General features: G+C 38.2%; 2 protein-coding genes across 3 annotated transcripts; one reads left to right on the top strand and one right to left on the bottom strand.

The window, feature by feature from the left end:
- Window positions 1–26,237: 26,237 nt before the first annotated feature.
- On the bottom strand, window positions 26,238–117,329 carry PPA2 (inorganic pyrophosphatase 2). 2 transcript variants are annotated; one of them, XM_043870961.1, is made up of 12 exons: window positions 117,098–117,329; window positions 101,577–101,641; window positions 97,649–97,693; window positions 92,124–92,177; window positions 90,612–90,731; window positions 82,167–82,253; window positions 73,695–73,821; window positions 53,306–53,433; window positions 50,892–50,977; window positions 40,410–40,479; window positions 27,684–27,720; window positions 26,238–26,446 (listed from the first exon to the last, which is right to left on the bottom strand). In XM_043870961.1, the coding sequence occupies exons 1-12, from the start codon at window positions 117,282–117,284 to the stop codon at window positions 26,418–26,420; spliced, it is 1,035 nt and encodes a 344-aa protein (XP_043726896.1). In that variant the 5' UTR covers window positions 117,285–117,329; the 3' UTR covers window positions 26,238–26,417. The 2 variants fall into 2 exon arrangements, with proteins under 2 accessions (XP_043726896.1, XP_043726897.1); XM_043870962.1 differs by lacking the exon at window positions 97,649–97,693 and having other exon boundaries at window positions 117,098–117,328.
- Window positions 54,352–54,782, top strand: LOC122673207 (small ubiquitin-related modifier 2-like). The gene is made up of 2 exons (XM_043870736.1): window positions 54,352–54,446; window positions 54,515–54,782. Exons 1-2 carry the CDS (start codon window positions 54,352–54,354, stop codon window positions 54,780–54,782), a joined length of 363 nt encoding a protein of 120 aa, XP_043726671.1.
- Window positions 117,330–118,377: the final 1,048 nt, after the last annotated feature.

The following is a 118,377-nucleotide window of genomic DNA, read 5'->3' as shown; positions in this document are numbered from 1 at the left end:
GTTCTTGACTTTCTCCCCGCAAATTTGTTTCAAGTTTCCTGTCCTGTGCTCGTCAAAATACCATAATGACTTCTAATTATTTTATTAAATCTTTCTCTTCCATTTGAGTAGTTTTGGCACTCAAACTGGAATGTCCATAGCAGTCCTTTCACTTCACTTCTACACATTAGCTTTATAATACCTTACATTAAATTTTGCCTCAAGATATAATGAAATAACGCTTGTAAAGCAGTTGGTCCAGTATCTGGGACAGAGGAAGAATTTAGAAAGTGTTTAGCAACAAAATGTAATCTAAAGTCAACTAATTTTTTTTTTTCCAGTTAATGGATATGAACCTCTACCTCAGGTGAGATGGGTTTTAAATAAAATTTCAGGATGCATACAAATATACAAAAATAAGGGTTTTGATACACAGGCATTAAATAGCTTTTGTTAAAAATAATATAGTGTACTAGTAAATAAGGATGCCCAATTGTTAAGTGGAGAGAGTTGAATATATAGCATGATCTTATTTGCATAAATAGAAAAGTTTTGTTTTAAGAAAGTATTAAATTTTGCAACTCAAAGTATCTCCTTTTATTTTCAGAAAAAAAGTGATGAAAAAACTCAAAATTGTTTCAGGGAAAGTACTCGTGTGTTATTTTCGGGATACCATGGTTTATATTGCCCTACAACATTTTTGGAGACTTTTGTTGGCAACACCAGTTCTCATGCTGAGAGTGGTTAAGGATGATGTGAAGTGATTTCTCAGTTGCCACTGAGGTGTTTTTAGGTCCATGCTCTGTAAACACATGTATTTATGGTGTGCTTTTTTTGTTTCTTAGTTTTTAATCTTTTAAGAGTTTACGTGTCTGTCAAATGTCATTTAAAGTCACTGTGATTCATGCAAATTGCAGATTCTACACCTGTTATAAAAACAGAGGTTATCACCTACAGTGAAACAAAGTGAAAGGTCACTTCCCTGAGGAGCTGCTTCGCCAGAGGAAAAGCATCAGCACAACGGTGTTAACATGTAAGAGCCAAGTTTGAAACGTCCCTGTGAGACAGATGATACGGAGCAAGAATTCCTTGAGATGCAAATGAACGTAAGTGAGAGCAGTACAGTTAAGGTCTTGTTACTGAAAGTACAGTTTTCTAATCAGCCATATCAGCATCACCTTGGAGCCTCTAAGAGATACAGAATCTCAGTCCCTACCCCAGACCAACTGGATCAGAATCTGCATTTTAACAAGATCACCAGGTGATTTGTGCTCATTTCATATGCAAGCAAGGTCATGCTCAAAATCCTTCAAGCTAGGGTTCAACAGTATATGAACCGAGGACTTTCAGATGTACTAACTGGATTCAGAAAAGACAGAGGAACCAGAGATCAAATTGCGAACATCCGTTGGATCATAGAAACAGCAAGGGATTTCCAAAAATAATCTACTTCTGCTCCAATAACCACACTAAAGCCTTTGACTGTGTGGATCACAACCAACTGTGGAAAATTCTCAAAGAAATGGAAATACCAGAGCATTTTACCTATCTCCTGAGAAACCTGTATTCAGGCCAAGAAGCAACAGTTAGAACCAGGCATGGGACAACTGACTGGTTCAAAATTGGGAAAGGAGTAGGTCAAAGCTGTACATTGTCACCCTGCTTATTTAACCTATATGCAGAGTACATCATGTGAAATGCCAGGCTGGATGAATCATAAGTAGTAATCAAGATTGCTGGGAGAAATATCAACAACCTCAGATAAGCAGATGATACTACTCTACTGGAAGAAGTGAAGAGGAACTAGAGTCTCCTGAGGAGCATGAAAGAGGAGAGTGAAAAAGCTGGCTTAAAACTCAACATTCAAAAAATGAAGATCATGGCATCCAGTCCCATCACTTCATGGCAAATAGGTGGGGAAAAAGTGCAAACAGTGACAGACTTTATTTTCTCGGGCTCCAAAATCACTGCAGACAGTGACTGCAGCCATGAAATTAAGATGCTTGCTCTTTGGAAGAAAAACTATGACAAACTGACACAACATATTAAAAAGCACACACATCACTTTGCTGACAAAGGCCCGTAGTCATAGTTATGGCTTTTCCAGTAGTCATGTAGAGATGTGAGAGTTAGACCATAAAGAAGGCTGAGCACTGAATAATTGATGCTTTCAAATCGTGGTGCTGGAGGACTCTTGAGAGTCCTTTGGACTGCAAGGAGATCAAACCAGTCAGTCCTAAAGGAAAACAACCCTGAATATTCATTGGAAGGACTGATGCTAAAGCTGAAGTTCCAATACTTCACCTGATGCAAAGAGCTGGCTAACTGGAAAAGACCATGATGCTGGGAAAGATTGAGGACAGGAAGAGAAGGGGGCACCAGAGGATGAGATGGTTGGATGGCATCACTGACTCAGTGGATAAGTTAGAGCAAACTCCAGGAGATAGTGAAGGACAGGGAAGCCTGGTGCGCTGCAGTCCATGGGGTCACAAAGAGTCGGATATGACATAGCAACTGAACAACAACAACCGGATGATTTGTGAGCATTAGCACTTGAGGAAGCATGAGTTAAAACCAGTGGCTTATTTGGTCATCGTCATTAACATTTTTTTTTTCATGAAAAAACATTTTCTATATTCATTTTTTTGATTTTTGTTTTAAACTCACATTACTCCTGCATAACTATTCTGTCCACTTGAATGTATACCTCTAATGCTGCTGTTTTTCTTGTGGAAAACTCATTTGTATATTTTTTTAAATGGCCCACTTTTAAGAAACTAGTCACCACTTCCATTGAAAGAAGAAAATATTATAAGGGATGGACTTTAAAAGGAACCCAAGAGGGCTGCAAACCACAAAGTCAAAGATTTACTGGGATGCAGAATTGACTTGACTGAGTGAAATTGGATATGGAGGCAAATGCAAGAGGAATTGTGAGGAGCAGCACCTTGATTTCTGGCTGAGGCGAGAGGACGGAGGCTGGAACCCATTCACCAATGAAATATGTAAGGTTTTGGAAGGAAAAACCATATGTTCAATTTTTGGACATGGTGAGGGTTTGTACATTTTCCAGATGGAGATGTAAAAAGGCTGCTGGATATAACAGGTCAGACCCAGGGAAGAACTTTGAGTTGATAAGAGGGCGGGGCCCTTATGATAGACCCAGAGCAGTGTCCTACAGCATTGGGATTCACGTCTGGTACCTTCACTTTATCTCTATCCAGTACTATCCATTTAATAACCAGCGTCCCTCTGACATCTTCCACAACGTTCATGCAATCCAGAATGTGTCAGGACTGATATGATGTATCCGCAACCATGTCATCTTTACTCCCCAGCAGTGGAGGGACCGCCAAGTCCATCTTAGGTGAAAGTCCCTCAGTCATGTCTGACTCTTTTGACCCCATGGACTATAGCCCATCAAGTTCCTCTGTCCCTGGGATTCTCCAGGCAAGAATACGGGAGTGGGTTGCCATTCCCTTCTCCAGGGGATCTTCCTGAGATTCTCGCATTGCAGGCAAATTTTTTTTTACTGTCTGAACCACCAGGGCAGCCCTCTTATGAAGGCTATCTGGGGGCAATTTTAGGAAATTTGCACCAAAGTGGATTGGATCCAGTTAGGAAAAATGCAGGTATCTTATGTGATCCTAAGCCAGGTGACGACTGGACTTCTCCCCCAAATTCTTCAGCCTAGAACCAGAGGTAGCTATAGCCACTTCACTGACATGTGCAAGATGTACATCTCATAACTTGTGCACATCATGGTTTTCTTTGAGACATTTCCTGACAACTGCACTGGTGCCCTTCCTTCTGAAATAAATACTGACCTTAGACTAAAGCAGAATTTAGCCCTGAAAGGTAAAGTCTGAAAGCTGCAAGTAAGAAAAGAAATAATGTATTAGGTAATGTCTTCCTAAAGTATGGAATCATTAAAAAAATCTTTCAGAGAAAAATTAACTTTTTTGTGTGTATTTACTTATAACTTTTGGTTTTTTAAATCCTGACAGTGCAACAAGGAAGGGCATTGCTTTAAATTGATACAATAAATTCAAAACATCTCAAAGAGAAACTATTCACTGCATTTGGGTTTTTGAATTTTTCAAAAATTTCTCTAGTATACAATATCAAGTACAGAAGTCAAGTTTATTGGGATAATTTTTCTTTTATAAATAGCACCACCTCTGGACAACAGGACTGCTGCAGGTGCAGAAGAAAAAGCACATTCATCCTCATTTCATAATGTTTCTTTAATTAAAGGGGATATTTAAATTCTAAAAATAGACAACCTGATTTAAGCAGGAATGAAATAGCACATTTCAGGGAGGAGCTTGTGTTTCAGCTGAGCTTGGCTATTTGGGGGACTGACTGCTTCTTTCTGTGTGGAGGCTATTTTCCCAGAATCAGAGAAGAGGTACCTATGAAAGGTAAATACCATTTCAATGTTAAGGCAGGATCTTTCATTTAGGCCCAGTGTCTTGCCTCTGATGCTCTCTAATCTCATCAAAACCAACACAGGAGGAGAAAGAAATTTAACAAAAAAAATTTTAGTCAGTGGCCACATGTCTTTTACATAAACTCAGAAAGTGTCCAAATAACTTAATCATTTTGCTAAGTAGCTTTTCAAGATACTATCTCTTTCAGTAAACATACGTAGGAAACTCAAATGAGACCACAGAGGTGGGAATGAGGATGTGACCATTCACTGGCTTGGAAGAGCCTGATCACAATAAAATCAGCTTCTCAGGCAGCTTCTTCTTGTATTGGCCACTTTGACCACAAAAGAAACTTCTCGTGGATTTCACATAATTAATGATTCCCTGAGCTTCCTTCTTTAATGACAGGCTCGGCAAAATATGACTTCAAAGATTAGTGGAGATTTTATGGCCCTTACCGATCAGCTGTGTTTACTTCAGACTCCACTTACAGAGAGAGCTACTTGTCAGGAGCTGTTCTGTATCCTTCACACACAGTATTTCATTTGATCCTCATACTGTCCCTGGCAAGTCAAGTTTCATTTCTAGAGATGCCTATTATTTTCTCTTTACTCTTACCTGCTTATCACATTTCAGGGAGGGGTTGGCTTTCATACGACAAAATCCTGATCCACCACTCACGATAGACTTGACCAGAGCCAAACATTTGACAACAGGTAGACTGTGCCATCAAATTCATATTGTTAGGAATTCTCAGTTGGATATAGATAAACCAGGTTAGTCTCTGTTGAACATCAGAACAGATAAATGTCTGATGGAGAGGCCATGTTGGATCCATTGCAAATCTTGGGGAGAATGAGAAATGAGGCAGATGAAGGCTGCGTGGCCTTAGGACAGACTGACTGACTCAGAAGTCACATTGGTGCCTGGCCGTATTTCAGTTCCTGGATTCACTTGCTTATGAGGTCTGCCACACTTCCTGTTCTTGGAAGGTCAAGAGACAGCCTGAATCCTTACAGTTATTTCTCCTTTCTTCTTAAATTACCTTGAGCAAGTTTCATTCAATATAACACAATGGTCTCTAAGAGAATATTCTCATTCTTATTTTGTTGCCACTCCGAGAGTCTAAGCAAGATGTTGCCCAAGATCACGCAGATAGTAAAAAGTGGAATTCAACCCCAAGTTTGTCCTTTCACCACAGATTAAATTTAGATCTAAACATTTCAGCATACATTGTGGATCATTAAAGCTATCTGAATCTACTAAGCTAGAGCCTCTGTGATTTCAGGGGTTATTACCGTGTCTTCTTAAAGTTTAATATGCAAAAACAAATGCTCATTGGAGACAGACAGGCATAGTTTCTGTACTTTCATCTCCATCATTAAGTTGAGGGAAGTGAAACTTCCTGCTTTCTAGCTGAGTTGGCCATCTCTCAAGGACTCTAATTGTAATTGCTTTTGCAGAACACATAGATCTCCAGTAAGTTAGATGCATCTCCTCTCAAGAAAAAATTCTGTTTTCTTCTGGTCAATTTTCTATGCACAATTTATCATCACTAGACCATCCTTATTGTGTAGCTTCATGGACTGTTTCCCAGAAGAAATTGACATATTTTTTTCTCTCAACTAGCCATGAACTCAGAGTGACTGGTGTAACTTCTGTAGAGCCCAACTTCAGAGCTGAGCAATTGGCCTTTCTTTATGGAGAATGAAAGCTCACTTAAATGATCCTATTACCCTTTCTGAGCTCCATTCCTGGGATCGGAGGCCTCCCGCTCTATCACCCCATATAACTACTTGGCTCACAAGAATCTGGACTCCGGCCACTCTTTGATTCAGTGATTATGTGCATGGGTTAGGTTAAGATGTTTTTATTGTCTTTCAAGGTGTTTTTATTGTCGTTCAAGTGAAAAAACCATCACTTGCTACAAATCCGTTAATTTTGGTTACTTTAAATTCATTACACTCCAAGTATTATAAAGTCAACAAGAATTTTAAAAGAATCATCCAGATTCCCATCACTCTAATAAATTACCTCCCTCAGTTTGTCTACATAAAAAACATACAAAGAAATGAGCTCTGTTTGGACACATGTATACTTTTTCCCTAGTTGTAATCATAACAGATGCTACTTTGTATTGAGTTTCCCTTCAGCTAACTAGTCAGGAAGCACTTTTCTCTACTGCTAATTTTTTAAATTATCATTTAGGAGGTCACATCACCTATGTCAGATGCTAAAAACTTTCAGTGCTTCCAGTTACTTCATTAAACAATTCTCAATCTGGTAACTACTTAGCTTTTTAGATGACAAGCTCATAGTCACATTTTTAGCACGAGTGTTGACAAGCATAGGCCACATGCAATCAAAAATCCAAGTGATAACAGGAGAGCCAATGCCAGGATAGTATCAGTTTTTCATCTGCCTGGAAGGGGGTAAATACACACCCATTACTTCTTTGGCAGAAGATTTTAAGAGTTTTCTTCCTACCTGATTTAGGGACTGAAAGCAAGAGATAAAGAAGCTGGGGATCAAGGCAACGAGGTCTTTTGTCCTGAGAGCAATGCCAGTCAGTAGGAGACACGCAGTTCCAACAGTAACTCGTATTTTTCATGAGCACTTTAAGGCTGTGTGCCTCTGTCTTCTGTGCAGATAGGTCCCAGATGTGTGACAGGGAAATCCATGATTGCGTTTGCTCCCTTCTGACCATGGCAAAGACTCAGAGGCACCTGAGATACCTCTGGAACTCTTAGGGGAGATCTTTGAATTTTTTTTCCTCTAGACCATCACTCAGTGATTCTAGAAGGCTTGTGTGCCTTTTTTGGCTAGTGGAAAAGGCAGTGATTTAGGCCTGTAGGAATGAAATCTGGGCAAGCAGAAACCTACTAACACACACACACACACTTCAAAACAAATCAATTAATTTCCTTGTCAAACACAAAGACATGGAACCACACAGTAACACAAAAAGCAAAAGGACTTAAAAGAGAGGTATTATATGTTTCTCCGTGTGCTTATGCTGACCATCGCTCAGCCTTACTTTTATAAGCGGATTAACTCTTCTTTCTAAGTCAAGTTTCAATGTTTAAAAAGGTAGACTCTGCTACTATGTTACTCAGGTGCCAAAATGATACACTCAATGGGCCTACTCTGGGTCTTTCTTGATTCTGAGAAACCTGTCTCTGGTCACCATCATTCTTCCAGATTGTAAGCACCTCTGATCAGGAGTGGCTCTTTTTGTGGTGGTCTCCATTCTATTCCTCCCGAAGCAGCCTGAAATACCCTGTCTTCTCCTGCCTGTTACAGTGGCCACAATGATGTCACTCTCAGTAAGACTAAGACTAAGTAACTCAGCCATCATCAGTAACCTTGCCATTAAAGATCAGATCATTTTAAACCACAACCGACATAGATTTAATGCAGTCAAGCCATTTTCCCAACAATTCTAAATTAAGTATGTACATATTCAACATGTATGCTAGGGAAACTTCTAAAGAAGGAAATAGTATTTGCTGAGCCTCATGCTTGCTAAGTACGGTCATCATCTTGATTTTACACACTTTCACCAGCCTTTTTGGAGAAGGAAATGGCAACCCACTCCAGTATTCTTGCCTGGAGAATCCCATGAACAAAGGAGCCTGGTGGGCTATAGTCCACAGGGTCGCAAAGAGTAGGACACGACTGAGTGACTATCACACACACACAAAACAGTTTTAACCTAGAGGTTTCATTACAGGTAATCTGTTGAGAGGGTTTCCTTGGTGGCTCAGTGGTAAAGAATCTGACTGCCAATGCAGGAGACTCAGGTTCAGTCTCTGGGTCGGGAAGATCCCCTGGAGTATGAATGGCAACCCACTCCAATACTCTTGCCTGGGAAATCCCACGGACAGAGGAGCCTGGTGGGCTGCAGTCCATGGGGTCACAACAGAGTCAGACATGACTTAGAGACAAAACAACAACAATAATCTGTCAAGAATGATAGACAGCTTTAAAGTTACCCACCCGTGGTAACTTGAAAAACTTGAATTTTAATTAAACACCTTAATTAAAATGAAAAACTAAGGTGAATGGACATTCCTCTTCTCTTACTCTCCTTGACCGCTCCGTGGCATTTGGCATTCTTGCTCACCTACCCCTCCATCCCCACCCTGGCTCCGAGGCGCCAACTATGTTAGCTTTGCTCTCGTTTCTCACCACTGCACCTTTATTGCTCCCTTCATGGTTTCTTCCTGTTTCCTCAGGGGGTTCATCCACTCCAAATACCTGCAATTATCATCTGCATGTGGCTTCTTAGGATTAGTTGAGAGTAGCAAGTAATGGAAACCAAAACTGAATCAATATAAAAGTGTAAAAGATATTGAAGGATCCCAGACAAGAATGAAGCTGTGCCTTAGGAAGCCCTGAGAATAGGGGCTCAAAAGATGTGAGCTTTTCTTCTTTTGCCTATTTTGTTTTCTTTTTGTTTCTGTTTCATTTTCCTTTGTGCAGACCGAATTCACACCTCTTTCATCACAGAGACCACGGAGACTAGGCTCCAGCGTCTGGGTCTCAATTCCAAGTCTCTAAGAAAGGATCTGGATTGGCTCAGCTTAGGCTTGGGTCTTGAATGAATCAACTTTGACTGTGGGTCCAGTCAAGGGAAAGAGTAAGGTGCTCACCTAGGGCCGACCAACTATGACTAAGTGGTCATTAGAACACGGTAGTTCTGGTCACCTCCAGACTTAACCTTTTACCTGGGAACAGAAAAATGAGTTCAATATCGTCACATGCTGCCACCTCAAATTCAACAAACTAATCCGTGATAGGGCTTCCCTGATAGCTCAGATGGTAAAGAATCTGCCTGCAATGCAGGAGACTGCAGTTTAATTCCTGGGTCATGAAGACACGCTGAAAAAGGGATAGGCTCCCCACTCCAGTATTCTTGGGCTTCCCTTGTGGCTCACTGGTGAAGAATCCACCTGCAATGTGGGAGACCTGGGTTTGATCCCTGGGTTGGGAAGATCCCCTGGAGAAGGGAAAGGCTACCCACTCCAGTATTCTGGCCTGGAGAATTTCACACCTGAGAAACCCAAGCTATCGGCACTTCCAGGATTATGTTCCTTGATAGTTTTAGGTTAAAATCTCTACAGTTCTCCATAGTTGGTATTTTTTAGGCAGTTAAGTATATTAGTTTATTTTCCCTTTAAATCATGCATTCCTTTGTATCTCCTATGTTTTTCATGACTCCAATATAAAATAAAAATTGAAAAAAGCACATACTAGATTGGAAAAAATTAAAAAATAAATTTCAAAATATAAAAACATATAAGTTCATAAGATTAATGAGAATAGTAGGGGAAGGTCTCTTTATGATCTGAAATTAATTAATTAATCACAAGTGAAATGCAAAGCAGGTTGCCAGATAGTCTATTAATTATCAATTGTAATAAAGTAATTACCTTTTCTTATGATGCTGTCACAACTTTGGTGTTAATGACCATATTCTCAGTGACAGTAAAAAGCCAAAGTGGCACCTACCACCTGACGATAACCTGATTTCTTTGGATGTGAAGTTGTTGTACTCCTATTTCCACAAATTACAGAAAAATAATTGTTTTTGTGAGCTATTTTCTTGGGAACATAATTTTTCGACTGATTCTGTCATCAAAGATTTATGACATTTGCCATATTTCAGTTTGTGAAGAAAATAAACAAAGACTCATTGTTTCACCCTTTTTTCTTCAAGAGGCATTGCCTTAACCATACTCACAGATGCACATGTATAGTCAGGTATAAACATGTTTGCCAGTGAGATCATCCCTCCTAGGGGAGAAACAAAGGTAGAAAGCCAAATGCCATCTGAGTATAAAATCTATCTCTTTTTCCAAAGAAATAAGCACCAATCTAACTCAAAATTACATAATAAAGTGGATAATTTTTCATGTACATGTAGGTATCAGCAAACAATCCTTTCTAACAGTTCTCCCAAAGTGTCCAACCATGAGGTCAACTCTCAACACTCATCATATGTCATGTTCCTTGTAATCAGTTGCAAAAAGCTTTCATGGGACAGACAGTTGCTTAGAGAGAGTGAATCTGTGCCACAGAGGATCTGGCCAACATCAAGTCCAGCTCTCACACCACCTGTTTTCTTTGGAATGCCATCTCTGTTTTAAATCTTTTATTCAATGCACATTGGAAAAAAGCACTAAGGAGTGGCAAACCTAATTTGTTGCACTTTTTGTTTTATACCATGGGAAACATCTACCCAAACAGATGCAAGCAAAAAGATGTATTTTTAACAGCATGGTTGGTTTGTGTTCCTCCCACTTGCTCAACATAGTAACACATCATGAAAAACTTAAGACTGATCCACACTTTCACTGTCTAATGCAAGTGTTAGGGGAAAATAGCCACAGATTTTCATTCATCTTTCCTGTTCCCAGCACAGGATGCTGGGAGCCAGAAGATGGAAACACATCAAAGATGAACAAAAAGCATGTTGTCAGATGTGCATGCCAAAATTAGACATAATTTTGCCCCCCACCCATGCAAAGTTGCTATAAGTCAATCAGAAGTACTATTTTTCAATTTAAAATGTTAAGCCATGTTACAAGAAATATTATCAGACGGGCTGTGGAAAAAAAATCAAACTATGGTTTGAGAGACTACCAAAAAGTTCAATTACAAAAAAGAAATCTCCATATAAAGAATACTGTTTTGTATTATAAGCATAAACATTTTAAAGAGCTATTAGCTGGGGAAAAAAATTACACTAAAGAAGTGAAAACTGATGTATATTGCCAACTACAAATTGCACTTGCCATCGACCTCTATAAGGATTAAATCGTGAGCCATTGCAGCTGCTGACCTTCAATACCCCCATGAAAGGAGTGCAGGATGGAGATCAAGAATGAGGCGTTTGGAAACAAGGCCATTTGCAGCGACATGAATGGACCTAGAGTGTCATACTGAGTGAAGTCAGCCAAAGAAGGAGAAATATCATATGACATCCCTTATATGTGGAATCTAAAAAGAAATGATACAAATGAACATACTTACAAAACAGAGACTCACAGACTTACAGAACAAGCTCATGGCTGCTGGGGGGAAGGGACAGTTCAGGACTTTGGGAAGGTCATGTGCACACTGCTATATTTAAAATGGATGACCAACAAAAACCTATTGTATATATAGCACATGGAACTCGGCTCAATGTTATGTGCCAGCCTGGATGGCAGAGGGGCTTGGGGAAGAATGGAAACATGTATATGTATGGCTGAGTTCCTTCACTGTTCACCTAAAACTATCACATTGTTAATTGGTTATACCCCAATACGAAATGTTTTTGGTATTAAAAAAAATAGGTCTTCAGATAGATGTTTTTCAGGAGGTGATTTCTTTTTTTCTTTTAGCTTTCAACTCAAACAGCAACCAGCTTTTAGTTTTTGTATTTTTTGAACTTTTTATTTTGTGTTGGGGTATAGCCAATTAACAATGTTGGGATAGTTTCAGGGGAACAGCCAAGGGACTCAGCCAGACATATACATGTATCCATTCTCTCCCAAACCCCCCTCCCATCCAGGCTGGCACATAACACAGAGCAGAGGTCCATGTGCTATACAATAGGTCTCTGTTGGTTATCCATTTTAAATCTAGCAGTATGTACATGTCCACCCCAAACTTCCTAGTTACCCCTTCTCACCCTGCCCCACTCCTCCAACTCCGGCAACCTTAAGTTCACTTTCTAACTCTGTGAGTCCAGGAGGAGATTTCTTGAGCTGAACCCATGTATCCCCTCGTATCTAGAAAAGCACTGAAAGCATCAGTTGTGACATTTGCTCCTTGTGATTACCAGCAAGGCTCTAATGTGTGCCTGACTGCACGTACCCCCCTTCACTAAGATCATATACAGTGTTGACCTTCCCTGTCCCTCTCTGGAGCAGTTTCTCAGAGCTATTTGAGATGCTGTCTCCTGGGATACAGTCCTCATTTTGCCTCCAGTAAAACTTAACGCATAACTCTCACATTGTGCTTTTTTTTTTTTTCCAGTTGACAATATTTTCATTTCCACAGACACACGATTATTTTTCAATGCATACCACAGGAAAGGGTCAATGATTACCTTTCAACTCTAAAGTCTGCAAAGTACACAGAAAAGTATGACAAAAACCAGAAGCAAAACCACAACAGGCGCGGTTTCAGAAGATCTAGTTTCAGGTCCGTCTTCCCTTCTCCATGACTGGGTGGCTTGAGAAAGTAACCTCTCTGGGCCCACCTTGTCTCAACTCACAGGCAAGACTTTTTCCAGTTCAAAAATTTTCTGCATTCTAAATCCACCGTCAGATTCATAAAAGCAACCTACAGTCTATACCTATTGTGCTTTTGGCACATTTCTGAATTACAAAAAAATCTGTTAATAAGCAGTTAGGTATATTCTACAGATAATACTAACACTACTGTAAATTGCATTTATAAGACTTGTTTTGAGGGGCAGAAGAATCGAGGCTGGGATGGATACTGGTAAAAATCAAATTTTGGTTTGAAAGCCTACCAAGAACTTCTAAAGTCTTCATGAATAAATTGAATTTTAAATTGTTTTTAAAAATGAAAGAAAAGGAGAAATCAGAGGAGGGAAATCTGATATTGTGGGAAGAGTAGGAACAGCTAACTTTTCTATGAGAAAATATTCCCCGAAATACAGTAGTTTAGAGTTAAGTGGAGTTCTGGTTTTTTTTAATAAGAGGTTATCCACTTAAGTATTTATATTAGATTCACTGAACTATTTATATTAGATCTGCATTCCTTTTTCTCATTTATCACTGCATATTAATCTTATTTGTTCTACCACTCTTTTGAGATTATTCAGGTTTTCTATCACAGTGCTTCTTATGGTATTCCTAATCTGAAAACAAAAATACATTACGTCTACTTTTAAGCTCAGAAGGTCAAGCTTCAAACATGAAAATTATTATCAATAATTAAACCAAAACTCATGTCAGAAGCCACTCTGGGACAAGAATTTTGGCCTTTGAGCCCTGAGCCTATTTTTATTTTGATGTATTCCATGTTTATTTTTGCCTCATAGTCCATTAAAAAAAAAAAGCAGCAGTAAACATGTGATGATCACCCTTTGTATTTTCACAATTAAGGTACTGTTTTTATGTTAAGTTGAACTTTTTCCCCTGGGGCATTAGAGAAATCTCATATAAGAACTCTCAAGATGCCTTAAATACTAAAAATAGACAAAATCCTGCCCAGAAAATCTTACTTTCTCAATATCATTTAGATTCACTTGGGAACATGAAGATGAGTAACACTAACTATTGTTTTGGAAAGCACAAAATATTCTAGGCTTTGTTAAAAAGTATATGGAATGCATAAAAAGTGAAGTTTTTCTTTTTAAAAAAAAAAAAACACTAGAGAGATGTTTACTGTTTTCACTTGAGGGCTCTATAGCAAGCAAACAAAAAACCCCCAACAAAATTGAAGGATTTTCGAGAAAAATATCACTGATGAATAAAATTTTAGGAAGCAAGAATTATGCTGCTTGGAGAGAAAAATAAAATTTAATACTTAAGTTTATGCCTTAAGATTTATGAGGAGTTTTCTGAGTACAGTTGATCAGGTTCACACACATTAAAAATAAAGTTCAATTAAAAGCACTGGTATGTAGGGGGGGCAGGAGGGACAAACTGGGAGATTGGATTGACATACACACATTCAGTTCAGTTCAGTTCAGTTCAGTCGCCCAGTCGTGTCCGACTCTTTGCGACCCCATGAACTGCAGCACGCCAGGCCTCCCTGTCCATCACCAACTCCCGGAGTCTACTCAAACCCATGTCCATTTAGTCGGTGATGCCATCCAACCATCTCATCCTCTGTCGTCCCCTTCTCCTCCCGCCTCCAATCCCTCCCAGCATCAGGGCCTTTTCCAATGAGTTAACTCTTCACATGAGGTGGCCAAAGTACTGGAGTTTCAGCTTCAGCATCAGTCCTTCCACTGAACACCCAGCACTGATCTCCTTTAGGATGGACTGGTTGGATCTCCTTGCAGTCCAAGGGACTCTCAAGAGTCTTCTCCAACACCAGCATCTCCAACAAAAGCATCAATTTTTCGGCACTCAGCTTTCTTTATAGTCCAACTCTCACACCCATACATGACCACTGGAAAAACCATAGCCTTGACCAGACGGACCTTTGTTGGCAAAGTAATGTCTCTGCTTTTTAATATGCTATCTAGGTTGGTCATCACTTTCTTTCCAAGGAGTAAGCGTCTTTTAATTTCATGGCTGCAATCACCATCTGCAGTGATTTTGGAGACCCCCAAAATAAAGTCTGACACTGTTTCCACTGTCTCCCCATCTATTTCCCATGAAGTGATGGGACCAGATGCCATGATTACTATATATAAAATAGATAACTAATAAGGACCTACTGTGTAGCACAAGCAACTTAAGACTCTGTAATGGTCTATGTGGGAAAATCTAAAAACGAGTGGATATATGCATAGCTGATTCATTACGTTGTACAAAAGAAACTAACACAAGATTGTAAATCAACTATACTCCAATATAAAGTAACAACAACAACAACAAAAGCACTGGCATGTAGGCTAGATATGTTCAATCTCCTCTTTTGGAGATCCTGAAAAGGAACAGATTCTTATATTTCAAAAATCCTACCTGGCTTTGGAATAGAGCAAAGAGACACCCTCAAAATGCTTTCCATGCAATAATAGGAAACTAAGTTCAGATGATTTCCAGGAACCTCTAAACTTCAGTTAATGTCATAAGTGAAAGAGGAAAAAAAAAAGAGAGAGTATCAGTCTTTCTCACAGGATGCTGTATCGGTTTAATACAACCAACATGAATTGTTAATGTGTGAAAAAAAATGCTACAACTGTCATGACACAGTCTCCGCTCTCAGTATAATCCAGCAGTGGAGGCAGTATGAACGAGTCTAATAATATAAGCCAGAGTGACTGAAATCCTGTAATGGAGGAATAAATCAATAGTGCTATATTCTTCTCCCTGTGGAGAAAATGATTGATTGCAACGGCAAGGGTGGGAAAGGTTTCACAGGAAAAGCAACATCTAAGCTGAACTTGGAGTATAAGAAAGAGTTCAAGTAGCAAAGAGATACACGGGAAAGGGCATCAGTCTTGGAGTTAACATCCCGGGTTCTGCTCCACATCTGCCCGCACCACTCACTCGCCTAGAGGCATTTCCGGCACAGGAAGGGCCCTGAACACTGGGCTTTGTCTGCCTTGCTGTTGGCTTAGACAGGAAAGAACAGCAAAGTCTACTTACACATTTCATGTGGGCTGAGCTGTTTCTGCCTACTTGTACACAGCAATGAGACCAACCCATGAGATTCTGTCCTGAATCCTAGTCTTCACGTTCTGCTCCCCAAGTGGGGAGAACCCATGCTTTAGGATGGTAATCCCTGATCTTGCCAATTGCCAAATTCTTCTGGTTGAGGGCGACAGGTGGACACCTGCCATCCAGTTTTAGCTGCTTTAATTGGATAACCTCATTGTTTGTTATTCTTCCAACATTTCTTTTAAAACTGTACTGGTTGTACTATTTTATCCGTTTTTCATTTAAGGTATTAACTTTAAAAAGTTGACTTTCCCTTTTTACTCTCCATCCCTCCCCCCATTTTCTTACTTTTAACAGAGAACAAAAAGCAGTGATAAGGGAGTATAATAAGGATAGTCCTACAGTGAGTCCTGCCTCAAACCGGGAAAATTAGTACAACTAATCCTAACCCTAATTGTGGCTGCATTCCACATTAGCTCAGCATCAATATTTTCAGGGCCCAGGTTTAGATTTCTGAATGGGAGCAAATCTATTTACACACCAATCCAGGCTTCAGGATCCAAATTTTGCACCTGAAAATATGGATATTATACAAATTGTTAAAAACATTAAGATCCAGCAATTAGAGAAGGAAGAAATGAAGAACCCCAGGGTTAGCAGAAGGAAAGACATCTTAAAAATCAGGGCAGAAATAAATGCAATAGAAACTAAAGAGACCATAGCAAAAATCAACAAAGCTAAAAGCTGGTTTTTTGAAAAAATAAACAAAATTGACAAACCATTAGCAAGACTCATTAAGAAACAAAGAGAGAAGAACCAAATTAACAAAATTAGAAATGAAAATGGAGAGATCACAACAGACAACACTGAAATACAAAGGATCATAAGAGACTACTACCAGCAGCTCTATGCCAATAAAATGGACAACTTGGATGAAATGGACAAATTCTTAGAAAAGTATAACTTTCCAAAACTGAACCAGGAAGAAATAGAAGATCTTAACAGACCCAGCACAAGCAAGGAAATCGAAACTGTAATCAAAAATCTTCCAGCAAACAAAAGCCCAGGACCAGATGGCTTCACAGCTGAATTCTACCAAAAATTTAGAGAAGAGCTAACACCTATCTTACTCAAACTCTTCCAGAAAATTGCAGATGAAGGTAAGCTTCCAAACTCATTCTATGAGGCCACCATCACCCTAATTCCAAAACCAGACAAAGATGCCACAAAAAAAGAAAACTACAGGCCAATATCACTGATGAACATAGATGCAAAAATCCTCAACAAAATTCTAGCAAACAGAATCCAACAACATATTAAAAAAATCATACACCATGACCAAGTGGGCTTTATCCCAGGAATGCAAGGATTCTTCAATATCCACAAATCAATCAATGTAATACACCACATTAACAAATGGAAAGATAAAAACCATATGATTATCTCAATAGATGCAGAGAAAGCCTTTGACAAAATTCAACACTCATTTATGATTAAAACTCTCCAAAAAGCAGGAATAGAAGGAACATACCTCAACATAATAAAAGCTATATATGACAAACCCACAGCAAGCATCACCCTCAATGGTGAAAAATTGAAAGCATTTCCCCTGAAATCAGGAACAAGACAAGGGTGCCCACTCTCACCACTACTATTCAACATAGTGTTGGAAGTTTTGGCCACAGCAATCAGAGCAGAAAAAGAAGTAAAAGGAATCCAGATAGGAAAAGAAGAAGTGAAACTCTCACTGTTTGCAGATGACATGATCCTCTACATAGAAAACCCTAAAGACTCTACCAGAAAATTACTAGAGCTAATCAATGAATATAGTAAAGTTGCAGGATATAAAATTAACACACAGAAATCCCTTGCATTCCTATATACTAACAATGAAAAAACAGAAAGAGAAATTAAGGAAACAATACCATTCACCATTGCAACAAAAAGAATAAAATACTTAGGAGTATATCTACCTAAAGAAACAAAAGACCTATACATGGAAAACTATAAAACACTGATGAAAGAAATCAAAGAGGACACAAACAGATGGAGAAACATACCGTGTTCATGGATTGGAAGAATCAATATTGTCAAAATGGCTATTCTACCCAAAGCAATCTATAGATTCAATGCAATCCCTATCAAGCTACCAACGGTATTTTTCACAGAACTAGACCAAAGAATTTCACAATTTGTATGGAAATACAAGAAACCTCGAATAGCCAAAGTAATCTTGAGAAAGAAGAATGGAACTGGAGGAATCAACCTGCCTGACTTCAGACTCTACTACAAAGCCACAGTCATCAAGACAGTATGGTACTGGCACAAAGACAGAAATATAGATCAATGGAACAGAATAGAAAGCCCAGAGATAAATCCACGAACCTATGGACACCTTATCTTTGACAAAGGAGGCAAGGATATACAATGGAAAAAAGACAACCTCTTTAACAAGTGGTGCTGGGAAAACTGGTCAACCACTTGTAAAAGAATGAAACTAGAACACTTTCTAACACCATACACAAAAATAAACTCAAAATGGATTAAAGATCTAAACATAAGACCAGAAACTATAAAACTCCTAGAGGAGAACTTAGGCAAAACACTCTCCGACATAAATCACAGCAAGATCCTCTATGACCCACCTCCCAGAATATTGGAAATAAAAGCAAAACTAAACAAATGGGACCTAATGAAACTTAAAAGCTTTTGCACTACAAAGGAAACTATAAGTAAGGTGAAAAGACAGCCCTCAGATTGGGAGAAGATAATAGCAAATGAAGAAACAGACAAAGGATTAATCTCAAAAATATACAAGCAACTCCTGCAGCTCAATTCCAGAAAAATAAATGACCCAATCAAAAAATGGGCCAAAGAACTAAACAGACATTTCTCCAAAGAAGACATACAGATGGCTAACAAACACATGAAAAGATGCTCAACATCACTCATTATTAGAGAAATGCAAATCAAAACCACAATGAGGTACCATTACACGCCAGTCAGGATGGCTGCTATCCAAAAGTCTACAAGCAATAAATGCTGGAGAGGGTGTGGAGAAAAGGGAACCCTTTTACACTGTTGGTGGGAATGCAAACTAGTACAGCCACTATGGAAAACAGTGTGGAGATTTCTTAAAAAACTGGAAATAGAACTGCCATATGACCCAGCAATCCCACTTCTGGGCATACACACTGAGGAAACCAGATCTGAAAGAGACACGTGCACCCCAGTGTTCATCGCAGCACTGTTTATAATAGCCAGGACATGGAAGCAACCTAGATGCCCATCAGCAGATGAATGGATAAGGAAGCTGTGGTACATATACATCATGGAATATTACTCAGCCGTTAAAAAGAATTCATTTGAATCAGTCCTAATGAGATGATGAAACTGGAGCCCATTATACAGAGTGAAGTAAGCCAGAAAGATAAAGAACATTACAGCATACTAACATATATATGGAATTTAGAAAGATGGTAACGATAACCCTATATGCAAGACAGAAAAAGAGACACAGAAGTACAGAACAGACGTTTGAACTCTGTGGGAGAAGGTGAGGGTGGGATGTTTCGAAAGAACAGCATGTATACTATCTATGGTGAAACAGATCACCAGCCCAGGTGGGATGCATGAGACAAGTGCTCCGGCCTGGTGCACTGGGAAGACCCAGAGGAATCGGGTGGAGAGGGAGGTGGGAGGGGGGATCGGGATGGGGAATACGTGTAACTCTATGGCTGATTCATATCAATGTATGACAAAACCCACTGAAATGTTGTGAAGTAATCAGCCTCCAACTAATAAAAAAAAAAAAAAAAAAAAAAGAATTCCAGGTGAAAAAAAAAAAAAAAAGATCCAGTAAATAAACAGGCAAAGTAAAAAAAGAGCACATTCACAAAAGACACTATAGTAAAAATGTAGGGAAAAAATAATTAACTTTATATATATATATATATATACATATACATATACATGTATGTATAACTATCATAGTAAAAACAACAACAAAATATCCTATCCTAGAAAGGACAGTAAAGAAGAAACTAAAAATCTCACATACAGCTGCTGGCAATGTAACTGGAAAAACTTTTATGAGAATGTATTTCACCATAAAACATTTCTTTTTTTTTTTTATTATTAGTTGGAGGCTAATTACTTCACAGCATTTCAGTGGGTTTTGTCATACATTGATATGAATCAGCCATAGAGTTACACGTATTCCCCATCCCGATCCCCCCTCCCACCTCCCTCTCCACCCGATTCCTCTGGGTCTTCCCAGTGCACCAGGCCCGAGCACTTGTCTCATGCATCCCACCTGGGCTGGTGATCTGTTTCACCATAGATAATATACATGCTGTTCTTTCGAAACATCCCACCCTCACCTTCTCCCACAGAGTTCAAACGTCTGTTCTGTACTTCTGTGTCTCTTTTTCTGTTTTGCATATAGGGTTATCATTACCATCTTTCTAAATTCCATATATATGTGTTAGTATGCTGTAATGTCCTTTATCTTTCTGGCTTACTTCACTCTGTATAATGGGCTCCAGTTTCATCCATCTCATTAGAACTGATTCAAATGAATTCTTTTTAACGGCTGAGTAATATTCCATGGTGTATATGTACCACAGCTTCCTTATCCATTCGTCTGCTCATGGGCATCTAGGTTGCTTCCATGTCCTGGCTATTATAAACAGTGCTGCGATGAACATTGGGGTGCACGTGTCTCTTTCAGATCTGGTTTCCTCAGTGTGTATGCCCAGAAGTGGGATTGCTGGGTCATATGGCAGTTCTATTTCCAGTTTCATATAACATTTCTTATTCTATGATGCCATCTAACAGAATTTATACTAAGAAAATGAGCTCAAAGAAGGAAAAGCTGCCAATTGACTGGACTACTATAGAAATCTCTTAAGGGGTCTTCCTGTTTCCATCCTGTGCTACACGAACTCCCGAGCCTCTCCAACGCCCAGCACAATCTATTTTCAACATAGCAGTGGCAGCGACCCATTCCTACACCCAGGACTCTCCCTCGGCTCCTCACTCACAACCAGAGGCCACGTCTGACGCTGGCCGACAAGGGCATGCAAGGCCCTCCCTGCTGCCTCTCCCGTCACTCGGCTCTCACTCTCCCCTCCAGCCACTCAGCCTCCTCGCTGTCCCTCCAGGCTGGTCACGCTCCTACCTGAGGGCCTTTGTCCCGAGCGTTTCCTTAGCCTCAGTTCTGTTCCCCCAGAGACCCACGTGGGCCCATTTTGCTTCTCCACCTTTTTCCTGGCTGTCATCTTCCTAAGATGCCTGTCTTTGACCTCCTCGGTTCAAAACTCTAATTCACATTCCTATCCCTGAATAAAAGCTGGATTTCTGATTTTCCCTTCCCTCATTCTCTTCTATATACTATAAAATTACTTACAATGTTTATGCTCTTTCTTCTCCACACAAAATACAAGGTCCACAAGAGCAGGGATTTTTGTCAGTTTTGCACTGATATATCCTAAAAACTTGGACTACTACATTGCACTTACACACAGACAGTCAATAAATCACTGTTGAATAAGTGAAGTTTAAAATAGCAAAAAGGAGGAAGCATGTCTGAAAAACAGGGTTGGCTAATCAAAATTACAGTAATGGGATGCATTCTGGACCGATGTCATTAAACCCCCAAATCTTTCTGCATTGATTGGACCCATTGAAACCAGGTACTTTAAAAAGAGGAAAGAGCCCTTTCTGTGTCGGGGATTCTGAACAGAGAAGGGGAAGCCCTGGAGGCTTCCCTCGTGGGGTCTGAGGACAGCTGGAAAAGGACCGACAGCTGCCCTGCCGGACCTGATGAGAGAGAGCTCAATAAATATTTTTTGACTGAAGGGAAGAACAGTTTATGCCTTCTGTCCTGGCTGCACTGGGCTCCTGGCTCCTTTTAAGGTAGGGAATAATCTGAGAAGTGGAGTTTGTTTCCAACAAATAGGGCACATGTCAGCTCGGCCACAGGAACCCTGGCCTCTGGCTAACAAGGGCTCACGTGTTTCACGGAGCTCTCCCAACTTCTGCTGCCACCTCTGTCTTCCCTGCTCCCATCAGAGCAGAGCCACCTCTGTTGTTTTGACTCCTCCAGGCTGTAGCATCAGGAGCAGCCGCTTCACTCTCACTGTGTCTCAGGAAGACAGAAGCCAGGTGTGGGGCTGCGGACCAATTATTAGGGACTCTAGTAACTTTGGTAACTTATCAATCAGAAGTGATTCTCATCAGGTATACATTTTTTTGATTTGAAATGGAAAATATTTTCAAATATTTAATACTAATATTAAACATTACTATTTTGAGTATTTAATACTAAACTTCATATAACTTTTATTCCCTTTCATTTTTTTCCTAACAGGAGGTTGTGATAATATTATACATGAGTCCACTCTGAAGGGAGACACCTAGTTTTCTTTCTGCTCTTTTTTAGGGCGAAGATAACCTCAAACAGAGCATTAACATGAAGAAATTCCCAGTATGATCTATCCCTGGATTATCTAAACCAATGAGCTTAAAATCTTAGAAGACTGACGGGGGTGGGGTGAAACAAGGTTACGGCCTCAGCCCCAGAAATTCTGATTTAACAGGTTTTAGGGAGTCAGAAATCTGTACTTTAAGAAGTATTCTAAGTGATTCCAGAGTAACTGTTTCACAGACCCCACTGGCAAACACCGATATACACCTTGGACAGAATATAGAAAGGAGGTTGAAAAGAACACACCTGACCCAAGAACTTAAAGATGTGACCCAGTATAATAAGATAGCAACAGTGAGTAACAAGAATAAATCAGCAGTCACAAAAGACAGCTTCACCTATGACAAGGCAATGATTTATTCCCAGAAGCAAATCATCAAACGCTGCTGTTGCTGAGTAAACAAACTGCTAAAAATGCATGTAGTCCTTGATGGAGAACTGGGTTTTATGAAATTCACTGTATTTCTTCTGTAGAATAATGGAGCAATACTAAATGTATCATATATAAAATGATTCAGTGTGTAAGTGAAAAAAAACTCATAAAAAATTTCAGATATTTGCAATAATAGGTAGTTTGAGAAGAATAAATCTTGGACAGTTCATCCCTTGATTTTTTTCATATCCATGGAACAGGCTGTGGATGTTACCTAAAATCCCACCCATGGGTCAGCTTTGGTTTCCTAATTTGTTTTAGGCACTTTTAAAAATGAATCATTCTTTTTCTACCCCTTCATATCCCCGCAGGAGTTTTCCTTTAAAAGTATATAGTGTAAAATCTATCCAGGTTAAAGTTAGTTCCTTGAGAATGGGCTGGCAAAAACCAGATATGTCTGGAAGATATTCTGAAACAACATGAAACAGATGTTCACTGAAATGTAATTGTCACCGTAATAACAATGAGTATGCGACAATGCAGATTCTTGTAAGAAAAGCTAAAATTCAAAATGGTGTATTTAAGATCATAACTACGTAAAATCCTATACTATGAAGACAGTCGTGATTGACTCTACTGTGGTGAGCAAGACTCCGTAACCAGGTAGCATCTAAGTCCCACGGACCACTAGGAGAAGGGAGCTGAACACGAGGTGTGAGTTACTCTACAAGAGGCCCACCGGACATGGCGTCTTCTCCAACTCTCAGGAGATTAACATGCCACATGTTACAAGCCAATAATCTATCCTTTGATAATTTAGCTTATTCTTTAGCACAGACCCTCTTCACAGTTGAAAATCTGTATTTAACTTACAGTTCGCTCTCTGTATATGAGGTTCCTCCGTATCTGCAGTTCACACCCATGGATTAAACCAAGTATCAGAGCAGATCATGTAGTACTGTAGTATTTACTGCTTTAAAGGTTTGCATAGAACTGGATCCGCACAATTCAAACTCATGCTGTTCAAGGGACTGTATCAATGGTTGTTCTCTGTATCTCTCTATGTGTATTATTATATCCTTAACTTAAATCAAGCTGTTATAACACACAAAATTAAAAATAATAGATTCTCCCTTTACATTCTTTGATGTCCATCAGAGGTTTACACATTTCCAAAGACATCTCAAGCGACCTGTTTCACTTGGGCTAATCACTTACTCATCTGTAAAACAGGCATGCTCTGGGTTTTGCCTGTATCACAAGGAGGCTGGAGGTGGAAAGCAGCACGCACAGCAGGATGGAAAAGCAGTAGCATTCAGAGCCACGCAACCACGAATTCTACTTCTGGCTCTGAAACTTACTAGCTGCGCGACCTCGGTCAAGCCATTAAACTTCTCGGAGTCGCAACGTGAAGTGGACAATCTCTACCTTATAGGGTACATGCACGCACAACATACAACAGATGCTCAAGAAAAGCTAGCTATTATCATAGTGGTGCCATGTAAACTATAAGACATAATGCAATGTAAATGCAATGTGTCCACAGTGATAATAGAAAGAAAGAGAAAAATATAAAAACAGAACTGGCAAGAGAAGCACAGTACTGGGAGTGTGAAAAGTACAAGATGTGCTTGGAGAGGGGTAACATGACATAGCTGAAGGAGAGCACTCCTGATTTTTATTCTCAAGAATGCGAAAAGCCATAAAAGGCATTTGGAGCAAAGTCTAACAAGGCAGTATCTACACTTTAGGAAAATACTTTTTGGGAATGTGGAAGATGATATGGAGGAAGAAAAGCCAGGGGCATGACAACAACTTGGTTAGGAGACAAGAAGGCATGAAATTGGACTGGAACAAGGGGAACGAGGCAGAGCACTGGGTCTGGAGGTGAAGAGCTAGATGGCTGTTGTAACAGTGCAAGTGAAATAAAGGGGTAATCGGTACGTTACGGGTGTAAAGCAATAAAGAGGATAAAGAAATTTAGATGGCCTTCTTGAGTAAGAGAAAGGAAAAAGTGAAAGCGTGAAGGTGTTAGCTGCTCAGCTGTGTCCGACTCTCTGTAACCCCATGCACTGTAGCCCGTTGGAACTCCTCTGTCCATGGAATTCTCCAGCCAAGAATACTGAAGTGCGCTGCCATTCCCTTTTCCAGGCGATCTTCCCAAACCAGGGATCAAACTCAGGTCTCCTGCACTGCAGGCAGATTCTTTAGATTCTTCACCATCTGAGCCACCAGGGAAGCCCAAGAAAAGAGAAGGGAGATTCAATATGGTTTCAAGGGCCTGAGTGGGTGACTGCTGCTAAGTCACTTCAGTCGTGTCTGACTCTGTGCGACCCCATAGACGTACCCCGTCCCTGGGATTCTCCAGGCAAGAACACTGGAGTGGGTTGTCATTTCCTTCTCCAATGCATGAAAGTGAAAAGTGAAAGTGAAGTCACTCAGTCGTATCCAACTCTTAGCAACCCCATAGACCGCAGCCTACCAGGCTCCCCCATCCATGGGATTTTCCAGGCAAGAGTACTGGAGTGGGGTGCCATTGCCTTCTCTGGAGTGGGTGACTAGGAGAATGTTAATTCAAGAACAAGGGAGGATGAGTTTAGTTTTGTACAAGAGGAATCAAAGGCATTTAAAAAGATGTCCAATAGACCCCAGGAGAAAGACCTGAGTTTCTTATGTAGACTTGGGAGTCATCGCCATAGAGATGAGAAGTAAATCTGATAGGGCTCAATGAGAATCAGAGTTTAGAATCTATAAAATAATTATAGGAAGGAGTCTTAATAAATGTAAACACATTTACACAGGACTAAATAGGACAGAGGTTGGCTAAATAAGTCTCTACCAGCAGTGGACTCAAAAAGACATAACACTGTACAAAAATGAGAACCATAGTATCTACAAAAATCTTATTAGTTTACTACACTTATCCTTTTTACATTAACCCTACCCCTAAGAAATAAAAGCTAATAAAACCATAGGGTTCCTTCATGCATATAAGTTAGGACTGGTCAAAACTCAGTGCTCCTCTGTTTATAATAGCTGGGACATGGAAGCAACATAGATGTCCATTGGCAGACGAATGGATAAGGACATTGTGGTACATATATACACAACAGAATATTACTCAGCTATAAAAAAGAAGGCATCTGAATCAGTTCTAATGAGGTGGATGAAACTAGAGCCTATTATACAGAGTGAAGTATGTCAGAAAGAGAAACACCAATATGGAATTTGGAAAGATGGTAACGATGACCCTATATGCAAGACAGCAAGAGACACAGATGTAAAGAACAGACTACTGGACTATGTGGGAGAAGATGAAGGTGGGATGATATGAGAGAACAGCATTGAAACATGTATATTACCATATGTAAAATAGATGACCAGTGCAAGTTCAGTGCATGAAGCAGGCATTCAAAGCTGGTGCACTGGGACAACCCAGAGGGATGGGGTGGGGAGGGAGGTGGGAGGGGGGTTCAGGATGGGGGACACGTGTACACCCATGGCGGATTCACATCAATGTATGGCAAAACCACCACAATATTGTAAAGTAATTAACCTCCAATTAAAATAAACTAATTAAAAAAAAACTCAGTGCCTCTAAACTTCTGCCTATGAAATTCAACAAAATCTTTTCATATCAATAAATATTCAAAGGCAACTAATTCAAAAATGTCAATGTTTATTTACACATTGCATATTGCAAAAAGCTTGAAGGAAAAAAAAAAAGAGGTTTCAACAGGAAGTTAATGAGCAAATTCTGTCTGTTTCTAGCACTTGGGGGAGATTGAATCTCGGCGTTCTTAGAGACTGGAATCCTGATGGAAGACCTTCAGATGTTCTAATCACTTGCCAAGGAAGTGCCATACTTGATCTGCGTTTAAAATGGGGAAGCAGGTTGTTAGGGAAGGGGTGAAGAGGGAGGGAGGAAGAAGAAAGGAGAAGACAAATTAAATTTAGACTTTCTAGAAGTATTTAGGCAGATAAAAACAATCAGAACTTAGGGTGACACACTTCTATACTTAAAGTCACTCACCTTTAAATTCTTGTTCTAAGTTCTCTCATTTGGCTCAGGTCTGATATTCTAGAGGCTCCCACTTTATTTCATACATCTTGCTGGGTTCTTTAGTCTTTACTGTTTAATACTGAAGTTAAGTATCCTAGCTGCGGCATGAAAGGTCTAGACAAACCCTGTACTGTAAAATGTGACTGCCTGTCAAATAGCCCAGATGGAAAGTATTGCAAAGAAACAATCTGTTACTTCCCCCTATAAGAGCTTGCCTCCCCAAATCTATAGATTTGCTCCTTTCTAAACATCTTCACAGTAAATAGTTCTCATTTTTTCCTCCAAACTTGCAAGTTGAGTATTCTAATATATTAAATAAAAACAAAAAGACAAAAAGCCTTGCAATATTTTAAAAGACAGATGATACATAAATATTTTGAAATTTTTACTACAGAACATTTTTGTTTCTCACAACAGCTTTAAATAATGGTAATTTAAAAATTCTGTTTTTAATTATACTTTAAATTTTAACATCTTCAGTTAAAATGAGTGGGAACTTCCCTGGTGGTTCAGTGGTTAAGTATTTGCCTTCCAGTGCAGGGGACACAGGTTCTATCCCTGGTGGGGACCAGGGGAACTAAGATCCCACATGCTGCAGGGCAACCAAGCCCATGTGCTGCAATTAGACAGAAGCCCACGCACCACAACAAAAATCCCGCATGCTGCAACTAAGACCTGATGCAGCCAAATAAATAAACAATAAGAATATAAAATGAGTGATTCATTAAAATAATGATAGATGATAAATAAAATCTCACCAATGCAGACATTAGAAGTCTTAAAATTTATCTGAACTAGCTGGAAACTTAGTACTTCACCAACAAAGTCACTGCACAAACTATTTTCCAGACTAAAAGTAATAAACGTGCTCCTTATTTTCTGAAATTAGAAAATAACTGATTTCATCTATAAGTTTTAATGACTATTTTAGAATGTACTTAACTTAGTTTATATCATTTTTAATCTACTGCATTTTTTTGGTCTCCACTACTGTAAACAAATAAATTTACATATCTAGCTCCTTAAAAACCAACATATACCATACCTTCTTCATTACTTCCTTTATTCAATGAAAACGACACCTGAAAGAATAAGAACAGAGTCTGTTATAACAAATATTTAGATGTGGAAACTATACTCAGAATGTTTTTTTTTTTTTTAAAAACCATAAAATTATAGAACAAAGTTTACACACAATGGTTCTCTAACCTGAAAAAAGTGAATACTCCTCTTTACCTTTTTATTGTTATTGCCCATTCTTTTAAATAAACAAACCACAGGCTTAAGAGTTAAATAAGATAAAAAGCATTCTTAAAACTATTTTCTCTCATTAACCCATGGGAACTACTGAGAATATGAAGAGACATTTTCTTTCAGTGCTTCCTTGGCTGGTTCTTTAGAATAAAAATCCAATACACACGTTCATAGACGCACATGCACATATGCAAAGAAGCAAACAAACTATTTAGTTGTCTCCTAGAGTATTTAAGTTAATTTTTCTATTTTGATGACTGTGCCAAGATTCTTAGAATAGACATAATCTGTGGTAGACAAGATTGAAAGAAAAGTTTTTCTGAGATAAAAGATTTTTTCCTAATTATGAATACATTTTTAAAGTTTTTTTCTTTTTTTAACTTTATTGAGAGATCTATTACTCACAGAGAAGAATGTAGAAAGCTCCAAAATATTAGAATAAAATCTATGTAACCATCACCCAAGTCAAGAAATGGAACATGCCAGCACTTCCCCAATCATAAGCTCTTCTCCCTGAGGAATAACCACCACCCTGATTTTATAACACATTTTTCAGATTTCAAATGTAATCATCAAGTTCTAATTCTCTCAATCTGCTCAGCCTTGGCAGGAAAGAGGCTGATATTTGAGGTCAGTGGCAAATGGGACCATGTGCCACACACCTGAGTATTCAACCTAAAAAGCATTACAGAAAAGAAATGAACATGCTATTCTAACTAAAGCATTTATCATTAAATCTAAAAAATAATTCTAAGAACTTGTTATTTATTTACTTTTAAAATAAATTTCTTAGTTGGCAGAATATATTCAGAATGTATAAAGCCCCATTTTGTAAAAGAAAACGAACCATAACACTCAAGAGATAATAACTATGAAAGCCTGGGAATAAAAGTTTTTTCACATTTTTCTATAATAATACTAATATATGCCAAAAGAGAGACCAACATTAAATTGATTCTTAAACATAACACTTACAGAAAATGGAAGAAGAAGAACAACAAAAAAATGCATAGAGCTACATTGTAAAGTGACCTAATCCCAACCCTCACTCCCAAGAGTCACCATCACTACATTTTCCTTGTAAGAAATAAAGGGAGGATTTTCAGTTACTTCCTTCTCCTAATTTCTCTATAGGGGATGAATGTGGGCACCCTCCATTCATTGAAGATAAATTGTCCAGGAAAATGAATTACTTTACGAGTGAGTGAAAGCTGCTCAGTCGTGTCCAACTCTTTGCGATCCCATGGACTATACAGTCCATGGAGTTCTCTAGGCCAGAACACTGGATTGGGTCCCTTTTCCCTTCTCCAGGGGATCTTCCCAACCCAGGGACTGAACCCAGGTTTCCCTCATTGCAGGCAGATTCTTTACCAGCTGAGCCACAACATACACCCATTCTAAACATGCGAGCTCCTCGCCTCTCCTGCTCCCAAAGTATTTCTCATGAATAATCATTTCTTTAATTTCTTTCAAACAAATCTAGTGTTTTCATTACTGAAATGTTACTCTTTTAATCAACCAAAGAAGGCTTGCTCTGGCCTCTGTCCATATTCATGTGTAAACTTAATGCTAAATTAATATAACTTTAATACAGCTGCTTTGTACTCCTTCCGATAACCCCACTGGATCCCTGTGAAAGCATTTTCACCTGTAGGTTACATTTGTTCAAACTAATAAGCAAACATGATACAACATAAAATCTTGCTTTACTACATGATATGAGGATTGATATTCTTTTACTTTATTATAAGGATTCAAAATGAAAGATAAAAAAGTTTCTGATTTTTCATTCAAGTGCAGTAGGGTTTCAGCTGAATTACATTACCTTGGTTGGGTATTCTCTCCTGGCATTATGTTTCCATGGTTCATAAAGCAATTACTCTATATTCATGTTTTTCTTCTTACAGTTTTATTGAGACGTAACTGACATACAGCATTTATAAGTTTAAGGTGTACAGCATAATGATTTAATTTACATCATGAAATGATTACCACAATAAGTTTAGTGAACATCCATCATTATCATATATATACAAAATTAAACAAAAAATTTTTTCTCAGGATTTACTTTTTTTAAAGATTTTTTTATACAGACCATTGTTACAGTCTTTATTGAATTTATTACAATATTGCTTCTATTTTATGGTCTTGGTTCCTTTGGCCATAAGGCATGCGGAATCTTAGCCCCCCAACCAGGGATCAAACCCAAACGCCCTGCAATGGAAGGAGAAGTCTTAACCACTGAATTACCAGGGGAGTTCCAGGACTTACTCTCTTAACAACTTTCACACATAGCATATAGCAGTATTAACTATATTTACCATGCTTTACATTATATCTCTAGTACTTACTTATAACTGGAGGTTTGTACCTTTTGCTGCCTTCATTTAATTCTTCCTCTTCTCACTTTCCACCTCTGGCAACCACAAATTTGATCTCTTTTTCTATGAGTGTATGAATGACCTACCCCACTATGTTAGTTCTTGGCACACAACATAGTGATTTGGTATTTCTATACATTACAAAATGATCACCATGATTAATCTAGTTACCATCTGTCACCACACAAAGATATTACAATGATACTGACCATATTCCCCTTCCCCTTGTTGTACACTTCATCCCATCATTCACCTATTTGGTAACTGGAAGTGTATTCACTTTATTTTCACAATTTCTTTTCTGATTTATGAGTCAATAAAACATGACCAGTTCTTAGTTATCCATACAAGATGTAAGAGTATTTTAAGTTTGTCTAAGTTTAATAAATGTTCTCTTCCTTTCACGAATGTATACAATTGGCTAAAATATTTTACTTTCACCTTCTTTGTTCATCTTTGAGTGGTAATGCAGTGAAGCTTTTAAGCGAAAGCTTTTTAAGCTTTTAAGGAAAAAAGGAAAACAAAGAAGGAGATATAAGTTGACTAGAATCAGATCTGGATTTATCAAGAAAATACCTTATTTAAGGTTTTTTTAATAGTGAGCTGCCACCAAGATGTTTATTTTCAGAATCACAAATAAGACAGGTCTGTATGGCATGAATATTATAGTGTGACCTCATTAGAAAAATCACACCCACAGAAAGTTTCCACTCTAAGGGAAACACAGCCGTCTTTGACAGAGACGGACAGTGAGTGCCCACAGAGGGAAGGTCTCGTGCGGAGGCAGTCCAAGCAGTCCAGGTAAGAGAACCTCCCAGGCAGACTGACTTCAAAACTTAGTTCTGAGGTGCCTTGATTTCAACAACCAGACGCCAAGGATGGTCATCTTGTTCTGAGATGTGCAAGGAAACTGAGGCTGCCGTCCTAAGTAGCTCTAAGCAGAGACGAAGCGCACGCCCAAAGGAAATCATCTGAGAAGCATGCGGCTAAAAGTCCTGTCCAACAACCCTAATGAACTGCAACATTATTCTGCCGGTTATTACTTCTCATATTTGAAACTATTTAACAATATTCACTCACTGGTAATTTCCTATTAGGGCAGAGAACCCCAAAATACACACTTCTAAACTACCTGGTCTATCGATTATCTTTGTTATGGGCCTCTAGAAAAATGTAAATATAGCTTTGGTATGAATTTTTTAAAAAAAGACTCCGACTCACATAAGACACTGTTGATGATGGATTTAGCTCTAAAGTCCTTCCTCTGGATTCATCTTTGACTTAGTATGTAAATACAAACATGCATTAATAAGACTGCTGGTAAACTTTAGTGATGCGAGATGGCTAGAGTATATGTTGATGGCGTTAATTGCCACTGGAATTCCTTCTAAGGCCCTGGTCTCCTGAATGCACTGTTCTTTACAATTCAGCCAAGAAGTCTTGACATCAAATATAAAATGATCATCCAAAATTTCACACAGCACTGCGGATATACTGATTTACTGAATAAATAAGATCTACCCAATGTAGTCAGAACAATACTTTTAATTAAACTTGAGATTTCCCCTCACTTTTTCCCTTCAAAGCGCTGCTCTCCGTGCATCCACGCACCGTCGGCACTGTCATCGCCTAGCCTGCTGTGCTCCAGATTTGCACTCCGGAGACTGCTTGCAGTGGAAGTCTGGTCAGGCGAAGGCGAAAACAAGTCAGCCTGAGACAGCTAAGACTTCCCTGGGAGGCGTTCTATCCTCCCAGTGTTAGATGTCTTTCCCCTTTGGGAAGTTTTCCATCACTACAGTGATCTAAAGGTTCACAGTATCACAGGACTGGGTCCCTGCAACTAGGCAGGAGTGTGGTTACTTTTTCTCCTTGGCCTCAATTCCAGATTCTAACAGCTTTAAATCTCTGTGGCTACCGGGCTGCGTAGGATCTGAGGCTAGGCTAGGATTCCACGGCAACGAGTCTGGTTCTCTCTCTCAGTCCTGTGTGCACCGAGATGTGTGCAGAATCTCACAAAGTTCAAACTTCGTTTTTTTGTTTTTTGTTTTCCTTCCAGTAAAATAACTATAATCAGTGCATACTAAGTTCTTACCAAATAACCTAATTCAAATTTCTCCCAACTTTGCCTGCTGCCCAGAGGGTGTCCACTTCCAGAGAGAACAGAATGCAAGGAAAGTACTTGAACAGAAAGAAGTGTGGGGGAGAATTTTAGGGCAAAAAATTCCCAGACAGGATAAATGGTTAAGTACCACAATGAGTTATTATGTTGTGGACACTGACTCACTCTTTCTCCTAATCCTTTCTGCTTAAGTCTCTGAAAAAGGACTACACTTCATAGAATGATGTAGACTAGGTTGACTTTGCCACTGCCTATGCATTAATGAATGGAACGGGATACTTCATGAAGAAGTGCTCTCTTCATCACTGGAAGTAGTCAAGAGGCTGGAATACTCAAAAAATATTCAAGAAGGGGCTTCTCTCTGTGGTCAAATTAGTTTGACAATACTATTAATACAATAGAGACAACAAAACCCAGTATTTAATTAATACTTTCTAGCTGCTCTCCATTTAACCTGGACTACCTCATTCAGTTCACAACAGCCCTCAGCACAAGGAAGATACTATTATTAGCTCCTTATTTTATAAATAAGGAAACCAAGGCATAATTAAGTTAAGCAATTTGCTTCCAACTATGAGTAAGAGTTGGGATTTGGATATAGACAGTCTGATTCCAGAAAAAAAATTTTTTTTCCTTTAAGTTTTACTGAACCAAAACTGACATGGGATAAACTGCACACACTTATAGTGTATGGTTTGATAAGTTTTGACATATACAGACACACACACACTCATGAAACCATTAACACTATTAAGATAATAATCATAGTCACTATCAATCCTAAGTTCCTTCCATTGCTGTGATTGTAATCCTTCCAACTAATCACCTGTTCTGTGTAAGTATACATTAGTGTCTGTATACTCTAAAATTATAAACGGTATAATACATGTATATCTGCCTTTTTCTATTCCATAAAATTTTTTTAAAATTTAGCCATGTCATAGCATGTATCAATAATTCATTTCTTTTTATGGCTGAGTATTTCCTCACACAAATATACCACAACTTATTTCTATTGATAGAAATATGGTTTGTTTCCAATTTTTGTCTATTATAAATAAAGCCACCATAAATAAGTCTCTGTACGGACAAAGACTTCCATTTCTATTGGGAAGATATCTAATTAAGAGTGAAGTGGCTAGATCATATGGTAGGTATATGTTTAACTTTCTAAGAAAATGCCAAACTGTTTCCCAAAGTAGTTTTACCATTTTGCTTTCCAACAAGCAGGGTGTGGGAGCTCCAGTTTGGTTTTCAATTTGCAGATACACATCCTCCTAATGACTGGTAAAGTTGAGCATCATCTCCTGTTTTCAGTACATCTTCTTTGGCAAAGTAACCATTCAAATGTTTTGCAATTTTTGTGGCGGGAGGGTGATGTTTTGTTTTCTTATTATTCAATTATGAAATTCTTTAAGTTCTAGATACAAGTCCTTTTATCAGGTATACAATTTTCAAATATTTTCTTGCAGCATGGAGCTTATTTTCATTCTCCTAAGAGTGTCATTTACAGAACAAAAATTAATTTTGATGAAGTTCAACTCAACATTTAAACAAAACAGATTGTACTTGGACTGCAAGGAGATCCAACCAGTCCATCCTAAAGGAGCTCAGTCCTGGGTGTTCACTGGAAGGACTGATGTTGAAGCTGAAACTCCAATACTTTGGCCACCTCATGCGAAGAGCTGACTCATCTGAAAAGACCCTGATGCTGGGAAAGATTGAGGGCAGGAGGAGAAGGAGACGACAGAGGATGAGATGGTTGGATGGCATCACTGACTCAATGGACATGGGTTTGGGTGGACTCCGGGAGTTGGCAATGGACAGGGAGGCCTGGCGTGCTGCAGTTCATGGGGTCGCAAAGAGTTGGACACGACTGAGCGACTGAACTGAACTGAACTAGTGTTATAGCTAAGAAATCTTGCCTAACTAACACAAGGTCAAAATTGGTTTAGTTTTTTGTTTTAAATTTTGTCCTAGGATACACTTTAGAGAATTATAAAACATAGTTCAAGGTATGGATTAAAGTGGGTTTTTTCCCCCATATGGAATAATCAACTATTCACGAACTGTTTGTTGAAAAGATTATTACTTCAAAAATCAGTTGTCTACATATATGTAGGTCTATCTGTGGATTTGTTTTCACTGATCTCTAGTTTTACACCATTACTACACTCTTTTCATTACTGTAGCTGTGTAAAATGACTGTAAGTCAGGTAGAATTAGTTTTCTAACCTTGTTCTTCACAAAGTTGTTGTGTCTAATTCTAGGTCCTTAGTATTTACATACATGAGTTTGCTGATTTCTACAAAAAAGTGTATTGAAATTTGATTGATCCTGCATTAAACCTGCAGATCAATTAGAGAATTGACATCATAACAATATTGAATCTTCCAAGTCATGAACATGAAATATTTTCCCATTTATTTAGTTCTACATCTATGGGCTATATGTGATAGTTTTCAGGGTTCAGGATCTTCACATAATTTTTTTCCAGATTTATTCTGAAGTGTTTCACATTTTTGAAGCCATTATAAATAATGTATTTATGTTTATTTCTAATTTTTGTTGCTAATACATAAAAACACAACTGTTTACTGTGTACTGAGCCTATATCCTGCAACCTTGCTAAAATCACTTATTACAATAGCTTTTAGGTTCATTTTATTGAATATTCAATATAGACATTCATGCCATCTCCCTTTACAACCTGGGTGCCTTTCCTTCTTTTTCATGCCTCACTGTACTGGCTAGAACCTTTGGTAAATGCTGAATAAAAGTAGCAGGAGTCAAGGCCCAGAGTTGTGTTTACAGAAAGATATTTTAAGTGCAGATTTAATTTGTTTATACCTATTTCTTCTTCAGTGAGCTTTGGTATTTTATGTATTTCAAGGAATCTGTCCAGTTTCATCCAAATTCTGAAATTAACTGATGCAAAGTTTTTCACAATATTTCTCTATTGTTCTCCCAATATCTCCCAAATCAGTAGTGATGTCTCATTCCTGACATTAAAGATTTGTCTTCTCTTTTCTTTCCTGATCATTCTGGCTAAAGGTTTATCAATTTTGCTGGTCTTCACAAAGAATAAAGCTTTGGTTTCATTATTATTTTTTTTTTTTCTGGGCATTCAAATTCTGTTAATTATGAAATACTACAAAAACACTGAAAATGTAAAGACCATTATAACAAATATCTATTCTCTCATTTCCGAGTGTTAGACAAAAGCAACTTAGAGTATTCCTTTCTGATTACCTATATACCTCCTATGTCTGTAATGTCTTCGTTTTCATTTTGGATATTGTTATTTATGTCTTCTCTCTTTCACGGTCCTTCCTGTAATGGTGGTTTAGTCGCTAAGTTGTGTTCGACTCTTGTGACCCAGTGGACTGTAGTCCTCCAGGCTCTGGAGCTCTGTCAGGCTCTTCTGTCCATGAGATTCTCCAGGTAAGAATATTGGAATGGGTTGCCATTTCCTTCTCCAGGGGATCTTCCCAACCCAGGGGTTGAACTTGGGTCTCCTGCACTGCAGGCAGACTCCTGACCGACTGAGCTACCAGGGAATTAAGTCTGTCCATACTGTCAGCTCTATATGAAGAAAACCCAGCTTCTGTTTTAACAGATCCTTTCTATATCTCCTTGTTTTCTATTTCATTAAATATTTGCTCTACCCTATATAATTTTTTTTCCTATAATGTGAAAAGACAGGGAAAAAACAGAAATTGTTGAGTTGAACATTTAGTCTCTCAACTTTCTTTCTTCATTGCTGCTGTATATTTAATTTCTCTCAAAAACTGTTATTGCAGCATCATGCAAGTTTTGACACAGAGTGATTTGGTTATTCTTTTTAAATATTTTATAATTTGTTACAATTCATTTTTTTGGCATGACATATAGTAGTGTTTTTAGTTTCCAAACAACAAAGATTTGGGATTTTTTCCTTTAATATTTTTTAACTGATTGGTAACTTTGTCATACTACTGACAGAGAATGTGGTCTGCATTACCTCAACTCCTTGGCAATTTTTTTCCAACTCTCTTTGTGGCCTAACATATACTTAATTTCTGAAAGTGTCCACATGTACTAAAAAAACAATGTATTCTCTAATTCTGTATGTCTATTAGACAAAGCTTATAAATACTGTTCCCATCTTCTCAACATATTTTCCAAATACTTTAAATATAGTAAAGGACCCTAAAAGTAGCATCTTAGATCCCAGTCATCAAATCAACTGTCATTCAATATTAATATTAGATCTGAAAGGAAAACTACATGTGTATGCACAAATGCACACTCATGTGTGCACATGCATACACAAAGATACATTCTTTCTTCCCTATAAAGGCTCTGAACCTTGTTTCCTGAAAGAAAGCTTCCAATTTCTAGCCACATAGTATTTAAAAACTGGGAAAGAGTTCTACAATTTTGGCTATTAAAAAAAAAGTGACACTATCCAAAAAAAATATAATTGGGTGGTTCAGTAGGTAGCCAGTGGTCACACACAGTACCCTGGACACACACAGTAACAATCTGTCTCTGTGGATTCCAAGTGTGTTCAGGTCTAGGTAACAAACTTTGTTTTGGACACAGCCATGCCTTACATAATTCAAGCGTCTATACTTATAAACAAAATTCACTAACCTTCCTGACCACTTCAACTCTCCTTATCGTCCTTAGATCAACTATCTTCCTTAAGATCTCTAACCTAAGTATCACAAATTACTTCTGTAGATATTTTCTGTTTTGTTTCTAAGATGCTTCCAAATTATAGTCATCAGGTTGTCAGCTTTTATTTTTCTTGGTTATGGTAACACTATTTTTCCTAATTGATCTGTACATATTTTTGGGTGACTACTTAATGATTTTAGGGGGGTCTCAATGCTACTACACTTAACTGTGTTTTGATGTTAACATGTTCAAAAGTATATGCTTTCTGTAACAGTTCTATTAATCACTCAAAAGCTTAGTCTATTTCTTTCTTTCAGTGCTTTAAGAGTATCTGTTCATCAAAGCAATTACTTTATCCTAAAATCTCACCTAATCAATAGACATGACTGAGCACACACACATACATCTAGAAAGTGAAAACTTATTGCTATCTGGCTTCGTTTTAACCATTACTTCAGACTCGTTTAACATCTATACATCTATCTAAAGATAATATTACCTAAGTTGATTAACTTCTAAGAATGAGTTCTCTTATTCTAAGCCCACTAATAAACCTTGGGGTTATAGTTTGTTTCCATATAGGCCCAGGATTGATGTGGTCTGAATATGATCAAATTTGATGGATGACTGTGATATTTTAAGTTATTCTGAGCAAGCAAAGGACAAACAAAAGTCGACAATACTTTGAAGTCACTGCAACATTCAGTATATAGCAATAGAGAGATATGGGAATCTATACCTAAGCAATGCTGATTCAAACCCCTCAATGTGGTTTTGAAGATATAAAGTGAAAGTTGCTCAGTCATGTCCAACTCTTTGCGAACCCATGGACTGGCCAGGAATTCTCCTGGCCAGAATACTGGAGCAGATAGCCGTTCCCTTCTCCAGAGGATCTTCCCAACCCAGGGATCAAACCCACGTCTCCCGCATTGAAGGCGGATTCTTTACCAGCTGAGCCACCACGGAAGCCCAGGAATACTGGAGTGGGTAGCCTATCCCTTTTCCAGGGGATCTTTCCAACCCAGGAATCAAACTGGGGTCTCCTGCATTGCAGGCGGATTCTTTACCAGCTGAGCTACCAGGGAAGAGAGAAAATGCCAAGTCAAAAAATGCTCTGACTATAAAAAATTTCACTATTACAAGTTGATAAAATCCTCATGACTAAGTGTTACCTAATCTGAACTCCAAAATCACTAATGAGGCTGCTAAAAGAGCAATTCTTTGACTTGCAAATTTTTCGTGGTGAAATCCCATATACAGTTAAGTTCCACTAGGGCTGATGAAGGACTACCTTCTCTGCATTTTTATTTTCTACTACAGCTTTCTCAGTGAAAAATCGGCATAGCACCTTCTTCATCATTATGAAACAGAGCAAAGCTACCAAACCATATAATTAAATCTGGATGTTAATGTTTCTGAATTCTAATCTTGTCCCCCAAATCTAACTACCTAGATCATATCCATGTCCTCCAATTATTTTTTAAGAGGACTTTTCCTACTAACATGTTAGGAAATATTTTTTTAAAAGATGTAAGACAGAAGCTTTCATCTTGCAGCTAACTTTAAAACAAAAGTCTGTTATACCTATCATTTATAAATTCAAAACTAAAAAGGAATAGTTTTTTTTTTTTTTTTTTGGCTGCAGATGGGATCTTGTTCCCTAACCAGGGATCGAACTCTGGTCTCCTGCATGGGGAGTGTGGAGTCTTAGCCACTGGACCACCAGTGAAGTCCCATAAAGTGAAGTGGTCTTAATCTGAGATTAATGGGAGACTACATGAATAAAGATAAAAAGATATTAACTTGTTTTCCTCTATTTTTTTCTTAAAGAATAATAAATGAGAACTAAGTTCAGAGTGTAAGCAACACAAGACACAAAACTGAAAACTTGGAGAAAATAAACTGACATCGTAGTGAGCATGATTATCAGGGCTCCCGGCACCTTCCTTGCCTCCCTGAGCCCATTCTTGCCAACACAGCCGCCGGAGTGATCTTGTTAAAATCTAAGTCAGATCATATCATCACATCATACCTTTTCTCAAAACCTTTCAATGGTTCCATCTTATCCAGAATAAGAAATGAAATTATTAAAATAGTCTTTACAGGGTGTTCACAACGTCTTTCATAATAATTTGCCTCCATTTTCACCCCAGATCCAATCATTTTTGATCTCAGCTCCTCCTTTCTCTCCTATATTCCCCTACTCCACCAGTCACTGTGGCTTCTTGGGTATTTCGTGAACACATCAAGTACCCACTTGCCTCATGTCCTTCGGTCCACAGTGTGAATGCTCTCTGTTCGGACAGTCAAATGGCATAGTCCCTTACCGTCTACAAATCTAGATTCAGGTCAGTTCTCGGTTCACGAGACTGTCCCCCACTGCTTCCTAGTCACTACACTGCACGCCCCCCTGACTCCAGGCACTGTATCCCCTCTTCTCTGGCTCATTTTTCATCATTGCATTTATCACATTCAAAAACACTTTATATTTCACTTGAGTATTTATTATCCATCACTGCAACTAGAATGTCAGCTATATGAGGACAGGTTTTTCTATCTTTTCTGTAATACTGCATCTCCAGTACCTAGAATCTAACCAGACATAGCAGGCAATAATTAAACAGCTTATTAATTAGTGAAAAACAATTCAAAGCAACCATTTGAGTAAACATTTTTGTTGGTCCTGAAGTAAACAGCTAAACTCACTAGTTTTCTATCTGATAATTAAAGAAAAAAAACCCAGAAACCTTTAATTTATAAATGGGATTTCTAGCCTAAGATCACTCCTGAACATGCTTTAATAGCAATATTACTTGATTATCTGAATTTGAATTTTCTTAGCCAGGTCAAGTATTACTTTACTAAATTCAGTTGCCTCAAGGCAGCATTACTCACTAAGACCTGCAAAAATCTGAAGATATCCTCCTTAGAGAAGGAAAGTTTGTGAGGTAACCAAATTAAATGGAAAAAAAAAAGGAAAAGAAAGTTATTTATTTTTTCTTGAGACAAAATGCACCTGTGCCAGCAGCCAGTCACAATTTAGACCCTGAGTGGTGGATAACTTGTGAGGACAGGTTAGTGCAGAGGAGTGCTAATGGATTTAAACAATAATAAACTGGTGAAAAATAGTATCATATGAAATCAGTTAAATGGTTAATGTACTTCAAAAAACAGAACAGTAAAAAGTTTTAAAGCTAAATTCCTTGGATAAAAAATAACTTTAATGTTATTTTTTAATGTTATGCTCCCCAAAAGACATGATACATTTCACTGATAGACTTTTCAGAATTTCCGTTAGACTTCGCCATGACATTTATTAGAATAAAGGATGCTTTGGACATCTGTTGCTTACCGATTCAACTAATGATCTTGCTTCCTCTTGAGAGCAATGGAAAGGGCTATCACATACCTGCACATTTGTGCTGGAGAGGAAAAGAGAATATAACTGTTAAACGGGATAAAAAAGGAGCAATTACCAAAAATAAAACCAACTCTCAAACACTTTACATTTAAGTGTATCAGTTCAGTTCAGTCGCTCAGTCGTGACTGACGCTTTGCGACCCCATGAATCGCAACACGCCAGGCCTCCCTGTCCATCACCAACTCACGGGGTCCACTCAAACCCATGTCCATCGAGTCAGTGATGCCATCCAGCCATCTCATCCTCTGCCATAGTCCCCTTCTCCTCCTGCCCCCAATCCCTCCCAGCATCAGGGTCCTTTCAAATGAGTCAACTCTTCACATGAGGTGGCCAAAGTATTGGAGTTTCAGCTTCAGCATCAGTCCTTCCAATGAACACCCAGGACTGAGCTCCTTTAGGATGGACTGGTTGGATCTCCTTGCAGTCCAAGGGACTCTCAAGAGTCTTCTCCAACACCACAGTTCAAAAGCATCAATTCTTCGGCACTCAGCTTTCTTCACAGTCCAACTCTCACATCCATACATGACTACTGGAAAAACCATAGCCTTAACTAAACGGACCTTTGTTGGCAAAGTAATGTCTCTGGTTTTTAATATGCTATCTAGGTTGGTCATAATTTTCCTTCCAAGGAGTAAGCATCTTTTAATTTCATGGCTGCAATCACCATCTGCAGTGATTTTAGAGCCCCCAAAAATAAAGTCTGACACTGTTTCCACTGTTTCCCCATCTATTTGCCATGAAGTGATGGGACCAGATGCCATGACCTTAGTTTTCTGAATGTTGAGCTTTAAGCCAACTTTTTCACTCTCCTCTTTCACTTTCATCAAGAGGCTCTTTCGTTCTTCTTCACTTTCTGCCATAAGGGTTGTGTCATCTGCATATCCGAGGTTATTGATATTTCTCCCAGCAATCTTGATTTCAGCTTGTGCTTCATCCAGCCCAGTGTTTCTCATGATGTACTCTGCATATAAATTAAATAAGCAGGGTGACAATACACAGCCTTGACGTACTCCTTTTCCTATTTGGAACCAGTCTGTTGTTCCATGTCCAGTTCTAACTGTTGCTTTCTGACCTGCATATAGGTTTCTCAAGAGGCAGGTCAGGTGGTCTGGTATTCCCATCTCTTTCAGAATTTTCCACAGTTTATTGTGATCCACACAGTCAAAGGCTTTGGCATAGTCAATAAAGCAGAAATAGAGCAGATATTGGCAATTTGATCTCTGGTTCCTCTGCCTTTTCTAAAACCAGCTTGAACATCTGGAAGTCCATGGTTCACGTATTTCTGAAGCCTGGCTTGGAGAATTTTGAGCATTACTTTACTAGCGTATTTACTTTACTAGCTTTACCAGCGTGTTTAAGTGTATGATCCCAGCCAATAGTTACAGAGTCTCCAGATCTCACTTGATAACACACACTCTCTCTCTTTCCCCCCTAATCCCACCTCAAAAGGAGACAAGGGATCTTCTAATGTAGAACTGTAGGAATGTGATTAAGATACCCTAAAAAAGGACCGGCAGGAATATAAATTAGGACAAATGAGAGTCTTGTACATTCCTTCAGGCAAAGTTATAGAGTGTTCCACAGCACTGTACTCTTCAAGACTTGAAAAAAAAAATCAAATGATAGTATGCTAGTATACAAATTTAAATACTCTTCTGGAATATGTAAAAGGCTATTCCACTACCCTTCACCTTTACTGAAGAAAAGAAAAACCAAATTTGACCCACAGACTGAGGATCATAAGGAAGAATCTTCCTCTAAGTGAGGGGATAAACACTGTAGAGTCTCAGACAGGTATAAAAGACTAAGCTCAGTGGTGAGAGGAAACCACATGAACACAAAGACTGAGTTTCTGTGCAAGTGAGGAAGTTCGGCAAGGCGCAGACAGCAGCTGCTCCCACCATCAGTAAAGGTTCTGTAAGTCCAGAGCCTTCAGACACAATGGGGACCAGCCTACTCTCTCCACAAGTATGCCACCCACCACGTCTTTCTTACTTCCTAGATGAAAGCATAGGCATTACTCCCCTCAAACTTTGTAAGTCTGATTTTTAAAAATATTTCATCAAAGAAATCAGATTAAAGTGGATACAGAAAAAGGTAGTAGAGAAGGGAGTTAAATTTTTTCAAAATTGAAGAAATCAATGATTAGCAGATCCCTAAGGGAGATAATAAATAGATGAAACACACACACACATGCATACACATATTCACATACACATGCTCCCCAAGTGGATCTGAGGGATACACTCTATCAAATTTATTTTGGCAATGGCTTTGTGAAATATTCTGGGACATATATGATAAAAAGATCTGTCTAGCTATTTATCTTTTAAACTACATCTGTCTATAATCAGATACTGGGTACACAGTGATTATGAAAGTGGCAATTTTGCTTTCTACTCAGACTCAATGTGGAACTTGTTTTCATTCCTTGCATGAATGTTGATGTTTGATGAAAGCTGGTATTATCATCTTTAAGACTAAACTACTCTCTTCTCCACAGTCCTTGTTTAAGTAAGCCAAATACTGAAAAAGGTAAGGTCTTATAAGTGAGATGTTTCTCTAAAGAAAATCTAAATTTAAAAGGAACAAGGCAAAAAAATAGACACTGCGAACTCTTAAGTGCTACTCCTCTGAAGAAAGCATGGTGTATAATAAATATGCTATACATAAGGTCTTACGTGTATAAACATGGCATCCAGTCCTATTCACTTCATGGCAAACAGAGGGGTAAAAATGTGGAAACTGTCAGATTTCATTTTCTTGGACTCCAAAATCAACGCAGACAGTGACTGCAGCCACTAAATTAAAAGATGCTTACTCCTTGAAAGAATAGCTATGACAAACCTAGACAGTATATTAAAAGCAAAGATATCACTTTGCTGACAAAGGTCTGTCTAGTCAAAGCTGTGGTTTTTCTAGTAGTCATGTGCAGGTGTGAGAGATGGACCATAAAGAAGGCTGATCACTAAAGAATTGATGCTTTTGAACTGTTGTGCTGGGGAAGACTCTTCAGAGTTCCTTAGACAGCAAGGAGATCAAATCAGTCAATTCTAAAGGAAATAAATCCTCAATATTCATTGGAAAAACTGATGCTGAAACGCCAATACTTTGGCCACCTGATGTGAAGAGCTGATTCACTGGAAAAGACCCTGATGCTGGGAAAGATTGAGGGCAGAGAAAGAGGTGACAGAGGATGAGACGGTTGGATGGCATCACTGACTCAACGGACATGAGTCTGAGCAAATTCGGGGAGATGGTGAAGGACAGAGAAGCCTGGCATGCTGCAGTGCATGGGGTAGCAAAGAGTCGGGCAGGACTGCAACTGAACAACAACAACACAAGGTTTTTAACATTATAACTACACCAAAGGGAAACATTCAGCGGGGATTCTGGGAAAATGATGATGAGAGAAAAGGGAGTCTTCTGTAAAAATGGTTGTCAGATAAAATACAGAAAATCCAGTTAAGTCTGAAATTCAGATAAACAGCAAATTATTTTTTGTATAAATATGTCCCAAGTATTGCATGAGACATTTAAAGTCTGAAATTTAGATTTGAGTGGGTATCCTGTATTTTTATCTGTTAAATCTGATAACCTATTTCTAAAGTAAACTTCTAGTCCCACAACAAAGCAAAGCCATCAACAGAAATGTTAGGCAAGAAAAAATATTCAAGCCAGAACTGTAAATTTTAAAAACTGAGTATGTTAAAAAATATCCCCAATAAAATATCTCGACAAGTAACCAGCAAAACCTAGGAAAGTCAATAGGCTTTGCCATTTTTCACCCTGGACAGATTATTCGCATGGCTGTTTAGGAATGAAATTGAAGGTATATACAAATGGACTTAGGAGATTCTTGCATGATATATAACATACAAAAGAGGAGAGATAAGAAGTAACAAAGCCCCTTGTTACTATTGTTGCAATAGTAACCACAACAATAACAACAATAATAATAGCATTTTATTGCCACAAATAATGCCACCGTCCTCACTAACATCCTTCTAGTTAATGAAGAATATAACCTGGGTTGCAATATGCTTTCCTCGGGATTTACTCTGGATGTCTGAAGGTATGATAAAAGGCAAGTTATCAAGAAATATTTTTATTTCCTCTGAACTGGCCCTTATATAAAAATAATTTACACTGATTCATATTTATTGATTGATTCAAAAAATTATTCTTATATCAACATGTTTAGGACATTTTTAAATGCTGGGGACACAATACTGAACCATGGAACCTCCCTGAATATTAAAATATTCAGGGTTCTTTCTAGCTATGTCTAGGCCCCACAGGAGGAAAAGCAGTATAATCCCTGCAAGGAAGGATGACTAAACTAATGGTGCTTACCATAAATGAATGAAAAATAAAGACGAGGGGGAACTTCCTCGGCAGTCCAGTGGTGAAGACTCCACGCTATGCCTATGCAAGGGCCTATGCAAGGGCCACAGGTTTGACTGCTGGCTGAGAAACTAAGATCCCACATGCTATGCAGTGCAGCCAAAAATCATCATCATCATCACAAGGAAGAATGTGCTGCTTTCCTTTTAATAGTAAGACATTCAACATTTTGCTCTAAATTCATAATCACTGTATAGCCTTTGCTGACTACATCATTTCCTGACCAAAATAAGCAGACATACTAGAGAAAAAGATCAACACCACCAAAATTTCTATGCACAACAAACCAAACTTACAAGTAATAAAAAAAATATTAACAGATACATAATAAGGAAAATTAGTGATTAAATAAAAAGAAACAGAGAAAATTACCTGCAAATAATAAAAAATATCTAAAAGATGAAATCTATAGGACCAGCAATATGGAATTTTAGTATAGAGAAAATTATTTTCTTCAAGACAATCAAATCAGACAAAGGCCCACACTCATGCAAATCCCCAAGGATAGTGTCCAAGATTCAGACTGGTCAAGGCTTTTCTTTCTAAAGCAAAACAGTCAAGGACAAAGGAAAGAGAAAATTTAAAGAGATAAGAATGACGATGATTTGGGACCATAAGCTCCAGAGTTCATTGAAGAAAACTAGTATTGATGTAAATCTACGTAAAGCTAAAAGAACTGGAGCTATATATGGACTAAATATATCTTTCTCTGGAAAGGTAGAAAGAAACAGCTTCAAGACTTAAATAATTTGGAACAATATACATACATGTGAAAAAACATATATATATGTTGAAAACTTCATACAAATATTTATATAATTTTTTTCATTCAGTAAGCATGTTCAAACTACCCGCTATGTGCCATGTCCTATCACTAGGGCTAAAGTACAAACTCAATTTAGAGCATAAGAAAAGTAATAAAACACTCCAAGTTCTACCTAGAGGTGTGGAAAGCAGTGATATGAGAACACAGGTGAGGGTACAGTTAGTTATGCCCCCCCAAAAATGAAACGACTTTGCAGAAGTAACATCTAAACTGTTTTTTTTGACGACTGGGCAGGCATTCATGGAGGGAAGACAATGAAAGAGGAGGAAAAGAACAAGAGGCTGGAAAAGCAGGTTTAGATACACTGTTTAATACAGAGAAGAGTTGGATTAGATCCCATAATTGAAGACAGTCACAAGAAGATTTTAAGCATAAAAATGACAATCACATCTGTATTTTTCAAAGATAAATCTAATGGTATGTCTTATAAAGACTACGTTAAACAGAGTAGATACAATATAAAACAATTAATGAGTAAAGAAATTAAAGCAGTTTTATAATTAGAAGGGCAGCTGAGAATCAGTCAAAACTTGAAAATTCTGTATCAGGATAATGATCAGTGACATAAAATAAACTGGCGAAATGAAGAGTACAGTCCTGATTTCTTAAGAATAAGGTAGATATATAAATCGTGATTAAAGAGAATCTGAGAAGAACTGAAGAGCAATAAAACCAAATGACAAAAAACTGTATTTTTCCTCCAGAGAATTTCAAGTTGCTTTCAGTAAAAGCAGAAATAACTTAATTATCCCTGGTTAAAAAAAAATGCAGCTTCCAGAGTAAACAGTAAGCAGTGGAGGAAAAGAATAAAAATAACAACAATAAAACTTACTGGAAAAAAGTGAATTAAGTAATTTAGTAAACGCAGGGCTCCTATAAACAGAAGAGTTACTACTGGACTTAGAACACAACATATATTTTTTGACTTTAAAATATTATCCAACAATCACTCCAATATGTATTTACTAAGTGGCTATTACATGTCAGGCATGTAGAATATAAATATGAATATTTATGAAGAATATAAAGATGAATATGGCATCTTTATTCATCTACATTTGAGGAAATTATACTCTAGAGGAGACAAATTCATGAAACAAGCAGTTAATTAATAAATGCAGTGGTAAGACTACACAGGGGGGCAAGGAACAGCACTTTAGCTAGGTATAATGGCACCTTAGTGAGCACAAGGCTAGGATGAGGGAAAGTTTCCTAGAGAAAGCGAAGTCTTACCAGATGAGTAAGTCAGCCAGTTTAAGAAGTGAGAAGAAAATCATGGCAAAGGAGACAAAATGAGAAATGCCCCAGAGATCAATAAAAGCACGGTGTTTGTGATGAGTGACAGGTGGTTCTAAGTTGCTGGAACATGAAATAAAAGGCAAGTGATGGGAAATGAGGCTGGGCGGCAAGAAGGGGCCAACCGTTTGTTCTTTGAAAAATTTAGATTTTATGGTTCTTAAGCAAAACGGCTCATCAGAAGCCAGGGAGCTTCTCAAACATACTGATACTTAGATACTTCTCCTCAAAGATCCTAATTCATCAGATTTAAAGAAGAAGACAACAAACTTGAACTTTCAAACGGTTTCCCTAGGTAACTGTGCTGTACTATATACACTGAGAGAGCTACTGTGATAAACATTGCCTTCAGTCCAGACTTAAACCTATTTACATGGAGAGAGCAGGTTAAAAAGGAAGGTGGGAAGGTTTGGTAATCAATAACAGTACACTCTAAGGAACTGAGAGAGAAGCAATTCATAGGTAAAGACAAAGGAAACTTAGCTCTAAATATATTTTACAAATCAGGTAGTGACAAAAAATAAAGAAACCATGGACAAAAGTGAGTTAAAATTCTGAAGATTTTGACTTTAAATTATCTAGATGCATAAAATTTACATCCAGGACTTATAACGATTTTTAATTAAATAAAATAATTTTGCTGTATTCTTTGAAAACAGAGAAAGAATATAGCTATTAAGAGAATATGTTTAAAGTCTAGATTAAATCCATCACATAGAGACCATCAATAGGTCATAATCTCTACATGACCTCAGTTTCCTCATATGTAAAACGGGTACAAAAATTATATGCATCTTACAGATTTCTGGTGAATATTAACTAGATGATACATATAGAGCTCACATAACTTGAAAAATAGCATACAGTTCAATAAACGTCAATTCTTATTGTTAATGTAATCCATGTCATTACCTAGGAGGCTACAATAAAATGACTTCAGAGCATATAAATAAACTTACTCTCACAATAAAGACAATTAGAATCAGCATAGAAGGAATGATATCAAGCTATAGAAAAACTAATCAGAGATGTTCTCTAAGTGTGCAGCTGAAAAAACCTGGGAACCATATAAACCCCATCAAAGACTGCAAAAGGTTTTCAGAAAGTACCATTAGGAAGGAAATAAAAGCAAACAGCAAGCAAATACCTCTTTGAACAATCAGAAACCCCTCTTTTTAGAGGGTGTGTGTGTGTGTGTGTGTGTGAGCGGGTGTGTGTGTGTGGCGTGTGCTCAGCCACAGACTGTAGGCCACCAGGCTCCTCTGTCCATGGGATTCTCCAGACAAGAATACTGGAGTGGACTGCCATTTCCTCCTTCAGGGGATATTCCCAACCCAGGGATTAAACCCATGTCTCTTGGGTCCCCTGCACTGGCAGGCAGATTCTTTACCACAAGCGCCACCTGGGAGCCCATCAGATTAATATATGACTTAGAATATCTAACCAGAAAGAAGAATTCAGCCTATTAGTTACTAGGATAGCAACGGCTAGATGACATTTAATTTATACCCAGTTTTCTTGTTAATAAACTGCAATATTTATGTTAGAAACAATTAACTTTTAAAACTATGCTGAAAAAAAAGAGTGTTCTACAAAAGAAAAATGGAAGAAGATGAGGTCCACAGTGTCATGCTAGCCTGCAAGAGAAACAGAATCTGATGACGTAGAAGCAACCTAAATATCCATCGCCAGAGGAATGGATAAAGATATGGTACATATATACAATGGAATATTACTCAGCCACAGAAAGAATGAAGTAATGCCACTTGTCATATATGGATGGACCAATAGAGACTGTCATACTGAGTGGAGTGTCAGACAAGAAGAAATATCATATGATATTCCTTATATATGGAATTTTAAAAATGACAGAATTACACTTATTGACGAAACAGAAACAGTCACAGATGTAGAAAACAAACTTCTGGCTACCAGCAGGGAAAGCAGGATCTGAGGGGAGGGAGGGATAAACTGGGAGACTGGAATTGACATATACACACTATATATATAAAATAGATAACTAATTAAGGACCTACTGTAAAGCATAGAACTCTTCTCAATAATCTGTAATGACCTCGAAGGGAAAAGAATCTAAAAAAGGAAGGATATAATATATACACACAACTGATATATTCTGAGGTATAGCAGAAACTAATATAATATTGTAAATCATCTATACTCTAATTAAAATCTTAAAAAAAAAAGAGCAACAGGATCTGAAGGTATAACGCCCAAGCATTTACAAAGTACGCCTCTGAACGTGGAAAAACATTCCCTGAGAGTGACTAATTCTTTATCCCATATTACTTTGGTCTAATGACTTTTTTTTTTTAATGATTTCTCTCTTGATTCCCAGACTTTGGGCTCCAAGAGCACAAGGACTATATTCACTGCACTCACAGCAGTAATCCTACGATCAGCACAGTACCTGGCAGGAGACCCTCAATGAGTGCTTACTGAAAGAGTAAATGGCTTCCCATTTTCTCTTGATTCAGAGGACAATGAACTTGGGTAGGATTCTGCTTGCCAGAAAGACTATATTTTTGATTGTCAGTTAGGTTTACCAAGAGTCAGTTGTTTTCATGTTCAAACCTTTTATGTCAGTTGCCTTCGTTACTATAATTTCATAATTTAAGCTATATGTATACTCACTGATGAAGGGAAAGTGGAAACAGAATTATTTCTATGGACATCAAGTGGGCTCTAAAACTACTGAGGCTGCGAACACTATCGAGGCTCTGCTGTTGGTGTCTAGTCACTAAGCCACACTCGACTCTTTGTGACCCCATGGACTGCAGCCCACCAGGCTCCTCTGTCCATGGGATTTTTCCAGGCAAGAATACTGGAGTGGGTTGCCATTTCCTTCTCCAGGGGATCTTCCTGACCCAGAGACTGAACTCACATCTTGTGCACTGCCAGGCGGTTCTTTACCACTGAGCCACTATAAAAACCTGGGTGTTAAATTAGGTGTGGGTAAGACAACCCAGCTTTTCCCTTATAGCTCAGTCAGTAAAGAATCTGCCTGAAATGTAGGAGACCTGGGTTCGATTCCTGGGTTGGGAAGATCCCCTGGAGAAGGAAATGGCAATCCACTCCAGTAGTCTTGTCTGGAAAATCCCATGGATAGATGAGCCTGGTGGGCTACGGTCCACGGGGTTGCAAGAGTCAAACACAACTTAGCAACAAAACCACCACCAAGACAACTGTAAAAGGTTAGATAAAAAGAATCTGAAAAATTTACAAAGGTTTTTAAGTATAAGGAGTATAAAGATTGCAGGATCTGATCTTTATTCTCTATTATACAGTCTATTACATGATTCTATTATATAGTCTACATGGAATCTCTACAGAAAAAGTCTTAGCCTTACATCCACAGATTGATAAATAAACATACATTTAAGTGTTTTAAAGTAAAATAAAATGTTTGAGTTATTCATCTTATGTTTGATTCCCCTTAATTAATTAGCTGGTGACCCAGATCATTTTGGATAAGAAGGCTTTTTTTACTCTTACCAAGAAATGATGTGGTACATACAACATAAATTAAATAATCATATGTCTGCATGTTGAAAAATCACTGTTTTTTGCTCCACCTTTGCATATATCACAATTCATTCTAAGTAAATGCTTGTTTACTTGACATTATTCCCTACTAAACTATAAATCCCTTGGGAAAAGTGATCATGTCAATTTCTAATTTCATAGTGCCCAGAACTTGGTAATGCTTTCCAAATAGGTGCTCTTTAAACACTTTTTAAATGAAGAAAAAAAAAATTGCAATTCTGTTTAAAAGAAACAAACAAAAGATCTGAGCAGTATCATACGGCTCTTTAGTACCAATTAACAATAAAAATTAACACTACATAGAAAAGACAAATTCTTACCAATTTATAGCCCCGCCATCACACTTGTCCATAAGCAATGCTTTCCAACATTCATGAGTAGATTTAATGATTTCAAGAGCAAAAGCCTGGTTAAAAACCAGAAACAGATATAGCAATCACATCATTATACTATTAATAACTTGGAACTAGTCATAGTATGACAGTTAATTATTAAGAACATGAGCTCTGGAGTCAGGCAAACCTAAGTATAAGTTCTCACATCCTTATTTACCAGCTGTGTGGCTTTGTGCAGATTATTCAATCTAATCATCTTAATTTCTTCTTTAAGATGGAATGTAATGAAAATCAACTAAATCAGGAGCTGGCACACCTGGGCCTTTGGGTCAAATCCAGCCTGCCACATGTTTTTGTAAATAAAGTTTTATTGAGCACAGTAATGTCCATCCATGCAAACCTGTGCACAGCCTTTGACTGCATTAGTGCTACAATGGAAGAGCTGAGTAGTTGTGACAGAGAACATATGGCCTGCAGGTCTAAAATATTTACTATCTGCTCTTACAGAAAAAGTTACCAACCCGATTTAAATCATAGCGTTGCTGAAAGAATAAATAAGATGGCTGCATGTAAACCGGTTAGCCTACTGTCTGGATTGTAAATAAGCACAAACTTAATAATTTCATCATCAACAATGCTGCAAGTAGTTTAACTGAATAATCATTTTAGACTATCTACTGTCTAAAGGTAATAAACCTCAACATTTAAAAAATCTTTTTCTTAAGTGTGAATTCATATAGGGTCTAAAAATGAAAACTCAACAATAGACATATCTAGTAAGACCATTTAAGGAAAACTTGCTTCATTTTTTCAAAGAAGAAAATTTGTATTTTTTCCCTCAAAATGTTGCTAAATTTCCTTAAGCAGAGTCCTTATGTATTAACTAAGTCATACTAGCTCCTCTCTTTTTCAGTGACAACTAAACACATTATGATATGAAGAAAATGATGGCAAATGTACTTCTGAAGGGAACACTTTCCCTCAGGTCTTCTGTTGCCTGAGATGAAGAGGACGGCTTAATGCTTGGTGAGGTGGTATAGGGGAGACTCCTAAGGTATGGTACAAAAAGTCAACTTATTATTTGGAAAATACATGGAAAGATTTTTAACTATACTATTCGGATAATTTTGATTATTAAAACAGATTCCAGTACTTGCTTTAAGCAGTCAGCATGAAAAAAAAATACAATCTAGATTACAGCCTACAGCCATCTTTTCAACCAGGTTGAAGAGATATAATTCAATTTTCCTGGGTTAGGTTCAATATATTAAATAGCAGGGATAAAAAGCAATGCATAAAATGATTATTTTCTGAAGGGATGCATAAATGACCCAGTCTTCATTCAGAAAAAAATTAATGTTTGTCGAAATCAAACCCCCAAAATTCCCAAACTACCTCATTCTTTTATAAATTCATGGAATGACTTGGCAGTTCAACCCCAAGGCAATAAGGGGCCACAAAGGTACACATAGGTTTGAAATGTGTATTGTTTCAAACATAAAATACAACATACATTTTAGAGGAAAAGGAAAAAAATATTTTATAAAGTTTTAGTATTTTATTTTTATGTGAGAGATCACAGCCTAGTAGTTTTATATCCATATTTAATAAATCCTAGACAAAACCTTCAATATCTTAAGGGTTAATATACCTTTTTAAAATACTGGGTTCAGCAATAAGCTCTTGTATAACAAAATACTTACTGTAACTTTGAAGTTTTTATGACCATGGCTTAATTAACTTAGAAAACATACTGTATTTATTAGTACCCACTTAAAGGCTGGTTTATAATGTGAAACTTAGATAGTGGCAATACGTTTAAAAGTAGTATAAATAAATAAATAAAACAAGTAGTCTAATAGTTTTAGACTTAAATTCTGGTCCATTTTCTCCATTTGTGTCATATTAGAGCCACTTTTTGGTAACTTTGTGGTTCTCTAATATAAAAACCCTCTGACAGTAAGACAATTCAAATGCTTTCTTAACTGTTAAGTAGCTGAATTCAGTCATGATAGAATGAACACAGGAGGGAAGCCCCTTTGGATTTGCATTAGTGGTAAGTAATTCCCTCCTCTCCAGAACAGTAAAATGAAAGATTTTTCTTCATTTACAAATTTACAGAGTTAGACTGATCATGGAAATCTTTTATTTTCTGAGATGAAGGAGATATTGATAGATAAATGGATGGATACAGGTATTTACCAGTCTTACTGATTTACTTAGAGTTCTTAAAACTTTTTAAAAAATAAAAATAATGTCGTTAAACATGAAAGTCAGTAGACAGCAGTACTTTTATTATCATACTATCCACAAATATTCACATAAGAAATCCCCTAAAGTGAAAGAAATGTGGTACAGGTATCACAGGCACATTTTAAAATAAAGATTATCAACTTCACCTTGTTCTTGAATTCTCCATTAAAAGCAAACTGGTTTTCCGGTTTTCCCTCTGGTATCTTATAAAATCTAAACCAATTAATCGTAGCTTCTAAGTAACCAGGTTTGTACTTCTTAACATCTTCAATATCTGCAAGTGAAGAAACAAAAATACTTTTCGTTAAAAATCGAAATCCACTCCTTTAAGAGGTAGAGCATTGGACTGAGGGAAGGGAGTTAGTCCGATTCTGCTGCTCACTGGGGCATAATCACTAACATGTATCATATCACCTCTGAACTTCCATTTTGTTATATGTAAACTATTACACCTTTATTGTACAAACATTTCTTGAGAACCTTCAGATATCATGTTAGGTATAGGGCATAAGTTGGTGAAGGCAACAAAGATCTTTTCCTCAAGGAGATCAAAGTTTTAATTTAAAAAAAAAAAAAAAACACGAACAGATAAACAGCAAATTGCATTAAAGTGAGATATACTTAGGACAGCTGTCATTCTGAGGACAATGCGGGGTTTAGGGTAGGAAGAGTTACAGCATCAGAATCTGAATTCCGTATGTACTAAGCTAAGGACTCTGAAGGTAGACTGGGGAGGGCATACCCATAACAGAAACCACGACAGCTACATGGGAGGGTTTCATGGACTCCTGTATCTACTGTTTAGTAGGTTTCTCATTATGTATCAGACACTGTTGTAAGCCATGAAACAGAACAGCAATCAGAAACAAGTCCCTGCCCACAAGATTACATATAACAGACAACAAATAAAGAAACAAATACAAAATTTAAGGGATGAAAAGACTGATGAAGAAAAATAAATCGGAGTAAGAAAGAGAATGTGGTCAAGGGCTATTTTAAACAGAATGATACATGAATGGTTCAGTTTTTCATTTCAAACTAATAATGGTTTATAGGGTTTATCTTCAAGTTCTATTACCATGTAAACACCTTAACCATTCCATTTTGAGGACATTCATTTAAATATTAATATAATTGGAAATACTACAGCATTAGTAATAGACCCTCCTCCCCCGAAAGAGGCTCCCAAGCAATGTATCATTTCCAAAGATATCAGTTCAAGAAGCACGAGAGGCACACGCCGTCTCCGGCTCCCGCGCTGCCTCCGCCTGCGGTTCCGGCGCCGCTGTGCGCTGCTTCTGCGCCGACCTGGAACCTCTCGGGAGGCGCGGCTGACGACGCTCCGGCGCTCGCAGGGCGGACGAAAAACCCCAAGCACGAGTCAAGACTGAGAACAACGATCACATTAATTTGAAATTGGTGGGGCAGTTTAAAATCAAGAGGCATACACCACTTAGTAAACTAATGAAAGCCTACTGTGAACGACAGGGTTTGTCAAGGAGACGGATCAGATCCCGATTTGATGGGCATACAATCAAGGAGACAGACACACCTGCACAGTTGGAGCTGGAAGATGCAAATACCACTGATGTATTTCAGCAGCAGACAGGAGGTGTCGACTAAAAAGGGAACTTTATACTTTACTCGTGGTGGCTCAGGTGGTTAAGAATCCGCCTGCAATGCAAGGGACCCCAGTTCTATTCCTGGGTCAGGAAGATCTTCTAGAGAAGGGATAGACTACCCATACCCACTCCAGTATTCATGGGCTTCTCTGGTGGTTCAGCTGGTAAAGAATCTGCCTGCAATGCGGGAGACCTGGGTTCGATCCCTGGGTTGAGAATATCTCCTAGAGAAGGGAAAAGCAACCCACTCCAGTATTCTGGCCTGGAGAATTCCATGGACTGTATAGTCCACGGGCTCACAAAGAGTCCGACAGGACTGAGCAAGTGACTTTCAGTTTCACACTTTACTTCAGAATTCTGTTCCTCCAGATCAAGAAGACATTTTCAACTAGAAAACTGTAATTTGGTTCCACCACATTCTGACTACTACAATACAGTTTCTCTATTCTTTCATTTTCCCTTCCCCATTCCTTTATTGTACATGAAGCAACTGGTGTATGTGCACAAGCATATTGCATTTTTTTTCAACTGAATGGCCAATGGTATGTTTTTACTGACATCAAATGTAGATGGGATGGGGAAAAAAACCAATTCTGTGAAAATACCCCTTTTTCTCCATTAGCGGCATGCTCATCAGCTCTTATCTTTATATTCCACTAAGTTATTTTGCTCTGTTTAACAAAAAAAGAACAGCATAAAAATTCTTGCATACCTTGAGGAAAAAAGTATGAGAAATATCTAGATAAAACTGGAAGTCTTTACCTCCACTAGACTGTGGCTTAACAGAAATTTAGCATAGTCCTTTATTCACAATATGTTATGGCAAATGACACACTAATAGCACTTGAAAAATTAGAAGGCTGTAACTAAAACCAGGAGATGACACCACGCATAGGGATAATTTAACGATCACTCAGTTTCAGATCTGCTCATCCAAGTCTTGTGGGAATCCCCACTCACTAGGCATGACAAGAAAAGGTATGGGTTGAACAGAGAGAAATTATCCTTTTCCTTTTTATGCTTGCCTTGTGCCTTTATGTAAAAATCGAGCAAGAGGGACATGTCTCTAAAGGCCAGATGTTTCACATAAGTGAAATAAGTGTAGTAAGGCAGAAACCATAGGAATGGCAGAGACTATGGCAAACGACTGAGTATGCTGCCTAAAGGCACTCAAATTTAAAATTTTAAAACATGTCAATGGGCCACATTATCTAAAATAATTCTGGAGCAAACTGCAGAAATGCTACAACTAACTAAGAGGAAAAAGAATCCCTTGAAACTGAACACAGACTACACCAGCTCTATTAATCAGATGAGTACATATTAATTGACAGAAGATGTTTAAAACTGTGAATTCCAAAGATTAAGATCACATTGTTTTAGTATTGTACACTGCATACTAGGTCACAGAGTTCTTTGTTATGTCCCCAGTAGAACATTCAATAGATTTCACCTAATTAAATTCTGATTTTTTCCCCTTTATCTTATAAAAAAAGTTTCCTGCCAAAGTGAGTTTGTATTGACCATTTTCCTACATTCTATTTTTGCAAAAAACAAAAAAATCTCTGTAAATTAACTGAGCTCCTTCAAATCATTGTTTTCTTACTGGCAGGAAAAAAATATCTTTTAGTCTATGGAAGGTGAGCAACCAGAAACGCACTTTAATCAATGTCCAAAATGAATAATTTTCTATTACTTATTCTTGCCTGGAGAATCCCATTGACAAAGGAGCCTGGTGGGCTACAGTCCATGGGGTCACAAAGAGTCGGACACAACTGAGTGACTAACACACACACAAATCTAATTTATGGTATCATTATACCTTGCCCAATCTGCCATCTTTTGTCCCACTGCATAAACCGTTGTGTTTATTTTTTTTGGTTTTTTTTTTTTTTGATAGCTGCTTTTTAACACACTGACTTCAAATAAGAAAGGAAAAGCTAAGTTATTCAGCATCCATCTCAGTTTGCAAGGTTTTCCCTTCAGAAGTTATAAAGGGGATCTGTTAAGAAACGACATAAATAACAAAAAACCTGAACATTTAATAATGCCAATAAGAAGTATAACTCTCCAAATATAAGTCAAACTTTTCCATTCCCAATTAATTATACCCTGGAGCAAAACCAGCTGCATTTTCAAAAGAACCAAAACATTTAAAATAAATAACTTAAACATTTTAAAACCTCAATAGCAAATGTCTCCAGCCAAGACTTTACATACAATACTAAGTCAGTTCAATGAATTACTCTTCCAAAAATATGAAAAATTCTACCTAAGTCTATAAACTGATTTACAGTTCCTTAAAGATTTTTATATAAATAATCTCATTTGTTCCTCATAAAACTCCTGACAGTTGTGAAGAGTAAGTAAATTTGCATTAAATGTTAAGAAAACTACAGCTAAGAAAATGTAAAATTTGGGGAAAATGCTTCCAACTCATTCATGGTAGAACTAGTATTATACAAATACAAGTCCTCTAATTCCATGAATCCTAGCTTTTCTTCTATATTGCACATTGATAATCTGTCACAGGTTTATTTATATTATTTTAAAGTATTTTTTATTTTTGTATTTGTATTTTTATTTTGGTTATATTATGGTCAAATATCCATAACATAAAATTCACCATTTTTAAGTGTTTGTCTCAGTGGCATTAAGTACATCCACAGTGTTGTACAACCAGCACTATTAGCCATCTTCAGAATTTTTGACAATATATGTTCATTGTAAGAAAAGCAGCAATTCTCTAGTGGTCATCTACTTCCACTCTTGGAATTAATTTTATATGAAAGTTTCTATTATAAATAATTATATAATTTATTTTCAAGATGAACTAATCCAAAAATAAAAGAATAGTCTATAAGTGCTCCTTTATGTAATCAAGCTAAGCTTATTTCAGTTCTCCTTTTAAGTACAAATCAAACTCTCTTAATTGAGATCTACTCAATCAACTCCCTGGACGATTAACAAAGACTCTACTCCTGTAGCACATTCTGCCTGATGTCGACAGTAGTCTGTCTGCTGAGTCTAGCACACGACCCTCGAATGAAGCCTGCACTTTGCTCCCACGAGTTAAATTTTAGCTTTGCCAAGCATCAGGTGTATTTATTTCCAAATACTCATGCCAACGAAGTCTATTGTTATAATTATGAAATTTAATAAAATGTTATATAAGGCAGTGACTTTATTAGTACAAAAATGAGATTTTGTTCCTATAAAATTACTGTGAATGTTTTTGAAAGAAATCAGTAAAAGAGACTGTTAAAAACATCTGCAGTCAAAGTAGGCCTGGGTAAGTTAAAGACGAGACAAAGACGTAAAAAGGTACAATTATGTATGTCAGTCACGCTGCAAATGAGGATTTTAGACGTGAGAGGTCAAGGACAGCTTCTAACAAAAAGTATTTTAGTAAATTCTTAGATGAAGTGTGGGAGCGACTCATTCAAACCTCCAGAAAAAGAGTCCTGGGAGGAAGACTAGGTACCAATATTCTGAGGTATGCGTGCGCACTGAAGGCTTGAGGAGACAGTAAGAAAGCCCTGTATCTGGGCTGAGTTGAGTAAGAGAGTTAGGAAACGAGATTAGAGAAGCAGTCATGTAGGACTCCAGGGGTCACACGGACCTGACTTTGGAATGAGACACCATACAGGATTCTGGGCAGAGGAGTACGTGTTTTCAGGAAGAATTCTGGTTGTCTTTTAGGGAAAAGATTGTGGCGAGGAAGAAGGGGAAGCAGGAAATCCAACATGAGGCTACTGACTGTGCATGTAGGTGAAATATGATGAGGGTGGGCTTTGATAACTGTAACTGTAGGAAGGTGGTGACAAATGGTCAGTTGTGGATTAATTTTAGAAAATAGAACTTAGATGAATCACCAATGAAAGAAAAAACAAAAAATAACAAAACCCAGTAAAAATCAGGCTTACATAACATTTAAAGAATCAAAGAGCTAAAATGGACTCGTCTGTAACATTAAGTAGCAATTCAAATGATAATACAGCTAAAAGCAGTCACCTAAACAGGTATCTATTAATGGGACTTCCCTGGTGGCTCCGACGGTAAAGCATCTGCCTACAATGCGGGAGACCGGGGTTCAGTCTCTGGGTTGGGAAGATCTCCTGGAGAAGGAAATGGCACCCCACTCCAGTATTCTTGCCTGGAAAATCCCATAGACGGAGGAGCCTGGGGTCGCAAAGAGTTGAACACGACTGAGTGACTTCACTTTCAAATAAGTGTCACCTGTTTTTAAAATTTTTCATAATAGGTGTCTTAAGTTCTGACAAATAGTGTACAGCCATGATTTACACTATCAGTGAGCTGTTTCCAAATTTGAAAGTTTAATTAACAAAGATTATATGGAATCTCCCTAATAGAATTTTTATATTAAAACTAAAAATATATGATTAACACCACCCTTATGGCAGAAACGGAAGAAGAACTAAAGAGCCTCTTGATGAAAGTGAAAGAGGAGAGTGAAAAAGTTGGCTTAAAGCTCAACATTCAGAAAACTAAGATCATGGCATCCGGTCCCATCACTTCATGGCAAATAGATGGGGAAACAGTGGAAACAGTGACAGACTTTATTTTTAGGGGCTCCAAAATCACTGCGGATGGTGACTGCAGCCATGAAATTAAAAGACACTTGCTCCTTGGAAGAAAAGCTATGACCAACCTAGACAGCATATTAAAAAGCAGAGACAAAAAAAAAAAAAAAAGCAGAGACATTACTTTGCCAACAAAGGTCCATCTAGTCAAAGCTATGGTTTTTCCAGCAGTCTTGTATGGATGTGACAGCTGGACAATAAAGAAAGCTGAGAGCCAAAGAATTGATGTTTTTGAACTGTGGTGTTGGAGAAGACTCTTAGAGAGCCCCTTGGACTGCAAGGAGATCCAAGCAGTCAATCGCACAGGAGATCAGTCCTGAATGTTCACTGGAAGGACTGATGCTGAAGCTGAAACTCCAATACTTTGGCCACCTCATGCGAAGAACCGACTCACTGGAAAAAAGACCTTGATGCTGGAAAAGACTGAAGGTAGGAGGAGCCGACAGAGGATGAGATGGTTGGATGGCATCACCAACACAATGGACATGGGTTTGAGTAGGCTCCGGGAGTTGGTGATGGACAGGGAAGCCTGGCATGCTGCAGTCCATGGGGTCACAAAGAGTCAGACATGACTGAGCAACTGAACTGAACTGAACTGATAGCTCTATATCAATTCATTGGAAATTTTGTAAATTTCTTTATTAAATGCTAGGTAAAAAGCAAAACAAATAATGATGCAATCTAACAAATTCTTAAGTTCAATTTGGTTTTTTAAAATCCAGACGTTTTCATTTTAATTTGGTTTGTCTTAACTAATTTTGAATTAGAAATTTATAAAAGCAAAGAAATTAAGCTAAAATATCTTAGTTAAAACCTACCACTTTATTTCTATAGACATGAGAGGATCATAATACTTTTAACTTTTTAAAAGCAATCTTTATGACTTTATCTTATCCCTTCATTAGGGATATTGTATACCTTTCAACATGTAATCAAGTTTCTTTTCAGTATAACCCAATTGATTTGTTTCTAAAATGTAACTGAATATTACAAACTGTACTCTAAGGAAAAAAAAAAAAAGGCTTGATAATTGACTCTCTTTCTAATCTTTCATAAAAAAATACATTCTCTTACAACAGGAGTAGTTTCTAAACACATGTGTTTGTCAAGATTTCCATTTTACCCAGATTTCAGACTTAAACATACTTTAATGTTCTATTTTTGCCAAATAAGCAAATAGTAATGACACAAATGAGGTAAAAAATTGAATTGATAAGGTTCATTTTATACCTACAGCTCACAAACCATAAGAGAGAAACAGAGTGTGCATGGAATATCTAACCTATGAGATCTTTTTACTCTGTAGACATGAAGGACACAATGAACTTTAAAAGTAATTATTTACCAAAAACAAAAAAAATTAAGAAACTTTAATCATGAGAAAACCACAACACATTCTGTAATATCTAAACCATTGATTATTAAACAACATTTTAATTAATTAAGTATTTTAAATGAATTTAAAGAGAAGGGAGTGACAGAGGATGCAATGGTTAGATGGCATTACCAATTCAATGGACATGAGTCTAAGCAAACTCTGAAAGATAGTGAAAGACAGGGAGCTTGGCATGCTGCAGTCCCTGGGGCTGCGAAGACTGAACGTGACTTAGTGACTGAACAACAACAATAACAATTTTAAAATAATTTAAGTAACTCTCCTGACTACCAAAAAAGACCCACACTCAGCCCCCCCAATTTTTGTTATCAATAGTGAATATCAAAAACAAAGAAACACTTACTTATTAATAAATAACTTTGGTACAAAAGAAAACCAAACTCTCACTTAGAATATTCAGAAAATAATGACAGTAAGAATATTCAAAAAGTTTACAAGAAGAAATAAGGTAAACTAAATAAGGTAAACTAAATAAGGTAAAAAACATTCCTTTTGGAATCAGAGTACTAAGTTCAAATTTTAGTTCTAGCACTCATATCTTGTGTTATTTTGGAAAAATACATTACCTTGTCTCTTCAAAAACAAAGTGGAGAAAAATACATAAAGCTTGTGATGATTTTTAATAAATAATATATTAAAAACTATGGAATAATTCTTAACAAATATTAATTCCCTGCAATCCCTTAAAACATTGTCCATGGGATGCAGCCAAAGATACTCAAAAGGAAACCTATAACTTGACATGCTTTTATCTCTGAAAAACAAATAAACAAATATGAGTTAATGATTTTAAAAATTACTTTTTTTGCTAATATAGTTATTTTACTTTTAATGTACATAAGTTTATTGAAAAATCAATGTACTTAGATGTTGTTGTTCAGTCGCTCAGTTTTGTTCAACTCTGCAACCCCATGGACTGCAGCATGCCATGCTTCCCTGTCCTTCACTATCTTTCAGAGTTTGCTCAGACTCATGTCCATTGAATCAGTGATGACATCCAACCACCTCATCCTCTGTAGTCCCCTTCTCCTCCTGCCTTCAATCTTTTCCAGCATCAGTGTCTTTTAAAATGAGTCAACTCGTTACATCACATAGTCAAAGTATTGGAGCTTCAGCTTCACCATCAGTCCTTCCAAAGAGTATTCAGGGTTTATGTACTTAAGGATTGAGTGGTCTGATTTCCTTGCAGTCCAAGGACTTTCAAGAGTCTTCTCCAACACCACAGTTCAAAAGCATCAATTCTTCAGTGCTCAGCTTTCTTTACAGTCCAACTCTCACATTCGTACAAGACTACTGGAAAAACCATAGCCTTGACTAGACGGACCTTTGTCGGCAAAGTAATGTCTCTGCTTTTTAACAGGCTGTCTAGGTTTGTCATAGCCTTTCTTCCAAGAAGCAAGCACCTTTTAATTTCATGGCTACAATCACCATCCACAGTGATTTTGGAGCCCAAGAAGATAAAGTCTGTCACTGTTTCCATTTTTTCCCCATCTATATGCCATGAAGTGATGGGACCAGATGCCATGCAAGAGGCTCTTCAGTTCCTCTTTGCTTTCTGCTATAAGGGTGGTCTCATCTAGATATCTAGGTTACTGATATTTCTCCTGGCAACCTTGATTCCAGCTTGAGCTTCATCCAGCCCTGCATTTCACATGATATAGTCTCCATATAAGTTAAATAAGCAGGGTGACGAAATACAACTCTGACGTACTCTTAACCAATTTGGAATCAGTCTATTGTTCCAAGTCCAGTTCTAACTGTTGCTTCTTGACATGCACACAGGTTTCTCAGAAGGCAGGTAAAGTGGCCTGGTATTCCCACATCTTTAAGAATTTTCCACAGTTTGTTGTGATCCACACAGTCAAAGGCTTTAGCATAGTCAATGAAACAGAAGTAGATGTTTTTCTGGAATTCCCTAGCTTTTTCTATAATCCAACAAACATTGGCAATTTGATCTCTGGTTCTTCTGTCTTTTCTAAATCCAGCTTATACATCTGGAAGTTCTCAGTTCATGTACTGTTGAAGCCTATTTGAAGGATTTTGAGTATTACCTTGCTAGCATGTGAAATGAGTACAATTGTGTGGTAGTTTGAACATTCTTTGGCATTGTCCTTCTTTTGAACTGGAATGAAAACTGACCTTTTCCAGTCCTGTCACCACTGCTGAGTTTTCCAAATTTGCTGTCATCCTGAGTGCAGCACTTTTACAGCATCACCGTTTATGATTTGAAATAGCTCAGCTGGATTCCATCACCTCTACTAGCTTTGTTCATAGTGATGCTTCCTAAGGCCCACTTGACTTCACACTGCAGGATGTCTGGCTCTAGGTGAGTGATCACGCCATCGTGGTTATCTGGGTCATAAGACCTTTTTTGTATAGTTCTTCCTTTTTTGTATATTTTTGACACGTCTTCTTAATATCTTCTGCTTCTTGTTAGGTCCACACAGTTTCCGTCCTTTATTGTGCCCATCTTTGTATAACATGTTCCCTTGATATCTCTAATTTTCTTGAAGAGATCTCTAGTCTTTTCCATTCTATTGTTTTCCTCTCTTTCTTTGCATTGTTCACTAAAGACGACTTTCTTATCTCTTCTTGTTATCCTTTGGAACTCTGCATTCAGATGGGTATATCTTTCCTTTTCTCCTTTGCCTTTTGCTTCTTTTCTTTTTTTTTCTCAGCTACTTATAACGCCTCCTCAGACAACCATTTTGCCTTCATGCATTTTCCCCGCCTTGGGTATGGTTTGGATCACCGCCTCCTGTGCAACGTCACAAACCTCCATCCACAGTCCTTCTGGCACTCTATCAGATCTCATCCCTTGAGTCTATTTGTCACTTCCACTGTATAATCATAAGGGATTTAAGTCATACCTGAATGGCCCAGTGGTCTTCTCTACTTCCTTCAGTTTAAGTCTTAACTGTGCAAAAAGGAGTTCATGATCTGGCCCATAGTCAGCTCCCAGTCTTGTTTTTGCTGACTGTATAGAGCTTCTCCATCTTTGCTCGCAAAGCACATAATCAATCTGATTTTGGTATTGACCATCTGGTGATGTCCACGTGTAGAGCCATCTCTTGCGTTGTTGGAAGAGGGTGTTTGCTATGACCAGTGCGTTCTTTTGGCAAAACTCTGTTATCCTTTGCCCCACTTCATAAGGCCAAACTTGCCTATTACTCCATTCCAGTCCCCTATGATGAAAAGGACATCTGTTTTTGGTGTTAGTTCTAGAAGGTCTTGTAGGTCTTCATAGAACTGTTCAACTTTAGCTTCTTTAGCATTAGTGGTTGCAGTATAGACTTGGATCACTACGATACTGAATGGTTTGTCTTGGAAACGAACTGAGATCACTCTGTCATTTTTGAGATGGTACCCAAGCACAGCATCAGGCTCTTTGCCTGTGAGGGCTACTCCATTCCTTCTAAGGGATTCTTGCCCACAGTAATAGATATAATGGTCACCTGAATTAAATTAGCCCATTTAAGTTCACTGATTCCTAAAATGTCGACGTTCACTCTTGCCATGTCCTGTTTGACCACTTCCAATTTACCTTGATTCATGGACCTAACACTCCAGATTCCTATACAAATTGTTCTTTACAGCATCAGACTTTACTTTCACCAATAGATATATCCACAACTGGGTGTTGTTTCTGCTTTGACTCCATCTCTTCATTTTTTCTGGAGTGATTTCTTTGCTCTTCTCCAGTAGCATATTGGACACCTCCTGATCTGGGGGTTCATCTTTCAGTGTCCTATCTTTTGCTTTTTCATACTGTTCATGGGGTTCTCAAGGCAAGAAGCTGAAGTAGTTTGCCATTCCCTTCTCCACTTAGGGGCTTCCCTTGTGGCTCAGCTGGTAAAGAATCCACCTGCAATATGAGAGACCTGGGTTTGATCCCTAGGTTGCGAAGATCTCCTAGAGAAGGGAAAGGCTACCCATTCCAGTATTCTGGCCTGGAGAATTCCATGGACTGTATAGTCTGTATAGTCTGACTTGCAAAGAGTCAGATACGACTGAGCGACTTTCACTTTTTCCACTTAGGCACAGACATGAATAATATAAATAAACACTAAAAATAACATATTCATAAAGTTCTTCTAAAAACATACTACTTTTCCTTATGGTAAAGACCAGTCCTCAAATGAATTTGTAACTAACTTCTTACTTAATTTGTCATATTTACGTTTATTTCTAATATTATTGCAATTGAGTTTTTATAGTTTTTTTCTAATATGTTTAAGTTAAACAATCAACTTTTTTAACACTTAAAACAGAGGGGAATTAAAAACAATGCTCAACTTTCCAAAGCATTTTACTTTACAAAAAATAGACACATCTGACAAAGTTCAGGCAAAGAACTTGTGTTTCAACATGTTCACTCAAATTAACCCACAGCAAGATAGATAAATTATAAAAAAGGAAAACTCAAAATACTTAAAAACAAAAAAGCACCCTGTTGACTCAATATGGAACAAAAATACCTGTCAGGTAAAAGCAGGATAATCATATGATTTATTGTATGTATTGGAATATCTGCTAGAGCTAATCAAGCTAATACAAACAAGGATTCTACAGTAGTTATTACAAATATGCCCCAGGACTTTCAGGAATATATGAAAGTTCACAACGCATTAACATGTGGAAATCTCAGATGAGGTATAAAAACTATGAAACTTTCAAAAAAAAGAAGACAAATGACGGGTAGTCAGAAATGAAAAATGATGAATTTCATAGCAGAACTTGGATATGTCAGAAAAATCAGGCAAGTAAAAGACAGAACAATGGAAATTATGAAGTCTGGAGAACAGTAAGAAAGAAAGACTGAAAAGACATGAAGACAGTTTCAGTGACCTGTGAAACAAAGAGTGGTCTAAATATAATAGATACAAAAATTAACTCGAAATCGATTAAAGATCTGAAACCATAAACTTCTTAGAAGAAAACACAGGCTGTAACCTCACTGACATCAGCGTTAATAATGTTTTTGTGGCTCTGACTTCAAAGGCAAGGAAAACAAAAGCAGAAATAAACACATCAACCTAAACAGTTTTTTGAGCAGCAAAGGAAACCATCATTAAAATAAAAAGGTAACCTACTGAATGGGAGGAGAAGATATTTGCTGGTTGTATATCTGATGATGGACTAACATCCAAAATATATCAAGAACTCATTACAATAACAATATAACAACAAAAAACCCCAATTCAAAAACGGGCAGAGGATCTGAATAGACATTTTTCCTAAGACATACAGATGGTCAACAGGCACATGAGAAGATGTTCAACATCACTATCAGGGAAGTGCAGATCAAAGCTACAATGAGATACCACCTCACACTGCTAAAATGGCTATTCTCAAAACGACAAGGAATAACAAATGTTGGGGAGAGTATAGAGAAAAGGGAGCCATTGTAAACTGGTGGGAAGACTGTAAATTGGTCCGGTCACGATGGAAAACTGCATGGAGACCTCTGAAAAATATGGAGGCCAGGGACATGTGTGGGAAGACAAACATCATCAAATTTGGTTAGGTGATTTCATCTCCTAACTGAACATATATCAAAACTGTCATCAATTATTCTAGTTCCAAGACTGGATTACCTAGCCAGCAATGAAGAATAGATTAACAGAACGGTTTTCAACTAGAAAGAATCCATAAAATCACTCAGGGAGATTTATCAAACTATATATCATGCACACCTCTAACTTCCCACCCATATCCCCATGTGGAGAACTAACTGTACCTCCATGAAAAAGATAAGAGAAAAGAAAGTGGAAATGCTATTTCTCTAGCATTATTTTCACAAACGACAACATGAAATGAGAAAAGCATTATAATTAGATGAGGATTTTTGTTTCTATTTTTAGACAAAGGCCAGTAACTCAAATGTAATGCCATATCTCCTTACATTACTTTAAAAAAAAAAAAAAGAAGATAATAGATAACGTGCTTATGTTTGAAGTTCTGCCCAAAGAGAGTAAAAAAGAATAGGAGTTTCCAACTCTATGGGATGCTACCAAGGGAAGTAACATAACCACATAAAGCTCTTGTCCCAGTACTGCCGAGGCTGCTTTCACAGGCCTAAACATGTGCATGGCCGGCCTCTAAACAAGGTCCACGGGAAGCAGGACATATGTTTCTAATGACATTTTATAAACATTCACAAGAAATAATAACTGCATCCTGTAATACTCACTGTATTTTCTGCATCTAAAATAGACGTTTCAGCTCAGAGAACAGTTTTAATAGTTATACTACTTGGGATCTCTCAAAGGTTCTCATGTTTTCCACACAGTTCTGCATATCTTATCAATGCCTGTACTAAAAATATATACTAACATCATGAAAAAGTGGAAATTGATACACTTCAAAATAAGTTAAAACCAATCATAGCATTTCTACATAGAAGACTATCTATACTGTATCAAGAAACTCTCTTGGAAAAGACTTGGTAGATTTCTTTCCCAAAATATAAACATTATCATTTCATGAGAAATTTTTACATGACCAACAAAATGAAAACCATCTGAGTGCCTTGTATGTAGTAATCCAAATGGTTTTCTAACCTAATTTTAATTGGAAACACATAATCCAGTGGCTAAAAGCTTAGACTTTGGGTCAGCCAACCTTTCACTGAAGTTTCAGCTCCACCATTTAAAGCTTCCCTAAAGTACCTAAAATCGTGCCAATGTCCCCAAGAAATCTATTTCATGATCCTGTAACTGTTTTGTTAAGCACTAACTCTGAAGATAATTTAGGTCTTTCTATTTTAGAAGAAGACAGGCTAAAAATAATGGATTGAAATATTCCTAAAACAACCAAAATTTAGAGAAGAAAAACTCTAGGGACCATTTACTGATTAGAGGATCAACCCCACAACGTTAGAGATGAAGAATGCTTCAGGAGGTTATGTGACCTTTCCAAGATAAGATAACTAATACATACAAGAGAAGGTTTTAGAATTAAGGTCTCCTCTACTCTTCACATCATAGGAATATAACTGAAGCCTGAAAAAACACTGGGAGAGGTCAAGGTTCAAAAAAAGAGGCTGAAGATTCCCAGTAATTTAATTCTATTCTTAATTATAGTACATTTTACTCAATTTGTCCCTATTCTTTAACCACTTCCTCCCACACTCCATCCCTACCCACCCATGCCCTATTAAGCCATAACTATTAATGAAATCAAAGGAATGAAGATCAAAAGAGCCATCGTTTTTTACTAGAACTTCTAATCATAATTATCCCACCAATGCTTTAATTATTTAAGAGCAAATGGTCAGCACTCCCAGAAAACCAAGGCCACAGACACTTTTCTGAGGGGCAATGCGATGCAGGGGTGAAGAGCATGGGCTCTGGAGTGCAACTGGACTCCAGTGGCTCCCATAAGCCTTTAGAGAAGTCACCAACTGACCCCTGCCCCCAACAACCAACGTCTCAGTTTCCTAATTTGAAAGAAAATAAAGAGAGAGAGAACACTAGCACATCTTGATGAACTTAGGCAAACATTAAGCAGACATTGCAAAAGAAGCACTCAGCATAGTTACTAGGCATACAGTAACTGTTCCAGAAATATCAGCGCTCTGAGGATGACAATGGTGACATGCCAGCCCCTGTCTGCACCAAGTACATGAGCAGGAAAGCAAGCAGAACTCCATCCTTTCAGGTTACAGAGGTTAACATGAATATTTTCCCTTAAGATTACTATGCTGTGCCTATCTTTCCCTAAATGACAAGATTAACTTGTTTTTCAGGAATTAAGGAAATCAAGTATCAGTTAATTTGGCTTATTTTTAAAATAATAATTGAAGGGGCACTAGACGTATTTATTTAGCACATGAAAATTTAAGTCAAATACATTTGGCTTTGAAAGAAAATGAGCTTCCCTGGTGGCTCAGAAGGTAAAGAATCTGCCTGCAATGCAGAAGACCCATTCAATCCCTGGGTTGGGAAGATCCCCGGGAGAAGGAAATGGCAACCACTCCAGTGTTCTCGCCTGCAGAATTCCATGGACAGAGGAGCCTGGCGGGCTACAGTTCATGGGATCGCAAAGAGTTGGACATGACTGAGCGACCAACACTTTCTTTCTCTGAAAGAAAATAAAAGAAACTACATAGTTTGACTTTCAAATTTCTTTAAACGTAAGGTGAAATTTTAAAAATATGAAATAAAGATAAATTCTGATAATTTCAGGACAAGTGTAATGCTGGCCTTTGAAAAAGTCCCAAAAGCCTCTTTTAAATAATTCCCTTATTACTCGTGATTTATTCATCCCAGAATGTATCTACATCAATATAATTGTTCTGCTTATCAATTTTTGAAAACTTTAACGTCACTGCACAGGCAGTTATTTATTACAGGACAATAGATAGCAGGTTTCATTTAATACCAAAGAAAATAAATTTTTATTACTCTGCAAGTTGACAGAGCTTCCAGGCTTAAAATACCTCCTCATGACATTACTTTACCTGACATAAGGTCCTTGGGCATCGTTGGCAGTTCTGAAGAGGCTCAAACATCTGTTTGGTGAGTATCTGAAGCTTGACATGATAGGAACTGCTTGCTTTAACCAAAGAAATGACATATGCCCTAGGATTACAATTTCAATCTTCTTAAAAAGCTCTGAACTTGGTTATTTCATAACCAAGCACTATTATCCCTAACAGCCAAGGCATTATCTAGTAACAATTAAGCTGCCCTACATAAGGAGTCTGATTAACTCTTACAAATTAGGGTACCATTAGGAGCATTAGGGGTTGGAACCTAATTATAGGGCATTAAACAGTCTTGGTGCTCTTCACGTGTTAATGAGCCAGTCAAAGTGCCCAAGTTTCTATCAAAGAGTATAAGGAATTTGTTTTCAAATGTTATTTAGACTTTTTTTAGATTTTCAAAGTGGCTACTCCAATTTCAGGAGGCAAAACTTGAAGATTTAAATAATAATGTTAAAATGACAAATATAGCTAGCAACCAGCTTCTAATTGAAATGTGCTGTCTCGTGCAAGGACATTTTTAGTTCAGTCAAGTCAAAGTTTAAAAACCTATACACATTAAAACAGAATATTACAGTCTACTGAAGTCTGTACATGTTCATTAGGATCAAAGACGTTATTACCTAACAAATAACACCAGAACTTCCTTGCAAAAACATAAATGTGTCCAGATTAATATATAAAAAAAAAGAGATAAAGTGTACTGTCTATAAATTGTCTTTGTTTTCAAAAAAGAACAAAATAGGTACTGACCATGTAAAAAACAGCTTTTCTTAAGGTAGTAGAAATGAATAGCAGGGATTTATTTTTTAAATGTCTAAGTAACAATTAAAATATATAGGAAATAATAAAAAAATTTCTCTATACATTTCTACATTGCACACATCTTCAGAAAACTACTGATTTTTTTAAAAAAATTTCCAGATAGTTACCCTTCCTTACATGGTTTTAACCCTTCTTCATATTGAATAAAAATGCCACGTATAGATGACAATGTTTAAAACTGCTAAAAAATCACTTACTCCTTTGTGATAGAAATTTCAACTCATATACAGTAACTTCCACTTAAGGTTACTGCATTAGATATTTTAAGATTATTTAAGTATAAGTTGACCAACAAAACAAAATAAACTATTTCTGACATGTATAGACTCTGACATGTATGAGCTCAATTTCCTAGGCATCTTCCATAAAAATTTTTGGAAAGGTACACCAGCCAAAAATGAAAATACAGAAGAGAATATGAAAGAATCTAAGAAAGAATAGGACTAATAACCCAGCAAGGCAATGAAAAGAAACCCCATGATGACAGCTAGGCAGCAGGCTTAAGAATACAGACCGTCCAAAATCAGTCATTCAATAAACAGCACGATAAACGAAGTGAACGATACTCATGTAATACTGTAAATGCCGTTCAGTAGTTTTCAACTATCAGATTTAAGAGACAAAACATGATAAACAGCTATGGTGAAAGAACAGAACCTGCACATTTAAATGTAGAGCTGAGGGAAGCTGGGAGGTAAGGGGCAGAGAAGGAAAGAAGGGTAGAAACCTCAATGTCCCGGTTTTACACTGGGCAGCCATGAGTTACTGTTCAAAATTAATGAAGCAATAAATATAGTTTGAAGTGTAACACCTAGAGCTATTAAGTAACAGAAGAAGAAATGTGGTAACAAAATTGAGAAATGTATGTTAAATTTCTAATCTTTCAGAGCAGCAACTTGAAAGAAAAGAAACAGAGGTATGAGGCACATTGATTACAGAAGAGAAGCTACCAATCGAGAACTAAAAACATCTGGGGAAGAAGATACCAGAAGTATACTGGGGGTGGGGGTGGGAAAGAGAACATTACTTTTCATTTTATGTACCTTTTTTATACTTCTGAGATTTTATTTCTAAATACATGACTATTTTTATAATTAAAAAAAAAAAAGTCATCCAAAATCTTGTGTTTGTGATTTTAGAAGGTAGACATGACAGGGATGTATAATAAAATGTTTATAAGTTACTTGGTTTAAGATTAAATACTGTTGATTTATTTTCAAAGATTTACAGTAGATAGAGAATAGCATCAAACTTTTAATATCTATTAGCTAGTATTTATTTAATCATATGAATCCAAACATACATTCTTACGTTACTACATTAAGACCATGAATTGTTACAAGAAACATTTCCCCTAATCTCAAAATCATGAAGTTGCTTCCTTTATTTCTGAGGTCCCCTCACCCTTGCCAAGGTTCTATTTTTAACCTGTAACAGTATATAAAATAAGCCATGCACTTATAATTCTTAAACTCCTCCTGAACTATAAGTTATGTATCTTTAGAAGATGAATTATTATGATACAAGATAGAGCTATTAAATATTGTGATCAAGTCATATAATCTGATTTTGTAAAAATTTCTTCACACATTTAGGAAGCTTTCAAACCCTGTGTTAGTGAGCATCGCTCAGTTCTCATCCCCTCCAATTCAAGAGAGGTGCTCATGAAAACACAGACAACACACCAGGCTAAGGAGTGAAGAAAAAAGTAAGGTTAGGAATGATCTCTGTCCATTAATATTTGCACTCTAACCTTTAGGAAACTCTAGGAATAACATACTTATATAATTTGGTTTCAAAACTGCTAGTTACAAATACTGTAAAAATTACACAAACATATGGTAGATGGATAGCAGACTATAAAATCAGACCAAAATGAGTTCAAGTCGTGGTTCTACTACTTAGTAAAAGTGCAAATTTGGGCAAATTATTTAAATCCTTTGAGAGTCTTCTAAATTAAGAATAATAACCAGTGTTTGCATATGTTAGAGAACTTAAGATGTTAAATCACACCTCCAACAGTACTGGGTGAAGAAGTTTCCTTAGACTCTCAGGCTCTTCAGTTTTCAGGGACATTCGTCAGCACAGTTTCGTGACTTTGGTGTGCCACATCACAAGTGAATTAGCTGAACAATTTGTTTCTGCTGGCTGTTTCATCATTATATTATCAGGTCTCATTAGAGTAGAAGCTAATGTATTTAAAAAAACTCTTAAATTGGATATTTACTCTTGTTGCATATACATACACACATATATGTGCATATATATATATGAGAAATATGATAATAAACAAACTCAGGGCAAAATAATTAGATAAGAAATATATATGGTTTAATATGGGCTCAGTCTCATATTTTAATTGTAGTTTTCATGTTTTAGTTTTGCCCCTGAGGTTTATGTACTTAACCCTACCAGACCCCTTCCTTCCTCAATTGCAAGCAATGGCACAAAATTTCTCTTGCTCCATGTTCAAGAAAAGATTTTAAATGCACATAAATTAAGAGAAAAATGTGTTAATGAGTTTTAGTCAATTCAGAAATGGTATACTTTCCAGTTTAGGTAAGAATTGAGATCTAGAAAAAAACAGGATCCTGAATAAGGATGAAACCAAAAGCAGAAAGGTTAGAAAAACAGGGGGGGAAACTGGTGAAAGAATAATAATAGTGGCCATATATTCAACACCTGATGTGACAGCCAGATGCTTTAAGTAAATCATCTCTTATACTGTGAACAACCTCACAAGTAGGTATAATTACCTCCACCGATAGATGAGCAAACTGAAATTCAGAAAGGTTAAATGATTTATCCAAAGTCACTTGGGTAGGAAGTAGCACAGCCAGAATGCAAAGTGAAGTCTGTCTGACTCCAAGGAAAGTCAACTCTTCATCACACAAACTATTCTGGGAATTTAAATTTCCAGGACATCAGAATTTTGTGAGAGGGCAGTTATCTTTCCCTTCAGTTGTACAAGAGGAAACAAAACCGAGGTATAAGAACCCTTTATGTCCTCGATGGCTCTCCTAGTCGCTTCCCTGGTGATTCAGATGGTAAAGAATCTGCCTGCAATGTGGGAGAGCAGGGTTTGATCCCTGGGTCGGGAAGATCCCCTGAGAAGGAAATGGCAACCCACTCCACGATTCTTGCTTAGAGAATCCCATGGACAGAGGCGTCTGCTGAGCCATAGTTCATGGGGTAACAGACACGACTGAGTGACGAACACAGCCAACAGCACGTCCTTGATGAACACCACCCCCCACTTTATTTTCTCCTGTTATTCAAATGAATAAAATAGAGATTTAAGAAAGGAGGGTGAGAGGGAAAGAGGTGAGGGGGAAGGAAAGCCATGAATGTATTTTCTTAGTGTGAACTAACATCTGTTTGCCTGTATCCATTTCCTTCTCCTGTTCCTCCCAGCAGTATGACACAATGAAGGCACAATCATACTGAACTGCCCTTCACAGACCGTGGAGAGAGAATTAGAACAAAAAACATACATTTAACTCCCAAATACACACATTGCGCTTTACACAAGCCCCTTTTAAACTCTAAGAATCCCAATGACAGTGATCTACTTCTGTTTCTGGGGAGTTCCAGACTTACCATGAAACTTTGAGGCTTCAGGATCATTCACATTGATAGCAATTAACTTCCAATCTGTTTCACCCTGATCAATAAGAGCCAAAACTCCAAGGATCTTCACATGAACAACTTCTCCACGAGAAAGAACCTTTAAAGAGAAAAGAAACTCAGAATCTGCAAGGCTTTGGAGACGTTTACTCATATATTATAAAAATCCATATGAAAGATTAAAAGCACTACAGATTGAAACTTAATAAAGCTTTAATAATTAAAATTATTATAAACTCAATCATAAAGCCTTTTATGATACACTTTTTAGAATAGATATCTTGAGCCCTTTTTAGAAACTGAAATTATGTATAGATCTTAAAATTTAATGTAGTAGGCCTAGAAACTCATACTAAGCAGGAAATAAAGCCACGTACATCATGCTATAGTATAAATCTGGCTTCTGCTGCTTGGGGGTAAAAAAAGACATGAGAATTCTTTGAAACTGCTTAACAGTACCTTTTCTTTGCAAACTATATTTATCAGTTACTAATGAAAAGTAAAATTTTACCATATCTGAATGCAGCCTTAAGATAATGAATGACAATCAAAGAATTATGAATATGTTAAAGATACAGACAAAGCAGATTTCACAAAATGTGTTAAAAAGATTTTAAGAGAAATCAAGAAATAGCATGATGTTGAAGCAGATGTTCCTTGTGCTAAAGAAAGTTATTTCAGTGGTTCCTTTAAGTTGCCAATACCAAGTTTATATGCACGCGTTCCTTCTATAGCCTTTTATTTTTAAAGGTTTATTTGGCTACAGAATTTCACTGTAAGCTGAAATCTGAACACATGCTTCAGAATAATTCCTTCAAGATTTAAAATGCAGCTTTACAACTGGAAATCAAGGTATGCAAATTAAAGTCACTGTTGTGTCTTGAAATTATCTGAGAGAAAAAAGCAGATCTTAAACCATAAAGTCAAATACATTTTTTCCCGAACATTCGCAAAATCAATCTACAATCTTAATATAACCGGCATGAAGCTGAAATCAGTTTATCGAACAGATTAATGTGACTGTATAAACTAAAGTGAAATACCACTTTTAGGAGAACATACACAACTATACTGACCAGATTCTCACATGTTTAGGCTCTATTAAGTACCCAAGCACTATATTAGACACTATGTATACAAAAAGAAAGCACCTCCTTTCTTAAAGGTTTACAATCCTATTGGAGAGACTTACACACCTCATGCCAGGAGGTCCTTTATAAAATAAAAATGTTCAAAGTTATCACATAACCATCAAGGACACGTTACTCCACTGGCTAACTCAGTGATACACTAGATCACTGGTTCTCAACCGGAGGCAGTTTTGCTCTCTAGAGGACATCTGGCAAGGTCTGGAACACTCTTGGTTGCCACAACTTAGTGGGTGTTATTAGCATCTAGTGACAAGAGGCCAGGGATGCTGCTCAGGATAGTCTCCTGTAACAGAAACATCCACCCAAACTGTCAACAGTGACACAGCTGAGGAGCCTGCAGTAGACTCTCGGGGCAGGGGTGTCTATCAGAATTACTGGAAGCCATATGGTTTTTAAAGGCACATTCTAAATTGTTTTATATTTATTCATAAAAATCAATTTACTTTGAAATTTCATATAACTTTGAGACTTTTATGGTTACAAGGACAAGCAGGAAGCATGTCTGGGCATTATCAAGTTTCATCAGAAAGATAAATGCCCTCTGATCTCACAAACAATAGAAGTGGGGGAGACAAAACACCATCTTGCTATATATAACACATGTAAAATCTGAAAAGAAAATTCTCTCAATCAAAACAAAAACTCAGGATAAGATGCTTAGGGACAAATGGTAAAATTCTAATGAAGAGCCCACAATTCAATTCAACAAATTTTGCAGAACACATAATGTTAGACATCCAATGAATAATATTTCTCAAAGAACTTAGCCTTAAAAATGTCTGCATCTGTATTCTAAGTCTACGATCAACTTCCAGGACTCTGCTCCTTTTCCTTTGCCCATTTACAAATATGGTGTTAAAAGAGGCTTTCTTTCTATGATGCTCCCTACAGGTGATTTAAGGATTAGCCAGGCACAGCCAGGCACAAAATAAAGGAGCGCAGCCTCAACACCAGGTCCTGCCTGGTGGCTCAGAGGATAAAGAATCTGCCTGCAATGTGGGAGAGCTGGGTTCGATTCCTGGATCAGGATGATCCCCTGGAGAAGGGAATGGCAACCCAGTCCAGTATTCTTGCCTGGAGAATCCCATGGACAGAGAAGCCTGGTGGGCTACGGTCCATGAGGTTGCAAAGAGCTGGACATGACTGAAGCCACTTAGCACACACACAGTCTCAACTAAGGTCCACTGTTTAGATGGTGATTAAGTAATTCATGTTTACTAAATATTATTTCAGGTCTCATTAACTAAAGGAATAAATTGCTTTGGATATAAGACCTATTTTCTCAGTTCCATTATAAAACTCTCCATCTACTCTGCAAGGAAATTAATGTACATAGCAGATACTGTTACTAATTCCTTGGGAATCATACAGTTGACCTTGTTTCAAAAATGAGTTTACATTCTGCAACAAGAATACAGGTATGCCTCAAAATTTTACACAGAACTAGACTAGGGTTATCATAGACTGTTCTAGCAATTATACAAAAACATTTCAAAAGATAGGATTTTTAAGTCACAAGTATGCAGGAGTGAATTCTTGCTCCACCATTCTTAGAGGTAATTGAGGTCAATTACTTCACACAAGCCACACACTACTTCAGGACTTGGTTTCTCAACAGTAAAGTGGAGATCATATCACATATTCTTTGATGTAAAGAAAAAGAGCAAAGGAAACAAAAGACACATGAACTATAACATAAGAGGTCTTCTACAGATGTTAATTTTCTCTCTGGGCTCTACACATATCTGCTCACACCTGTCAACTGCTAACTCCTGGGAAGCTGGAATGAGCAGAATATGACAGTGACCTATAGTGAAACGTCTATGCAGATTTACAATATGAAGAATGACGTAAAACTTCAACTGAACCCAATCAATATGAAAAACCACGGAAAGTAAAACTGCTTAAAACCTGTTATCCTGTGTATTAGGTATATACTGCAGTGTAACAAATCATTATAAATCTAAAGCCTTAAATACTGTAAATTTATTATCTCACAGTTTCCATACATCATGAGTCCAGGTACAACATTGCTAGATTCTCTGGTTATATGCATATGTATATGCATAGACACATATAGTATATACTATATTAATATATAGTATATATTAATATTATATATATTTATACTATATAAATATATAATTTTATAATATATAATTTTATATAAATATACTATATAAATATTATATATATACTATATAAATATATAATATATATATTATATATACATTGGACTGCAAGGAGATTAAATCAGTCAATCCTAAAGGAAATCAACCCTGAATATTCATTGGAAGAACTGATGCTGAAGCTGAAGCTCCAACACTTTGGCTGCTGGATACAAAGAGCCGACTCACCGGAAAGACCCTGATGTTGGAAAAGAGCGAAGGCAAAAGGAGAAGGGAGCCACAGAGGATGACAAGGTTAGATAGCATCACCAATTCAATAGACATGCATTTGAGCAAACTCCAGGAGGTCCTGAAGGACAGGGAAGCCTGGTGTGCAGCCATCTAATGGGGCTGCAAAGAGTCAGACACAACTTAGTGACTGAACAACAACAGTCAACATATTTTTCAGTAGTAAGGAACTAAACACCTACTATGTACCAAGCATTCTATGTAAAATACAAAGGAATGCTTTCAAGATTAATTATGTACACTTTTAAAAAATAACTTACATTTAAGTCCTTTAATTTTATTTTAGATAGTGACTTTGACAAGTTTATTCAACAGCCTGTACATCAAGTTTTTTTAGATCCCTTTGTTTAGTCAATAATGAATTAGTGATAATAAGTCAAATCAGTTTATCAGGTACATAGATTTTCATGATTTTCAGTTACCAATCTCATTAATTATAGGTTTACTGTCAAATTTTTACATCAGTGAAAATAAGATATTTTCATTTAATCTTTTCACCCACTAAATATCTGCATAGGAATTTAAATTAACAACCTGCATTTAATACGAGCCAAGTGGCCCCAAGGATTATACCTTCAGAATAACAGTTTTCTAGGACACCCCCTACACTGTTGGTGGGAATGTAAATCGGTGTAGCCACTATGGAGGTTTCACAAAAAAATGAAAATAGAATTGCCATATAATCCAGCAATCCCAATCCTGGGCATATATCCAGACAAAACTATAATTCAAAAAAAATAAATACATGCACTCCTATATTCATAGCAGCATTATTCACAACAGCCAAGACAAAGAAAACCTAATGTCCACTGATGGATGAATGTGTAAAGAAGATGTGGTACATATATACAATGGAATATTACTTAGCCATAAAGAGAATGAAATAATGCCATCTGCAATAACATGGATGGACATAGAGATGATCATACTAAGTAAAGTTAAATCAGAAAGAGAAAGACAAATACCATACAATTTCTCCTATGTGTGTATGCGTGCTAAGTCACTTCAGTCATGTCAAGCTCTTTGCAACCCCACTGACTACAGCCCACCAGGCTTCTCTGTCCATAGGATTCTCCAGGCGAGAATACTAGAGTAGGCTGTCATGCCCTCCTCCAGGGGATCTTCCGTACCCAGGGATCAAACTCGAGTCTCCTGCATGGGAATTCTGGGATCAACAAAGGCAAATTATTATATATACTATACAATGAATAAACAACAAGGTGCCACTATATAGCATAGGGAATTATGTTCACTATCCTGTGACAAGCCATAAAGGAAAAGAATGTGAAAAAGAATGTGTATGTGTGTGTGTGCGTGTGTGTGTGTATACATATATATATATACAAAAAACGGAATCACTTTGCTCCAAGAGGAAATTAACACAATACTGTAAATCAACTATATCTCAATAAAATAAATTTTCAACGAAAGAAGAAGAGTTTTCTACTATATAACTTTTCTATCAATGTAATGTTGCTTAATTTAGTGACTCTTCTTATCACAAAATGAGACACAGGAAAATGACCAAAGTAATATAACAGAGCACTTATTATAAGATAGAAGAGAGGAGGTACTCATTAAAATAGTTATATTCTTCCTTCTAGTCTATGCATTTTATATACACTTTACTATCCCTCTGCAGAGAAAATGTCCAAAAAAATGCTCAACTATAGCTTAATCTGAACTAAAGCAAACAATCTGGCCATTTTTCTGCTGGAGAGACAGGGGAATTACAGAGTCACACACACATAAAGGAACTCTAGTCCCTGTCTGTCCTTATCTGGGTATAAAACTAGAAATCAAAATTGGATGCAGATCTCTCCTGCAAGAAAGGAGAAAGAGACAGGGGGAAGGAAGAGAAGAGGGAAGGAGAGAGCAGGCAGAAGAGTATAAGGAAGAAAAAAAGAGAAAAACAGAAGAAAAAGTGAAAGAAGGCACAGAAAACCTAAGAAGCGGATGAAGAGGAGGAAAAGAGGAATAGGAGTAAGAAAGGAGAATAAGGAAGAAGAGGAGAAAGAAAGAAGAAGAGAGTAACAAAGTATCATAGCACATAAACAAGTAACAAAGAATCAGAGAAAACTATTGACTACAACAACATTCTGGGAGCCTAAAGGTGCTAATATGAATTTCCAGAGATAACGGATTTGATCTTAGCTAGAAGAATACAACTCAAGCAGTGACCACACTTGGTATGTCTTTCATTAAGCACACGCTCTGTGCCAGACACTGAATTGAACACTGCAGTGGCGGGTCTTGTCTTCGGAGAGCTCACTGCCATCTGAGAGGAGAATGAGGCAAACAGTACAGACAGTTGGTCCTAAGGAAGCACAGACCAAAGAGCCAGCATGTTCGTCTACGGTAAAGGGAGACTCCCGAGAAGAAGTGATACTACAGTTGAGATCCAAGGATGAGCAGGGGGATGTTCAGTGAAAAGAGGGGGGAAGTAAAACCAAGTGAAGGAAGAAGCATGTTCCATTCTGCACAGAGGGAAAAGTTTGTGTGCAGGCCTGGATTGAGTGAGGGCAGACACGTCACAGGAGTTGAAAGCATAGTACAGCTACAGGGCAGAGTGCAAACGAGGGGTGGCGGGAGAGAAAGTCAGAAATCAGGGGACAAGGCCTAAACACGAACAAAGCAGGAAAACAGTCTGATGTAAATGATGGTAGGGAAAATAAGACTCAGCAAGGAAACTGGGCAGTGATAAGAGTAATAAGTGCAATATAATTGAGGACTAGACAAAGCTAGCTCCAGTGATAATGCAAAAGAGATTTAAAGGCCGTTTAGGTCACAGAGTCAGTACTTTAAGACTAATGGGATGAACAGAAGCAAAGGATGATCTGTAAGATTTCTCAGTTTCTGTCTCAAGAATCCAGAGGCGAGGAGGGAAGGAAGACACGTGTCCTTCACTGAGAGGAGAAATGTGGAGAGGAGGAAACGAGGAATTCAGTTTTGGACACAAGTGTGAGATGCCTGGGAGACAGTCAACTGTAAATGCAGATAGCTAAGAATGTGGGTCTGAGTTGCAGACAGTAATTTGAGAGCAAAACCACAAACAGTTGGGACTGGATCACAAAGGGAGTCCTCACACGAGAAGAAGAGCTGAACAACGGCATAACTCTCCAGCTAAGCAATGCTGAGGAGCAGGCAGAAGAAAAGCAGCCTACACAGAAACCAAGGAGGAGCCAGAATAGAGGATATCCAAGTCTCCCTGGTACAGCTGAAGTCAAGCAAAGAGACTGACAGAAGAAGGAAGAAGAGGTCAAAGGCATAAAATTCCAAGGTAAATTCAAGTTATACAAAACATATGAAATGGGCTGGTTGGATTTGGTTAAAAGAAAGCTACCAGTGATCTTTCTAAGAGCAGTTTCATTGAAATAATGGGGGGATGAAAACAATTTTAAACTGACTGAAGATTAAGTGGGAAGAAGGAGATAGAGATGAGTGTTTGCTCTTTTTACAAGTCTTCTTATGAAAGGGAATATGGAATAAAGTCAATAAAGAAAAGTGAAAGTCGCTTAGTTGTGTCCGACTCTTTGCGACCCCATGGACTATACAGTCCATGGACTTCTCTAGGCCAGAATACTGGAGAGGGTAGCCTATCCCCTCTCCACCGGATCTTCCCAACCCAGGGATAGAACCCAGGCCTCCCACATTGCAGGTGATTCTTTACCAACTGAGCTATCAGGGAAGCCCCTAATAAAGAAAGGGCAGTTGTAAATACAGGACAAAGAAGAGTAAAGAAAACAGTGTCATTCAAATGGCAGGAAGGGACAGGGCTGAGAGCACAGGGGAAGTCCTGGTCTCAGTAACAGAAGGAAGGGAAGGAGGAGCATCTGCAGGCACATCTGTTTGAAAGCCTACGGGGAGAGTAAAGGGATCCTTATCTGCAGGTTTCTAGGAGCTCTACAAAATTAAAGACAACATGCTCTGCTGAGAGTGAGAACGAAGTACAAGCAGTTTATTTTTTTTTTTTTCGTCCATTTTTTTTTTTTTTTTTTATTAGTTGGAGGCTAATTACTTCACAACATTTCAGTGGGTTTTGTCATACATTGACATGAATCAGCCATGGAGTTACATGTCTTCCCCATCCCGATCCCCCCTCCCACCTCCCTCTCCACCCGATCCCTCTGGGTCTTCCCAGTGCACCAGGCCCGAGCACTTGTCTCATGCATCCCACCTGGGCTGGTGATCTGTTTCACCATAGATAATATACATGCTGCTCTCTCGAAACATCCCACCCTCACCTTCTCCCACAGAGTTCAAAAGTCTGGAGAACGAAGTACAAGGAGCTTAATAGAGAACAATAAATACTGGCAATAAATGCGGCAGAAAATAGGAGAAAGAATGTGAGTGAAGACACACAGAATTCTATGGGTCGTAGTAACCTGTGAAAGCGTAAGTTTTGTTTGTCCGCAGTAACCTGGAAGCAGACACACAAAAAAGTACCAGCTAGTTCTCATCAGTGTTGAACATCCTGCCTGGATAATGGGCAAGGACGATGAAGCAGGACTCGGCAAACTTATTCCGTACGAGGACAGAGAGCAAATACTTGAGACTTTGCGGACTGTAGCATCTCTTCCAACCTCCTCAACTGCAGTGTCGGTGCGAAAGCGGCTCAGACAATATGTAAATGAACGACCAGAGCTGTGTTCTTTATAAAAACTGGTGGCAAGCTGGATTTGACTAGCCATGGGCTCGGGTTTACCAACCCACGGTTTAAGAGAAGGAAGTAAAGATACAAAAAGGGACTGGTATGAGAGGGATAAACAGGCAAGAACTTTGAAGAGTTGAAGAACTGGTGCCTTCTGAAAAGAACTGAAATTTTACGGCATGACTAAAGTAGAACATACGTTAGAACAACAGTCTATGAAACAAACCTTTGAGCCTATTTCACAAACATCAATAGGATCATTATCTCCACAGCAGTCTGTGCTCTTATCTTTTTGATGGGGATCTTCCCAAGTCTAAAAAACAGAAGTAGGGGTGGAATATAGGTTAATACTCTCTATAATCCTTCCACATCATCATGAAGTTTTACAGATAGTCATAATCCAAGGGAAAAATTCTCAAAAATTAAATAGGTTCAATGCCAACATGGCAGTACATTCTTAAGCATCATAAAAATTAAAACAGATTTATGCTATTTCCTCCCATCTGTCTCTCATTTGTCTGTATAATCACATCTGAAAGTGGGTGGTATTTCCAAACACACTCTTCTTCCAAGTTTAGTCATCGTCTAAATTCATGCTCACTTTTATTTGGAACTTCAGTTCAGAAGTTCCTGTTGTCTGTGCCCTTGTTTCTACAAAATGTCTGAATTGCTGCTTCCATTTTTGCTTTCTTTGACATGGTAACAGCACTGGGTCTTGCTTTCCAGGTTTGAAAATAAACTTCCTGTACTTTAAATGACTTTTAATAGAACAAACCCAGTTTTCACTCATAAACCAAAGAACAAGATAGCATCTACCAAAGAAAAGAAAAATTCATTTTTGTCTCATTTCATTCCATTTAAAAGATCCTCCACCTTTTCATCAAATCTTAAGAATTTGACAAAAGCATGAAAAGATGTCAACTCTTTAGTTTACTTTAGAGATTATAACTTGTTGCCTACAAACTATATACATGGCCATTTTTATAAATGAACAGCATAACAGAAATTTATTATCAAGTTTAAAGATCCCTTATGCACCATCCTTCCTCAAAACCCTCAAGATTAGCTGATTCTGAATAGAACTGTACAAATTCCCTGAAATTAATCCTCTCAGATTTATAAGATATGCAGAGAACATCATCTCAAGAATCTTATCTAGAATTATCTAAGCTTGGCTCCTCTAATTTTACATAGATAATTAAAAAGGAATGCTACTTAGAGCTAAACCCAATAGATAAACTCTAACATTTTCTGATTCTAATTATAGCATATTCAGAAATAAGCTAACTCACCATACCAAAAAAAAAACAACCCCACAGTAAATCTAACTACATTAAGTCTAATTACATTCACACTAAGTCTAACTACATTTCATTACCCTCAAATACTACCATAATTAATATAAAAATAGTAAACACAATTGTCAACCTTACATATTGGTTATAGGTGAGAGCTAACCTAAGTGATACATACACACATATACATACATGTATACCAGGAAGAATGTGCAATCTATTAACCCCATTGTACAGATAAGTGAACTGAAGCACAGTTTAAACTTGTCCACACTCATTCTAAATGGTGCCAACAGGATAAGAACACTTGCTATTAATCATTATGTTACAAAGCCTAAATTTTAGTATGGTAACTGAATTGCAATTACTTTCAGATATAACTTTATTCATAACTCTCTTCCTTTAAATTCTTTCTCTTACTCTCAGAATCTCTTTAAGTGTATTTTCCTACTGTTGCCCTTACTGCTTCTTATTTTCTATTACCAGGCATCCATTCATTGAGTTAATATTTATTGATAAGCTACTCTGGGCCAGGAGTTAGGAATAGAAATTAACAAGACAGACTCAACACCCTGAAGAACACCATGTTAATAAGTGGTGTAGCATCTGTCATAAATGCACAAAATTAATCTTAATGTGCTGGAGAAACCATGAAGGAGTAAAGTGAAAGTGGAATTAGAAAACCCAGAGGCAGGATCAGAAAACATCTGGGAGGTTCCTCCTTTCTTTTTTTTTTTTTTTTTTAAAACCCTGAGCTGAATCCAGAGGGACAAGAGGCTAACACCCCATGCTGCAGGTCGCAACTCTCCAGGTGTTCCTGCACTCACACTCAATAGCTAAGTTGTGCCCAACTCTTTGCAACCCCGTGGACTGTAGTCCACCAGGCTCCTCTGTCCACAGGATTTCCTAGGCAAGAATACTGGAGTGGGTTGCCATTTCCTCCTTCAGGGGTCTTCCTAACCCAAGGATCTAACCTGCACCTCCTGTGTCTCCTGCATTGGCAGGCAGATTTTTTTTTTTTTTTTACCTCTGAGCCACCTGGGAAGCAACCCCTCCCCACCCCAGGTGCTACTAGCAACCAAAATACCTCAGTTTGCTTGGGATTCTGTAACAAAATACCATAGACTGAGTGGCAATATAAATTTATTTCTCTCTCTTTTTTTGTTGTTGTTGTAAAATGAATAGGCTGAGAATTTTCCAAACCTTGAAGTTCTAGTTCTAGAATTGTTTAACAATTTCTTCTTTCATTCACCTCTCTCTTCTTGCCTTTTGTTCTAAGCAGTTAGGAGGTTCCAAGCCACTCTTTTCACACTTAGAAATTTACTCAGCTAAATATTTAGTGTCATTGCTTGCAAGTTCTACCTTCCACAAAACACTAGACTATGAACACAATTCAGCCAAGTTCTTTTCATTTTTTAGCAAAGGCTGCCTTTTCAGTAACATGTTACTCATTTCCATCTGACATCTCATCAGAATGGCCTTTGATTCCTTATTTCTACCAACTCAGAGTTCATGATTAATTACATATTCTCTAAGAAGATGGAAGCTTTCTCTCTAGCTCTCCTTCTTTCTTTATGAGCTCTCACCAGAATTTCCCTTACAGTTGAGATTCCTCCATGTACCTCACAACTCCTCCGGTCTCCCTACCTCACCCATTTCCCAGGTTCCTCCTTTCTAAGGCAGGAACCCTTTCCTGAACCTTCCTTAACCTCATTCTCATTCTCAGAAGGGAGCAACTGTGACAAGCTAGAAGTCACTCTAGCCTGAAAGACAGTACCTAGATTCTAGTCCTATTTTAGCCACAAACTACCTAGGCCAAAAGATTCAGAGCTCAGTATTCTCACCTACAAAAAGGTCTTCAATAAGACAATTGCTAGATACATCCTATCTCTGAATTCTATGATTGTTAGTGGTCATTCATAATCTGCATAAATACTACCAGTAACCAGGAAGCTCACAAATTAATGAAATAACTTAGCCTACTGTGGTCAGAGTTAATTTTTCTACAAAAGTTCTTCTTCGTATTGACACAAAAACTGTCTTCATTCTCTTCAGAAACTCCAATTGCATTTTTTAACCATCAATTTAGTTCTTTCTATTGAGGAAATAAATACATACAGGCAAAAATTCTTAACCTATAACAACATTGTCAATTTTAGGACCAGTTTTTCATGATTTCCCTCACCAGAAAAAATACCATACTGGTTCTTTCTATTTCTAGTTCTGCATTTAGTGCTCTAGATCTTCAGGGCTTGGTTTTTTACTACAAAAAAGAGAGTCATACTAAATGATTTCTAACTTAACTTGAAAATACAGTATAATTTCAAGCAATCACCAGAAGAAATCTTGACAAAGTTAAAACTTGAATTACACCCTCTAGTGGAGTTTTAAATGTCTAGGCTTAAAACTAAGCAAGGAAACAACTAGGAAAGCAGTCAAGCTAGCAAAAAAATATCCAGAAGACGAAATTCCTAATCTTAATATTTGTTTCACAAAACTGACAAAGGCTAGCATCCAGACTTTAAAATAACTTCTACAACTAAGTAAGAAAAAGCAACACAATACAAAATGGGTCAAAGTCAGGAACAGATAATTCTAAGAGGAAACATGATTTATAAGTACATGAAAAGATAACCAACCTGATCACAGAAACACAAATTAAAACCAAAATGAGTTGCTATTTCAAAAACTTAAAAAATCTGATAACATTAAATACTCATAATTATGTAAGAAGCCTGAAACGCTACTACTGGTAGGAGTGTGTATTGTTACAACTTCTTTTATAAACAATTTGGGAATACCTAGTAAAATAAAAGGGTATGTAACTCAGAACTTAGCAATCTGACTCATAGGGATATACCTAGTAGTACGTATGTATACATATTATGTATACAGAAAAATTTTAGCAGAGGATACATGAAAAGCTTTAAAAAAAAGTTTAAAAATCTCTCAAGAGGAATACAAATAATGTTAAATTAATACAAAGCATAGCTATAAAGCTATTAAAAAAAACTCAATATACACAGACTACTGATCTAGCCTAAAACAAATCTACTCATCCTCATGCAGGTATCTGAGATCATTACCTTACAATCTTACAAATATTAACCAATACATCAGTAATCACCATGCTCTGGCCCTTCAGTCTCTCCAAAATATGACTGAATGGTACAGAACTGAGTGTGCAGACTTCTTGAGTACTATGTCCTGATCAATTAGAACTCCTATCTCCAAGTCAAGTAAGATCTGCTCAGCCTCTACCTGTACTTCACCAGCTTCAGTGTGGAGCAGAAGCTATTTCACTAGCAGCACCTAATATCAGTGGCAATAGTTTCATCACTGAGATAATACCACCCGACACTCATTGAGGGGTGAACCTTGTTTTTGGTCATCTCATTCGAATTCCACAATAACCTTGTGGGGTAGGATGGCAGGATGACACAGAGGAACAAATAGGCCTGGTTAGATTTAGTCACTGGTTCCAGGTTATAAAGCTAAGAAGTAGTACAAAATGAAACTTGGGATCAATGAACCAAATTATAATGAAGTCCAAAATAATAACACAATGATATACCAGTAAGACTGAAGAAATTTTGAAGTTAGTGATTCTTGTCCTTTAACATTATTCAGATGAGTCTTCTAAATATTTACACAGAAAGTTACAACACTTGAATAATATGTGGGAAATATGAACAATTAAGGGAAGACAAACAAAGATGATTTTTGCCCAGTCCAAACTCAAACTTTGAGGAAGTCATCATTGCCAGCGCAGGAGAAGTTATTAGTAGGGTTACACAGTCTAGGCAGGTGAAGGTCTGAAATAACGAGGGCACACGGATGACTAAATGGAGAGGCTTCTACGTAAACAGTCTTCTGCTGCTGCAATGTTCTTCCAAGCATGGTTGGCTTGGTAATTGCTCTGAACAAAGTTCCCGCTGTTACAAGACGAATCACAAGAGAAGAGCAAAATCCAATTACCCACACATGCCTATGAACCATATGCAACACACACCATGCATTCGTGGGTTCATTTATCCCCCAAGTATTTACTGATCACCTAACTCAGCACCAGACACTAAATGCGGCAGCTGAAAGACAACGACAAACAAAACAAACAGAATCCCTGCCGTCATGAGACTACATTCTACCTAGAACACATTTACAATAAACTTAGCAACTAAATTACATACTGGAGAAGGAAATGGCAACCCACTCCAGTATTCTTACCTGGAGAACCCCACGGACATGAGGAGCCTGGCAGGTTACATACAGCCCATGAGGTCTCAAGAGTCGGACACGACTTAGCGACTAAACCACCACAGATTATATGGCATGTCAGAAGTTGACAGGTGTAATGGAAAAGGAAAAAAAAATAAAGTATGGAAGAACGATGGGAGTACACGGGGTTAAAACAATAGAGGATGTTAGAGGCAGACATCATGAAGGAGGCAACTGATAAGCAAACACTGAAGGAAGGAGGGTGTGTGTACACTGGGAAAACATGTCCCAAGCAGGGGACACAGTGAGTGTGAAAGCTTGGGGCAGGAGTATGCCTAGAGCCTCACAGGAATCATGAGAAGGCCAGTGTTGGGGTGAGGGAGCAGGAGGAGGAGCAGAAGGAGAAGCTGGACATGAGATCAAAAACATAAATGGGCCAGGGCTGGCTTTCAATTTAACAGGCTTACTCTGTCTTAACGTTGACAAGGCAGAAAAAAAAAAAAAATATTGGGTACGTTTGTTGTTATTTAGTCACTAAGTTGTGTGTGACTCTTCTGTGACAGCCTGCCAGGCTCCTCTGTCCATGAAATTTCCATGAAATTTCAGAAAGAATACTACAGTGGGTTCCCATTTCCTTCTCCAGGGGCTCTTTGCCACCCAGCGATCAAACCCGCATCTTCTGCATTGGCAGGTGGGTTCTTTACCACTCAGACAGTTGGGTACATTACCTTGTCCATAAACAACTGGCCTAATTTCAACTTTATATAAACATGAATCAATGCAGTTGTTTTTGCTTGGTGTTTAACTTCTGTGCAATCTATGGTACATTTTTCTGCTGAGAACTCACACACACTCACACACACCACCACCACCACCACCAACACCAACATCATCAGTTTGGGGTTAAAAAGAGAGTAAAGATCTCTGGTTAAAAATGGCAGAGAGAATACAAGCCTATTTCCTCTTCCTCACTTCCATCCTATCCACAATGGCCTCCTTTCTGCTACTCAGACACACGAGCCCTCCTTCCACCTCTAGACTCTCATACCTCATGTTTCTTGAGTTCCTCTAAATGGCCTGGGATGGCACTCACTTCCTAAGAGGCCACCCTCTCACTTTCTTCTGGTCTCCTCTTAGAAAACAGCTCCTATCTGAGGCCTTCCTCCCAACTGCAACAATTCCACCACACCTTAGACCCATTTCCTGTATGATTATTCTCCAACACACTTACCACCATCTGACATTCTATACGTTTCTACTTTTTTTCGTCTCTCTTTCTCTTAGAATAAAAGTTCCACAAGAATTCTTGTCACTTTTATCACTGCTTTACCTGCAGTACTTAGAACATGGTCTGGCAAACATCAAGTACTCAAAACCCGGGTCCTGAAGACATGAACAGCTCTGTGAAGCAAGGGCTGGTGTGAAAATTACAAGGGCAGCTGGAGAACTGAAGGTGCCGCTGTGGTGGGAGGCAGCGAGGAGGACAGAGGCTGCAGAGTAAGGCCAGCCCGTGACGGGTTGAGGAGCTATGTTAGCAATGTCTCATTCTATCCTTTCAGCAATAGGAAACCATTAGAAGGTCCTCATACAGACAAAAATGGTACTTTTGGATATTAGGTGCAGTATGAAATTTCAGTAGGCAGTGGTGAATGCAGGGGACATTAAGAACCAACATTAAGAGTCTAATTCTGCTCTAGCTGAAGAACTATTGCACCTTACAGACTAATATAATAGCATGTAAGAGCACCTTGAACATTCAAACACATCCAGAGGAATACAAAAATGTGTCAGGACTTCAAATAGATGAACTACAAAAGATGAGTTAATCAGAATCTATTATGCTCCACTGTAGCCACTAATTTAGTTGTTGATCATCCCACCTCCAGGAGACTGTAAATGCTTTAAAAAAAAAAAAAAAAGACCATATAATAGTAAGAACAACAACTACTCTACTTTTCAAAGGTCTGTTTATGTCTTCCTTTAATTCAGTGGCTTGTGAGGCCCTCCCCTCATCTTTCCATCTTCTGCAGACAGTATTCCCTAAGCTTAACAAAAATGTTCGCACCCTTTCACTGCCAGGTCAAACAGAATGTCTATTTAGGCACCTGGGAAGTCAGAATCCTGTGGTCTGTTTCAACAAACATCCTCATTCTTAGCACACCATTTTAGAAGCGCCTGTTTTAACCAAGAATGTATCCATGTGGGTGGTCTAACTGTCATCAAAGGCAGTCTGACTCTTAAGAAAACAATTTTCTTTTTTCTTTTCCTGCAACTGTTTATTCTACATGGGCAGCTGGGTTTTTTTTTTTGTTTTGAGTTAGATAAAACAAGAACCCCTTTCTCTCAGATATTTCCCAAAAAGCATCTTGGAATTTCACACAAAATATTAAAATTAGTAAACAAAATTAAAATATAAAAATAACCACATAGACAGATGCTCTAAAGGTTTTTATAAACATAAAGGCAGATGCTTCTCTATGTATCCAAACCTAGATTTCTGATTCTGCATATTCTGAGTTTTACTCACTAAATTATCTGGAAGCAGTTACCACTTCCTAGGAATGAGGAAACATGGGAAGAAAAAAAAAGAAGAAAAAAGGAATAAAAGCAAATAGTAAGTGTTACTCTCTAATAGGAATGCTGCTTTACCATCACTTAACCATTGTTTTCATTGCTTCCTACTGAAAAATCATAAATTCTTAATAGTATATAATTAAGTTGCCTTATTCAATTCACAAGGAGTTCTGAAAGAGGTGTCAATTTAATAGGTTCATCTGTTAAAGTTTAAAAAATAAAATTCATGCTGTCATGTATGAATGTATATAAAAGTATAACTTGTCATATCCAAAAAAATGACTGCAGATAAAGGAAATAAAATATTTTCCACTGAGTCTTAATAGCCAGACCCAGAAAAAGAAATGTGTTCAAAATGCCAAATATGAGTATTCTAAATACCTAACTCTGAGAATTTGAGTACAGACATATATACAGTTTGAAAAAAATTTATTGATACAATAAAATTCCACATTAAAAAATTTTTAAATTTACAAATCTCTCACACTGACATGTCCTCAATTTAAATTCAAGTAGTTCACAGGATTTACAAGGCAATTTTTTCAGAAGACAGAGAAGTTTTACCATTATAACAAAAATGTTACCTGAGGGAGGGCACCGTAATTCCATATATAACCCTTGTGAGGAAAGATATTTGCCACATAGCGAAGCTTGCCATCCTTCACATCTTGTTTAATGGGATTCAATGGTTCCTTCGTGGCAATCTAAGCAGATTGTGGGAGCAAAGGGGTGTGGGACATAAGAAATGGTTAATCCTATATTCAAACATGATTTTTAAATCTGCCATCATCAGACTAAATATTCATATTCCAACTTATCGATCAAAGATAACTTTAAAAATAAGCTGGTTCTTATTTGTAATTTACTGTTTTGTATTAAACTGTCTGGGGAGGAAACGTAGGATAATATATTTAGGCACTCTATTACTTATGAACTCATTATTTTTAACACAAATAATAAATATTATTGAAATGGCAAGAAGATAAGGATTAATCAACATGTTTTTTGCTACTACTTGGGTTTTCTACCACCAATCTTATAACAAAGATTTTTCACTAAGTGATTTCATTTTAAAGTTACCTTTCAATCATATTCAAATTGCCATGCCAAGAAAAAAAAAAACCTATCCTACAAAAGTAAACAAAAAATAATTGAAGCCATGTTTGAATGAATAAACACTGATTAAATTAGGTAGGATCTCACAGGTTCTTGATCCTACACCCAAGTGAGGTAGAGAGTAGCCAAGAATAATAAAACATTGTACCAAAAGCAAGAAGAGCAAAAGAAGAATATAATTACTTTTTCCTATTAAAATATTAACCAAAAAACCTACTATTTTAGAGAAATCACTCTCCAAATAAAGAATCTGCAAAACATATACTGATAAAACTATCTTAACTTAAACATTTAAAATAATACGTACCTCTACATCCAAAGTTACAGAAGACTTAGATAACTAACCAAAATACCACAAACCAAATTTCACTCAGAAACACCGACCTGACTTAACTGAAGATGAAACAATAAAATTCCGAAAAGCAAAAGGGAAGTTCTTGATAGGTTCACACCATCAAGAAAAATCAAGAAAACATTATTAATTTTAAAAACTAACCAGGGGAATAGCAGATGCTCTTAGAAAGTACTCAGAAATCAAGAGTTGGCCAGAAAAACACTTTCACTCCTCTTAGAGTTAAATTTAATCTAAAGGAGAATTAAGTCCTCAGGAACCAAAATTGTCAGTGCCAAATATGCTGCAATTATGTCTATGAACAAATACATCTCGGAACCTATTTAAGAAAACCTTAAAAGTATTTGCTATTTTCAAAGACACAGGAGTCAAGGAAAATTAAATAAATATGTGTATAACAAAATAGGCAAAAAAGAATATAGTCTCTTTAAAGTGTAAATTCAGCTTTGAATAATATTTTCTTTTTGAAAATAGATTCAAAGTATGTTTACAAGAATGTTTTCCATTGTCTTCATTATAAAGAAGCTTGTCAACCATCCCAAATTCAAAATATTATGACAAACAACTTGAAACAAAATTTTATATCATTATTAATTATTCCATTTGATGTTAATAAGATATTTCATACCTCCATTTTAGCATTTGTCCACCGAGGTACTTCCACAACCATGTTAAACACATTCTGCAATTTAAAAAAACAACAAAGAAAACATTTTTTTAATGTTGTCATCTTTTATTTTTTCACTTACCTCCTGCATGAGAATGTTTTATTTTTTCCTACAAAAAATGTAAGAAGTCTGCATTATATGTCTGCCTATGCCTTAAATTCCTACTAAAAAAATTAGAGAAGCAGTTGGTTAAAAATATAACAGAATTTAAGCCTGATTGTGTTACTTGACCACTACTGCATGCTGTTAGAAGTTGCTACATTTCTGGAAATACCTTTTGGTAGGGACAGAATCAGAATGGAGCCAAGAAACGTGTTTCAATTACTTTCCAACTAAAATAGAAGTGGGCGCTGAGTGTCTCACTTTTCCAGTCTATAAAGTAAGTGTGATAATCTCTGTCCTCATCCAACACAAGGCTGTGAAGATCAGTTACATGCTTTAAATGAAAATACACAATTAAGAAGTAAAATATTTTGAAAATCATAAAAAAATATTTAAATACAAGTTAGAACTATCATAATGTAAAATTGAGGCCATTAGTATAGGTAGTTACAAAGCTTACAAAGAGTCACAAAGCCTAGCTTACATCATCTAGTGATCTCTGATTCCCTAAACTTACAGAAGAAACACTGCTTCTTTTTACCGCTTCTGACCTCGTAGAGTACTTGACACTCTAGGTCAGTGGTGACTAACAGTAACGGCCTTAGAAAGAAAAAGCCTTAGGGGTCCCTGGTGGCTCAGTGGCAAAGAATCCGCCTGCCGATGCAGGAGACATGGGTTTGATCCCTAGGCTGGGAAGATCCCATATACCCAGCTGCTGAGCCTGTGCTCTGGAGCCCAGGACCCGCAACTGCTGAAGCCCATGCCCCCGAAAGCCTGTGCTCCACAACAAGAGAAGCTCCCACAATGAGAAGCCTCCGCACCTCAACCAGAGAGGAGCCCCTGCTCGCTGCAGCTGGAGAAAGCCCAAGCAACAGCAGAAGACATACCACAGCCAAATATAAACAAATAAAATTATCTTTTAAAAAGAGAGAGAGAAAGTCTATGTTGAAAGTTGGCTTGCCTCCCATTCTGATATCAGTAAGCAACAACTTATCAAAGCAATGGTTTAAAACAGTCTTCGTCCAAGTGTGGACATGGACCAGGGCTAATCTGCAAGTTGACAGTTACCGGCTCCTTTAGAAACATTGATAACAATTGACCAAGTAATTTTTATGACTGTCAAACCTATTAATAAGTATTTGGAACTTGAATTAAGTTTTTCTAATAGTTCTTTTTGATTGTACTTTTTAAAAGGATTAGTATCAGTTCACAAAAGATTAGAAATAAACAAACCAAAAAAGTACCTTTCACCACAGACCATTTTAGAAGCAGTGATTAAATATAGTCATTCTCAACTATGCCACACAGTAAAATCACCTGGAGAGCTGGAATTGATTTTTTTTTTTTAAAGAGATTTCTAGAGCCCCCATCTCCTACATATTTGAATTCAGTGGTTCTGTAGTGAAGCCAGGGCATTGCTTATTTTTAAAAGCTCCTAAGCAATTTTAATATGCACCCAGAGTTGAGAACCTCTGGTTTAAAGTACTGCTAAACAACATCCCTGGTGGCTCAGATGGTAAAAGCATCTGCCTACAATGCAGGAGAACTGGGTTCGATCCCTGGGTTGGGAAGATCCCCTAGAGAAGGAAATGGCAACTCACTCCAGTATTCTTGCCTGGAAAATCCCATGGACAGAGCAGCCTGGTAGGCTACAGTCCATGCGGTCGCAAAGAGTCAGACACGACTGAGCGACTTCAGTTCACTTCAAATAATATCTGGGGTTTTCTTAGTGAAAGCAGGAAAGCTGTTAACTCAAAGAATGCCATTTACACAATTAAATATAAATCAAGCCACAGAAGTAATGATGGTTTTTAAGTTCTTCTAGATGAGACCGAAGTTTACCATGACAAAACTGCATACTCATAATGAGATAAAGAACAAAGTTGAGAATGCATTCTCAACAACTGCTCCTTAGAAATATGTCTCATATCTATCTTAGCAACCTTACATACAGGCCTGCTGTTAGGTTTCATTTTCCATGCTCTTTCATGAGGTACCCCAGCACCTGTTTAAATATGTCTGAAGGAGCTGTTAAAAAGAAAAACCTAAGTAAACGGCAGATGTTCACATAATTTATTCATCCCTGAAAGTCTGGCTCTAGGAGAAGAAATGCATGCAGATGAATACTCAGAGGTGACACAGAAGACAAAGCTAGCGCCAGTCCTTTTATAGAAAGAATGACACCTACCAAAACCCCTCACAGAGACTCGAATTACTGAATTACGCCGAGAACAATGGATCAGGTTTGAATTGTAAGCCTGCAAACTACACTCTTCCTCACCATTTGCTCCTGATCACTAGGAGTGTACTTCCAGTCTGCTTTTCTTCTCTCAGGCTAAAACGCACATGACCTGTGATTTTTTAAAGCCAATGTTAGCCTGTTAATTCTAAGATTAATGTTAATTACAAACCAAAAGTGGCCTGCTGAAATTTGTTAGAAAATCACAAAGACACAAGGGGACACGTTTCAAATTCGGAAAGTTGGGTTAGGGACATCTACCTCTTCCTTCAGTTCTTTTTTCTATTTTTTCCCCTTCTATTTTTATTGCAGGGGAAAAAAAAAAAAGGATGAAAAAACAGTCAGTAGATTTTCTACGTGTGTGCGCTCAGTGCTATCTGACTCTTTGCGACCCCGTGGACTAGAGCTGCCAGGCTCCTCTGTCCACGGGAATTCCCGGGCAAGAATACTGGAGTGGGTTGCCATTTCCTTCCCCAGGGGATCTTCTCGACCCCAGGAATGAAACCCTTGTGTCTTGTGTCTCCTGCATTGGCAGGCAGATTCTCTAACACTGCATTATCTATATTCTTGAGGTGTAGAAAGAAAGGAAATAACCCTTCTATCCTCTTTCTAACCCTTAAAATATCAAATAAACTTGGATTTGACATTAAAGCAAAGGCAACAAATGCAAAAATAAACAAGTGGGAACATACTCAAGTAAAAAGCTCTGCACAGCAAAGGCAACCTATGGAATGGAAGAAAGCAGTTGCAAGTCATATATCTGTTAAAGGGTCAATAAGCAAAATATATAAAGAAATATTGTAACTTAATAGCAGAAAAAAAATCCATCAAAAAAAAAAAAAAAAAAAAAAAAACGGGCACAGGTCTTAAATACTTTTCCAAAGAAGACATACAGACGGCCAACATTACTAATCATCAAGGGAAAGAAAGCAAATTGAACTCACAATAAGATACCAAGGCATGCCCATTAGAATGATTATCATGAAAAAAGATAAGAAATAACAGTATCAGCGAGGATGTAGAGAAAAGGAACCCTTGTGCACTGCTAGTAGAAATGTAAACTGGTACAGCCACAATGGAAAATAGTATGGAGGTTCCTCAAAAAATTGAAAACAGAACTACCACATAACCCAGAAATCCCACTTTTGTATATATATCCAAAAAAAAGGAAAACAGGATACTGAGGAGGTACTTATATTCCTATGCCCATTATAGCATTGCTCACAATAGTCAAGACACAGAAACAGCCTAAGTGCCGGTCAACAAATGAATGAATACGTTTTTTACAAATACAAGGGAATAGTATCAATTATGAGAAAGGACAACATCTTGCCCTTGGTGACAGGATGGGTGAACCTGGAAGGTATTATGCTCACTGAAAGAAGTCAGACAGAAGAAGACAAATACTGCATGGCACCACTTACAGGTAGAATCTTAAAAAGTTTTAAAAAGCCAAATTCATAGAAAGAGAGTACAAAAGTAGTTGCCACGGCCTGAGGGGTGGGAGAAATAGAAAAGAATTAAAAAAAAATATCTCGAATCAAAAATCAGATAGTCACCAACACACAAACTATGTTCTAAAAATTAAATTTTAAGTTGGTTTCCCTGGTGGCTCAGATGGTAAAGAATCTGCCTGCAATGTGGGAGACCTGGGTTCGATCCCTGGTTTGGGAAGATCCCTTGGAGGAGGGCATGGCAACCCACTCCAGTGTTCCTGCCTGGAGAATCACATGGACAGAGGAGCCTGGCAGGCTGCAGTCCATGGGGTCACAAAGACTAAGCACTACTGGGTGTGTACTATGTACATAAATATATATGTACTCAGTATATATGTACTTAGTATATATGTACTCAGTAAACAATTGCTCCCACTGAAACAACTGTTTTCAGGTTAACACTCGAAGTCTCCAGGAACCTATAAAGACTTGAGCCCCTGAATGTCTATTTATCCATTACATAGAGCAATGGTTCTCAGACTTCAGAGTGCAGAGGATGCCCTGGAACATTTGTTTTGGGCTTTCCAGGTGGCAGAGTGGTAAAGAATCCACTACCCAATGCAGGAGATGCAAGAAACAAGGGGTTGATTTCTGAGTCTGAAAGATTCCCCGGAGAAAGAAACGGCAACGCACTCCAGTAGTTTTGCCTCAGAAATCCCATGGGCAGAGGAGCCCAGAGGGCTACAGTCCAGGGGTCACAGAGAGTCAGACACAGAGTGACTGAGCAGAGAACACCTGTTAAATGTGAGGACTCCCCAGTCCGCGTGAATTCAGTAGATATGGAATGGACCAGGAATCTGAAACATTAACAAGTGCCCTAAGCAGTTCCAATGCAGATGGTTTAGCACCATTCTGACAAACATCAGTTTAGTAAAATACACGATGGGGGGCAGCCAAAGCTGATAGGAATTAAACAGCCCCACAGCTATGCTTAGAAGGAGATTCAAAGGCTGGGGTCAAAAGTTTCAGCCAGCTGAGACTAGAGGGCAATAAGGTGAGGAAGGGAAAAGAAGGCTAAGGAAGAGGCAGGAAATGTCTCCTGGAGTCAGCAAGATAAAAAGGCATCAACAGAAAGAAATGGGAAGACAGACATCAGCCGAACGTTCTGGTCCTAAGTCAAGAAAAATAAAAAATTTGACAGTCATGTACTTGAAAGATGAATTTAGAATGTATTTATTTAGCATATAGTTGGAATATAGCATATATTCCTGAATCCTAGAATAGTCAGATTCATAAACAGAAAGTAGCACAGTGGTTACCAGGGGCTGCGTGGACGTGGAGTGGAGAGCTACTGCTTAATGGGTCCAGAGTTTCAGTTTGAGAAAATGAAAAAGTTCTAGAGATGGATAGCAGTGATGGTTGTGTAACATGGTAAGGAATTTAATGTCACTGAACTGTACACTTAAAAAGTGTACAATAAATAATATGGCAAATGTCATGTTATATATATTTTACCATAAGGGAATAAAGTAAAATAGTAATATTGTCCCTAGCTGCCTTAAACAGAGACTAGAAGAAAAACATCAGGATGCACTCATAAGTTCTGCAAGGGAAAATAATTCAGCATCACTGTACAAATGAGGACTACCATCAAGGTCTTTAAAAGACAATATAAGTGATACACACAAATAAAAACCTTTAGATGTACCTCATATTCATCATTTCGTGCTCTTTTTGTAGGAATGCCATTTTCCTATAAAAGAAAAGATGGTTATTAGAGAAATGCAATTAAAAAATACCATGAGGTACCATCTCACACTGGTCAGAATGGCCATCATAATAAAGCCTACAAATAATAAATGCTGGAGACGGTGTGGAGAAACGGGATCCCTCTGACATGACTGGTGGGAATAGAAACTGGTGCAGCTATTATGGTGAACAGCGTGGAGATTCCCTAAAAGAATGATCCAGCAATCCCATTCCTGGGCATATATTCAAGAAAGACAAAAACTCTAATTTGAAAAGATACTTGGACCCCAATGCTCACAGCAGCACTGTTTAGAATAGCCAAGACATGGAAGCAATCTAAATGTTCACTGACAGATGAATGGATAAAGATGTTTTATACACATATAATGGAATATTAGTCATAAAAAAGAACGAAATAATGTCATTTGCAGCAACATGGATAGAAATAGAGATTAACATCCTAAGTGAAGTATGACAGATAAAGACAAATATCATAAACTATCATTTATATGTGAAATCTAAAAAAATGATACAGAAGAACTTATTTATAAAAACAGAAATATTAACAGACTCACATAGAAAACAAATATGATCAACAAAGGGGAAGGCAGGGAAGGAAGAATTGGGAATTTGGGATTAACAGATAAACACTACTGGATATAAAATAGATAAACAGCGAGGACCTACTATATAGCACAGGGAACTATATTCAATACCTTGTAATAACCTATATGGTAAAGAACCTGAAAAGAATACATGTGTGTGTGTGTGTGTATATATATATGTATATATATATAAAACTGAATCACTTTGCTATATACCTGAATCACTGTAAATGAACTATACTTCAATTTCTAAAAGATGCTCTTTTTGACTCTAATATTTCATGAAAGAATACAGCTGTATTGACCATACAGCAATAAAAATATGCCTAGAGTATAAACACTCCACCAGAGGTTTCCAGAAACCTGATTCAACAGAGAATCCACCAAACGCCCAGTGCAGTTTTCTCTCTGCATTTGCATCTCCAGTGCATGAGCATCAAAGTGCTACATAAAACAAATTATTAGAAAAGCTAAGTCCCTTTCAAGTGTATTTTCCTAGTTTTTATAAAATAAGCAAAGGCTCTGCTCAGTTTTTAAGGAAAGACTGGCAGTTTCCAATAATCATGCTTAAAACAGTCATTTCATTGTTGAAATGAAACTCCAGGGAGTGTGACTAACAAGCCCTGAAAGCGCTCGGCTGCGCCTCCTGCCTGTGATTCCCACCAAGGTGTGATTACCAAGTCTCCATCAAGCACTTTTAAATTAAAAGAGCATTACGCGGCTGGTTGGGAAGAAAAATTACACCATTCCCAAATGCTCACACATTACATGTAACTTTTACACACCAAAACAGCTAATGAAGGAAACAAACAGAAAAACAATTATTCCAAGTCAGCCCTGATGCATTATTTCTTTTCCTAAAATACCACCACCCAAAGTATAAGGTGCAAGAGTTCTAATCATTATGTCTGGGAACAAGGGAGGCCTATTTACACAACCACTGTGTGTACCAGTCTCCACAGGCCCCGAATTCATTCGCACAACCTGTTGCACTTTGTTCTGCCCTATCAATTTTTCATATGCCCAAATCTCATGTTCCCCAAAACCCATCCTCCTAAGGCAGAGTATTATTACTCAGTGGGATGTATGAAGCCCATTGTTTGCTCCACTTGTACACAATTCCCCCTATAACATTGTTATCACCGCTACTGCTATTAGGTCTGGAGACTGTCACAGGTCACCGCCCCCACAGGAAGCAGCACCCACTAGTCACTCCTACCTTTTCTGCTCTCTTCTAGATTTCTAGCACCTTACAGTATTTGTTTGACTTGTTTATTTTTAGGTTAGTTTCCTCTGGCGGAGAGGGAACTAGATTCACCTTATTCACCACTGCAACTCTAGTGCTTGGAATACTGTCTGACTCATAGTAACCATGCAATGACTGTTTACTGAATGAATAAATTAACAAATAAATGGATGAATGCACCCTCTTTAAGTCAAAATCAAAGAGAGTGGTTGGGAGATGTGAGGTACCTAGGTTGGACAGCTCACTGGCCAAAACAAGACACATGAACACACACACACACACACACACACACACACACACACACACACTCAGAGACACACACAGGACTATAGAGTTCTTTATGCTCTCTCACCGGTTTCTTTCTCTCTCCAGATTACATGACTCCTTGTCCTGTAGCTGAATACTACTCAGAAGCAGTGAGCTAGAAGGATTACACAAGAGCAGCTAAGGTACAGACTTTGTTGAGGATGCGAGGATGCTGCTGAACGTCCTCTTCCTTGGATGTCTCTGGGATAATTATTTATGAAAAATTTTATAGACATTATAGGAAATGACTATAGTTTTAAATGTGTTTGTAAATAATAGTTTAGAATAAAATACCTTTCCTTTTCCTTACTATATCAAGACACCATTGTCTATTGTCTTCTTGACTTCACACCTGCTATTATTTAAAATAAAACCCAAAGAAACGTTAAGAAAAAAAAAAAATTACAGTCTGGAGTTACAGCACCTACGTTCAAATCTCATCTCCACAACAGACCAGCTTTGTGACCGTGGGCAAGGTACTTCACCTCATTAGCAAAATAAAAATGGTAACAGCAGCCCTGGACGTACTGAAATAACGCAAGTCAAGCTCTGAGCACAGTGCCTGGCTAAGCACTCGGAGCGCTCGGTAGCTCTTGGCTCTCGTCGCCCCATTCTCATTGTTACGGACAGTCCAACCCCGTGAAGACCTGGGAGGCAGCATAAATCCTATTCGCATGCTCCAGAACCTCACGTGACCCGACAGCCGGCCCCTGAGGTAACACCAGAAAGGCCAAACCAGACTTGCAGCTGCAGCAGCTTCCCCCTTTTCCCCTGGTCTCTGCTCCACACTGATCCCACCACGGTTCTGGAAAACCCAACCCCACTAACCAGCCCCACGGAACCTCATCCTGGAATGTAGTTCTGGTTACTGAAAAACGTGATAATGAAATAAGCCAGTTAACTACTTGGATCTTACTGAAAGAACTGCCAAGGCTGCGGTGACAACTAACGTCCACTACCAATGACGCCATCTTGCCAACTAGTCAGGAGAGCCCTAGGAATGCTCCAAAATTCTGAGCCCCTCTTAGTTCCATCTTCAGCAGATTGCCCTCCAACCTGACTTACATCCCTTCTACCCTCCCACCTCTCAAGTAATTTTAGGTTCTAAAAGAATAGCTATTCAAAGACTACCATTCTTCCAACTGTACCCTTCTAGCATCTGTCTTGTAGGGTGGTTAAAGAGCATGAACTCTGTGGTCAGAAATGCTCAATCAAAACCTTGTTCTGCCACTCACCAGCTATGTGACCTTAGACAGTCAAAGTGTCCAAGTCAAGGACACTTCAGCTCCAGTGTCCTTGGAGATGATAACAGCAACTTATAAGGATTAAATAAAATGGCATATGTTGACACGGTGGCTAGCAAACAGAAGATAATCCACAAATGTTACTATTTTATTATTACTAATACCACTACTACTCTTATTAAAAATAAGCCTCTTGTTAACCTCCCAAATTCTTAACCTTAAATTTTTATTTGCTACCAAATTCTAAGTGTCATAGACTACTACTAACACTTCTTTCTTCCCAAGTTCTCCTGGAAGAAACTCATCCTTATCCAAATTCTAATTCAAGAAGGCTTATAATCCTGTTACAATGATAACTGATGCTAATTCTCCTCTGCCCTTCTTGACTGCCAACCACAACGTTTCTTTTTGAGATGCTTTCAAAAAGAATCTTATGGTGATACTAGAAATATATATTTTCATGCACCAAACAAGTTAAAACAATACCTCTTCAGAGTCCACCTTCAGAGGAATATCATGAAAGGGGGAAATGTAGTGACCAGCTACATTCTCTGCAAAGGAAAACAAACAAAAACACAGAATTAAAGCAATGAACTAGCTTATTCTTTAGAGCAATTATACTCTCACCCACTTTTAAATTTTGAACAAGCTGTTAATGTTTTTTCAAAATTAACTTTAACTCTCAATTTAAGGTTTAATTTAACTTTTAAAACTTGCTCCAGTCTGATGACCAAGGAGAACAACGGTAGTCTTCCCTTATCTTTGGGGGATGCCTTCCAAGACCCCAATGGATGCCTGAAAGTGTTGACAGTACCAAACCCCACATAGGGTTTTTTTTTATACACACCTACATATGATAAAGTTTAATTTACAAATTAGGCACAGTAAGAGAATATCCAAATTGCCAGCATCATTATGCTTTGGAGCCATTATTAAGTAAAATAAGGGTTACCTGAACACAAGCTCTTTCTGGGCAGTTGGTCTGAAAACCAAGACATCTACCTACTAAGGATGGACAAAGGGATGACTCATGCCCAGGACAGGGACAAAGCAGACAGCACCAGACTTCATCATGCTACTCAGAACACAGTGGCACGCAATTTAACACTTAATCGTGAAAAGCAAAACCGCAAATAAGGGGGACTGCTATACACACCAAATCAACTGTATCTGGGCTGCTGAAACCATTCACTTATCCCTGTGGCTTAAATATCCAGAGTAAAAAGTGTCTAAATTAGACTAAAACCCCAAATATGAAATAATCTTACTTTCAAAAAGAGGCTCATGAATAGGTGAACTGGGTTAAAAGTGATGTCAATTTTCCCAAGAGAAACCTAATGACATAATTCCTCATTTCTACCTACAACCCACATGAAACAAAGGATTAAAAGTCTTACCAAATTAAAAGAAACAAGTCATCTGTTCCACTCCAAGTGATAAGGATGCTAATATTAAGGTAAGCTTAAAACAAAAACAAACTTCAATAACTGAAACTATTTTATCCTCACTGCATACTGAAACATATATGTAAAATATATTTAAAAGTATATATTATTTAAATAAAATATGAATGCATACTTTTATTGGAATGTGTGTTTCCAAAAGCTGGGCTTAATATGGCCATAGAAAATTTTCACTTTGTAATTTCCAAAGTCAAGGTATGTACTACTTCTGGCCTGCTACTTCTTTGGTATAATTTTCAAATTTAGACTTTTAAAATATTTTAATAAACAAATTAAGGACTGGCTAACACTCCAGTAGCAATGAGTATACAGAACACCCAAATCTTGGTTTCTAAATACCATTCTCCAATGAAAAGAACTGGGGTTTCTTGAAGAAGGGGCTTATTCTACACCTTGGGCAAAGAAAATACAAGATGAGCTTGCTATGTTCTGGAGTACCAGAAAGTGAACAAGTGCTCAAAAAAGCAAAGCAAAAAGTTACGGGTATGTCAATGGAGAAGGAAATGGCAACCCACTCCAGTATTCTTGTCTGGAGAATTCCATGGACAAAGGAGCCTGGTGGGCTACAGTCCATGGGGTTGCAGAGAGTCAGACATGACTGAGCAACTATCACTCACTCACAGGCATATCAAAGGGAAAAGGAGGCAAACTGAAAGAGCTCCCAAAGGCCAAAGCTGGAGCAAGTTGAGCAACAAAATAAATAACGGTTACGGGCAAACCTTGGAGACACTGCGGGCTTGGTTCCAGACCACTGTTAGTAAGGCAAATAACACAATGAGGAAAGTCACACAAATTTTTGGTTTCCTAATGTACATAAAAGTTATGTTTACACTACATTTAGTCTATTAAGTGTGCAATAGCATTATCTAAAAAAGCAATTCATACATTTAAAAAAATACTTTATTGCTAAAAAAAAAATAGCTAACCATCATCTGAGTCTTCAATGAATTGTACTGGTAACGCCAAAGATCATCAATCACATATCACCATAGCAAATATTATAATAATGAAACTTTTAAATATTTCGAGAACTATCAAAATGTGAGACAGAGGCACCAAGTGCGTAAACGCTTCTGTGAAACTGGAAGGACAGACTTGCCTGACACGGGGCTGCCATAAAACTATTTGTAAAAAGTTCAGGACCTTCAAAGTACAACAAAGGAAAGGACAACTAAATGAGGTATGCCTGTAATGAATTATAATCCAAAGTATACAATAAATATACATGACCCATGGTAAAACAAATAAATGATTGTATAAATAAATAAAGATGACAGAAGAGACTAATCTTCCTTTCAGAAAAATCCTAAACAATATATGTAGGTGTTTCCCCTCCAAAAAAGTAAAGCTTACCCTATTCCTCAAGTGTGGACCAGACTTAGTGACTTGTTTCCAAAGAACAGAGTGTGGAAGGTGAAAAACATTTCTGCAGAGAAACCTGATGATCAGTATCCTGAACCAAGCGATCAAGGCTAACATCACCAGTGGACAAGTCGTGTTCATATCATGGATCCCCTGATACGCTGAGATAAAGGTACTTCACTTCTGCCATGTACTTCCTGCAAACCCATTATTCCAGTCTCGTCATGAAAAAGATTGGACACACCCAAACTGAGGGACATTCTACAGAATACCTAACCAATACTGTTCAGAAGTCTCAAGGTCATCAAGAAACAAACTTATGAAAGGAATGACTGAGAAGTTGTCAGACTAGAGGAAACTAAGGAAATATAATGTCTGAGAGGAATGTGCTACCCTGAATTGGATCTTGGGACAGAAAAATGACATCAGTGGAAAAATCAGTGACACCCAAATAAAATGTGGAATTAGTTAATAATATGTATCAATGTTGGTGTCTTGGCTTTGCCAAATGCACAGTGGTAATGAAAGATGTTAATGTTAGGGAACATGGCAAGATATATACTGAAATTCTGTACAATTGCTGCAACTTTGTCCAATCTAAAATTATTCCAAAATAAAGTTTATTTAAACAAATGAACAAATACAAACAGTGGCTTCAGTCTAATAAAATTAGAAATATATAACTTAACAATGGCCTACGCTCCACCAAAATTTTATTTCCTCTTCTCATGCCGTGTGGGTTTTCCTTACCCCTTATCACTAACGTTCCTGAAGAAAGAAGACGTTTTGTTGCTGTGTTTGTTTGTTCTATGAGGCTCTCTACTGGATCCTCAGAACCCAGAAAAGTTCCCAGCACTTAGTATGCATTCAGTTAATATGTGCTGAGCAAATATCTCTATTACTATTTCATTTCTCTGTACAAGCTGCTAATATAATTTACCTTTTCCCACCCTAGCAACAAAGTGACTTATGTATGACCCGATGCACAAACTACGATAAAGATAAGAAAAAGCACACAAGTGGCAAAGGAGATAAAACTCTCCCTGAACTGAACTGGAGATCTATAAAACTCTTTTCCATCAGTTAAAAAGGATGCACCTTAAAAAAAAAACTTCTCTTTCACATACCACATCAAATTTCAAATTCTCTGCCTGATTTTAAAGACATCTATGAGCAACACAACGAACAGAAAACAATACCTATGGCTGACTCATGTTGAGGTTTGACAGAAAACAACAAAATTCTATAAAGCAATTATCCTTCAATAAAAAAAAAATTTTTTTTAAAAGAACAGAAAACAAAATTATCAGTTTGCTGCAAGATTATTTACTTTTCTATAAATAACAAGGTTACTTAAGCGGGTCACATTTACATACTTTCTATTAAAATAAAAGATAGTGGTGGGGAATTGAACACAGTACAGCAACTTTGGGAAATAGTTCGACAGTTTCTTATAAACATATGATCCAGAAATTCTACTATTAAGTACTTAACTAGGAAAAATGAAAACTTTGCTCAAACAAAAACTTCTCAGTCTATGTTTATAGGGGCTTTACTCAATAATCACAAAAACTGGAGGCAACTCAAATATCCAACTGGTAAATGGGTAAACAAACTACTAAACCCACACAATGGCATTCCACTCAACAGTCCAGCAGTAGCAGCAATTAGTCCACAATAAAAAATGAACTATTGATACACAAAAGAAAATGGAAAAAATCTATAATGCAATTATGCTAAGTCAAAGAAGCTAGAGTCAAACAACTCCAATAAGATAACATTCTGGAAAAGGCAAAAACTATAGGGATAAAAACCAGACCAGAGGTTGCCAGAGGTTGAGGGGAGAGGGTGGAGTTGACTTAAAAGAGGAGCCAGGAGAAAATCTAGGGGAGTGACAGACTGTTCTGTACCATTATTGTGATGGTGTTTAAATGAGTCTGTATTTCTACTAAAGCTCAGAACTGCTCACACACACAAAAAATAAGGCAGTTTAAAAAAATATAGTACATTTTAACATATAAATAGGAGCACTTACTCCAAATAACAATCACCCACCTGCGATTCTTTTCTCTACTCTAAGTCATAAAGATAAGGTAGAATTCTGAACAAAAGAAAGATTAGCACATTACTACAGGTTGCTACATTTGCAACCTATCACTGATGGAAATTAACAACCTCAGCTCTAAGAATTCAGGAAGTCCTACAAACCAGGAAAGTTTGTTATTAAACTTAATGAAGCACAGGAAACTCGACAGAATCGCTGGGCTACCTGGAATTAAATAAGACTAACTGATACCTCTAGCACGCTGACTTGCTGTTAAGTTTCCCTAAAGCTCTTGTTAACTGGGGCCAAGTCTCAACAAATATTAAGATGTAACAGAAATATGTGCTACTCAAGTATGAGAGAAAATAGGGCTAGGCTGTGATCACTAAAAGCTAAAGATCTGTGAGAAGTGTTCTTTGACATCTATCACTTCAAACTGGTATCTAAATATATTCAAACACTAAGGCAGTGCCAATACATACATTAAAATAATTTTCTAATTACCATTCTGGAAGGCAAAAAGAAAATAAAGGTAAATGAATGGTTTGACTCAGATAACCAAACCTACTAGAAGCCATCTGGGTCATGAAATAGTGTTAATAAAAACATAATAATAAAGAAAAAAAAGGAAAATGTCTGGGAAAATAAAATAGGGCCTTAGATCTCTGATAATTATAATGCTTTGATGGGCATAATACTAATAAATTTGTACAGAAGCAATGAATACAGAGGGCAAGAGTCTGCCTTGTAGTTGCTGAGTTTGATAAAGTCACTCGATTTCTCTGACACTTAATTTTCTCAATTTCCTTTAATTAAGTAATATACAATTTGGTATGCAAAAGGCAATGTATTACATGTCAGAATACAAAAGTGCTAAAATGTAAGCAATGCCTACAGCTAAGTTAGGGCGCACTACACACTATCAAGATCAGCAACATCCTATAAACTGAAAGACAAACAAGTCCTCTTGGCACAATCAGAGAGCTAACCACTGACTTAACAGACAAAGGAAGGATAAGAATCCATCAGAAGTGTTCTAGAGTCAGTACTATAAGTATGATATTAGGCTTCACTGAAACGCGTTCAGTTCAGTCACTCAGTCATATCTGACTCTTGTGACCCCATGGACTGCAGCATGCCAGGCTTCCCTGTCCATCACCAACTCCCGGAGCCTACTCAAACTCATGTCCATCGAGTCAGTGATGCCATCCAACCACCTCATCCTCTGTGGTCCCCTTCTCCTCCCGCCTTCAATCTTTCCCAGCATTGGGGTCTTTTCAAATGAGTCAGTTCTTCACATCAGGTGGCCAAAGTACTGGAGTTTCAGCTTCAGCATCAATCCTTCCAGTGAACATTCAGGACTGATCTCCTTCAGGATGGACTGGTTTTATCTCCTTGCAGTCCAAGGGACTCTCAAGAGTCTTCTCCAACACCACAGTTCAAAAGCATCAATTCTTCGGCACTCAGTTTTCTTTATGGTCCAACTCTCACATCCATACATGACTACTGGAAAAGCCATAGCTTTGACTAGATGGACCTTTGTTGACAAAGTAATGTCTCTGCTTTTTAATATGCTGTCTAGGTTGGTCATTGCTTTTCTTCCAAGGAGCAAGTGTCTTAATTTCATGGCTGCAGTCACCATCTGCAGTGATTCTGGAGCCCAAGAAAATAAAGTCTCTCACTGTTTCCATTGTTTGCCCATCTATTTGCCACGAAGTGATGGGACTGGATGCCATGATCTTAGTTTTCTGAATGCTGAGTTCTAAGCAACATTAAATGCATTAAGGTTCTTAAATGCATTAAGATTCTCTAAAGGTGGGTTTAAAGATAGGTTCTGGTATCCCCTGCTTTTCAAAAGTTTGGTTTAAGCCACTTCACTTTTATAAAAGACCTATATTAGGGCCTGTTTTGCTAACAACAACAACAACAAAAATCCAAAGAGGATTTTCACTTTTACAAAAAAAAAAAGAAGAAGAAATGAAAGCAGCATTCAGTGTGTTTTCAGCAGCTGTAATGGAGGCATCCAGCAGCCCTGAGCAGTGAGAGAGCGGCCAGGCAAGCTCCCTTCCTGGGAACTACACTCAGCATCTCAGCAGCAAGTTGCCAGAGCTCTGAACTACGCCCGTGAGCACCTGTGCTTTCTCTCCATTTATCTTGTGCATTCGTTAGCAAGAGGTCTCCTTAGGTATTACTTCTTTAGAACATTTCGGCTGATGGATGATTTCATAGCACCACTCCACTTTTAGATAGAGAAACCTGTGCTATCTATCCTGCTGCTGCTGCTGCTGCTAAGTCGCTTCAGTCGTGTCCGACTCTGTGTGACCCCAAAGACAGCAGCCCACCAGGCTCCCCCGTCCCTGGGATTCTCCAGGCAAGGACACCGGAGTGGGTTGCCATTTCCTTCTCCAATGCATGGAAGTGAAAAGGGAAAGTGAAGTCGCTCAGTCATGTCCGACTCCTAGCGACTCCATGGACTGCAGCCTACCGGGTTCTTCTGCCCGTGGGACCCTCCAGGCAAGAGTACTGGAGCGGGGTGCCATTGCCTTCTCTCTGATCCTGTCTAAAATGAATGGGGTAATCCATACCATGCCCATGAGCCATGGACAGACTTGGTACATGCAGCAAGCACTGTGGCCGCATATGCCACCTTTTAAAGATAGAACTGAAGCACACATCAGAAACAGCCCTTTCTTAGAGCCTCAGAATAAAGTAGTGATAATCTCAGGTTAGAACTTCATTATCTGCAGCTCAGACTGGTTGTTTCTTTAGAATAAAAACCAAGTTGTTGCCAATTTACTTTTTCAAATACTGTAATATATTCATATAGTTTTTAATTTACAATATTAGAATATTATCTACTGATTTCAGCTCTGAAAGGTCAGTTTAGTTCATCTGACTGCAACCTAATCCCTTTAAATTCTCTATTGGCCAATACTTCACAGCTTTACTCCCTGCTTCATCAAAACATATACAGCATTTCTTGACTCAACTAACAGGCTTTTTCTCTCTCTTTCTTCATTCTTTTTCCTAATTTTCTATCTTCTGCATTTACATGTTTTCACTTCAAAGCTGATAAACTGTTCTATAATCCTATTGAGTTTTCCATGCTTTTCCTGTTAGCGTATTTCCTAAAGATCAGAAAAGCCTGGATTGTTTGTTGAGCAGATCTCATACCTAGTTAATCAGAATCATAAGGAGAGAAATCTGGGTATCCATATTATTAGTAAGCATACAAGTCAGGCAAGTTTAAGAAGCATTGCTATATGTTGATTTTTGGCCAAGTAGAATCTTACAGATAATTTCCTTTTCTGTTCAACTTCTATTTTGAGTTGTGTTTCTAATTTTCTTCCTTCCTCAGTCAGTCGTAATCATATCTATCAATTATTCAAATGTCTCACAGCTTCCACAGAACTATGGAATTCTCTAACCAAATAGCTCCCTTTGGAAATCTCATACTTTCTGCTGCAATCTGGATTGGATGCTTTCTTGGCACCTTGAGACTCTGCTTTGTTGGCTTCCAGCTTAGATCTGTTTTCTGGATTCCATGCCTTCAGCTTTTTTTGTTTTACCTGTTTTGCAAGAGCATACTCCTAACTTGTGTAGTGTACCAAAGGAGGCACGGGAGGTAAGTCTCCAAAGTCCTTAAATTCCTGAAATGTCTTGATTCAGCCTACACCCTGGATTAATGGTTGCCAGGGTAAATTCTAGAAGGAAAACGATCTCAGAATTTTGAAAGCGTTACTCCAGTCTCTGAGCTTTCAGGGCTGCTAGTAAGTCAGATACCAGCTTGTTCTCGGTGCTCTGCAGGTGACATGCTCTCCCTCCTTCCCCTACTCCCAACCCCAGGGACTTTTAGGGTCTTCTTTATAAAAGCCTCTGTTTTCTGAGTTTTCACAGTAAAGAGTCAGGGACTCAGAACACTTGGGTACTTAGATCCTTAGGTCTCTTTCACTATTCCTTTGAAAATTCTTCATTTTGTCTGTTGTTTCTTTCTGGAACTCATGGTATCCAAATGTTAAGACTTCCTAAAGTAAATCTCTAGGTCTCTTCTACCTTTTTTTTTTTCCTGCTGTCTCTTTGACATTTTGTTCAACTTCCTGGTAGATTTCTTTACCTTATGTTCTAACTTCTCTGTATCAGCTTTCTAGGACTGCTGTAACAAATTATCACACACTTGGTGGCTTAAAATAACAGAACACCAATTGACCCATTACCCCCTCTATCGACTTTTGTGTCTTAATCAGATTTTAATCTCCAAAAGCTCTTGTTCTTTGACTGCCTTTTCTTCATAGCCCCCTCTTCCTCCTTAATGGGTGCAATTCCTTCTGAAATCAGTGGATACCTGATATTCAGTGGATACCTGTGTGACTGAAAAATTCTGGTTCTCTTTTTTCCCATTTACTTTATAAGGTTTTCTTAAAGTCATTCATTCAGTAAATATTTACTGAACACATACAGTATACTAGGCACTGTTTTGGGTACTAGATATACAAATTCCTTGCTTTTATGGAATTTATATTCTGGTCGGGGGTTGGTGCATAGAAGCAATGAAAATATTTTTAACTTGATCAGGTATAGGGCAAGAAAAGAATAGTGGAAGGAGATATTTTATATGAAAATGCCAGGGAAGCTGAATGAAGTGAGGAAGAGGGTCAAGCAGCCATCTAGGGAGGAACGCTGCACGAGGAGCAAGCGCAGAGGTGCTGAGGCAAGAAAATGCAGGGCATGCTGGAGAAACCTAGGAGGCCAGGATGGCCGGAGCACACGGATCACAAGGAAGAGTGGTGAGCAAAGACTGCAGTGGCGAAGCCCAGGATCAGGTCACACAGGACCTTCCAGCAGCAGCAGTAAGAGCAGAACCTGGCATGATCACACTTACATCTCGTGGCTCCTGGTGGAAAGCAGACCTCAGGGGACAGTGGTGGAGCAGGGTGAAGCACCAGGAGGCCCCTGCAACCGCTCAAGTGAAAGATGTTGGTGACATGGATACAGGAGCATGGGTGGGAGCGGAGACAAGTAACTGTCTTCTGGATACATTTCAAAAGCTGGGCTGAAGGGAGACTAGTAACTAGATATGGGGTGAGACTGGCCACAACAACGGTTCCTAAGTTACTGGTCATAGGTGTGAAGGCAGAAATAGTTGGGTAGGGGTGGGGGACAGGGAGTTCTGTTTTCTACACATTAACTTCAGGTTAACTTCTGGGGCATTTCAGTGGAAATACAGACTACATTTACCGCATGTGTAAATCCTGAGCTCGAGAAGAGACTAGGGCTAACATTACAAATCTGGGAGGCAGAGATATCTCAATGGATGGGATCATCTACAGCAAAAGTAACAACAGAAACTGGCCCACAGGCCAAATCCAGCACAAGAGCTGTCCTTACTTTTATGAACAGCCTTTTGCTGGAACACAGCCATACCCATGCCTTCACTCGCTGGTTGCTTTTGCCCTGCAACACTGAGTTAAGTAGTTTGTGAGAGACCACTGGTCTTGCAAAACCTACACTATTTACTATTTGGCCCTTTTCAGAAAGGCCTTGCCAACCCCTGCCCTAGAGAGAGAAAAGATAGACATACATGCAAAGTACTGAGTCCTGGGCCATTTCAAAGGTTAGAGTTCAGATCAGAGAATCCAGCAAAGGAAACTGCTGATGGAGAAGCCGTCAAAAGAAGCTAAAAGAAAGTGTTGTCCCAGGAGGGGAAAAAAAATTTTCAAGGCAGAAAGAGGGTTAGACTGTGAAAATACTGTTGAGAATTCACCTGGGAGGAGAATTTTCAGTTGATCATTACATTTGCCACATGAAGGTCACCTTTTGACAAAGCAGTCTGGTAGATAGCAGTAGCAGTGAGGAAAACCTGTGTGAAGGTGACCCCTGACAAGCTGGTCTACAGTTAAGAATAAAGGCCTAGGAAAGGCTGATGTGTGTGGGAGGGGCTCGGTGACGGGCCAGCTTCCTGTGAAGGTGTGTGCTTAAGAAGCCGGCTGTGACACTCGCATCCCCGAGTCAGAGGGCCAGCCTGCTGATCTCCAAGCACGTCCTTCAACTTCTGGGGCAGGAACTGGTCCACGGCCTAAGCCCCAGGCCTGCAGTAAACATCCAAGTGCCCGCCATTCCATAATCCAACTTAAACGGCTCCTCCCGTGTCAAGCTCCACACGTCTGTCTCTCACCCTCCCTCCCATACAACATCAACATGTCCTCAGACCCTGAGGTTCTGCAAAGCAGCTCAGCTTCCTCTGAAACTACAGACCCTCGGCACACAGACTTAAGTTGGGACTTCCTCTGTGCCTGTTCACCAATAACCACACCTCCATCCGCTTTTCTTCCTTTATAAATATTCTGAAATCACCAGCTCTAATGGCTCCTTCTTATTTATTGTTTCAGGGTTATCTTCTTTTATCCACTTACTATCACTTCTGGATATTTACGAGGAGAGAGAAAAACAACGGGAGTCACCCCACCACCTGATTGTGGTATTTCACTTTGTCAAAAATCAGACTACATACCTACTAAGCATAAGCTAACAAATTCTATCAGGCCCATCAACATATATTAGATAGTGCCAAACAATGTCAAAATTTTACCTTCGACTGGACTGAAATGAGATTTCATTCTGTCACTTTGTAAGTTATCTACATGTTTTTCTCTTAGAATAGCAAGTTGTTTCAGAATGAAAGTTCACTTAAATCAGCAAGTGAGAAAATCAAATGAATTGCAAAACCTGTATCTGATTATATGTATTATATACATCAAATAGCGACATGTAGGCCAAGTACCAACATACTATCACATACGATTACTAAAACCATTTGTAGAGATTCTTACTGGAAGCTGTAACAATGACAAAAACCAAATAAATATAATTAATGTTTCTATATCCACACAATAACCATTATCTTCTATTATGTTAACTCAAGTTCTATGATATAGGCAAAATTAAAAAAAAAAAAAAGGTTATAAGAATTCATATATTTAAGGCTCAAAACACACCTTTTGTGCAGTAATCATTGTAAATTTTATTAAGTCCAGATGTGTGGTACATTCAGTGGGAGATTGCTCCTACTATTCAAATGATGTACTTAAAAAAGAAAACATATAATAATTTCAACATAAACATATGCTTATTATAAATGATAAATTCATTGTTAAAAAACTGCATGATTCATTCTCATGCTAAATAAAAGCAACTGGAATTATCTATGGCATTATTTCTCTAAGTGAACCAGTCACTTACCCCACAGTAACAAAAATCCAAATTATGAAAAGCGTAGTTTCTCCTCATCCTTTCAGAAAACTTAAAAAATTTAAAATAATGAATTATACGTTATGAACAAAACAAACACATGCAGACTACCAAATGAATACTGGTATACAATGCTATGTCTCTAGTCCTATATGAACAAGTCTTACTTCATCAAGACTTCACAACTAATTCAAAAGATTGCAGGTCATCAGTACCCACTAAAACTCCCAAGACTTGGAATTAATAAACTGGGACATAGTCAAAGTATCTTATTCTATCCATATCCCACTGTTCTCATCCTTTATAAAATATAACAAGAATTTTGGTCTAGTGTCTTAAAGTCAAAAGGGAAAAAGAAATAATACATATTAAACATTAACCATGTTCCACGCATGAGACACTGATAATCTTTACATATATGGTATCATATAGCTGCCACAACAATTCTATAAAATCATCAGTGCTATTCCCACTTTACAGATGGAAAAATTGAGCTAAAGGAAATCAAGTGATGACCAAGGTATAGTTAAGTCAAGCCTACAACCTAGTTTTTTCTTCCATTTTTAAAAATCTTTAATTAGAGGATAATTACTTTACAATATTGTGATGGTTTCTGCCATAAATCAACATGAATCGGCCACAGGTATACATATGTCCCTGCCTCTTGAACATCCCTCCCGTCTCCGTCCCCATCCCACCCCTCTACAACCCAAGTGTTTTGACTATTAATCTAGAACTCAGTGCTTCCCAAATAGAATTCTATGAAACTCTAGAGTTACTAAAATGTCAATAAATGTCCCGAGAAACAGGGGCTTTGGGATTCAAAAGTTTGGGACGTTACGGTACATACAAATTTCCAAGAACTTTAATATGCACACTGTGACTCCCCAAGGTAATAAAATGGGAAGCAGTTTGCTAATTTAATAAACCATGAAGCTCTTCCTTTAAAGAAAATCTAGTAACACACCTTGGGATACTTGTGCTCAACTAAGCAGTTTTGAAAATGACTGATTCCGATCTCCTCTTTCTATGGTTCAATAAAGTGAGGTAGTGAGAAGTTCAATTACTCACACAAGTCCCCACAAAAAGTTAATGACAGGGCCAAGAGGCCTCATGATTACCACCAGGATGCTCCTCCCCGCCACCTTCTCTCACGTCAATACTATTCCTACAAGGTTTAACACCAATTAAAAGGGAAAAACCAAGTCCTGCATCTATCATTTATTCTAATTCTTCTGAATGGTGGCAAAGAGAACCATTTACAGAAATGAAATTCAAAAAAGCCTACCTCCCAACTTCACTAGTATTACAGAGGCTTGGGAAATATTTGGAAATGTGGGTAATGATTTCACTGCTAAACACTAAACAACACTTTTCAAAAAAAGTGGTATACGCATGCTCTTCTTTGAAGGGAGAGAACTGCACCATACTACTGCTCAGGGATACCAGAGTACAAATATCCAATTTATTTATCTTTATAAAGAGAAAATTGCTCACTGTTTCCCGGGTACCCCCTAACACTGAAGGGGCTTCATTTCACTTTGTCCCACCCCTTCCAGCAAATCGGAAACTGTCCTGGGTCAAGGATGCCATCTGGCGTTTAATTGAGGAATTGTTCAACCCAACCATCTCGATGACTACCTCACCACCTGGCCTCTCCTCCAAACTACTTTACGTGCTTCCAACTTTTGCCCATCAACCTCAGTAAAATCTTTTTTCTTCTTTTCTGTCAATGATTTCAACTGAGTGAGATATAAATATAATATTTTATACTTATATAAAATATATTTTATCTGTGGCATTCCAGCTATAGAAAAGTCATGAGTCTGAAACACAAGACAGCTAAAAAAACCACACCAGAGCAAGAGGCCACCAGAGCCTCAGACATGCCTAACAGGTAATGTTAGGAGTGTCTCTTCGTCATCTGATGCCTCCAGGGAATGCCGGCACTAAGGAGGGCCTTGAAGATCACTGGTAGGTCAGCTGCTTTCTTTCACAGCTACAGACACTGGCCACATGAGATGACACCACGGCCTGCCAACAGCACATAGTGGGTTACTGAAGAGCCGGAATCAAGACCTAGGACTCTCCATTCCAAAGTCAGTGCTCAGTAGGCTACACCACATGCTCCAAGATCCTCAAGGCTGTTTTTTTCTCAGCCAACATTCAAATAAAACATTTTTTAGTGTTTTTATATTTCCCTTAACTAATTACATTGATATTATGAAACTCTTGGGCCCGTAACTAAAATTTTCTCAGTACCACATCTAACAGGTCCAGCACAGACTTCATAAATATTCACTGACTTTTTGGTCTATAATTTATTACTGTATTTATAACAAATCTAAAATAGTTTCTCCATTTTAGGAGTTAGACAGCTTCTATCTACTTTGAAATCTGCCCATCTGTAACACTGTTACTATGGAAAGCTATTCCTCAAACCATCATGTTGCAACCTTTTGCAACAATCCATCAGAAATGTGGGTCTTGCTGTTAATGGTTCCTCTCTACTCCCATTAGCCTTGGCCAAATAAGGATGGGAAAGAATATGGAGAAAATTTTAAAGAAAACAGGAATTTTAGTATCAGCTGCCTTATGACCACGTGCCTGTGTGCTCAGGTGCTCAGTCTTGTCCGACTCCTTGCAACTCCATAGACTATAGCTCACCAGGCTCCTCTGTCCATGGGATTCTCCAGGTAAGAACACTGGAGTGGGTTGCCATTTCCTGCTCCAGGGCATCTTCCAATCCAAAGATAGTAACAACAAAACTATGCAAATTGATTCTTCTCTCCTATAAAATACGCCTCCACCCTAGGCTCAAGTAGGAAACGTGTAAACATTTTGTAAATTACAGGTATCAAAAATGATCACAAGTATTAACAACAGAATTTATATTCTAGATCCTGTGACTAATCTCTTTGTATACACTATGCCATGTAATTCTCACAGCCCTATTTTACATATGAGAAAAACCAAGGCTCGGCAAGTTTGGAAACTCGTCCAGGATCACAGAGTTATGCGCTGAAGAATCCAGATTCGAGCTGAAACCCAAAGTCTCTAGAGCTGACATTCCTAATTGGTGGGCGGTAAGGCAAGGACGACTTTACAAAAAAAAAAAAAAAAGGGTACTACTCCCCTTGGGGGCTCTCAGATCAGTGAGGGATGACAGCAACTCAACCAACCTCGCTACTTCACATCATAGCTAACCTGCACAGTGAAACATACAGATGCAAAAAAAAAAAAAGAGAGAGAGACTAAGGGAGACCTGGGTCTTTCCCATTTTAGCTGGCCAGGTCAAGGTCCTATGTTGCTTCGCCCTCTGGATTTGCTCAATTTGGGGAGGACAAGGGGTTACTTTGGAACCAACGAGGTCCTTGATCGTGGATCACATTCAACGTGCAAACTCGCGAGTATCAATTCAGGCGGCTGAGCGCGCCTTCCTCAGAGCCCCGCCCACAAAAGAAGAACAGCTGGACCAAGCAACTCCTTAGTCCCGCCTGCCTCTCCAATCGCCAGCGGCCCTAGCCGGAGAAGCCTTGTTACGCCCACCTGGAGGGCGGGCTGACCCGGGAGCTCCGTTCACCGCAGTTGAATCCGGAACGCCGGCGGGGGCCGGGCTAACGGCTGCGGGCCCGGGCAGGTGACCGCGGCCCCCGCTCAGGGTGACCCGGCGCGGCCCCGCCTGCCGCCCTGCGTCTCTGCGCTCCATGACTGGGGACGTGGCGGCTCCCTTCGCTCGCAGCTCCCGCGGCTCGGCGCGGACCCCCGAGTGCGGGAACGTGGCCTGGACCGCGCGGCGACCGCGCTGTACCCGCCGGGCGCAGGGATGGAGGCCACGCTCCCATCCCCAACCTCCGGCGCGACGCGCGGCGGGCCTCCCGCGAGCTACTTACTGAAAAAGAGGCGGTAATCGGGAGAGTGGGGCTGGCCGCGCTCCTCCGTGCGGTACAGGGCCATGGTCCGACGCGGCCCGAGCCCTGCGCTCGCTCCCCGCGGCAGGCGGGCTGCGGCGGCGGCGGCGGCGGCGGCGCCCACCGGCCAGGCCCAGTTGGTGCGCAGCAGCGGCAGCAGCGCGCGCATGGCGTAGACACTGGTCCGGCTTCGCGCGGGTGGTGCCGGGGGACTCGCCCGGCCGCGCGCCGGCGCCCCCTACCGCCCGGAGTGGGCACTCCCGGGCGGAGGTTTGGAACCCCGCCCCCGCCACGCTGGCGTGGAGACTGCTCCTAGAAATTAGAGCGCCTGGCAACTTGGCAGGGTGACACAAGGGTACCCGCAGCGAGGCCGAGGTTCAAGACCCACCACCCTTGAGGAGCTCACTGCTACTTATTAATGTATACATGCATTCACTCCTTCACTCACTCATCCAGACAGTATTTACGATCATATTTATCATGTGTGTGTGCTAAGTCACTTCAGTCGTGTCCAACTATTTGCGACCCCGGGGACTGTAGCCCGCCAGGCTACTCTGTCCATGGGATTTTCCAGGCAAGAATATTGGCGTGGGTTCCCGTTTCTTCTCCAGGGGATCTTCCCGACAGGGATCGGACCTGTGTCTCTTATGTCTCCTGCATTGGCAGGCAGGTTCTTTACCACTAGTGGCCACCCAGCCATGGTGACTTAATACTGACTGACTGCTCTGTCCCAAGCACCCTCTATATCCTGTCCAATGTAGGAGACAAGCGTGCAGACACATGAAAACGTCACTGTGAGACATAATCAGGCCTCCTTGTGAAGGCTTGACATGAGTTACAGAGCCCCAAATGGTAACTTCCTCAAATGCCTTCTCCATGAAGCCTTCATGCTTAATCCAAGTAGAGGTGATTTATCATTCCTTTTTCTTTTCTTTCCTACAGTGGCACCTGGTACTGTGCCTCTCTATGTTTGTAAACTTACCATCTTCCGCATTTCACCCTGATCTGCCCACTGGACTGTCTACATGCCAAGCACTTAAGATTTGAGATTTAGTGAAGAATGGCGCATCCATCATGCCTTACGTAGATAATGGCTCCTTTGTTGTTGAGTTAAATTGTTCCCGGAACTCCTTCTCTACCAAACCTCTGTCATAAGCATATGAAATTCTAAGCTTGAGAACATACGAAATTATCGGCTTTCCAGAAAAATTTATGGAAATGTCATCTACAGTATCATTTCTTCTTTTTCATATTCTTCCCTC

Source organism: Cervus elaphus, chromosome 17 (genome assembly GCF_910594005.1).
Source record: "Cervus elaphus chromosome 17, mCerEla1.1, whole genome shotgun sequence".
NCBI lineage: Eukaryota > Metazoa > Chordata > Mammalia > Artiodactyla > Cervidae > Cervus > Cervus elaphus.
The sequence above is the reverse complement of the archived record's forward strand: the minus strand, read 5'-3'. Positions and strand labels throughout refer to the sequence as shown.

What these genes read in the sequence shown, in the direction of transcription:
- LOC122673207 (XM_043870736.1), top strand. Translation starts at nt 54,352, where the DNA reads ATGTATCATTTCCAAAGATATCAGTTCAAGAAGCACGAGAGGCACACG. An exon ending in CCTGCGGTTCCGGCGCCGCT is followed by an intron (nt 54,447 to 54,514) that starts GTGCGCTGCTTC and finishes CGGCGCTCGCAG; the next exon opens with GGCGGACGAAAAACCCCAAG.
- PPA2 (XM_043870961.1), bottom strand. Translation starts at nt 117,284, where the DNA reads ATGCGCGCGCTGCTGCCGCTGCTGCGCACCAACTGGGCCTGGCCGGTG. An exon ending in ATGGAGAATTCAAGAACAAG is followed by an intron (nt 50,978 to 53,305) that starts GTGAAGTTGATA and finishes GTTTTTAACCAG; the next exon opens with GCTTTTGCTCTTGAAATCAT. An exon ending in CAAGATCATTAGTTGAATCG is followed by an intron (nt 27,721 to 40,409) that starts GTAAGCAACAGA and finishes TTATTCTTTCAG; the next exon opens with GTGTCGTTTTCATTGAATAA.